We start from the raw sequence: 144,179 nt of genomic DNA, 5'->3' as shown, positions 1-144,179 counted from the left end.
AAAGACTTGAATCCTAGGAACACCTTAGTCCATGTAATCAATATACAAAATTTCAATGGGTCAGACTTTGTCTAGTCTATCTCTGTGTCTATCACTGTAAATGAATCTATACGTCTCCACATCCTGAATCACTATGTATGTATTTATTTAGATATCTATATCTGTACATACATACAGATATCTATCTGACATTTCTGTTTCCAAATACGTGCATATCTGTATATATATACAGATATAGATATCTATACAGATAAAGGTATGGCGTATCTATATAGAATATAGGTATTCTGGCAGGGATGGGAAAACGTCCCATCCCCCCATTTGTGCTTCAAAACTTGGCATTATTCACCTTTCTAACTGAGCAATTAAAAAAAATGTTTAATGTTTATTTATTTTTGAGAGACACAGAGAGAGAGAACGTGTGCGCATGAGCAGGGGAGGGTCAGAGAGAGAGGGTGACACAATCTGAAGCAGACTCCAGGCTCTGAGCTGTCAGCACAGAGCCTGACACAAGGCTCAAACCCATGAACCGTAAGATCATGACCTGAGCCAAGTCGGACGCTTAACTAAGTGAGCGACCCAGGCACCCCTCTAATTGAGCAATTTGTATCTGATGCTCATTTTTTGAGCAAATCATATAAACACACTGTTGTTTAGTTTTCTCTTTTGCTTCATCTATGTATCTATGTATCTATCATCTGTCATCTGTCTATCATTTATCTATCTAATGTTTTATTTTGTTAGTAAAAAAATCACAAATTGCAGGACACATTGCTGACAGACATATGTGGATGAAGTGGCATTTCCTCTGTGCTAGATTCACTTTCCTTTTGAAACCGATATTCTTGAATTATGTAAACTTGGGGGCATCTGGGTGGTTCAGTTGGTTAAGCGTCAGACTTAGGCTTAGGTCGTGATTTCATGGTTCATGTGTTCAAGCCCCGCATCAGGCTCTCTGGTCAGCGCAGAGCCTGATTCAGATCCTTGTCTCCCTCTCTTTCTGCCCCTCCTCCCCCCAATAAATAAACATATAAAATTACTTAAACTTGAATTTTTATGTAAATTTTTAATGCAAGTCTTAAATGTAGATTTCCAAAGCATGCAAATCATTAAAATATTAACTGGAAAAAAATCCTCCTGATTCCACTTCAACTATGTTGTGTACATGAACAACAAAAATGGATGTATCTCATATGGGAGATATTTCTCTTCAATGATTCCATGATTAAGGCTTTTTAAAGCCTACACAACTTCAATTTATGATCGATGTCTTATACAGCATTAACCTCAGGCCTCACCATTCTGTGGGTAATATTTCACATTACCATTTATACCCACATTCTGCTTTCTTGTAGACCTCACCAAACAACTATACATCTTAGTTTTCTTTTCTTGCTTTATTTATTTATCTTTTTTAACATCTTCATCTTCTCATGAAAATCTTGGAGTCCTGCACCATGAGTTCCTGGGACCTCTCATGTGTATTCTTAAGTTTTCATCTTAGGCCATAGTGAGCCACCGAAGGATGTAGCTGGCTATATCTGCCACTGCCCTCCTTGAAAACAGGGCTTCTCTCTGCTCATTTCTTTACTTATGGGGATGTATTTTGCTAAGGCTACATCTTACTCATCATTTTATCCCAGCACTTGGGATAGTATCTAGCATGAGTGAACTCATTTATTCACACGTTGTTATTGAGTGTGTAATATGTACTAACACAGTGCTAGTAACTGAGTACAATGATGGATGTGAGAGACACTGGTCCTTCCCACACAGAGGGCAGTTACAGTTCACTGGGATATACACCGATGAGTGAACAGGCAATTGTAATGCAGGATGGGATGCCAAGTGCCATGGGAGGGGAGTGCAGGGTTCTGGAGAAGCCAAGGAGGGGCACCCAGCTACTCCGTTTAGGGTCCACATTGTCTCCATTGGCCTATTGATGGCTGGTGGTTCTGGCTAGATATGTTTTGTTGGAGAAAGGCAGGGAAATTCTTTACTTCTCTGGGCTTGGAAATGCATCTTGCTAGCACAGTTCTGTTTTTAAAAGAGACTAATCATCTCCACAAATCCTATATCATTTCTGGGTTTGAGGACTATTAAAAAAAAACAAACATGCATATTTTTAAAGCAGAAGATTGGTTCTTTAATGCATTTCAATTTCTGATTTACTACAAGAAAATTTCAGACTGGAATCTAAATTTATCTTTTTTTCTTTAAAAATATAACATACTAAGCATAATGTCTAAAAAATATGATGAAAACCTAAGACTAATACACTTTTTTTTTTTTTTGGTGGACCATGCAAGGAGAAAGCGTACCTCGCAGTTCTTTTTAAAGCATACATTTCAATTCTTTCTTTCTTTCTTTTTGCTTTAATCATCACTGGCAGGTGTGCATGATGATGTTTGTGAGGTTTCTTTTATTTCTGGCAAATCACTAGTATACAGTTTTATTTGTATGAAGTAAATTTCAATGGGACCAGTGCACTCTTTGGAACTCATTTAGTATCACATAGTGGTAGGCCAGGATAAGAAACTCTTTTAAATGAACTTTTTTTGTTGTTGTTTCCTATTCTGTATCATTCATATGCTAATATTCTGTCAAGTTTCAGCATGTATCCTAGAGCTTTAGAAAGTATTTTGTCTTTAGATATTTCATTCATGCTTATCAAAACACAGTCAAATAAGAAAAATCTGGCTCACTTTGTAGTCATTTTTTAACTGATAACATATTGTATAGTTATTTGAAAATATTTGATTAATTCTCTTTGATTGTATAGTTTTAATTAGTATTAATTTGTAGTTTTAATTAGTATACCATAGTTATTTAAAAATGTTTTATCAATTCTCTGAGTATACGAAACACATCAGTATATTTTACTTCAATGAAGGGAAAAGTATAGCATATAAATATTAAATAAAATTCCCCCAGGTTTTGGTAATAAGTGTTCAGAGAAAAATGGAATCACTATTTTAACTATTATTAAAATAGTAATATTAGATTCACTATTTGTATTATTAATAAAGTTTTTTATTAATAATAACTTAATCTAGATTATGTAATTTCATGGATGCTATACATTTTTCAATCTTTTTTTTTTTTTTTTTTTTTTTTTTTTTAATGTAAACCTTGTTCTTGAGCTCCAATCCTCTGGATAAAAGGAAATAGGCATGTATGAAATCTATTCCTTTTTGTTCACAGGGTGTTATACTAATGATTCCTATCATTATTTGTGTCATGTTACATGTAGAAAATGGTGGTATTTATATAGAACATTAGGGTCAATAACAAGGCTGCTGATAACCTTTCAGTGACCACCTGGGTATTTGGTTGGCCCTGGGCCTTGCTTAGATGTCCAGGCCTGAGAGGATGAATATCTCACCACATCTCTGCACCAGTCACAACACACTGCTTGGGAAGCTCTATACTCATGTGCAAAGGGGAGCCTTGGCAAAGGTGTGTAATAGATTACCATTAATACAAACTTGAGCTCTGTTCTCTTCTGTCTTTTCCTTTCTTCTTTTATTTTTTTCTCTCCCTCCCCACTTTTTTTTTTAGTGTTTATTTATTTTTGAGAGAGAGCGAGTGCAAGTGGGGGAGGTGTGGAGAGAGAGGGGGATAGAGGATCCAAAGAGGGCTCTGCACTGACAGCAATGAGCTCGGTGTGGGGGCTCGAATTTAAGAATCATGAGATTACAGCCTGATCCAAAGTAGGAGGCTCAACAAACTGAGCCACCTGGGTGCCCCTTACCCTGTCATCTTTTAATAGAAAATTCATGAGAATGTTTTTGTGAATATAACTAATAAGCAGTTATTCTAAAATGTTTGGATAATAAAAGATAAAAATAACATGAAGTTATTGATAATTCCAACACCCCAAATAACTGTGGTTACACTGTGGTTGTGTAAATTGTCATCATATGTCATACACAGTATGTATGCTGCTTTTTTCTTAAGCTTGCTGTTCTGGATACATTTCCCTATGTAATTAAACATGATTTTTAATTGTTGAAAGATATTGCATTAAAGGAATGTTATGTAGTTAATTTTAGAATTAGGTAATTCTAGAATTTAGAATTAGGTTTTAGAATTTAGAATTAGAATTACCTAATTTAGAATTAGGTAATTTTAGAATTAGGTAATTCTCGTTTTATCCTGGTGTTATAGTTAATATGATATCTATCCTTAAACAGAAGTAGGATAAATGTTTAAGAGTAGAATTAAGAGGTCTATTTTAGTTGTATTAGCTACTAAAACATGGCATATTAAACTCCTAGAAATTGTGTTTGGCCAGATACGCTTTTTGCTCACATAATGGTCAATGAGAGTGAGGTGTGGTTTTTCAGGTGGTGGTGCAGAAGTACCACCATTATTCAGAGTCCCAGGATAATGGCGGCAGGCTCTGCCCTTGTTTACACATAGTCACCCTGGGAAAGGATGTCCAACCAACTCAATTGTACTCATTGTCCATTGGTAGAACCTGGTCATGGTTGGATCACATCAAATTACTCGGGGACACTGGGAGAGGAAGTTTAGCTGTGCACTAAGCTACCTTGTCTTCATCTCAAGATTACAGTTCTAACCATATTTGAATTTCTTGCCAATTGTTCCAAGAAATATTTTACCTATTTACACCCAAGCCAACAGTTAGAAATGTTTTACCTCAATATTAACAGGCTTATTTTAAATTAGTTTTCTGAGCTCAAAGTAAAATATGAAACACTTCTCATTGTAGCTTTAAGTAGTAATTCTTTGACTACTAGTGAAATTGAACATTTTCAATATGCGTATGGACCATTTTTCTTTCTTCCTGAATTCTGTGTTTATGAATTTAACCATTTTTTCTACTCAGTTGCCCATATTTTTCTTCATGATTTTAAAAACTCGATTGATTGATTGATTGAAAGACAGAGAGAACACAAGTGGGAGAGGAGGGCAGAGGTAGGGAGAGAGAGAGAGAGAGAGAGAGAGAGAGAGAGAGAAAATCTTAAGCATGCCCCATGCTTGGTGCGGAGCCTGACATGAGGCTCAACCCAACTACCCTGGGATCATGACCTGAGTTGAATTCAAGAGTGGGATGCTGGATGCTTACCCGACTGAGTCTCTCAGGTGCCTTAATTTTAAAAACTCTTTAACAAAGTTAGCAATAAGCACTTTTTGGTGTTGAGTTTTTTTTTCCACTTTGGGTTTGTTCTTTAACCTTATAAAATATTTTTCATAGAAATTTATTTTTATGTGATCAAATCTAAAGTTTTTTTTTTTTTTAAGTTTTCTATCTTTTATCTCCTTTTTTGTATCCAGCTTTTCTGGCATGTTATATATATATATATATATATATATATATATATATATATATATATATATAACAGACAGAGATGTAAGAGGAAATTAAAGAACTAAGGGAAGGATGAAAAAAAATATATATGTATATATATATATATTTTCATATATATATGTACATATACATATATATATATATATATATATATATATATATATATATATATATTTTCATCCTTCCCTTAGTTCTTTAGTTTCCTCTTACATCTCTGTCTGTTCTAGCTTTCTCCATTCCAATCATTCCCCTTAGCTTGTCTCTCAGGGTTGGCCTTCTTGCCTTGGTCTGTGAATTCTCTCACTCTCCTCTTGTCTCTATCAAAATTGATTGCTTGAGAATCATTCTGCAGAGAGTAGCTCTTAAATTACATCTCTCATTATTAATATACTTATTAAAATACTTAATATGTGCCAGGAACTCTTGAGTGCTTCAAATGCAGTATTTTATTACATCTGAACTTCACTTGAGTTAAAGAAGTTTGGTCACTTCTCCAAGGTCACACAAGTAAGTAGCAGAGAATGGATGTATATTGCTGGAACTTCAAATAGTAGAATCAAGTTTCTGGTAGATAATTTGGGTGAGAACCTTTCCATTGCCACTTCAGTGTGCAGGTTTAATTCTTGATTTGGTGATGGCTGCAGCCTAAACACTAAGGGTACTCCTGAAATGTGAGTTTCCATTCAAACTCTCTGAACATCTCTTTTCTGAATGGTTTGGCAATAAGGTTCCCATTTCTTTCTATTCATCCTTGATTTGATGCAGTGGAATCAACTTTTATTCAATTAGAAAACTCTATACTTCTCATAAAATAAAATGTCCTGCTTTTGAAACATCTTTCTTTTTTTAGGGTACATGAGGCATTATTGGCACTGACTAATAAATAGAGGTTGACTAAACATCCTCTCAGCCCTATGTCCCATAGCTCTGTAATAGGGTTAACCATTTTCTATCCATGGATTTACTACCTCCTTATTCTTAAGATGATAAGAGACTTGTCTGTTTCCCTGTATGATATAGATTTGACCCAAATCCCTTATTTATTTAAGTCTTGTGGACCAAAAAGTTGTTGTAAATATACAAATCTCATCACTACATTCTTTCCTTCCACAAAACAATGGGTTCTGAACAAATGAGATAATAAAACTTGGTATGGAGACTATATGCATGACATTTAGTTTGGGGCACTTAGGTTTTAAAACCAGAGCAATTCTGGCCTTTCCACTCACTTAATTTTTATGCTGGTTATCCTCCCTCCAAGCAAGTGGGTACACTCCTTATCAGTTCTATTATGTGTGTATTTTTTTTTGGGGGGGAGGTGATAACAATATTTAGGTTCCGTCTCATGCCATGTATAAAATTGTGAGAAGAAAACAAAGAAAACCTGAACCAAACAATGGCTCCTTGGTTGGTTTCAGCATCTATTAGTAGATAGCTTTTAAAACGGAAACATCAATAATAATTGAATTATCATTTTCTGTTTTACAATGGGATAGTGGCTCTAACAGAACCATGAATGATCATCTAAAATCACTTGTGACTATAAAATAATAACATCGTTTGTGACAATTGGTCTATGGAATTTTCTCATTATTTTAGAGCCAGATCCAGTAATTTTCTTGTCTATTGACAAAGTCATTTGTACACAGTCACAAACAAAGAAAAATAGTGTATTTAGAAGGCTTCAGAGTAAGAAATCCACTACTTCCTTTTATAAATACTTTTTATATTAAAGAAATCAGTATCAGAAAATATTTCTTTACATTTAATCTGAATTATAAGAGACACCAATATAATATCACTCTTGGAGTGATAGGCATTCTTGATACACCTTTAACTCATTTTATCCTTTTACTTCTTATCTTTATCTCTTTTCTTGATATTTTCTCTAAAGACAAAAAAAAAGCCATAAAAAGTGATAAGATCTAGCTCCTATGTACAGTGATTTTAAAATTATATAATCTGTTTTAATTAGGGAGTCAAGTAATATATACAGAAATTTCATATAAGGAGTATAAATATATTCCTTTGTTGAATATACTATTCTTGTTAAAGGTTAAAATTTCCTGAGAAGCCATCATTCCTCCTGGGGAAAAAAAGAGAGAGAGAGAGAGAGAGAGAGAGAGAGAGAGAGTGAGAGAGAGAGAAACTCAATTTACTAGATGTTAAACCTAGTTGCATTAACTTGAGTGAGAGGAACTTAATCCTCTTATTGTTTTGGTCTACTTAAGTTTAGTAATAAAATTCCTTATACATCATTTTTCTTGTCTAGGAGGCAGTGAAAAGTATAAATACTAAGCCCAATATTTGCAAATGATTATCATTTTATAAGAAAAAATTGCTCTTGGTCACTGTGTCATATTAAAGTCTTTGTCTACTTAAATAAGTTTGAGTTCATCTTTTAAAAAACATTTTAAAAACTATAAACCACACAGATTTCATTTTATTTTTAGATTTACTTCTTGGAGCATACAAGTTAGAGTGCTATGAGTTTAAGGTAGCTGGACTGGGATGGAAATTTTGTGATGTATATATTTTTTTCATATAAATTACTCCATAAATCTGTAAGAAATGTTTGGGGTGTGTTTGTGAATAATGTAGTGTCCTCCAAGTATGATACATTTGTTCCTGTGCATGTGCATTTTTACAGAGTTCAGATTGAGTCTACCGGATTACATTTGAAAATACGTCAACTTTGTAAAATAGGTTACTGGTATACCAATATGATCTATTCAGACTTAGTTAGTAGTATATTCTCATCTTTCTTTGGGGGACCAAAGTGTTCATATTTTACAGTAGTACTTGCCATCCATTGAACTATATGAAAGTTACTGAATCAAAAACCAGCTTTTCAGTTTCTACAGCTTTTGTAATATAAATACAGTGCTGAATGTGAATATTTCAAATCTGTAGTTTTGATAATATGGGAAATAGATTTTTATAAGCTATTCTTGGCTGCATTGTATATTCCAGAAGTCCTGTGACTGATTCTATTCCAATCCTCAAAATCTTGAGAAGGTAGTATGTCTTTATGTTCTAACCATGAGGTGGCCTGTTTTTACATTGTTGAGAATTGTTAGGAATGTGATTGTGGCAAATTGCCTTAGAAAAGTGAAGAGTATTTATGCAGAACTTCAAATTTTTATTTACAAAGTTTTGCTTATAAAACTAAATTTATACTAAACTGTATTTTGGAATGGAATGGGATGAAATCTTTAAATTAAAATCCTTATTAACCTTTTTACAACTTTTCTCAACCTTATAAACTTTCATGAATTAAAAAAATCCAATTCTACAGATTATACCTGTATAATACCTGTATTATACCTATATGATTATACCAATTATACCTTACAGTAAGTATTAAGCACATTAGGTTTGAAATTTTAATGATGGATTATTTAATTTTCCAAAATAGTCACTCTGTATATGCCAAATTACAGTAAAAGACAAGCAATGGCAATGGTGGTCCTTTTTTAAATTACATTACATTACATTACATTACATTACATTACATTACATTTTATTTTATTTAATTTTATTTATTTTATTTTATTTTATTATATTGTTATTTTATTTTATTTTATATGTTTATTTATTTTGGAGAGTGAGAGAGACAAAGCACGAGTCGGGGAGGTGCAGGGAGAGAGGGAGACACAGATTCCAAAGCAGGCTCCAGGCTCTGAGCTGACAGCACAGAGCCCAACACGCGGGGCTGAAACTCAGGAACCATGAGATTACAACCTGAACCGAAGTTGGATGCTTAACTCACTGAGCCACCCGGGTGCTCCCTCTTATGTCCTTCTTATCCAGTCTCCACATTGTTGCAGCTGTAATATCCTTAGCACCTGAGTTGGGTCACATCATTCTTCTTTACATAATACAGGGGCTTCCCACTAAATTTAAAATAAAATGCCCATTTCTTACTGTGTCTCACAAGGCTCTTCATGATGGATTTGTGCATTTCTTGCCCAATTTATGTTGTGCTACATGCCTTCCAGCTTGCCACACAGAGGCCAAACTGTTTTCCCTTTAGTTCTGTGACCACTCAAAACCCCTCCCAGTTTCAGCCATTCCAAAGTATACCCTTTGCATGGCATGCTTTATAGCATCCCTTGTCTTACACCTCACCCCAACTCTTTATCTCACTTTAGCCTCAGTTAAATGATGTCTTCCTCGGAGAGCTTCCCTGACTGCCCTAACTAAAGGAGATTCTTGTGTGTGGTTCTCTTTAGTTCTTGTGTATTTCTGGAATAATACTTATTATTAAAATTACCTTATTATTTATCAGTTTGTTTTCTCTTTTGTTTGTATTCCCCATGAGAAGTTAAGCCAAGTGAAGACAAGAATAGATACTATCTAGCCTAGAACATTACTGTCTACCTGGTAACTATCACATAGTTGACACTGAAAAAATATGTTGCAGGAGTATATTTAATGCATGGAAAGCACAATATACAGTGTCTTTTTAATATCAAGTGCTCAATATATGTTAGCCATAACAACTTGAGTTCCTATTTCAACTCCTGGTTGAGTGTGTGAGATAAGAGAGAATATAAAGAAACCTGCTAAAATAATAGCAATGTAGTAATTGAATGTAATGCTTTTTTTGTTTGTTTATTTTGTATAGTTCTTTACTGAAGTAAATTTTTTTCACATCTGTTTCCCTGCCAAGAACATTTGAATGGTAATTATGAAATAGTGGCATTGTGATAGGAGGGTTGGTAGTCTGCATATACATAAAAAAAAAAAAACAACCCTGTGGTCTTTTGATTTAATAGGTCAATTTTTAACTGGTTATAAACATAAATTGATCTTCCAGTTTCGTCATTAAAATGCTTTGAGTGTGTATATTCAAAAATAAAGAAAATAAAAGACTCGTAGGAGAAATAGTGTTTTAGACCCACTTGTTTCTTTTAACTGCAAACTGATGACTTTTTAAAATTATATCCAAGAAGGATGACTAAATCATCTCTGAACTGAGATTGTGGCCTACGTGTCCCCATGGCAGGGTGAGAGGTGGCCTGCTGTCTTCTGTCTGCCAGGTTGAGTCTACTTGGCTGATGTTTTTCATGTTGGCATCTGCAATTCAGCCTGAGGATGGTGTAACTTGTGATCTGGTCACTTGTAGTTTAGGCAAAGCTCTATTTTACCTCACCAAGGACCCCTTTGAAATTTACTATTTCATTCAGTCCAAGCTCGGGTAGGGGTATAACCTTATTTTATGCAGCTCTTGCTATAAAGCATTTGAGTGTTTTAAGGTAGATTCCATATCTGCCTCCTTACACTGATAGTTCTGGATGTTATCCATCCAAATAAAACCACATGGCTGCTCCTTGGGTTGGCTTAGAGCGGTTTGAAAGGAGGTCTCTTTTCACCTTCTCAGACAGAGAGTTGGAATGGGTGTCAATACTGAATACCTCCCAAACCACCAAAGACATTTCCCTTTCATGGAAATGAAACCCCAGGTAAGGGTTTCTGGATACAGACATTCATTCATTTGTTTTCCCCTCTCTTCTCTCTTTCTAATAATCTCCTAGTACCAGAAGGAGGCATACTTTTATCTTAGTTACCCTGTTTTGTAGAGTAATACACATGGTCTCATTTTCCAAAGAATAAAGTATATTTCCCCTACTTTGTCAGAATTCTGAATGATTTTAGTCTTCTAGGCTTAGTATTTACTATGCTGATAGGGGAGACGAAATATGAGCATCTGACAGATCCTTTCTGAAAACAACGACACAACAGCCCAGTGTGTAAGGAGTTTTCTTCCTACAAAATTCTATTTTGTTTTCACAGGCAAAATATTACCAAGGCGTCTCTTCTCTGCCACACACACACACACACACACACACACACACACACCTTTACATTCATTCTTTAAAAAGTTCTAATCTTATCCTAAAGGCCAAGGGGTGCCTCTGGCTGATTAGGTAAAGATCTACTCATAAAGGTAACTATAAAGACTAAAGAGATGATTACCTTCATAATTATCTAAATATATCCTCCTTTATACTAGGCATTCACAGTGAACACAGAATTAGGAGGATCAAGGAAAACAATCTGGTACAGATATGAAGTTACTCATAAGATCAAGAGAAAAAAGTATGAAAAAAATAGAAATCTCAAAAGATATTTCAATGTGCCTATGAATATAGTTTACCATATATGAATTATGCTGGGTTAGCAGGCAACTTCAGTTTCTGAAGTTCAAGAGGCTTACTATGAATCTGCCATGAGTGCACAGTATTGCCTGTTTTGGTTGGCAACATTTAAATTCAAAAGTTGTTATCTGCTCAATTTTCTCAACCTCAGATTCTCCCCTGCATATCCTATACACATTCGATCTCTTGTCCCTGATTTTGCCTGATTTAGTGAGGAGCAAGGTCTATGTAAAGAAGTTGCTCAGTCAGCACTTAGAAAAGGAAGCAAAATTTGTAGCGTTGGCTCTACCGCAGATAAGCTATAAGAAAAGATTGCGGTTATTAAAATAAGATAGTGACTGATAGATGCCTTTGCTAAGAGGTTTATTATAATAGGATATGGATCTTGTTAATGAACTCAGCAGAATGTACTAATTCTAGAAGGCCCTCTCTGGAAAATATAGAAGAGACGATTTATATGCTCTAAAGAGTGTAGCAAAATCGGCACCTTTTCATTAAAAAACGAGTAGTACCTTGTACAGGCCAGGTACTCTATTGGTGGGAGGATAAAATGGGCATTTGACTGAGACACCAGGATACAATATTAAAATTCCAAAGTGAAGGCCCAAGTGCAAAAGAGAATTTTAAAAGGTAATAATACCAACATGCAATTTTATAACACTTGAAATTTCTGATCTAGTTTGAGGTCATAAAATTATCAAGAATATATTGAATTGAAGGTTTTGAAGACTAGGGCAATTTTTTTGGAGTAGGGGTGGAGGTGATGGTGATTAATTTCTATGCCCTCAAGGAGAGCTTGATATGGGTTTCCAGGTGTTATAGGGGAAGAAGGGACAGATGTCAGACACGTGGCTAAGCAATCTAAAGTCAGGAGACTGCCACTGTCAGTGTAAGGTAGGAGATGAATAGAGAAGGAGAGAGTTGGTGCTGCTCTTGGGATAATTCCACCCTCTTCTAATGGTGGCCCTGTGCTAGAAATGCCAGCCCTATATCAATATAAAGGCGTTCTGCCCCCACAAAACTTTCTACCAGAAGGTGAGGGGATTCCAACAAAGAGGCAGTCTTTGCAGTGACCACCAAAAAAACCAGAAGTTGAATAAGAAGTGAGCTGGAGAGGGAGCCATGAACCCATGAAATCACCTATGACAGAAAAAAATCAACTTCAAACAACATAACACTATGCCCAGAGAATAGAAAGCTAGTCAAGTTAAACCTTCTGAAAAGAATATTTTCTTTTCTCTCCCTGCACTTAAATTATAAAGCATACAGAGGATGTAACCTAAAAGCTGCATGAAGAACTCAGGAGAAAGAGATAAAACTGTTTATACCTGCTTCCCAGAAAGCTGGTATCTGCCTAAATCCAGATCTAGCTGAAAAGAGGTAGAAGATTTAACTATAAGTCATATTCCAAGTTTTTGTTATTATAGTGGACAGGGTATTTTAATCAATAAACTGAAATAATTCTCACTTAAATGAGTCTAAGATTAAGCAGAAGAGTGCTAAGTCCTACACACGTTTTCAGTCAGAGAAAACGAAATTTTTCCCTGAAGTTGTTTAAAGTGAGGCTAGGAAATTAAAAAAAAAATGTGCTGTAAAACTTGTTTATGATTACATTAGATCATACAGAAACAATGTGATGTAATCCCTGTCCTCAAGGAGTTAAGTCTGTGATACCATATATTTTTAAAAAGGCATATTTGAATAGTATACCATGGGGATACTTGGGAGGGACACTTACCAAGGCAAAGAGGGATAAGAGAAAATCTCCCAGAAAGATGCAACACTAGTTGGGTCTTGAAAGATGGGTTGGTGTGAGCTGGCAGAGGTAAAGCATGCTATAGGTACCAGGAGAAGCACATGCATCATTATGACATATTTTTCTAGAGAAAACTTTTCCAAAGTGTGCTACCCTTTTCTGTTCTGAGTTGGAACAAAAGTTGGAAATAAGTTGGGCCAGAGAACCAGAAAGACCCTGCAAAGGCTGTTTGTGCCTTTGAGTCTCCAAAGGGTACAGCCCTCTGCTCTGTGCTTCGTTTTCTCCACCCTCTGCTCTCACTTCTTTTTTTTTTTTTTAATTTTTTAACGTTTTATTCATTTTTGAGACAGAGAGAGGCAGAGTATGAACGGGGGAGGGTCAGAGAGAGAGGGAGACACAGAATCTGAAACAGGCTCCTGGCTCTGAGCTGTCAGCACAGAGCCCGACGCGGGGCTTGGACTCACGGACCGTGAGATCATGACCTGAGCCGAAGTTGGACGCTCAACTGACTGAGCCACCCAGGCGCCCCTCTCACTTCTAAATTTATATTGAATGAGCAATTTCTTAAGGCAGAGAACTCCTTAACCCAAATTAGAAAGCACAGATTCTTAAGGAATTTGATGTTCAAGAAGATTCCACTAAAAGCCATATTCTTCTCCCCACAGCAGTTCTAGGTCTTGATTTGGGGGCTGGGGAGGTGGTGTAGGGGAGATATTGAGCATTTCTGACTCAAATGAACTATTATTCTTTCTTCTTTTAATAGTTTCTTATTTTGATTGGATGCATTGTTTGTGTTTATTTGAAAGTTTAAATTGGCTATTTACTTATTTCAAGGCATGTTTCTTTATTATATATATATATATATATATATATATATATATATATATATATATATTGTATACCCTCAAAACTGTTGAAAGAGGGAAATAATATGGATCACATGAAGGCAGATACTGCCTTATACTATATGTTTGGGAGTCTTGAGAGGTTTCAAGAGGATATGTTAAATTGAATTAAGAAAAAAAAACAGCCAACAAAGAATCACAAATGTCATGTGAACTCACAGTGAATGAAGTTGGGAATAGTTTAAATAAACAAGTGACTGTTTTATCTCACAGGTCATATTCTCATCCTTATCTCCTGTAACACTCAAACTCTTGAGTTAGTGACAAAAAACAACAGTATTCTGATTTTCAATTCTAAATCTTTGAACTTGAGGAGTCATGAGGAGTAACAAAAATTTAGGGCCAAAACTCTGCTTCTTGGTAGTACGTCTACTTTTCTCCAGCTAGATGGCTTAAGGAAAATCTTTCATCCTTTCTGGACCTTTTTTTGTCCTCTAGAAAAGTACCTTTTTAATTTCAATTTTTTTTAGAATCATAAAAGTTAATGCATTTATACTGTTAAATGCTGCACAAATGTTAGTTGGTATTATTTTGAGAATATGCTTGGTTTTAAGTCCTGGACTACCATGTGAGCTCTGGAGAGTTGGAGTTCTTTCATTTCTCACAAGCCATGCATCCTTGCGCAGGTTATTTAATCCTATGGTGCATCCAATTCTGCATGTATAAATTGAAAACAATGTTTTGTAAGGTTGTTATACATTTTAGAAAGATGATACATGTTCAGTATTTAGTTGAGTGCCTGACACTTATAGGTATTGAAATTTTAAGGCTAATTGTTTGTTAATATTGAAATAATGATAATAATTACCCTTATTATTACCTATCCATCTAGCCTTGCTCCAATTATCTAGAGCTGGAACTGGCAATATGCCCCTGGTAGATATGTCTTGTTTCTCCTTCTAGCTAAATGGGCAGGCAGACCTATCTGGCTGGATAAAACATCCAGAGCTTTATCTCATTATGCTATTGGGGGATGGCCCCTTCTTGTTCTACTTTCTGGCCTGTGTGAACAGAAGTATAATGGCAGTGTTCTCATACTTGAGTCACTACTTTTTGATAAAGAATCTAGCAGTATTCCCCGTTGGCCACAGAGACACGAGATCATTCAAAACTCAAATTGATATGAAAGTTTGATTCCTTCACTCCAAGAATGTGGTTAGAGTTCTTCTTCAGGGAATACAGTAGCAGTTATTAATTCTTTCCAAGCAGAAAAAGGCCTAAGTTGCTAAGTTTCTCTTACTCTGGGCTTCAGCCACTCTACTATCAATGGGGACATGTGGGTTACTTAGCTACATGTAAGCTGTGACTCCTATGGGTATGCTTCTAACAAAACCTGAACCAAAACCAAATGAAGATTTAGGGAAGGACCAATAATGAAACTTCTTATTTCTTCATCATTTGTGTAGTATTTTGGATTCCCTTGATCTAAAAACAGGTAAAATAAACACTGGAATTTGTCCAAATCCTGTTTTCTTTGCTGAGATGAGTGTAGGTGATTTAACTATTTATAATGACAGCCTGCTCCCAAATCTATCTCCAAAATGAAATAAAAATAAAAACAATTTTTTGTCCTTTGTCAATCGACTGATTGGTTGACATATATTCAATGATTCCTAAGAATGTGAATGTTGTTGTAGGTTCACGTTTCCTTATCTGAAATCTTTGGGGCCAGATGCGCGTTTGGATTCAGAAATTTTAAGATTTTATATACACTTTTTTAAAAGTTTATTTTTAGAGAGATGTAGAGAGAATTAGCAATGGAGGGACAGAGAGAGGAGAGAGAATCCCAAGCAGCACAGAGCCTGATGCAAGGCTCGATCTCTGGAACTCTGAGACCATGACCTGAGCCAAAATCAAGAGTCAGACACCACCCGGTGCCCCATTGAAATTTTAAGATTTTAGAAAGACTATGAAGTGCATTTATTATATATTGCAAAACCTTGCCGGCAGGTAGTGTGGCAATACCTTGTAATTAAATATGTTTACATTTTACATTGTATAACTTTAAAAACACACTTAGATTTTGTAATTTCTGTATTTCGGAATTTCATATAACAGATTGTAAATCTTTTAGTTCTAACCAAGCTTTACTGTAGTGAAAAATACTCATAGAAAGTTTTCGTTTGTGTCCAAATTATCCAAACTTATTCTGAGCAATTGAACTCTCCCAAAGAGGGGCATTTAGTGATCCCATGGACTATCGAATTATTTCAGAATTTTTGGCCCCAGTATCATTTGTAGCCCTTTATGCATTAGGAAAACTTTTTTTTTTTTTTTAAATCTTAGTAAGGGTGCCAAATAAACTCTTGACTCTGACCCTCCTTTGTCTGCCTCTGTCTAGCATTCCCATTGCAGTACATAGCACCTCCATCCAGATATTCCCAATTACGATATAAAACATCAGGGGTATCTGGGTGGCTCAGTTAAACATCTGAGGTCATGATTGAGTCTGCATCTGGTTCTGTGATGACAGTGTGGAGGCTTCTTGAGATTCTTTTTCTCTCTCTCTGCCTTTCCCCTGCTTTCTCTTTCTCTCTCTCTCTCACAAAATAAATAATCATTAAAAAAAGAAATAAAACATTATTCCTGTTCACATTTTCTTCTCCTTCGTTCTGTGTCAATTTAAATTCACCACCTGTTCTTTTTTTCTAATCACAAAAGTAGATCTCAAATACATCCACATAGACACTGAAGTTTTTCTTTATAAACATTGTTCACATTATGCCAATCCATTGCTTAGTATACTTTAATTGTTTTCCATTGCCCTTATATTATAAAGCCAAAGTTCTTCACAAGAACTATAGTTCCTGGGCATTCTGGACCCTGCCTATCTTTCCAATATTATCTTACACTATTCTCTTCTACTGCTTGTTATTATTGGAAAACTTGATATTATTTCTCTTTTAAGTCATTTATATATATTGTGTCCTATCCTTGAGTTCTCTTCACATCCATGTTTTTTTGTCTCCTGCTTATCCTCATTAAATTGCTATTAATTAAAGAAATTTTCCCTGAATCTAATGTAATTATTCACTCTTACTCTTTTCCACAGTACCCTGGTCTTACCCTTCAAACATATCGTTATTTGATTATATAGTTATTTCTGTGCTTTTTGGTTAATGTCTGTCTCCCCAGTAGACAGTAAGATTCTCGGGGACAGGTCCATATATTTTGGGTCATTACTATGTGCCCACTGCTTAGCAGAGAGCCTGACATAGGGTAGGAGCTCAAAATGTTAGAGAAATGAATGCATGAATAAATGAATAACTTAATTGATAGTGACTAACAGCTAACACTCATTATAACAGTCTCACACTCATTATCACATTTAATTTCAAATCAACCATGTGAGGTAAGCAGGACAGATATTATTAGCTCTAGGTTATAGATGAACACGCCAAACTTTAAAAGATTAAATGATTTGATTAGAATCACATAAAACTAAGAATATTGTCTCAGATTTCTGATTCTTAGCCCATCCTTTCTTATTGTTTTCCTCTAACTGCTATTTCTCTCTCAGTCGTTGAAAATGAAAATAGATTTCAAAATCAGGGTAATGGATTTCAGTAGGAAAAATTGACATAATGGAGTTGTTGTTCCCGTTTTTTGTTTGTTTGTTTGTTTTGTTTTGTTTTGTTTTGTTTTTTTTCCCAGTTGGGCTTTGCAAAATTTCAGGAGAAGGAGCTAACGCAAAAGTAACTTACTTGGGGACTCAGAAACACATTGATAAAATATAAAAGAATATACTAAGATAAACCTAACCTTACATTCAAGTATGTGTTCAAGGATGGAAAATCATGTGAAAGAATGAAAAATTATATGAAAGGATTGTCTATTATAATGGAAGCATATCTGATACTAAAAAGAGAAATGAAAACGTTTTCTTACTTACATGAGAAATCTTACCAAGGCCTTCCTTGTGGATTAGGGCATACTCTTTATGTGTCATATATGCTAAAACCCTGCAGATACAATTTAAGAATATTCACTTGCTCAAAAGTAATTCTGAATGAAGACATAAACAAGTGATGTTGTATTCTCAATGGGGAAAATCTATCCTAGGAGACCAATCTCCTCTTGACCTTGTTTTTCATATCTGTAATGAAAGGCTTTCACTATGTTGTATGTATGCCTGACGCTAATATAATATTGTATGTCGACTAAACTTCAATTAAAATTTTAAAAAATGAAAGGTTTGACTAGATGTTTCATAAAGTAATTCCGGTTCTTAATATTGTTTGATATGGGTTCAAGAACTGGGAGGGAGATGCTCTAATTATGAAGTCCTTAATATAAAATGGGCAAAGTAGACTGACCTATTTCTATCTCAGATCATTCTGTTTTAAAAATAGTCTCTAACAGATATGTTAAATAAAGACAAAGTTCTGTTACAGATCTTGACAATTCCACAAACCAGGTCAGGCCACCTTCACACTGCCAGATCTTCACACAGTGCTTCTCAAAGTATTAAATCAAATTCACTAGGTACCAGAAATGGGTTGAAAGTAAAAGACACAGTATGTATCAAAGGCAAGGTAGCTATTGACAAGATATTACAGTAGACTTCCAAAAATACACATTTCCTTTAAGGAGATATGGAAATTAGTTTTCTAGGAATGTGTTTGTAAACTCTGACATGGGAAGACACTTGACTATAAAAAGGCTACACACACAGAAGCAGGTTGTGAAGTCATTTGTTCATGATTCATGGAGAGGAGGACAATGGCGTAATGACTTAGCCAGTTAAAAGCCTAAACTCTGAAATCACAGAGATCTGGGTTTGAATCATGATGCTGACATTTGCTTTTTTTGTGGTCTTGGGAAAATACTCTTCTGTCTATGCTTCAGTCTATGAAGTTACAGAAATCTCTCTTTCTGTAAATGAGACAATACATGTAGATACTTATACCCTAAAATGTTCCTTTTTGCCATATAAGTTGTGCTTTACTTATGAAAACTATTTCTATTTCAATACAAACTATTCATACTCCCATATTATAGCTGAAGTGAAAAAAGGGGAGAAACATTTATTATTAAAACAGTTACTAAGAAATATTTATGTTTAACTTTGATTACTTTAAGTTGATCTGTCCAATAATTGATGATAATGTATTTTTTTGAGATAATAAGGAACTGCCTTAATTAGATAAGATCCCCCTGTCATTTTTTGGTCATTTTGTATGCTTCAGTACCATTCCTGTGCATCCATGTGAGGTGTTCTTCCCACCTGAGCACAGGCTTTCTGGAGACTGCTCTTTATTGTCACATGATTATCTTTGACTGCAAAGCTCCCAGACTGCGAAGCAACAAATGCAGTGTGGTGACTGTCCCTAATTGTAAGCCCCACTCACTGTTTTTCCATTTTTGTTCATTGTAGGTAATCACAGTTTTGTACTCAGCTGTAGAGCATCATGTACATTAATTGGCACTGAGGTTGCTACTGGCTACCACTTTTATTTTGGAAAAGCATTGAAGGCAAAAGCATGCAAATTCCCATCTAAGTACTTCAGTTATTTGAATTCTTTATATGCAGTTCTCTGAGAAAGCATGCACAAGCATTGGTCTTGATTATCTGGATATAATTAGAAGCTTTCTGCAGAAGAAATAATATGAGAACGAACATCTTACATCAGGCACAAAGTGAGGTAATTTGTGAAGAGATGAATTGGGACAGGAACAGGTACGAATGCTTTCTAAACAAGTCCTACGTTTCAACTACAGACGGTCCCCGACACAACAATGATTTGATGATTTTTGGACTTTACGGTGGTGCGAAAGTGATAAGCATTCAGTAGAAACCATACTTTGAATTTTGTTCTTTTCCCAGACTAGCAGTATGTAGTATGACACTGTCACATAATGCTGGGTGGTGGCATGTGGTGGCAGCTCCCAGGCAGCCACCCGATCAGGAGGGTAAACAACCAGTACATTTAGAGCCTTCCTGTGTCCATACAATCATCCTGTTTCTCAGTTTTAGTACAGTATTCAACAGATTACAGGAGGTGGTCCACACTTTATTATAAAATAGGCTTTGTGTTGGATTATTTTGCCCAACTGTGGGCTAAGGTAAGCGTTCTGAGCACATTCAAGGTAGGTTAGTCTAAGATATGATATTCATTAGCACACGTGTTTTGAATGCATTTTTTGACAAGATATTTTCAACTTAAAATGGATTTATCAGGGTATAACTGCATTTTAAGTTGATGAAGATCTGTAACTTGCAGTGAAAAACAAAGGAAGGTGGGCTGATTTAGCACTTTTTGGGAAATGTTAATTTCATGACCAAGAATTTGACTAGATAGTTTAGGAAATCTTAACAGGACATTTAAGGCTTGGAGGCTATAAATTGGATAACTAATTTTGGGAGTAATCTGTAAGTGAAAGGACATGTGCCAGAAAAACTGGATCCTACTACTGGTTACATCACATTCTTAACATTGAAGGCCCCTCTGGCTGTCAGGTTTCCCTAGTAGGTATCATGCAACTCAAGGTCTGGAAATTTCTCACATGGTCTAAGTGGTTTCTTAGACTCCTTTTCAAATACTCACAATATATGTGGGCATATTAAAAAAAAAAAATTAGGACAGTGACTGCAGAAAGAATCCTTTTTTAAAAAACTAAAAAAAAATTTATTTATTTATTTTGAGAGAGAGAGCTAGCAGGGGAGGGACAGAGAGTGAGGGTGAGAGAGAGAATCCCAAGCAGGCTCTGCAACACCAGTAGAGAGCCTGATATGGGGCTTGAACTCATGATCTGTGAGATCATGACCTGAGCTGAAATCAAGAGTCACATGCTGAACCAACTGAGCCACCCAGGCATCCCAGAAAGAATCCTTTTCAATTTTGTTTAACCCAGCATTTCCAAAATTTGTCTGGACATGGAACCTTACTGTTCGGGGTAATGATATCTATTAAAATCAAGAACACACATACAAGGAGTGCTGGGTTAAGTATTGGCTGCAGAAGGGAATTCTTAAGTTGCTCATACATAACTGGGTAGTTAACACTTAAGACCAATCAAGTTTACAGTAGTAACACACTTAAGAATATATCATTATGAATTAATTTTCAGATTACAGGGTCTCTCATATTCCAAAGGATCATGGAATGAGGGTAATAATAATTATACTAATAACTATTATTTTTGGAAAGCTACTAGGTATCTGACATTATGCAAGCTATTAAACATGTGTAGATTTACTTAAACATCATAACAAGCCCATAAGGCATACAGATATTATCTCTAACTTCAAATAAGAAAAGAGACTTAAAAATATTAAGCAACTTTAAAAAATATACAATTAATTACAGTAGATCTGAGGTGCAGATCCATGTTTTTGCCTCTTAATTAGGAAAGAAGATGGAGGAGAGAAGAATCTGCAAGAGGAAAACCACATTTACTGAGGTTTCTGTGCAGGTAAGGAGTGTGGCTAAGGTGAAAGAACAATGGATTCCTAGAAAAATTGGTCTACTGAGGCATGGGACACACAAAATTTAACATCTGCAATGTATGTCTCCGAGAAATCGGGATTTTCTTTGCGATTCTTTCCTCTATCCAGAAAAAGAAAATATATCCTGTGCTTTTTCAAAACCTATTATAATTCTAAGGGATTTAGAAGTTAAATTCATCATGAAAATGGCAATTCATTAGGTGTGGATTTTTGGAAGGTGATGTTGAGAATGAGTCTGAGGTTGTGTCTTGGCTCTGTGATAAAGTCTTGTGGAATAGGTTGGTAATGTCTGCCAGGGAATGGGTAATAGCATTGAAAGTTCTGATTCAGCCTTAGAGGTCATTCCTGTAGTTCAAACCAGCATTTACACCAGAAAAAACTGAGGCAAAGGAAGGCAAAGTAAATTTGTTATACAACAAATAAAGGTCAAGGACATAAACAAACATTGACTCTTTTGTTTCCGAGGTCAATGAACTTTGTCTTGAACAAAATTACTCTTTTTGATATTTTTCAGTGTAGAGAAAAGCAATTATTTTCTCAAAGAGTTCAAGTAAAACAAAGAGTTCAAAGTGAAACCAATAAAATTTCATAAGTTAAGAATTTCTTTTACATAATTATCAATTTTGGATTCTTCATTCTTGTCAGAGATAAAAAGGGGACAATGAATGGTTTGTATTACTTCTGAATGGTCCTTAATCCTTGGTAAACTAGTATTGTTTGGAAAGCTTAGAAAACCCAAGCTACCAAAGAAAATATTGAAATGTCATCTAACTAAACAAAAACAAAATAAAGCCCAATCCCTGTGTTTTGGTGTTTTCCCAATATTTTTATTTATTCTTTTCCTCCAAACATAATTATTCATAGGTAGCAAAATATTTTCTGAGTTTTAATTAATAGAGAAATTTGAATAGTTCATTTTACAAAAAAAAATGAAATATATACAGAATACTCTTAGTTGTTTAAAGGTTTCTTGGTCAATCTATTGTTACTTCCTTCTCATGTGACATCGTGACATCTTTCTCTTCGAGTTATTTGAACAGATTTTTCTAAGGGAATTTTTCAAAAATATATTTTCTTAATATTCAGTAATCAAGTGTTCAAGAGTACACTTATCTTGATGAGCATTAAATAATGTATAGAATTGTTGAATCATTATTTTGTATACCTGAAACTATTTTAACACTGTGTGTGTTAATTACACTTCAATAGAAAAATCACACTAAAAAATACTGTTCTATTATTGTAACCCTATTACATGGTGTTCCATTGTCTAGCACTGCCAAGAGAACTTTCCATAATGATCGTGATGTTCTTCTGTGCTGCCCAATCTGGTAGTCACTAGGCATGCATGGTCACCAAGCACTTGAAATGTGGCAAGAACAACTAAATTAAAATTAAAACTTTAAATTAAATAGAGCTGGTTCTGGATCTAAGGAACTTGGAAGCTGCCACCTCTTTGTAACAATCAGTCAAAAGTGGGACAGAAAAAAAAATCAATAACTCCTCTAGGATCCATAAGAGAGGTGCAGACACAGGAGAAACACTGCCCTCAAGATTGGAGAGACAAACAGACAAATCCAGAGAATAACAACTTATCTGAGGTGAGATAACAAGTTGAAACCTCTGTGGAAACCAGCGTTGGGGTAGAAAAACCTAAACTATAATGAATAAATTGCTGGAGGCTCAGTGTATACAACTCTGAGAGTTAAAAACTCAAGGGGACTCAGTCAGAAAGGGGCCTGCACAATTTTGTGAGATTTTCCTGTAGGAGCTTGACCAGGTTCCCACAGTAAATATTGGAGAAAAATCCACTCTTGCTTCGAGCAGGGTGATGGTAAAACCTTGGTTTGTGAGCATAATTCATTCTGGAAACAAGCTTGTAATCCAAAGAACTCATATATCAAAGTGAATTTCAAGAACCGTTGCCTCAGTTGTGATCATGTGACATTCGGCATCACATACTACTCGTATTGCAAGACATCACTCGTTTATCAAGTTAAAATTTATTAGAAATGTTTTCATCTTGCAGAACACTCGCAGAACAACTTATTCGAAATAAAAGGTTTTACTGTTTTGAAATACATTAGAGCCCTGTGTTCTTCTGAACAAGGCCTGCCCTCAGGAAAAACTAGTTAATCAGAGTCTAACCTCCTGGGGTGTTTTCAGAATCTAACTGACCAAGGGAGTAGGGGGAGAAAGGAAATAACCAACTCTAGTCATGCCTAGCCTTCCATGTGGGAGAAGGGAAATACCTGCCTCCAGCCAACTCTAGACATCTTCCCCTAGCAAGTTGGGGAGTGGAAAAATATTAAAAATAAAATCTGTGAGGGTCACAATCCAGAGGTATAGGTTCACTAAAAGACAGAAACCTAGTAAAATAACTATAAAATACTTCCCCTTCTCCTATACCTCACCACCACATTACTAAAGGCCTATTTACAAAGGTTCTTTTAACCTAGTGTATCATGATCTATCTATTGAGAAAAAAATTGCAAGCATAACAACAGGCAAAAAACAATTTGAAGAGAGAGAGCAAGCATTACAGAACCACCTATGGCAAAGGTACTAGAATGATCAGACTGGGAATTTAAAACAACTATGATTAAGATGCTTAAGGGCGCTAGTGGATAAAGTAGACAGCATGCAAGATTAGATGGCCATGTAAGCAGAGATATGGAAATCCTAAAAGGGAACCAAAAAAGAAATTGCAGGGTTAAAAATCACTGTAATAGAAATGAAGAATGTTGTTGATGTGTTGACTAGTAGACTGGATATGGCTGAGAAAAAAAAAATCACTGAGCTTGGGAATACATCAATAGAAACCTCCAAAAGTGACAAAAAAAAAAAAAAAAGAACAAAGATAGGGAAAACAGCAGAGCAGAATAGCTAAGAATTATGGTTCAACTGTAAAAGGAGTAACATGTGTAATGGGATTACCAGGAGAAGAAAGAGAGAAGTAATAAGAGAAATAATTTGAGACAATGATAGAGAATTTCCCTAAATTAATGTAAGACACCAAACCACAGATTCAGAAAGCTCAGAGACCACCAAACAGGATAAATGCCCAAAACAAAAACAAACAAACAAACAAAAAACCCCACCACTAACAAAAAAACAAAAACACACAAAAAACTATACCTGGGCATATAATTTTCAAAATATAGAAAGCCAAAGATAAAGAAAAAATCCTGAAAGAAGCCAAAGGGAGAAAACAACCTTACCAATGGAGTAATAAAGATAAAATTTACATGTAATTTCTCAGAAACCATGTAAGCAAGAAGAGAGTGGAGTAAAATACATAAAGATGGAGAGAAAAGTAACCTAGCAACTGAGAATTCTATGTACTGCAAAATTATCTTTCAAAAGTGACAAATAAAAATTGAAGGAATTTGTTGCCAATACACTTACCTTGCAAGATGTGTTAAAAATTCTCTAGAGAAAAAAAGTAATACAGGTCAGAAACTCAGATTCTAAATAAAGAAAAGAGCATAAAAGGAAGATTCAATGAAGATGAAATAACTTTATTTTTCTTATTCTTAATTCACCTAACAGTTTGTTTAAAATAATAATTGGAACAGGCATCAATTATGTATGCTTATATCTGCTATATATTTCTATCATACACACACACACACACACACATATATATATATATATATATATATATATATATATATATATCTTTTCAATGTACATATGCTTATGGTTGTTTATATATAAGTGAGATAAATCATAACAATGAAGGACTGGAGGGAGAAATTAGAATTATTTTGTTATTACAAGGTACTCCTACTACCCATGAAGTATTATAGTGTTATTTTTATTTTTAACGTTTATTTATTTTTGAGACAGAGAGAGACAGAGCGTGAACAGGGGAGGGGCAGAGAGAGAGGGAGACACAGAATCCGAAACAGGCTCCAGGCTCCAAACTGTCAGCACAGAGCCTGACGCGGGGCTCGAACTCACAGACCGTGAGATCATGACCTGAGCCGAAGTCGGACGCTTAACCAACCGAGCCACCCAGGCGCCCCTTATAGTGTTATTTGAAAGTAAATTTGGATTAGCTGTTGGTGTATATTGCAAATGCTAGGGCAACCATTAGGAAAAAAAAAGTATAGCCAAATGCTAAGAGAACATGGAATCATAATAATGCTCAATTAAAATCACAAAAGGTAAAAAAAGGTGGAAAAAAATAAGAACAAAGAACAAGTGTGATAAATACAAAACAGTAATGAATAAGGTGGATATTAATCCATCTCTATCAATAATCCTTTTGAACGTCAGTAATCTAAATGTACCAATTAAAAGACAGAGAAAGTCAGAAAGGATCAAAAATCATGACCCAACTATATGTTGTCTATAAGAAACCCACTTTAAATATAAAAACACAAATAGATTAAAAGTAAATTAATGAAGGAAAATATATCATGTAAACATTAATTAAAACAAAGCAGGAGTAGCTATATTACTTTTAGACTGAGCAGACTTCAAAGTAAAAAAAAAAGTAGTAAGGAATAAACAAGGGCATTACTTATGAATAAAGTGGGAAATTTTCCAAGAAAACATAATAATCATTGACATGTGTATGCCTAAGGAAAGAGTATCAAATTATGTGAGGCAAACACTAATAGAACTGCAAAGAGAAATAGATGATTCCACCATCATAGTTGGAGACTTCAGTACCCCTCTATCAGACATCAAAAGATCCAGCAGTTAGAAAATCAGTAGGGACATGGTGGAATTCAACAACATCATTGATGAACTACATATAATTGACATTTAAACACTAATTCATTTAACATCAACAGAATACATATTCTTCTCAAGCTCACATAGAATATTCTCTAAGATAGACCACATTCCAGACCATAACACATACCCTAACAAGCTTAAAAAAATAGAAGGCATACAATATTTGCTCTCAGACCACAATGAAATTAAACTAGAAATTAAGAGCTGCATGTTAACTGGAAAATCCCAAAATACATGGAGATTAAACAATTTACTTCTAAATAACACATGGATCACAGAAGAAATCTCAAGAGAAATTTAAAACTATTTTGAACTAAATGAAAACACACCTTATCAAAATCTGTGGGATGTAGCCAAAGCAGGGAGTGCTTAGAAGGAATTTATAGCATTGAATGAATATTTTAGACAAGAAGAAAGATCTAAAATCAGTAATCTAAATTTCTACTTCAGAGAACTAGAGAAAGAGCAAATTAAATCTAAAATAACAGAAGAAAAAAATAATAAGAATTGGAGCAGAAATGAATGAAGTTGAAAATTGGAAATCAATAAAGAAAATAAAACCAAAAGCTGATTCTTTGAAAATATTAATAAAATGGATAAACCTGTGTAGCAAGGATAACTAAGAAAATAAGAGAGAGAACATAAATTCCTAATATCAGAAGCAAAAGGAGGGACATTACTACAGATCCCAAGGGAATTAAAAGGGTAATAAAGGAATACTACAAACAATTCTATGCCCACAAATTTGATAACCTAGATGAAATGAAACAATTCTTTGAAAGACACAATTTGCTGAAACTCTTACAAGAAGAAATAGATAATCTGAAAAGGCCTATTTCTATTAAAGAAATTTAATCAATAATAACTTTCCAAAACAGAAAGAACCAAACCCAGGCCCAGAATTCACTGGTGAATTCTACCAAATATTTAAGGAAGAAGTTATACCAATTCTGTATAATCTCTTTAGGAGTCTACTTCCTAACTCATTTTATGAAGCCAGCATTACCCTAACCAGAACCAAGCAAAGACGTTATAAGAGAAGAAAACTACAGATTATTATCTCTTGTGGACACAGATATAAAAATCCTCAATAAAATGTTAGCAAATAGTACCCACCAATATATAAAGAAAATTAGACATCATAACCAAGTGGGATTTATACCACACTTGCAAAACTAGTGTGGTATTGTGAGAGAACAGACAAATAAATCAGTGGAACAGAACTGGGAGCCTAGAAATAGACCCATATTAATAGAGACAACTCATGTTTGAAAAAAGCGCAAGGCAATACAATGGAACAAAGATAATTTCTCTAAAAAATGGTGCTGCAACAATTGGACATCCAATGCAAAATATACAAAGAAATCTTACAACTCCATAATAAGAAAACAACTACCTGAATAAAAAAGGTGAAAGACCTTAGCAGACACCTCACCAAAGACATATAGATAACAAATAAACATGTGAAAAGAAACTCCCCATGACATGTCATTAGGGAAATGCAAATTAAACCAACAATAAAATAGCACTACATACCTATTAAAATGGCCAAAATCTGGAACACTGATAACAGCAAATGGTGGTTAGGATGTGGAACAACAGGAACTCTTTTACGTTATCAGTGGGAATGCAAAGTGATTACTTTGGAAGACAGGTTGGTCTTTCACAAAACCAAACACACTCTTATGATGAAATCCAGAAATTTATGCTCCTTGATATTTACTCAAAGGGTTTGAATATGTCCACACAAAATCCTATACAATATCCACATAGCAGCTTTATTGAATTGCTGAAACTTGGAAACAACCAAGATGTCCTTGAGTAGGGTGAATGTATAAACAAAATGTACATCCTGACGATGGAAAATATTATTCAGCATTAAAAATAAGTGAGCTATCAAGCAAGAAAACGAAGTGGAAGAAAGTTAAATGTACATAACTAAATGAAATGAATCCATCTAAAAAGGCTACATATGATATGATTCCAATTATGTGACATTCTGGAAAAGGATAGACTATTGAGATAGTAAAAAGTTCAGTATTCATTAGGAGTTAGAGGAAGGGGGATTAATAGGCAGAGCATAGGGGAAAGTGAAAATACTCTTTATGATATTGTAATCATAGATACATGTCATTCATTATACACTTGTCCAAACCCATAGAATTTACAGCAAGAGTGAATCCTGATGTAAACTATGGACTTTGTGATTATGATGTATTGATGTAGGTTCATCAATTATGACGAATATACAACTCTGGTAAGTGATGCTGAATATGGGGTGGGGATATGTTTATTTGAAGGGAAGGGTGTATGGAAAATTACTGTACTTTGCTCTCAACTTTGTGAATTTAAACAAACAAATGAAGTGTCACCTGGGTGACTCGGTTGAGCATCCAACTTCAGCTCAGGTCACAATCTTGCTGTTTGTGACTTCGAGCTGTGCATCAGTCTCTGTGCTGACAGCTCAGAACCTGGAGCCTGCTTTGGATTTTGTGTCTCCCTCTTATTCTCCCCCTCCCCTGCTCATGTTCTCTCTCTTTCTCAAAAATAAACGTTAAAAAATTAAAAAAAATGAAATCCTTAAAAATGTAAATAGGCACTTATAGCTAATAGCTACTGTATTGAACAACACATGTCTAACAGGTGTTAGAAGGTGACTTTCCCAGTCACCAATTCTTTATTCACAACCTGAGGCTTCTGTTCTTTTTTATTTTTTTTTCAAGGTTTGGAAATCCCTGCTCACATTTTAGTCATTTAAATTAAATATTCTTTAATACACTTTCCCTGTGCAGCAGCAAGATCCATTAGCCTTCTTTCTAATCCAAGCCTCATATGACTACATCTGTGGATCTTCCCTTTTGGCTATTATGATATTAATTTTCATCATTTAAACAAGGTAGTTTCCTTACCTTTTATTTATTTAATTTTTATTCCTGAGCACTGTTTTGACTATAAGGGGCATACAGGTTTGAAAGACTGTCTAATTTATGGGGTTATGAAGCCATAAGTAATCACATGTGTTTTTTGTGTTGTTGTTGATGGTAATGAAGACACTGCTATGGGGACAACACTTTTCTTATAATTCAAGAAAGAAAAAAAAGCCCTTGATAACCTTTTTCATAAATGAGATTAGACAAATTATTGGTTGCCTTGCAATAATATGACTTTTTCCTAAATTATATAGAAATGCATCTGTTGAGTGGTGAAAGGAAATTAAAACAGGCTGTAAATGTCAATCCATTTCTCCAGGACAGTATCCTGTGCCTTGTTATGTTTTAGTGATTTTTACTCCTAATTACAATCACTAACATCTTTCCTGGGCTTATAAAATAGTTGAATCATGGGAGTAGTTAAAAAAAAAACACTAGAGGTACCATCTGAGTTGGAAATTTAATAAGGAAGAAAAAAGAGAAACAAGTGATAGAAAATAAAAGAATAATTAAAAGGGTAAATGCAGATGAAACAGTTTGAAAGGCACTGTGTAGAGAGTTCAGTTAAACAGATTTTCACCTGACAGTGAAAGCAAAGAAAAATAATGAACTTGTAGCTCCCTACCACTCTTTCCACAGTATAGTATCTCTTTCCTTGTAGTAACTGTGGTTTATGTTTTAATTTATTACATGCTATTAAAAGTCATTAAATTACACATCCGCATAGTGGGTTTATACCAGAAGTGGATAAACTTTCCATTTCAGCTACTGGAAGCAAGTTCCAAAATACAAATAATGTATTTTATGAAAATGAATAAAAATAGGCACTTTTTATAGATAGGAATGATTTAATGAGCAAAATATTTCTAATTTTAAATATCTGTATTTTGCATGCTAAAGATACTTTCTCAATATTTTGTCACTGCAATTCTTCCAATAACTGGATGGCATATTTCAAGGCATCAGTCTTATAGAGGAATGTGACATTTATTAATTCATTTGTAAAATAAGAATATATCAAGACCCACTATATGTCAGTTCCTGTGCTGGTTGTCTGAGACACGGAGAGTAAGTCATGGCACCTGCCAGCAAGATGCTCATAGTCTCCCTGAAGTTTCTTGAAATAGGCCATCAGGGAGCCCATAGGATTATGGAAAAGATGCCATTCAACAGTAGAAGAGAGGCAAAAGTTTGGGGAATTAGGGAAAGTTTACCATAGAAAATGATATCTGAGATAAGTTTTTTTTTTAACTTTATGTTCAGAGAGGGGAGGGGAGCGCACACACTTGTGCACATTAGGGAGGGGCAGAGAGAGAGAGGTAGAGGGAGCGAATCCTGAGCAAGCTCCACATTGTGAGTGCAGAGCCTAACATGGGGCCCACAAACCATGAGATTATGACCTCAGCCTAAACCAAGAGTTGAATGCCTAACTGCCTGAGCCACCCAGGTGTCCCAATAAAGAACACTTTAAGTAGAAGCTCATAAAAAGGCATGATCTTACAAATTCAAGACACTTCAAAATTTTCAGTATTGCAAGAATTAATGGCTTATGTGGATTTGGATAAGTAATAAGCTTAGAGCATCCAGATCTTGAAAAGTCTTGTATGGCATATTAAGTTTTATTATTTTCCTATATGTTACAGGGAAGTAGAATTTAAAAAAAATCCATTCTCTTTGTCAAAAGAGGTCTTTTAAAATATGTAGCTTGGAAAGTAATATTTTCTTTCTAAATTAAAGGTGCTTCACCTTTTGGTATTTCATTATTTGTTAGATCATCATTTGGTCAATAGGGACCATGTTCCAAGTGATATATAATCATAAAATCCACTCTTCCCTCTCAATTATGAGGTCAAATACAAAGAGAAATAGTGGTTTTATTTATCAACAAATAAATAATGATAATAATTCTGTTTCCATGAACATTAATCAGATTTGCCCTAAACAACTAAACTTCTCTTTAGGTTTAATCATTGTTTAGATCTAAACTCCAGCTAGATCCTATACACTCATATATTTACTGCTGCCTCTCTAACCCAGGAAAGACTTCATCTGGATTTAAATCAATTGATCTAAATCTCCAAAGAAGTACAGTTAAATGAAACTAAACAGTTTAAAAAGTAAGATAAATGTAACCACACAAATCATCTCTGCTTTCCCACTCCGTTTCCTGATAAGCAATGCAGATAATCGAAATAGAATGGAAGATGTCTTGGATCAATTAACATGGTACAGTTGAATACATTTATACACTGAATACACAGATGTTCCTCTGTGGCTTAACCTTCATTTTTTAAAAACTAATTTGATGTAGAAAGTCTCATATTTTAAATGTTAAAAAGGCAACATAAAATTTGATTTTTAAAATGAGAACATATTTGAAAAGTATTATTTTGAAATTTTCACAGAAGGATGTTGCTTTAGTTTAATTTTTTAAATATACAGTTTAAATTAACTTTCTCAGTGTTTCTCACAGTACTTTATTAGTAAGTGTAGCAATTTCTTTTGCATAGGCTCTTCATTTAATGCAAGTTAAAATAAATAGTTACTGGAAAATATATATTTCTTTTTTAATGTGTGATGTTGATTAGATTCAGAAAATGTGCAATTATGAGATATACATTTGAATTTCAGGTCAAGTTTACACACATAACTAATTTTATACTTATAAAAAAGAAGTATCATATGGACTTAGATCTAGGTAAATTATAAAACTCATATGAATTTATAACTTAAAAAACATACATATTACGTTCCTTTGAGAACAATAAAATAAGCACCTTAAGGGAATATACTGGAAAGATATGAAGATCAAGACTTGGCAATGATAAGTATGAGGAAGCTCTAAAAGCTCTCATAGAAATATTAACAAGAGTTCCATAGATTACTGCTCCATTGTGGTAAAGTAACCAGTCCCAAATTTTCTATGTTTCCCTAAGTGACTCTTGGCTGCTGCATACTCCTGGTATATCTGCATTAACCCAGCTCCCTTAGGAAAAATAGCATTTATTGAATGGATATTAAGGAGTCATGGAATTGGCTGGAGGCTTAAAACTACATTAGGAAAATAGTCAGGAGCTGTGGAAGTTTGAGAAGGCCATGCTTCACAATCCACAATTATGTTTGTCCTTTGGAAACATTTTTATCCAAATCCTGACACAGTGATCAATATGACCTCTAGCCTCAAATACAACACTGTGATGATTCAAGGTTCAAAGTCCATTAAAAGTATTTGGTAAGCCTCTTCCATGGTTGTACAAGGGCAGGGAAAACTATTACTTTGGCTTTTATGATGAGAGGTGGGTACAACCCTACAAGATGGTACACAAAAATGGGTCCCCCAGACTCAGTTAAGCATCAAATTTCATCTCATGGTTTGTGAGTTCAAGCCCCATGTCAGGCTGTATGCTGAGAGCTGATTTGGAGCCTGGAGATTTTGTGTCTCCCTCTCTCTGTGCCCTCCCTCACTCATGCTTTGATTTTCCATCAAAAATAAACAAACACTAAAAAAAAATGGGTCCCTCAAAGAAAGAGAGAATGGCACTAATGGGGGGGTATTGAGACTGAATATTTTATAAACAACAAATGTTTACCACACAAATCTATCTTCTTGTTCTTTGTCCCTGGGATACATGTCCTATATATTGAATTGTGTGTGTGTGTGTGTGTGTGTGTGTGTGTGTGTGTGTGTGTGTGTGAGATGATGGCTATGGTATATGTAATTTTCATTTCATGGTTACTTGAGGAGTATACTGACTCTAAACTAATATATGTTAATGGAAAAAAGAAGCTGCATATATCAATGATCAATCCTCTGAAATTTGGTATTTTCCTCTTCTGACATATATTTTCCTATCTTAATTCATTATTTTAATTTCCTCTTTAGATTATCTTAATTTGTAAATTCATCTTATTCCTAAATTTCCCCTGGCTCCTCCCTTTTGTCACCACCTAAAACTTTTTCCTCTGTGGGCATTTGGGCTGATATAACTGTCTTATATTAGACTATGCAAGAAGCAGGCCCTTATACAAGGATTTGCCTCTTTGGGAGGTAATTTCAGAACACTTCATTAGGGAGTACAGAAGTGAGGCAGGGAAGAGAATGTCTTCAATAAAGAGTGTGCAATCAAGCAAGTAACCATGGTAGGTTATTGCAGTTTGATCTCACTGGGGAAATCTAACAGGTAAGGTAGAATGCAAACAATAATATAATTCCAGATGAAGAGGTGGGAGCAGAGGTATTTTGTGTTCCAATTTTTAACAGTCATTGGTTTAGATTCTCCCAGGCTCCTCTGCTTTGTGTGCAGGTGGGCAAAATGAGCCCATGGAAAGCAAAAAAAAAAATTAATAAAAATAAAAATAAAAATAATAATAATAATAATAATAATAATAAGACAGAGAAATACAATGATAGAAGTTGGGATTTAGCCAATGTGAAATTAAATGATAAGGATGAAGGATTATGGATGGAACACAAATGGCATCTACTACAGTTTAACAGAACCTTACCAGTTACCTTATTAGTTATACTCAGATTGAAATGGGATTCCCAGTCAAGCACTGGAATGGTCAGTAATTATTATTTTTTAAATATAATTTATTGTCAAAATGGCTTAAATACAACACCCAGTGCTCATCTCAACAATGCTTATCACGCATTTTCCCCTCTCCCCCAACCCCATCAACCCTCATCTTGTTCTTTGTATTTAAGAGTCTCTTATGGTTTGCCTCCTTCTCTCTCTGTAATGATTTCACCCTTCCCTCCCCCCATGATCTTCTGTTCAGTTTCTCAAGGTCCACATATGAGTGAAAACATATGTCTTTCTCTGACTGACTTATTTCACTTAGCATAATACCCTCCAGTTCCATCCATGTTGCTGCAAATGGCATGATTTCATTCTTTCTCATTGCCAAGTAGTATTTCATTGTATATATAAACCACATCTTCTTTATCTATTCATCAGTTGATGGACATTTAGGCTCTTTCCGTAATTTCACTATTGTTGAAAGCACTGCTATAAACATTGGGGTAATTGTGCCCCAATGCATCAGCACTTCTGTATCCCTTGGGTAAATTCCTAGTAGCGCTATTGCTGGGCTATAGCATAGTTCTATTTTGAATTTTTTGAGGAACCTCCACATTGTCTTCCAGAGCAGCTTCATCAGTTTGCATTCCTACCAACAGTGCAAGAAAGTTTCCGTTTCTCCACATCCTTGCCATAATCTAGTTTCTTGACTTGTTCATTTTAGCCACTCTGACTGCTGTGAGGTGGTATCTCAGTGTGGCTTTGATTTGAATTTCCCTGATGATGAGTGACATTGGAGAATCATTTCATGTGTCTGTTTGCCATCTGGATGTCTTCTTTAGAAAAGTGTCTAATCATGTCTTCTGCACATTTCTTCACCAGATTATTTGTATTTGGGGTGTGAAGTTTGGTGAGTTCTTTATAGATTTTTGATACTAGCCCTTTATCCGATATGTCATTTGCAAATACCTTTTTTTTCATGCTGTCAGTTGCCTTTTAGTTTTGTTGATTGTTTTCTTTGCAGTGCAGAAGCTTTTTATCTTGATGAAGTCCATCTAGTTCATTTTTGCTTTCAATTCCCTTGCCTTTGGAGATGTGACAAGTAAGAAATTACTGCTACTGAGGTCAAAGATGTTTTTGCCTGCATTCTCCTCTAGGGTTTTGATGGTTTCCTGTCTCACATTTAGGTCTTTCATCCATTTTGAGTTTATTTTTGTATATGGTGTAAGAAACTAGTCTAGTTTCATTCTTCTTCATGTTGTTGTCCAGTTCTCCCAGCACCATTTGCTAAAGAGACTGCCTTTTTTCCATTGGATACTCTTTCCTACTTTTTCAAAGATTAGTTGGTCATACATTTGTGGGTCAAGTTCTGGGTTTTCTATTCTATTCCATTGGTCTACGTGTCTGTTTTTGTGTCAATACCATACTGTCTTGATTACAGCTTTGTAGTAGAGGCTAAAGTCTGGGATTGTGATACCTCCTGCTGTGGTTTTCTTCTTCAAAATTACTTTGGCTATTCAAGGTCTTTTGTGGTTCCATACAAATTTTAGGATTGTTTGTTCTAGCTTTGAGATGAATGCTGGTGCAATTTTGATTGGGATTGCATTGAATATGTAGATTGCTTTGGGTAGTATTGACATTTTAACAATATTTATTCTTCCAATCCATGAACATAGAATATTTTTCCATTTCTTTGTGTCTTTTTCAATTTCCTTCATAAGCTTTCTATAGTTTTGAGCATATGGATATTTTACATCTTTGGTTAGATTTATTCCTATCTATTTTATGGTTCTTGGTGCAATTATAAATGGGATCTGTGTCTTTATTTCTCTTTCTGTTGCTTCATTATTGGTGTATAAAAATGCAACCGATTTCTGTACATTGATTTTGTACCCTGCAACTGTGCTGAATTCATGTATCGGTTCTAGCAGACTTTTGGGAGTCTATCGGGTTTTCCGTGTAGAATATCATGTCATCTGTGAAAAGTGAAAGTTTGACTTCTTTGCCAATATTGATGCCTTTAATTTCATTATGTTGTCTGATTGCTGATGCTAGGACTTCCAATGCTATGTTCAACAATAGTGGAGAAAGTGGACATCCCTGTCGTGTTCCTGATCTCGGGGGGAAAGCTCTCAGCCCATATATGTGGGCTTCTCATATATGGCTTTTATGATGTTTAACTATGTACCTTTTATCCCAATATTCTTGAGGGTTTTTATTAAGAAAGGATGCTGTATTTTGTCAAATGCTTTCTCTGAATCTATTGACAGAGTCATATGGTTCTTATCCCTTCTTTTATTAATGTGATGCATCACATTGATTGATTTGTGAATATCGAACTAGCCCTGCATCCCAGGAATGAATCCTACTTGATTATGGTGAATAATTCTTTTTATATGCTGTTGAATTCTATTTGCTAGTATCTTGTTGAGAATTTTTGCATCTGTGTTCATCAGGGATATTGGCCTGTACTTCTCATTTTTTGTGGGGGTCTCTGTCTGGCTTGGGAATCAAGGTAATGCTGGCTTCATAGAATGAGTCCAAAAGTTTTCCTTCCCTTTCTATTTTTTGGAACAGCTTGAGAAGGATAGGTATTAACTCTGCTTTAAATATCTGGAAGAATTCTCCAAGGAAGCCATCTGGCCCAAGACTCTTATTTGCTGGGGGATTTTTGATGACTAATGCCATTTGTTCACTAGTTATGGGTCTCTTTCAAATTTTCTATTTCTTCCCATTTGAGTTTTGGTAGTGTGTGGGCATCTAGGAATTTGTCTATTTCTTCCAGGTTGTCCAGTTTGTTGGCATATAATTTTTCATAGTATTCTCTGATAATTGCTTGTATTTCTGAGGGATTGGTTGTGATAAATCCATTTTCATTCATGATTTTATCTATTTGAGTCCTTTCTTTTGTTTTTGAGAAGCCTGGCTAGAGGTTTATCAATTCTGTTTATCTTTTCAAGAAACCAACGCTTAGTTTCATTGATCTGTTCCACTGTTTTGTTTTTGTTTTTGTTTTTTTGTTTTTTTTGTGTGTTTTTTTGGGGGGATTCTATATTGTTTATTTCTGCTCTGATCTTTATTATTTCTCTTCTTCTGATGGATTTGGGGTTTCTTTGTTGTTCTGCTTCTAGTTCCTTCAGGTATGCTGTTAGATTTCATATTTAGGATTTTTCTTGTTTCTTGAGATAGGCCTGGATTGCAATGCATTTTCCCCTTAGGACTGCCTTTGCTGCATCCCAAAGGGTTTGGATTGTTGTGTTTTCATTTTTATTTGTTTCCATATAATTTTTAAATTTCTTCTTTAATTGCCTGGTTGACCCATCCATTCTTTAGTAGGATGTTCTTTAACCTCCATGCATTTGGAGGTTTTTCAAACTTTTTACTGTGGTTGATTTCAGGTTTTATAGCATTGTGATCTGAAAGTGTGCATGATATGATCTTAATTCTTTTATATTTTTTGAGGGCTGTTTGTGACCCAGTATGTGATCAATCTTGGAGGATGTTCCATGTGCACTTGAGAAGAATGTGTATTCTGCTGCTTTAGGATGAAAAGTTCTGACTGTATCTGTCAAGTCTATCTGGTCCAGTGTATCATTAAGGGCCATTGTTTCCTTATTGATTTTCTATCTAGATGATCTATCCATTGTTGTAAGTAGAGTATTAAAGTCCCCTGCAATTATCACAATCTTACCATTAAGATTACTTATGTTTGTGATTAATATATTTATATATTTGGGGATTATCAAGTTGGGGGCATAAACATTTATAATTGTTAGCTCTTCTTGATGGATAGACCCTATAATTATTATATAATGCCCTTCTTCATCTCTTGTTAGAACGTTTAGTTTAAAATCTAGTTTGTCGGATATAAGTATGGGTACTCCAGCTTTCTTTTGACTTCCATTAGCATGGTTCTCTGTCCCCTCACTTTCAATCTGAAGGTGTCCTCAGGTCTAAAATGGGTCTCTTGTAGACATAAAATAGATGGGTCTTGTTTTTTATCCATTCTGATACCCTCTGTGTTTTGATTATAGCATATAGTCCATTTACATTTAGTGTTATTGAAAGATATGGGTTTAGAGTCATTGTGTTATCTGTAGGTTTCATGGTTGTAGTGATGTCTCTGGTCCTTTGTGGTCCTTGCAACATTTCACTCACAGAGTCCCCCTTAGGATCTCTTGCAGGGCTGGTTTAGCGGTGAATTCTTTCAGTTTTTGTTTGTTTGGGAAAACCTTTATCTCTCCTATTCTGAATGACAGGCTTCCTGGATAAAGGATTCTTGACTACATATTTTTCCTGTTCATCACATTGAAAATTTCCTGCCATTCCTTTCTGGCCTGCCAATTTCAGTAGATAGGTCTGCTACTACCCTTATGTGTTGACCCTTGTATTTTAAGGCCCTTTTATCCCTAGCTGCTTTCAGAATTCTCTATATTTGTATTTTGCCAGTTTCACTATGATATAGTGTGCAGAAAATTGAGTTAAGTTACATCTGAAAGGAGTTCTCTGTGCCTCCTGGATTTCAATGTCTGTTTCCTTCCCCAGACTGGGGAAGTTCTCAGCTGATTTGTTCAAGAACATCTTCAGCCCCTTTCTCTCTCTTCTTCTTCTGGAAATCCTATGATACAGATATTGTTTTGTTTGATTGCATCACTTAGTTCTCTAATTTTCCCCTCATGATCCAGAATTTTTTTTATCTCTCTTTTTCTCAGCTTCCTCTTTTTCCATGATTTTATCTTCTATGTCACCTGTTCTCCCCTCTGCCTCTTCAATTCTCACTGTCACCGCCTCTAGGTTATTTTGCATCTCATTTACAGCATTTTTTAAATTCATCATGGCTATTTTTTAGTTCCTTGATCTCTGCAGCAATAGATTCTCTGCTGTCTTCTATGCTTTTTTCAAGTCCAGAAATTAATTTTGTGACTATTATTCTAAATTCTTGCTCAGTATATTGTTTATATCTGTGGTGAGCAATTCTTTAGCTGTCATTTCTTCCTAGAATTTCTTTTGAGGACAATTCTTCTGTTTCATCATTTTGGCTAGTTTTCTGTCCCTTGTGTGTTTTAAAAGCTTGTTATGTACCCTGCACCTGTGAGCACTCCTATATTAAAAAGGGGTCATACACTGTCAGGGCCTGGCCCTTCAGGAGGTGTTTTTTGGAAAGTGTTACTTGCTCTCTGTTCTTGTGACTTTGGTTACTCCATCTCCCTACTGGTAGTGATGTTTTGGACCCTCCACCGGGTGTGCTTTGATTTGTTCCATGAAGTAGCCCTGCAAAGGAAAAGAAACAGACAAACAAAAAACAAATAGAAAGCAAAAACAGGCAAACACGCTAATTAAAAAACAAAAGCAAAATATCAGAAACACCCACTACAAGTAAACAACAGGGTGGAGGCGATGCTGATGGAAGAAGCCTTATCCCATACAAAGAGGGAAATGACAGGGGAGGGGAAAAAGAAAAATTAAACACTGACCAGGCAGAGAAACTATATGGCTTAATCCAAAGAGACAGAAAGAAAAATAAAGAAGGAGGCAGGGAAAAAGAAGATAAAGTTGTCCAGACAGAGAAACTATACGGTTTAATTATTACAGAGAGAGAAAAAGGAAAATAAAGGAGGTGTAGAAAAAGTATCAAGGGAATGGATTAAATATGTCTGCTTAAACAAACCAACAACCAGAGTAACAAGACTAGAGGCAGGAAGAGATAAGAAGGAGGAAAGGAATGAAGACTATATGTATGTAATAAGAATTGTCCCAGAATTAAACCAGGCAATGCAACAGAGCTGGTCTGGAGGAGGGGTCATCTGGTAGGTCAGCGTCAATCCCATTCCTGCAAATATGCAGTTACCAGGTGCTGAGGGGTGTGTTTTGGTGTGGGTGGTTCCTGCCTTGGCTGTGGGCCTGCTGTCGTTACCTGAGGTCCCACCTTGGTGGTGGTGGGGAGAAAAATGGCAACACCCAGACTCTCCTCCACGACCCAGTGTCGCAAACCACTCTGAGCTGTCCTCACTGTGCCGTGGGCACAAACAGGGTGGTTTGTCTTGCATAGCTGACTCCTGTGCCCTTGCACTTGGCTGGGATTCAAATTCTCACTCCGCGCACCCTGGTACTGGGGAAGTGCCACTCCACGCCACCCAATATGTGGTCTCTGACTAGCAGATGCAGGTAGGCTTTGTCCTGTTCCACAGCACTCCAGGGAGGAGATCGCTTTTTCCTACTACAGACTGCACCCCTGACCTAGTCACCAAGCTCGGGGCTGGCTCCCCTCTTCCCCAGGTGTGTAATCCAGGCAGCCGACCTCAGTCTGGAGAAAGCCCCTCAGTTAGAGATTAGATCTTTCTCCGTCCAGTCTGAGGTTTTTCTGTTGTCCAGATACAGTCCTATGCTTCCCCAGCCTCTCTTTCTCTTCCCTTTGTCTCTCTGTAGAAGGAGATCCCTCCCCTCCTCAGAAGGGGATCCCTACCCACCATTTATTTTATCTCTCCTATTCACAGTCATATACCTATGGTCCATCAGGTTGTCCTTGTGGGTCCATGGAAGTGATTTTTGTCTCTTTTTCTTCCAAACTCTTGGGGTTCAAAGTACCTTTGGCTTTAACACTTCTTTGAGAGACGAGGCAACTTCGGATCCCCCTATTTCTTTGCCATGTTGGCCCCTCCCTCTAAGCACCGGCATAGTCAGTAATTATTTAGACTTGCATAGGCAGTAAGTCATCAGGACCAAAACTTATAACAGGGTGAGAAGATTTAGAAGAGGATAGTTGAATGGGCTATGGTAATGACATAAGTAAACCTAGAGAAACACACAAGCTGGGAGCAAAAGGGAAGCTATGCCAGATGCAGAAGTACTCTGTCCAGTCCCCTCTTCAGGACTGTTGACCCTCATCCCTAGCAGCTGGGAGTGTTGTTGGCTGATAGTCCACAGCTGAGTCCTTTCTGGAAATTGCCTCTGAAAGGGAGCTCTCTTGCCTAGTGTTCAGCCATGTACTCAGGAGCAGCCTACTTCCAAGGAATTGTCAATACAGGAATATGAAGGCCCTGACCTCTTACTTCATTTTGGGGGATCTCTGAAGGGCCAGACCTATTTTTGAGCTCCCTATGAGATTGGCTGAGGCCACTGTGGAGACTGCATCACAGCTCAATGTCTCTCTCTACCCAGTCCTGCTTACCTCACTTCCTTAAGGCGTGATTTAATTTTTCCTCTAGAGCATGCCTGGTAAACCTCTTGTAAACAAAGTTCCTTCTAAAAATCTTTTTTTTTTTTTTTTGATCTCAGTTAAAACAGAAACAACTGTGGAGTGGACTATTGACAAAGGACGGAATAATGACTTATCTGATTGTTCAAAAGTGTAGCAAAAGGTAACTGCTATTCTTTATTCCAAGCATACACAGAAATAAGCCCTGATACTTAGTTTGAGCCCATGTATAATTGTTAGTGTTTATTGATGCATATTCTACTTGTATTCTAATATGGAACTCACAGCTCACTTTGAGTTCTATTGTATACAAATACCAAATAAATGTTGCCCCATGGAGCAAATAAAAAAGAAATTGTTTTATGGATTGTCATGAATGTAAGCAATTCAGAAAAGATTTAGATAGCAAAAGTAGGGTTGTCATCCAGGGAGTTTGGAGTTGTTGAGAGTGTCATTCATTTGTCAGGTCTTATTTTGTTAGTGCCAATCTAATTTTTTTTTTCCTCAACTGTGTTGGAAGAAAAATGCTAAGCAGGTTATTGCAATTAGTTTTCTGTAAAAATAATGACCTGCATTATTGGCAGTCTTAATGTCGCCTTGTTATTTACTTTCATAGTTTCTGGTTCACAGGCAATTAAAGCCTGCTCTGGACTCTGTAGAGGTTTATTTTCATAGGAAGTTTTCTTTCCCCTCTCCATCTTGCATAAAAAGAGGAGTTTTACTTACCAGTGATTCTGCCTCACTAAAGCTGTGAAATCACTTTTCTACTGTATGAACTCAAATAACTTGCTGAAAAGGCTCTCTCTTTTTATCACAGTTAAAACTCATTTCTTTTCTATTTATCTGAATATATCTTATAGTTCCTTAGGCTAGGAAATAGGAATAAGTGTGAGGAAAAGTACTGCTGTTCTCAAGGCCTTCTTTTCTGAGATCTGGAAAATTAGGCTTGACCTTTTTCCAGCAGAATGTTATGGAACAGCTAGAGCATGTTATGGATTTGAGAAATAAATCAGGAGGAAGACTGGGACCAAAGAAAGACCCTATGTACTCCAGAAAAGTAAAAATCGTCTATTCTCATCCACGTTACCATTAGATAAAAGATTTGATTAGAAGAGAATCTTTAATATGCTCGTCCAGTGTGTATTTTTACTTTTTTGTTGGAAAGTAAATGAGAGAAGCTTTAGAATTTTACCAAAGTGGTCTCATGGACATAATGAGGTTAACAAGCTAAAATTAGGCTCTTGGGCTTAGAAAAGAAAATAATTCACTTATGAAAAGAATTTTTAATTAAATGCAAGTGCCTTCATCCAAATAGTACAATCTGCTAGTCAGAGATAAGAGGTAGAGATAGACCTGAGAAGAGAAGATAATGGTAACGCAAAGTTATATGAGATGAAAATCCAAGTGTTCATTTTAACGCCCCTGTTCTTCTCAGAAGCCTGGCATTGCTAGAAAAAATAAAACACATCACAAAGAATTAGCTTTGAGAAATTAGCTTTCTTCCACCCTGGTGTATAGCCCACTCTAAATGTGTATGTATTAGTTTCCACTGCCATAACTAATGACCAGAAATTAGGTGGCTTACAACAACAGAAATTTGTTCTCTTAGAGTCCTGGAGGCTAGAAGTCTGAAATCAAGAGATGGTCAAGGCCATGCTAGTCTCTTAAGCCTCTGGGGGAAAATTTTTCCTTCTGGTAGGGGAGGACCTTTCCTTCTGATAGTTGCCAATTGCCTTTTCTTGGTTTGTAGCTCCATCATTGCGATCTCTGCCTCCAATGTCACATGGCATTTTCTCTTCTCTGTCTCTGTCTCTCTCTCTCTCTCTGTTTCTGTGTGTCTTTTTTCTCTACTTATGAGGAACCAGTCTTTGGATTAGGGCCTACTCTATTCTAGTACGACCTCATTTTATTAATGTTTATTTATTTTTGAGAGAGAGAGAGAGAGAGAGAGAGAGAGAGCGAGCGAGCACGAACAGGGGAGGAACTGAGAGAGAGAGGGAAACATAGACTCCGAAGCAGGCTCCACACTCCGAGTGGTCAGCACAGAGTCCAACATGGGGCTCCAACTCACAAACCATGAGATCATGACCTGAGTTGAAATTGGACACTTAACTGACTGAGCCACCCAGGCTCCCCCAGTATGACCTCATCTTAATTCAGTTAATTATCTTCAAAGCCTCTATTTCCAAATAAATTCATATGCTGATGTTTCCAGTAGCCATGATTTTTTTTGGGGGGATGGGGAATATCCAATCCAGTACAGTGTGTAAAAAATATCTCTGAGAGAACTCTTCATATAAGGACATTTCTACATAGTAAATGATAAGATGTTGACTTCCTGCCCTTTCTTCTTGGACATGCCTGTTATAACTTAGAATATACAATCTATAATACTGGATGCGTATTTGAGCTTCCTGATGAAAAGTAAAGAGACTTCTAGGATAAAGCTCTTTAAACCTCTGTTCTAAGTTATTGTGTTTAATAATTGACTTGAAAATGAAATGGGAATAATTGGTTCCTAAAAATTGAAGGTATATTCTGTTGAGTTTAAATTTGTGACTTTTAGGAATACCAACTGGGCAATGTATTTTTTAATAGTCTTTTTTTTTATTCTAGGTAATTTTTAGATTTATCAAAAAGCTGCAAAGGACATATACAGTTCTCTTATATCCTGCACCCTATTTCCCTTACTGTTAACATCTTACTTTAGTTTGAAATGTTTCTCATAATTAGTGAACCAATACTGATATATTATTATTAATTTAAAAATTTCTGAGTTCTTTACTAAATACTTTTTAAATCTGTTTATTTTTTTTCTTTTACTGACCCAGGATCCAATCCAGGATACCACATTAACATTCAGTGGTTATGGTTCCATGGAATGTTTTTGGCTATGATAATTCTTCAGATTTTCCTTTTTCTTAATGGCCTTAATAATTCTGAGGAATACTGGTCAGATAATTTGTAGAATGCCTTTCTGCCGGGCTTATCTTACTTTTCCTTTTTCCACAATTAGACTTGGGATATGTGTTGTGGGAAGAATTTCACAGAGATAAAGTAGCATTTTCATATAATTGTACCAAGTATACATACTCTCAGCATGACTTATCACTGTGGATGTTAACCTTGATCATCTGGCTGAGGTAGTGCTTGTCAGGTTTTTCCCCATAGCTACTATTTTTGCCCCATTTCCATACTGTATTCTTCGGAAGGAAATCACTATGTGCAACCCATACTTAAGGATTGGGGGTTATGCTCCACCACCTTGAGATAGTAAATAATAATAAAAATTAAATTAGTTGGAATTCTTCTAAATTGTACATTTGTCTATTTTCACCCATTTATTTATTCAATCACTTATTTAGATCAGTATGGACTCCTGGTATTTTTTTTTTTTTTTTTTGCTTTGAACCATAATCCAATAATATGATATTTATTTTCTGCTAGAATTGTTCTAATATTGACCATTGGAAGCTCTTTTAAGTTGGCTTTTGTTCCCTTTCATTTACCCATGTCGTGTGTGTGTGTGTGTGTGTGTGTGTGTATAACCCTTGCTTACTTTTTGAGATTAAATAATGCTTCAGGCTCATATTGTATATTTCATTCCCCAGACCTAGAATCAGTGATTACTTCAAGGAATCTGAAGTGCTTTGTATTCAATTACTTCTCCATTCAAGAATGGAGTTAGAAACTAAGAGCTGGATGCTCATTGCTTCTAAACCCTCTCAGTCAACACAGATTGCAAATATATATGTTCCTACTAACTTATGTATGAACACAAACCTGCAAGTGTTTCTGTATGTTTCCATCTGTATTTATGTTAAGTTAAACGTGCGTTCACATTGATAGCACTAACTCCAATCCATTACCACATGGATCCTTCCAGCCTTCTCTCCTTGCTTATCTGTAAACTCCCACTCCAAAAGTAAGACACCCGGCTTTGCCATCTGCCATCCATTTACTTATTTGTTCAATTCCAGTATATATCTATAGTCATTTTAGGCTTGTTCATCAGTATCCCCACAAGAAGCAGTCTTACCTACTAGAGTACAGTACTTACATATAGTTTTTTTTCTACAATCTTATAATTTCCACGCATTTCCAAGGCTACTTACATGACAAGATTTCCCCCCTCCATCGTCTTCAGTAGAGTTTATGTTGCACATGTGTAATGCAGTTAGATTCTTTTATCATAGTTTGTATGTCATCTTGGGACCCCTGACCTCCTTGATTTTTTGTTTGTTTCTTTGTATACATTAAGGTTTACTTCTTGTGTTGAAAAATTCTATGGGTTTCAACCAATGTATAGTATCATGTGTTTACCACTATAGTATCATAAAAATGGTTACAGCACTAAAAATTCCTATGTGCTTCACCTAATTACCCTTTTCTTTACTCCAAATCCCTGACAAACCACTGATCTGTTTTATTTCTCTATAGTTTTGTCTTTTTTAGAATTTTATTAAGGACTTTGTTTCTCTGCTCATGAGAAATATTGGTCCCTTGTAATACCTTTATTTATTTTGGTATTAAGGTAATGTGAGGCTCGTAAAATGAATTGGTAAGTTTTCCTGCTTCTATTCTCTCAGAGAGGTTGTGGAGAATTGGTATTATTCTGGAGAAGATTATGGAGAGTTGGTATTATTTCTTCCTAACATATTTGGTAGAGTTAATCAATGATACCATCTGGTCCTGTGATTTCTTTTTGTTAGAATTTAAAATATTAATTTCCTTCACAGATTTATGGATGTTTCTATATTTCTTCTTGAGTATATTTGGGTAGTTTGTGTTGTGGGTTCACTTTATCTAAGTTAATCAAACTTGTGGGGATAGAGTTGTTCACAATATTTCCTTATTAACACTTTAATGTGCATAGGATCAGTAGTGATAACCCCCCTCTTTAATTGCTGATATTGGTAAAATCTTTCTCTTTTTCTTGTTTAATCAGCATAGACTAGATATCAATGTTATTGATCTTTTCAAAGAACTGGCTTTTGAATTCATTGACTTTCTCTATTGTTTTGATGTTTTTAATCCCATTGATTCTATTCTAACTTTTCATTATTCCTTTCTTCTTTTTTAAAAACTTTAAAAACGTTTATTTATTTTTGAGAAAGAGAGAGACATCGTGCAAGTGGGGAAGGGGCAGAGCAAGAGGGAGACACAGAATCTGAAGCAGGTTTCCAGGCTCTGAGCTGTCAGCACAGAGCCTGATGCAGGGCTGTAACTCATGAACTATGAGATCATGAACTGAGACAAAGTTGGACACTTAACTGACTGAGCCACCCAGGTGCCCCTATTCCCTTTCTTCTGATTATCTTAAGTTTATTTTGCTTTTTGTTTTCCAGTTTCCTGGAGTGGATGCTTAGGTTATTGTGGCCAATGCACTTTGTGAAAAATCAAGTTTTCTAATGAGATATGTGATGGGATTTGAAACACGCCTGAGAATTGACCCTTGTTCTGGTGAGGCTGGAGGGCAGAGAGAATAGCAATCATCAACTGTGTTTGATATTACAGCCTAGGAATAGGCTTCCTACTTGATCATATTGGTGATGAGGGTAGATGAAGAAAATAGTGGACTAAGAACCAATTATAGACCTATATAGTTAGATATGAATTCAATATGTTTTCAAAGCATACTTGTCTTTTTGAAAGAGAATGGATTCTATTTATGATTTTAACACTTTTCTGCAGATTTGATGATTCCAAATGGTATCAGAGTTGAATAGTTTTCCAGTGAATTTAGAATTTCAAACCACCCAGTGGATAATGATTGGAATCTTCAATGTACCATGAACTCCAAACCATTTGAACTGAGCAGAAAAGTACTCTTCATCAGGAACCATGGTGTTCACTGCTGAGTCAGTGTCATGATTTTGCTGTCAGACCCTGATTTATAGGACTGTGTGGCAATTTTACACATTTAAATGGATAGCAAATAAAATTCAAAAACTGATTAATACAATAGTTTTGATGTCTCTTGGGGGGACATTTGCCAAAATGTCATTAATATTGGCTTCTTACTCTATGCCTCAACAGAGGGAGCTAACTTGATCCTGTAGCAGTAATGTTCTCTATCTTCTACTTTGGAAAACGTTAAATTTCATAGAACACTGTACATATTCTTGATGTTTATTTTGAAGGAGTATGACCTCTAGGCAAATTTGCATGTGTTCTTTGTTTTGAAGCACAAATCATTCTCTTAATAATTCATTATTTATTGAAAAAATATTGAGTGTCTACCGTGTAATTAGGCACTGTTCTACGCCCTGCTCTCCTAAGATCCCTTTCTAGACTAGGAGACAGATAAAAAACAATTAAATAAATAGGTAATATGATTGTGTTTAGTGATTAGTGCTAAGAAGATAAAAGCAGATTAAGACAACTGGTATTGCCATATTTTTCTTTTTGTGTGTGTGTGTATTAGGCAAGATGTTTAGAAAGGGTATTTTGGGGAAGTGATGTTTAATCAAAGACTTTGATGAAATGAAGGAATGAACATTGTAAAGCTTGAGGGATAAAGTGTTCTAGGCAGTAGTGAAAGCAAGTGCAAACCTCTAAAAAATAATAAGCATGGTATCTTAGAGGAACCGCTCCAGTGAACCTAGAGCTGAGTAAGGGAGGCAAAAATTGGTTGGGGCAGTAGCTGTAAAGGTAGTCAGGAACAGAATATGTAGTGCCTTCTAGGCCATGTGGAGTTTGGATGCAATAAGGTAAGAGTGTTTTGAACTAGAGAGTGAACGATTACTTTGGTATCTGTGAAGAAAGACACTATTGACAAATTTGCTCAGCTTCAGGAAAAACAAGACACTGACAGGTAGGATTTTACTTGGAGTTCAAAATGATTTGAATAGAAACTGTGTTAAAAATAACAGTAGAGGGGCACCTGAGTGGCTCAGTTGGTTAAGCGTCTGACTTCCCCTCAGGTCACGATCTCACAGTTCCTGAGTTTGAGCACCGCGTCGGGCTCTGTGCTGACAGCTCGGAGCCTGGAGCCTGCTTCAGATTCTGTGTCTCCCTCTCTCTGCCTCTTCCCGGCTCATGCTCTGTCTCTCTCTGTCTCTCAAAGATGAATAAACATTTAAAAATAACAGTAGAAAAAGTCCTGATATGTTTTAGTAGGATTTTTTTCAAGTTTATTTATTTTGAGAGAAAGAGAGAGATGATAACACAAGTGGTCAGGGGAAGAGAGAAAGGGAGAGAGAGAATCCCACGGAGGCTCCACCTGAACTGTGAGATCATGACCTGACTCAAAATCAAGAATCAGATGCTTAACTGACTGAGCCACCCAGATGCCCCTTTAGTGTGATGTTTTTAACAAATTCCATGGGCTGATCCTCAGTGCTCTGGGATTAAAATAATCGAAGCAGAAGAGAGGATTGTTGGAGAAAATGACTAATGATTTTAGTCTTGTCTCTGTAGTTCTGAGACTGTAATATAAGAGCTAATGGACTGGATTGGAAATCGGCTCTTCTTAAAAGTAATTTTGCCCTTGTGCCTAGAGAGTTAATGTATCTCCAAGAACATTTGCTGGTGACTTGGGAACTAGGAAAACGGAGTCCCCCGAGTCCCAACCAGAGATTGAGTGAGACAAGATTCTTGGACCTCTACTGAGGATATCTCCTTTATTATTACCTTTTTTTAGTTATTGCCTCAGCAATATAGAAACATTAACATTATCCACTCTTGAAAGGATAAATGATTTCATAGCTAATTAAAAGATTATTATATAGATATTTGAAGCTTTATACCTGTTTCAGAGCAGGGAGAAAAGAGTTGGTTCCTGCTAAACGGGGTGATTAGGGACTGCTACCTGACTGCTATATTGAAGAACTGGAAGAGAACTATAATGTATCATCTACCAAGGCAAATCCTTTGTGTCTAAAATATATCAAATTCAATCCTTACTGTCAGGATAACAGAACAGGAAAAGCTAAACATATAACAAGTAGAGTCTTCAAAGAATGTAGTATGGTCCTCCTTCACCTTTTTCCAGCATGCAATTTAACTTACTTTTCCTTTAATATGTAAATTTGCTAAGTTTCAGATCAAGTTTGTTCTGTTTGTAATCTCTGAATTTTTCTACACCCTCTACCATAGTGTTTCCTTTAAATTTTTGTTTTATTTTTGCACTGTGGGTATTTTACAAATTGTGACTATCAAGAAGTCGAACACTAATCTCATATTATATGAAAATTTGGAAAGTATCTTTCTGTTTAATAACATCTATACTAGAGAAATAACTCCTTATGGAAAATATAGCAGCTCATTAATTTCTTCTTTTTTTATTCATTCATGTACTGTCTTATATTTGATAATCATTTGGTATGTATCTGGAAACAGTACTAGAGAACTCATTTATAAAAATGAGTAAAATACAGGTTGTCTTAAATGAGCTCATATTCTAGCAGACATAATTATAATACAATTTAATAAGTGTTTTGTGTCATAGAGACAAAATGCTGAGGTTGCAGAGAGGAGGAAAGCATTACTTGCTAGGAAGGATAAGGGAAGTCTTTTGAAAAGAAATGATATTTGGGGGAGGTTTTCAAAAAGGAGTATGATTTTCTCATGGGGAGAATCAAGGTGACACTAAGAGGCACATGGGTGTAAAAACAGGGCATGATCAGGCGAAAGCAAATTTGTTCAGTGAAATTAAAGTTTGGGTTATAACGTGGGGAAAGTGATGGGAGATGGGACTAGAAATTTGATTGGGGCCATTTCGTAAAGGCTCTTTAGTCATGCAAAGGAATTTGGATTTTATTTTATGAATAGTGAATAGTCAATGTCTTAGCACATTTGGGCTGTTATAACAAAATTCCATAGGCTGAGTGGCTTATAAACAATAGGAATTTATTTCTCACAGTTCTGGAGACTGGGAAGTCCAAGATCAAGGTGTTGTCACACTCAATATATAGTGAGAGCCAGTTTCCTGTTCAGTGACAGCTTGTCTTTTCTCTATAACCTTACATTGTGGAGGAAGCAAAAGGACTCTTTGGGGCTTCTTTTATAAAGGCACTAATCCCATTCAAAGGGGCTCTGCCTCGTGACATAATCAACTCCCCAAAGCCCCACCCCCTCACCCCCTTTCCAAATACCATCACATTGGGGATTAGATTTCAATGTACAAATTTTAGTGGGACACAATCATTCAGCATAGCATTCAATAAAGGTTTAACCACTCTTATGGACTGAATTGTGTCTCCTCCCATAAAAAATTAATATGTTGAAGCCCTAACACCCAATATAACTGTATTTGGAGATGAAGCCTTTATAGGTAATTAAGAGGTAATTAAGGTTAAATGAGACCATAAGAAATGGAGCCTTACTCTAATGTAAGTAGTGTCCTTTTAAGAAGAGGAAGAGACACCAGGGATGCACATGCACAGGGAAAGGATCATGTGAGCACATAGTGAAAAAGCAGCTGTTGGCAAGCCAGGTAGAGAGACCTCCACAGAAACCAAACCCATCAACACCTTGATCTTCGATATCCAGACTCCTCCAGAACTGTGAAACAAATACATTTCTGTTGTTTAAGCCTCCTGGTCTGTGGTATTGTGTTATAGCAGCCTTGTCAGATTAAGACAATGACTAACTTATTTTGCAGATTTTTCCTCTCTTTGACTTCTGAATTACTGCTCTCTCTGGTTGTTTTCCTGCCCCCACCTTCGTATAACTTTTATGTGTTCTTCATTGGCTCACTTTCTTTTTAGTTTCCTTTAATGCTTTTCTAAAAAATGTTGCTGTTCTTCAGGTTTTTGTTGGTGTTATTTTGACTTAGCCTGTTTTCTTGTAACTCTGTGTATTCTCCATGGTCAAGTTTCTCTACTTCTGTGACATAGATATTGTTCATAATGCGAATGACTTCCAATGCATGTCCTAAGTTCATACTTCCCTTCTGAGCTCCTGATGTATTTCTATAGCTGCCCGTTCGGCATCTTCACACTCATTACATAGGTGACTCAAATGCAACATGTTCCAAAATGAATTGTTATGTTTTGTTTGCAGTCTGTTTTTATTTGTGCAACCAAATTCAAAAAATGTTATCACCATCTACTTTAGTTATCTAAACTGGAATTATAAGAGTCATTCTACATTCCTCCACAAGTCCACATGTCTGCCCACAAATCCAATTAATTACCAATATCTCAAGATGCTACTTGTATAGAATTTCTATTAGATATTCTTGTCAATTCCTTTGGCACTGCTTGAGATCAGGCATGAACTATTTCTTAGCTATGCTCACCTTCAGATGGGTGGGTATTTCATTCTATGAAAGCCAGTTATAACTCAGTAGAAAGTTTCTGTGATTGGACAATTAAAATTCTATCCAGCTTTTGATGTCTCATATAATGTAGGTTTTCCTACTCAAGATGAATAATAACTACACAATTGACATATATGCCTCCAGGGTGATTTCAACTTAAAAATTTTTGACTGCTTAGTGTGATACTTAGTAGTTAGGGTTCATTAAGATGGTAAAGCTTCCTAGAATAAGAGACACATTTTTCTCTCATAATGTGATCTTTGTCTTATAATTTACATCTGTGACTTGGACTGAAATTTCTTTAAAGCTTTTTTGAAACTCTTGTTGTACCCCTATTTTCCTTAAACAAAGATATATGTAATAGCTAGTTAGCCAGAAATAAACACATTCATTCACCTAATCCACTTGGTCCATCACCATTGCTTAGGCTAAATATTTAACTTCAAGAATCGTCTAGCTTTTTTAGTTCAGTCCTTTTTCCTGCAAGATAGATTCAGATCTGCTTTACAGTTCCATTCATTTCCTTGTCCTGCTCTATTTTTGTTTTTCTAGGTTATAAATCCAGTAAAAGTTCCAAATGTCTTGGCCTTTGCAGCTCACGGCTGGTGGTAGTGCAGATCTTTCAGCTTAGGATATAGTAGTGTGTCAACTGAATGTGAAAAGAAAACCATAAACGTTTGAACTTGAAGCCAAATGTACACAAAATAAAAACTCTCTTATTTATTCTCTTACTAAGGAGTTTCTTATATTCATGGATGTCGTTATGGCTCAACAACATACTATGAAATATTCTGTTGGAAAAATGAGAGAAAAAAAAGTCACTGAGAAAATGCAAATATCAGTTAGGTATCATTTTTTATTAATGATTTTTATTCATAGCCCACTTTTAATTTCCCTCATATTTTTCCATTGGATATGCATGTTTTTTTGTTGCTGTTGTTTTTATAGATGGGAAAAAAGATCAATGGATTAATTGGTTGGACAAATCGATAAGAGAGTATAGATTGCTTGTTTCTGACAGAAAAGAAAGCTACCTGATTCTGAAAGCACAGCATTTCTGTTACCTATAAAGAGGAATTACTGCTATCCAAATGACAAAGAACCTAATTAGAATTGTTTGTTTCATGCTTGATGTTGCAGTGAAAACTGGCAAAAAGGGGAGTGGGCATTTCCCCCCTGCCACATTACCCTTTCTCAAGTAAATAAAAGTTAGAGCTCAAGAGTAAGCCATGGGCTGTTCAGTCTCATCAGTCTTGACATAATGAAACTGAATAGCTCCTCTGTCTCCCACTGTGACTCAGCCAGATGAGGAGGAAACGCAAATAAAAACAAGTGACTTCTCAGATTTGATGCTTGCTCTTAGGGCTGCTATAGCTTTCAGCGACCACAAGATGTCAGTGTTTAGAATATTGTTAGGAAAAGATGGCTGATGAGCAAGGTCCAGTTACTAAAAGAAAAGATGACCCTGCTTGGCAGAGAGTATTGTTCTTAGATACTTTCGTCCTCTTAATGCATGTATTCCATTTAACATTATTTGAATAAATCATGGATTATTGATAATAAAACCCTTGAAAATGAAAAAAGAAGAAAAAAGAGGCACCATCGTTTAAGCAAGAAAGATCTAAAGTCATCTTCCCTGTTACTTTCTGCTTTCTCATGATATGTAACATGCCAGAGAATAAAGTATATCATACAGTTAAGATTTTTGGTCTTTGGATTGAGAAACGGTTGGTTTTAAATCTTTATTCTCTTTCTTTTTTTAAATTTTAAAAAGTTTTTTTAAATGTTTATTTATTTTTGAGAGAGCGAGACATAGTACAAGACGGGGAGGGGCAAAGAGAAAGAGGGAGACACAGAGTCCAAAGCAGGCTCCAGGCTCTGAGCTGTCAGCACAGAGCCTGATGCAGGGCTTCAACCCACAAACTGTGAGATCATGACTGAAGCCAAATGCTTAACTGACTGAGCCACATAGACACCCCTAAATCTTTATTCTTTCTCTATCTTCTTTCTCTTTCTTAATAACTGCTTGTTCCTAAACAAGTCTGCTAACTTCTCTGTCAATTTTCTCACATGTAAAATGAATAAAGATACTTGCTCGATCAGCTTCTTGTGAGGATTAAAGAAGGTAATGTATATTAGCACTTATGGAACATTCAGTTGCAAGAATGAAGAATGAAGAGGTTTTTTTCCTTTATAGTAAGTTTATTATTCCTTCTCATAAAGTGGAACAAAGAAGTCATGAAAATATGGATTTGGCACCTACCACATCTTAAGATTAGACAGTATTTAAGTACATCTTAAAGTATCAGTGCTCTTACTTGTATTTTCTTAGTATTGCAACTGGACTGGGGGTATTTAAAACAAAACCATTAAAATAATATTATTAAAAAATAGTTATAAGAACTACCATTTATTGAGTGTTTATTATGCCCCACATTTTGGTACATTTTTTATAGATAAGTTAAAAAAAGTCACATAGCTTAGAAACTAAAAAGTTAGTGTTTAAGCCATATCTTATTTCAAAATTCATGTTCTTAACCAATGAAAAAATTACCTTCTAAGTTGCAGATTTCCCTCTAAGCACCTGAGTTGCTGATGCCAGAAATGCAGATGTTTCTGATATCTGAAGTGAAATTTGGCATATAAAGTTGGTGGATAAAATTGGAAAAATTTTACAGGGAACCATAAATCAATACCTTATGATTTGAATTCCCAAGTTCTTCTTATTTTCAGGATGAAATCAAACTGTCTCGGCTATTGTAAATATTGTCAGTGAGTTCTGATTACTTCATGATAGTGGTTTAAAGAACTAATTTCAGTTTGCTTTAAACCATTCATTGTCTAAGGCCCATCCAAATAAAAGACACATTCTCAATGAGTTTCTGGAATTCCCTATTATGGATGTGCCACCTTACTACCAACTTGTACTTTTTGGGTATATTCAGTGTATATACTGATTGGAGTGAAATCTGGACCATCTTCAAGCTGCCGTGCCTGCTCCCTTCCCAATAAATAATGCTACAAGGACTATGCCTGCTTAGTCCATAGGAAACCACATCATCCGTGAGTGTTGAAGTGTCCTTCTGTAAAAGCAAAGTCTTTCTGCCATTTTCATGACTGGTAATAGAAGCTGAAATATTAGCTGTTAATATCATACACATTTTGTTTTGAAAAAAATAGAAAGTGTTATTGTGTCCTGGGCACTTCCCAAACTCAAAACTCCTTTGTATTAAAAAACTCCAGCAATCTCATATACACCCCTTCCTCACATCTATATTGATGATTTGGTAGGCCTGGAACTTCTATAAAAATCTGCAGTTTCTCTTGAGCAGAAAAAATAGCTGAGAAGAAAAACTGGCCTTTTACAAAGCAGAACTGGCCTTTTACAAAGCAGTCCTGGAATGGACATAAGAGAATGAAACAGATCGAACATGCATTTGGTTATGTATTCGTAACATGACCAATGAAGGTGAGATAAAGAATTAAATTTCTTTCACAATGCAAAGATTGAGGAAGTGCAACAAAGGACATACAGTTTGTGTACAAATGGTGAAGTGTTAGATTTGGTGCTTCTTGCTTCCCTTGTGAAGAAATAAGGATATGGCTATGGGGGAGGATATGTAAATATGCTGTGTGTGTGTGTGTGTGTGTGTGTGTGTGTAATATACCATGTGTACTTAACATGTATATATATTACATAACGTATGTATATAATATATACGGATATTCACATATATGAACACACACATACATAAAACTGGATGATTGGTTATATATCTGATTTCTTACTTTGATCTAGTTACTTTTTATATAGCTTTGTTTCAATTAGTGCTTTGAATAATGATTTGGCATAGACCAGAATAAAATGATGCCCAATTCTGAGGAGCTTGGTCCTGAAAATTGAGGTTGGTTAAGGGTAGGATGGAAAAATCATTGAAGTTGGAAAGTTGGATAGGAGAAGAGTTTTGCTGAGTTGATTAAAAAACTGAGTGCTTACTGTATTCAACATTTATGTTAGATCGTCAGGTAGAAATATGCCACTAAAAGGCATCACTTCTTTTGCAATCTGCCCTGAAATATCTGATAGGAAATGAGAAAACATTATGGCTTCCTGGTAGCAAGTCCAATTACAAATGACTCCAGAGCCCTCTGCAATGTGACCTGACTCTAAATGGTCCTGTAGGATTGTCATCCAGTCTGCTGGCCGTCTGCTTTCGGCCTAGTCACATGTAATTGGGAAATGGAAGGTACTTATCTGTCTTGTTGATGGCCTTTGCTCATTTGATAACAGTTGCTCCACAAGTGCACAAGAAGGAAAGTACATTTGCTGTAGCTATAAATTAACTCACTGGAGTGGGTAAATCATGGCTATTGCAACTGGACAAATAGACATTGGGAAGAGGGGATAGGGGCAAAGGATTTCTTTCTTATTAAAAAAATAAAATAAACCTCTTCCTTCACCTTCCTTACTTGACCTCTATTATCTTATTCATGGAAAGTGCAGATAAAGAAAGAAATAGGAGAATAGCATTGAGGAAGTAAGAGACACAAACATTTGTATTCTTGGCAGAGGGAGAATCTAAACTAAACATCAGTAGATTTCACTCTCTTGATCCAGTTATCCTTCACGAATTCTCCTTCTGTCATCTGAGGTTCTCTCTTCTTACTGTACCTGAAAATGCTTACTATTTTCATGTTTTTCTCTGACAGTCAGGCTGGTAGGGAATCAAGGCTTATTTTGCAGTACAACCCTGCATAGGGCCCATTTTGTGTTGATCTGGTGAACTCCAGCTTTGTGTGTGTGCCTGGCTCACTGCGTGTGCCTGGCCAAGGGAACAGATTTTCACAGGCTGAGCAGGCAGTAAAGGAGTCCATTTAGGGGTAAGAATTGAATGTAGGGGTTTTATGGTGTTGTACATTTTTTATGTATTGTAAAAAATAAATGAACACAAAACCACATCTGCAAATAATCAGAAAAATCTAAAAGCATATTTAGTGACTTGAAGAGAAGGGTTTTCACCTCAGAAAGCATAGAGGGGTGTTTTTTTAGAGTGCTGTCACAGCCATAAAAGCAAGGATTGTGCATCTTTTATTAGTACTTCTGATTTAGAAAGCTGAAAAGCACTTAGACCCATATGTGAAAATGAAAATACCCAAACCAAAACCTCTTTCTTTTTAGTAATAAGTCTTTGTCTACTTCTGAGGGTGTTTTTTTTTTTTTTTGGCATATTAGTAACAAAACTCTTTCTTACAAACAGAGGCAAATGCTATTATTTATGTCTTCACAAGAATGCTTTATTTCTTGAGAAGAAGGAGGACTGGATTAGATGAACCGATAGGTAGTTGTTACTTCAATAACTAGAAATTCTTTGAAGAATTCTAATCATTGTTTTCTAGTCAATATAGTATGAGAGCATCAGAATACTAAGAATAAACTTTTGTAATTGGGAATCACATAACCTTGGTAAATCCTTTACAATTTAATATTACAAACTTCCTGGGTTTCTTTCACATACGACTAAAATGGGTATTTTGAGTCTCATTTTACATCTGAAGTTTTATAAGAGGAAGACCCTTGCCCAAAGCCACAGACAGAGCTGGGATTAAAATGATTGAGTCCTTGCTCGTGGTCTTGCCTTTCTTTTCACTTGACAACACATCATCCAGCAAAGGAGCAAATCAATAATAATGAAAACTTTCTCTTTCTCCCTGGAGTGTTAAAGAGAACAGGTTCACAGAGCAATATCTATAGCAGCACTGGCTGCTTGTTGACCAAGACCTTAGCCATTTTGGTGTAGATCAGCGGGGCTATTTAGGACGGCTAGCCAGGGGATGAAAACGGCAGTAAATAATGAGAACTGCAGAGAGTCCAGCCCTATGGGCTAAGCATAGGCCATCTTAGCCCAGACACCAATTGGCTATGTGACTTTGGGCTAATCACATAATTCCTCTGTGCCTTATCTTGGCCACAAGCAAAATGGGACATGGAGGCAGGACAATCTTGCTCTCCACAGTTGTGGTATTAAATCAATCTCTGTGAACTACTTTCAAAACACAGGTGCTAGGGGTGATATTTTCTGTATTGATTTTCATTTTAAATCAAGTTGGCATTAAAAAAATCTTTATTAGAGGATTTATTAATGTCTAACTTGTTTGGGATAAAGTATAATGGTTTGAAAACAAAAACAAGCATAAGTGAGATCAATACATGGAATGCAAAAATGAATTAAAAGATTTTTAAATGCTAAAAGGAATTTTTAATTTTTTTTCTAGAATAGCAGCAGCTTGGATGAAGTTTCAGTCTGACACACATTTCTCTGAATCAAATCCCTACCTGTTCTTTCAGTAAAGCTCCTTACAATTCACTCCATCCCAATGTTTCTATTAGTTACTGGAAGGTCTGTTGCTTATATTCAATTAGGCTACATTCTGGTGCTCTGCCTGCAAGCCTCAGCTGGTGGGCCACCAAAACATCTGCTTGGCAGTTGCCCTGTCCATCTTTTGGAGGCAACCTTTCCAGGGTGCTCTCTCCCAGTGTTTCTTGAGGTTGAAATGATCCCAAAGCTAAAGTTCTTTCAAATGTTCCAGTATGTAACTATTACCTTTCAGCCTCCACAGATTTACATGAGTAATGGGTCCCTTAGTCTCTACCTCAAATTCTTCACTTTGTTGGAACTTAGAGAACATTCCCTATGTGGGGGTGGAGGCAGAGTCTGGAATCTTTTATTCTTATCTCTCTTTCTAGTAATTTTGTACAAAATTCCTCCATTTTCTTCATCCAAAATGCAAATTCATGCCTTTCTACTTCAATGGAAGTCTGTATAGGGAATCCAGGACCCTGACCTAGCATTTCCGCAAATATCTGTATTTTGCGTCCACATTTGGGTTTAGAGGGGATTTGCCCCAGATACTGTCATTTCCCCCTTTTCCTCATGCCTAGGAAAAAGGGAAAAGTTGTAGAAAAGGGAAAAAGCCTTATTTTTAATAAGCAGTATTTTAAAGGGGCGCCTGGGTGGCTCAGTCAGTTAAGCATCCAACCTCGGCTCAGGTCATGATCTCCTGGTCTGTGAGTTCGAGCCCTGCGTCAGGCTCTGTGCTGACAGCTTACAGCCTGGTGCCTGTTTTAGATTCTGTGTCTCCCTCTCTCTCTGACCCTTCCCCGCTCATGCTCTGTCTCTCTCTGTCTCAAAAATAAATAAATGTTAAAAAAAATCAGTATTTTAAAAATGTTTTCTCTTAAAATTGTAGCTTGTAGTTCTCACTTCATTCTTTCTGGGATCTACTCAGTTTGATTCCTAATAGGTATATATGTCTAAAATAATTGTTTAGAAAAGCAAACAATATAGATTTTGTTAGGCTGAGCTATATGAACTTTATAATATTCAAATGTTTTTTTAATCTACAAAAATAATTTTTTGTACAGTGGCCTAAATACTTCAATTCTTCCTGAAAAATGTCTTCCTTTCTAAAGTCCTCAATTGAAAAAAAGAAAAAAAAAACAATTTATCTGTGGTTAAAAAAATTACCTTATTTAGATTAGATGGACTGAGCCAGTCATCCAGCTGTAATCCTGTTTCTTAGAATATTTGATTAAGGTTTTTGGCCAAGAAGTACATATTTACTGATCACCCAGCCTAGGCACTGTCAAGTCTTGACTGTGCGCAAATATCTGGAACCATCACACTGATATATAGAAAGTATATTTTGCCAATTCTCTGTTTTATATAGAGCTCTAGGTCTGAACAGGACACAACAGAACATCTAGCTCATATATCTCATTTTTCAAAGGAGAAAACACCAGTACAAAGAGGATTATTGCTCAGTTTAAAGTAACTCAATTATAATAGTTGGTCACATGAGGCAGGGGGGTGGGGAGAGGATGAAGTTGAAGGATTATGGAACCGGGAGTCAATGGAAAAGGAGGGAGCCCTACAAGTTTTGCCTAAAAATGCATAAAGTTGACAACACATTAAATAGTACACATGAATTCCCATTTTGCCAAGCTATAGTAGAGGTTGGTGGGGTCACTTCTCCATTTTGGAAACACACCCACACACCCCCTCAGATTTCACAGTATCACTGTATGATTTGTTATGCCCTTCAACAGCTCCTTGGGTGTTCATTTTGATATCACTTACACTATATAAAAAACGTTGTACATGTCAAATGAGCAGCAGAAAGAATCCTACGATGTTGAATAGTGGAAAATCGTAGCATTTGTAGTCAGTACTGATGAAGTCATGTCTCAGGACAAAGATAATTTGGCATCTGACCTTTTCTATATTTGCTATTGAATGTCGGTGGCTCAGGTCTCACAGCTGTGCACACACAAGTAAGTTTTAGTTTGGTGAATGGGAGCACAAAGAGTGTAGGTCTACTTTGGTCATGAGCAAGCCAGGTAGGAAAGAGAAAAATGTGGCAGTGAGTACTCTGAGTACTAGTGATGGTCAGTTCATGGACAAAAAAACGTCGCATCCTCTGACACTGGAGCCATGCTCATTTATGTATTGTCGATGGCTACGTTCACATCCAAAGGACGGAGTTGAACAGATGAAAAAGAAAACATGGCCCACGACCTGACCACCCACAGTCAGTATGAGAGCCCTGGTCTAGCACACACCCTTCCGGTCTGTCCGAATCTTGCTCTTCTTGGCCTTGGAGCTATTTTGCAATTCTGTAAATTGTAGAAAACCGATTGAAAAGTAGAATAATGCTTGTCTGCTGACATGTACATTCTGTCTGGCAGAGGTTCCGTTGACTTTACTGCCCAGCTGCGGAAGAAGCCAGGTTTGCTTGCTTTGCATACTGATATCAGTATTTCTGATCAATAAATGTCTATTCTTTGAAAAAAAAAATTCTGGTTTGTAGGAATAAAATGCTCAGAAGGATTCTGAGGCCCTGTTGCCTGGCCCCAAGATGAGTTCTTTCTTCTTTTGGCAGAAACATTAAAATGTGATTTTTTGAATGGTGTTTTTCAAAGAAATTATCTTGCTTATTTATCGTCTTCTGTGTAACTCTTAGATCTGTCACAGTCACAGCTTACAAAGTTTCCTTCTCTACCTATTTCATTTTCAACATAATATTTCCTTAAAATCTTCATTCAATAAGTAGGATTTTTCTTATTTTTGTGAAGTCCTTTCCCTACAGCCTCCACCTCATCTTTGCTGTTTCTGCAATTGTTTGTTACTTGCCTAAGATATGCATTAAGTTAAACCTGCTAGAATGTGGGCATCGTGGACCTAACAAGCTAGAGCTGTCAGTTGCCGTGGATTCTGGGATGATTCCAGCAGCCTGTCTGCTCATTTTCAAAAGAAAACACATTATCAGCAGAGTTGAAGCTGGTCTCCTTAGAAAAATAAACAAATCTCTGACTGCTCTTATAAAACTCACAGATCTTGTCAGAGTCAGTTCGATGTTGCTGACAGATCATCAATTAGAGGGTGCATGTGTGAAAACAAATGTGGGAAGTGATTGGTGTGTGGCTTTTCATGGGGGTGACATGATTCTCACCAGATTGGGAGACAAAGTGGAATCCATTTTATACTCAACTTTGGCTGAAATGTGGTAGTGCTAAGTTTCAAGAGAGCAGGGATTAATTTACTAAGACTTATCACCTCTTCCCTTCAACCCATAACTATAGATTCTAGAAAAGTGTCATTATTAAAATCAGTTAATATCATATCTTGTCCTTACTTAAGCATATTATTATTTGTCTCCATGGTTTGTATTAGTTCTGCTAGAGCAACAGGACATGATTTAGACTGCTATGCTGCTTGGGCATTAACTAGATTCATGCCTATTAGAGAGTAAATGGGTTTGATTTACCAAAGGATGGCTTTATGGTTTATTGATGGTTATTCAAACTATTTCTTTGTATCTCTTTCTCTATCTCTATCTCTTTCTCTATCTCTATCATCTCTATCTCTATCTATCTATCTATCATCATCATCATCAGAATAACAAAACAAATCTCTTTTTGTTCCATCTACATTGGAGCATTACTAAAGTGGAAATTCTGTCAATTCAGTAAGATGCCTTGGAAAAAGCATAGCATGGAGTTGGGCTCACTTTTGCTATGATCCCTAAAGACTGTGTGACTTGGGCAACTTATCTATTTTCTTAGAACTCTGGTTTCAACATCAGTAAAGTGGGGATAATAATATCAATATTACAATCTATTGTTAAGATTAGAGAGGTCCTGGGTTAAAACAAAACAACACACAAGAACTTTAGTGGTTGACACATAATGGTTGTTACTGTATATAGCAACAACAATAACGACAACATTGTCAACCATTTATTAAGACTCTAGGCGTTAGAATTCAATGATGAAAGACACTGCACTCAAAAATTTAGGAATTTAAAGCTTTGTAGCCCAGATATATCGTGAACTATTTCCACATGTTAAGCTACTGGAAGTACCATGAGGATTCCTCTCAACAAAATCCAGAGGCATGCACCTTAGAATTTAATCATAAGGTCATATATAGAGGTATCAATAAAAATAATCTGCAAAAAGGTTTTTGGGTCTAATAAATCAAAGTATCTTTAGGAAAAAAATGACTTTACAGATGTTTTGCCTGAGTTTTCACAGAATATTCATTTCAGAATGACTGTATTCCTACTATCTAAAAGAGTGATTGAAGGACAGAGTTTCAGAATTGTGTCAGCAAGAGAGATTTCAGGCTCTGTAATCTCCAAATCTTCTGCCATCCATTATCACTCACTGCTTATCTTTTCTTTGTTTCTTTTCACTGGAAGGATGAATGTTTCAAACAATACACAAGAAGATATATAATTACTCATCAGCGATTTAGAATCTGAAATGTGCTTTTAGATATCCATCAGAGACTTACGATATCAACAGGCTTGTACATTTAGAGATTTTTAAAGAATATAAGATAAAATTGAGTATTTGGGGGCATACTTTTCAATTACAGTGATAACATCTAGTAGAAGAAAATAAGTCCAATGCATGGGTTAAAAACTGAAAATGTAATTAAATTATATCCTTGCTTTGCTCATTTTTAATAAATGAATTTAATTTAGTGAAACATTTTTCTCTGAGACCAGGAAAAATTAAATTTATTCAGGATGGAAAGGTATTAAGGGGACCTATATAGCTGCTTAACTTTAATATTGGTGGTTTTAAACTAGTTTGAGAACATCTATGTATTTGGTCAATAAATCACATTATTGAGACCACCTTAGTTTGAATGTATGTAAAGTCTTTGTGGGGCATTTCTGAGGTTTGACCTATCTTAATAATATCCATCAGTATTACGGAAAAGGTAAAAAATAAGATACTCTAGTTGTTCTGCATGGTTTAATTAAACCCATCACAAAGGTAATTGAATATGTAAATATTTCATTGAGTAATAAACTTCACACAAGGAACTCTTCTAATAGTTGGTAATATTGAACTTGGTGACACTGCAGGTCCATCAGAGAGCTAATCTATGTGAATGATGGTGTCTCTTAGAAGGAACAATGAGCTTAAAATAGAAATAAAAGTAACCTGAAAGGCTGCTTAGAGCTTGAATTGGACTCTTCTTGAACTACTTCAAGATTTATACCTATTTCCTTTTGAGAGTATAATTGTAATTCTTAGCATCTCAGCATTTGCCAGATAAAAAAATAGCAGTATGCTATTGGAGATGCAAATGTCTTTATAAAGAAAAATTTTGGCCTCATTGAATTACAGCCTAATTTACAGGACTTTGACCTACACGTCTGGATGTGGTGTTTGTTTACAGGTAGATAACTGACAAATAACAAATATATCTGTTTTTATCAACCTAGATCTATATCCTACAACCATCATGCACTTGCCTAATTGAGCTTAATAAAGAATCTTCTTTGGATCACAAAGAAGGAAACCAATGTTAGACTTACCCTATTTTAATAATTCCTTTCTGTACTATCTTTTACTGTTTCTTAACACCCAAATCTTGAGTAGGGTTTGTAATCCAGAAACCCACCAAAAGGCATAACCTACAGAAATTTCTTTAGCTCCTTCCTGAGCTACAACTGATGTATGTGCCAGTGTGCTTTGTAGGGGAAACAGAGCTGAGAAAAGTGAGTGTTCAAAGGAAGAGATGCCAGTTTCCAGTTGTAGAACATACTGGAAGTTGCAGACTCTCAGTTCCTTTCAGTTGGCTCTGGTTGTATTAGAGATTGGTGGAGATTCATTTTGTCTGCTATTCATCCTCTTACTGTGCCTATTGCTTGTATTTTAATATCATATGTGGTTTTGCATTAAAGTTTTCATATGTCAGGACACCTGAGTGGCTCAGTTGGTTAAGTGTTTGACACCTGGTTTTGGCTCAGGCCATGATCTCACGGTTTGTGAGTTTGAGCTCCACATTGGGCTCCGTGCTGACAGTTTGGAGCCTGCTTGGGATTCTCTCTCTCTTCTTCTCTCTCTTCCACTACCCTGCTCTCTCTCTCTCTCTCTCTCTCTCTCTCTCTCTCTCTCACACACACATACTCTCTCTCTCTCTCTCTCTCTCTCTCTCAAAATAAATAAATAAACTTAAAAAAATAAAGTTTTCATATGTAATTCAACAGATGGTATGGAAGCACTAATCTTATTTCCAAACTGATAACATTTGGAGTTCCTTCCACATAATGGTTAAAGCTATAATATGCAGCCATAATTGTTTTCGTAACTGTCTTGTAGCCTGCATGATGTTTGTTGAAAAATTATCCCCTTTCAGATAATGTATTTTGTAGCCTTTCATGGTTTGGTTAAATGTCAAGGATAGAAAGGCAAGAGATATAAGAAGTAGGTATCATTCAGATTTTAACATGGTTTCAACAAAGTCTTAGGAGTCTTGACTCTAACCATTGATAGCTATAAATACGGAGCATAGTCATCCTTGGGAAAAATCACTCTACGATCATTAAGTCTAGGTTATTAGTCTATAAAATGGTTCCCACATTATAGAATTAATGATAATGTTAAAAACACAATCAATTTAAAGAACCAATTTCATCCATATACATATTAATAAATGGTACTTATTATTAATATATTTTGATCTTTCTAGAAATATACATTCCAACTTTCATGGCTCTAGCAGAACTTGAGTTAAAAATCATCCTCCCCTCCCACTTACACCCCGCTCCCCCCGATTCCCATTTCTAGCAGTTAGTCTGTCTTGTATTTCTTTTTAGATTTGCAAGCTGGGATTCATTTTGCACTCAGAATGCTTGATGAACTAGGAAATATTAATAAAACTGCTTCTTATTCACCTACTCAACGTCAAAATGCAACAGACTGATTAAAGAGAAAGAAGACATGAATAAAATGACAGAATACACATTAAATTTTAATCACTACAGGTTCATCTAAGGCATGTAGCTGACATGCTGAAAGGAATTATATTTGGGTCTGGGAGACGGCAATGTTGTTTAAGAAGCTGGTTGAACTCATCCAGTTAGTGGAAAGGTAGTGGCAGGATTAGGGCATGAAGAATACAAATATCTTTCTGTTTCTTTTCTTTTCTTTCTTTCTTTTTTTAATGTTTATCTTATTTTTGAAAGAGAGAGAGACGACAGACAGACAGACAGACAGACAGACAAAAAGAACATGAGCAGGGGAGGGACAGAGAGCCAGAGACAGAATCAGGCTCCAGGCTCTGAGCTGTCAGCACAGAGCCCAATATGGGGCTCGAACTCACGAATCATGAGATCATGACCGAGCTGAAGTTGCATGCTTAACAGACTGAACCACCCAGGTGCCCCAATATCTTTCTGTTTCTTAATCATTTAGACATTTTAAGTCCCAAACAAAGCTGGATGGTGTTTTGATGTCAATATACTTGGTATAAAAATGTGTATGAAATAAAAAATATATAACCCTTACTGCGGTAGAATCCCTTGGCAACCATACAATTTAGCTGAAGAAAAGTCCTCAGAAAGTCTGTGTGTGAAGAAATACCTGAAATAGCCCTTATCTGTCAGAAACAAGCCATAAGATGAATTTCAAGTGACAAAATGTTTATTATGGAATGCTAGGCTATCGATTAGTGTGAAATTGTACATTTTTTTTGCCGTGTCATTTAACTTATTCTTCAAAGAAACTGACATGTTTGTCAGAATGAGGCATAAAGCTATTTTAACTGTCTACTTAAAAGTGCTCAAATTCCTTAACATAAAATTTAATGGGATCCACAACTGAACCCAACTTGCCTTCCCATCCACTTCTCTTGTTTACAAGTTCAGTAATTTGTTTACCCATCAGGGTACCACTGTTCTCAAACCCACCTCTTCGGTTGGAGGAGGATGGGGATGAGAAGGGGCATGCTAGAAAAACTTACCCTTGTTTATTTATCAAAGTGTGTGTAGCCCCGAAGGCTCAACTGAAATTACATGCGAAAATTGTTTCTCCTCTCTCTTCTCCATTTATCTTGTAGGAAAAGAGTAAGTAGATTCTTTTTTTAAGCCTATCACTTGTAACTTATTACTTTCAATATTTTATAATAATTATTAATGTATATTTCTTACTAATCTCTAAAATAATGTGCTCCTGAGGACTAAGAGGCCTTGTCTTTTTATTATTGTATACATCATGGATCTCTGCTCACTACCTTGCTAACAGAGTCACTCATTTATATATTCATCTAATAATTCACTTATTACTCGGCAAACTCATTATGCTCTATGAATTTTTCAAGTCCCTGTGGATATTAAGTTGAAAAGGAGAGAGAGAAAAAGAGAGGGAGGGGAAAGAGGCCCAGTTACAGAGACAGAAACAGAAACACAGAGTTCTTGTTCTGAAGAGCTAATACGCTAGGGAGAGACTACACATGCTCTCATGTAATGTTTTAAGTTCAATGATACTTGAGGTAAGCAAATTGTTCAGTAACATAGGAACAAAGGTGTTCCTGAGAGATGAAGAGAGAGAGCTGAAGGGTTAGAGATATGGCATGAAGCCCTGCATACCATATAGTATTTGGATTTTATCCTAGAGGCGATTGGTATTTGCTGAAGAATTTTAAGTTCCAAAGTTATACTCTTTAATTATTTGAAGGGTGTTTCTTAGGAGTCTGATCATTGAGACAATGAGTCCATTTTAAATGTTGAGGTTGAAAGCTAAACACAAATAATAAATAACAAAGCTGAATCTAAGAAAGTAACAACAGTGATAGAAAAGAAGGAATAGATTTGGCAGCTAATTTTTATGAATGCCAGAGAGAGTCCAGTCATTGATTTGATATGGGAAGGATAGTGATGAAAGAATTAAGGATGACTTCTAGGTTCCTGGAGTAGGCAACTACACAGTAACATTAATGGAGAAGGTAAATATAGCAGGAGGGGTAGATTTGGGAAGAAAAAGAATGAATTAGTTTTTTGTTGTTTGTTTATTTAAACAGAGAAAGAGAGAGAGAGAGAAAAAAAAAGAAAGAGTTGGGGCAGGGGCAGAGAGAGAGAGAGGGAGGGAGAGAGAGAATCCAAAGCAAGTTTCATGCTGTAAGCACAGAGCCCAATGCAGGGCTCAGTGTCATGAACCATGACATCATGACCCGAGCCGAGATCGAGAGTCGGATGCTTAACTGACTGAGCCACCCAGGCGTCCCAAGAATAAGTTAGTTTTAAACCAAATGAGGAGCGTGTGAGGGTGTGTGTGTGTGTGTGTGTGTGTGTGTGTGTGAGGGGGGAGGGAGGGAGGGAGAGAGAGAGAGAGAGAGAGAGAGAGAGAGAGAGAGAGAGAGAGAGATGGAGATTGAAAGTCACTGGAATTAAACAGGCCAAACAACTATAAGGTTGTGATCCTAAGTGGCTCATTCACAGCAAAGAATAAAGTGACTAGCAAGGTGAGAGATGTTGGGTAAATGGAGAAGACTTGAAGCCAATGGCAAAAATTATTGGGAGAAAGTATGTAAATTATCTGAAGGTAACCCATGAAAACAACATGGAGAAATTCTTTTCAGGAATTCCCTCAGATATATGTGTCACCAAATCTGCCACAGTACCAGTTTTTAGCATTACCATTTCTTGGTTAAGAATTGGGTCCCAAGATTTTCATTATGAAAAATATAAATACCATACCTGGGAGAAAAAAGACATTACCAACCACCACTTTAGCATCAATGACGGACTCTGATAAAAGAAGCCATAAAAAGAAAAAGAAGGAAACTAATAGTCATTGAGCATCTTTTACATTATGTTACTTATATTGCACAGCCAACTGTGAGGTTTTATTATCTTTTAGAGATGAAAAAATATATTCCAAGTGGTCAAAGGACCTGTCCAATATCATACCAGAAGTAACTCAAATCCTAAGATGATTCTCTTTTTATCAAACAGCATAATAATAGTAAAAATGACAACAGTGTTGGTAAATACCATTTTTCCAGGCACTGTGTATCAAGTCTCATTCTATGTGCCTTATAACCATACCTTATTTAGTTCTCTTGACACCCCTAAGCAATAGGTGTTATATTAATTAATTTATTTATTAAAAAATTTTTTTTAACATTTATTTATTTTTGAGACAGAGAGAGACAGAGCATGGACGGGGGAGGGGCAGAGAGAGAGGGAGACACAGAATCGGAAGCAGGCTCCAGGCTCCGAGCCATCAGCCCAGAACCCGACGCGGGGCTCGAACTCACGGACCGTGAGATCGTGACCTGAGCTGAAGTCGGACGCTTAACCGACTGAGCCACCCAGGCGCCCCTATTTTTAAATTAAAAAAAAAATTTTTTTGGTGTTATATTAATTTAAATATAAGAAACCTGAGGGTCAGAGGGATTGAATGACATGAACATTATAATACAACTAATAAAAGTGGTCAAATACAAATTCATATGCAGATGCAACTGACTTCTCAGCCTGAGTCCTTAACCATTATACATATTGCTTCCATGACTTATAATTCCTAAATTAAAAACCAAGAGGGTACAAGCTGATTTTTTTAAGCTTTATGATTCAATGTATTGGCAGCATCCTATTATTTAATATACTGTTAAGAAATTGGTATTTTAACAATTGACTCATTGCCAGTGCCAGCTCTCATTATGTCCTCATTGCCCTTCTCATCATATCTAAAATTCTCGTCATATCTAAATAGAATATTGTATCTTATAATAGGATCCTGTCTTCAACTGGCAGCTCCTCTGAATCTCATTAGGAATGTCTATTTTAATCAGGTGTCTATCTTGCTTCATCAAATGAAGGAACCATCTTAAACAGTTTTGTGACAACGCAGAGAAGATACAGTTGATTTGCAGTTGCATTTAGCATTGTCATTATCCTCTTTTCTTGGAGTGACTAACATTCAAAGTCAAAGGGTTGGGTGTGCTGGAAAGCCCTGGACCATGGCTTTTCAGCTGTGAAAAGATGTAGCTGAAGCAAGTTGTTTTACTAGAACAAAATATAAGAATATGAGAGAATGTGGAATTATGACATTTATAGAGTAAATCATATTAATTATTTGCCAATCAATCCAAAGTGAATTATATTTAGACAGGATAGCTGAGCAGACAGTCAATTAATTCCAAATAGATGAAGCCTGACATTTGTTCTTTTCTTTCAAGGTGGCTAATAAATAACATAATGGCCCCCTAGAGACCATTAAGACATGAAATATATTTAAGAAATTACCATGCTTAGTGATTACCATCCTGGATTTAGAATCAGGAATCAGAATATTAAAAGAGGCACCTGGGTAAGTTGGTTAAGCATGTGACTCGCTTTTGGCTCTGGTCGTGATCTCACAATTCATGGGATAGAGTTCTATGCTGGGCTCTGTACTGACAGTGTAGAGGCAACTTGAGATTCTCCCTCTCCCTCTCTCTCTCTCTGCTCCTGCATGCTTTCTCTCTTGAAATAAATTTTAAAAAAATGTTTTAAAAATTAAAAACTAAAGGTAGATAGTAAACCAGCAATAAATCTAAGAACCATAGAATAATCTCAGTGCATTCAGAGTGTATGTATTCAACATCATTGCCAAGCTATAATGCTTCTGTTCTAATATGTTCATACAAAATGTTTTCACCTCTATTGCCAAGGAGTGAGAGAGAACACTTGATGATTTTAAATGTTTTTGTTTTGTTTTGTTTTGTTTTGTTTTGTTTTGTTTGAAAGAGAGAAAGAGCAGGGAAGGGGTGGGGGGGGGGAGAGAGAGAGAGAAAGAGAGAAAGAGAGAGAATCTCTCTCATGGAGTCTGCTACGAGGCTCAATCCCATGAACTGTGAGATCATGACCTGAGCTGAAATCAAGAGTTGGATGCTTACATGACTGAGCCACACAGGTGGCCCAGTGTTTTTAAGTGTTGTAAAACCTTACAAATTAAAGTTTTGCTTAAATGGTAAATATTATATTCTTATTATCAAGTTGTCCTTTTTACAAGTTATACTTTAGACTTTTGTTCCATTTAGGTTGGATTTTTTTAGTAGACTCCAAGAAATTTTAAGTGATACCTGGTGTACTTGATAAAGCTGTAATTAATCCCATGGTAGGAGTATATTTAATTGGTATTTACAATTTTTCACTTGATAATATTTTCAGTTTATAGATCATTGTTCTCCCAGTGATACTCATTATTTTGCACAGCACAGACAGTGTTTTTCTTGTTATAAAGGGAGAGACAACACCTATCAATTCAAATGCATTATGCATGATACATATAAAGTTTAGACAAATTGGGATTGAAATCCAGAATTATTAATTGGAAACTCCACCTACATTGGGCAAGAAAGACTTAATTGGAAGTGAAAACTGCAATACTATTTAGCTATACTAGTTATCTATTGCTGATATAAAAAAATTACCACAAATTGACCAGCTTAAACCAACCCCCATCTATTACTGCAGTTTCCATAGGTCAGAAATCTTGCACAGTGAGGCTCAGCTGGTTCTTGGCTTGGTCTCACAATGCTGAAATCAAGGTTTCAGCAGACAGCATTCTTTTATGGAGGCTCTAGGGAAGAATCCTTTCTCAAGTTCACGCAGGTTATTGACAGAATTAATTTCCTTGCCGTTGTAGGATGGAGGCTCCTATTACCTTGCTGGTTGTCAGTGGACTTTGTTCTTAGTATGTAAAAGTTTTCCACATTCCTTAGCTTGTGGTCCCTTTCATCTTCACAACTAATGATGATGAATCAAGTCCTTCTCATGCTTCATATCTCTCTGACTCTCTTCTGCCTCATCTTTCTGTTGCCTTCCTCTTCCATGGTATTTGTCTGACTGACTCTTCTGCCTTCCTTTTATGCTCCTAAAGGCTTATGTGATTATATCAAGACCACCCAAATATTCCAGACTAATTTTTCCATTTTTATACTTAGATGATTAGTAATTTCAATTACATCTGCAATTTTCTTCACAGAAGTACCTAAGGTAGTTTTGATTGAATAACTAGGGGATTGGAATCTTGGGGAGATGTTTCTTGAATTCTACCTAAGACAGAAGCTATTTAAGTTTTATTAAGGCAACAGAGGAAAAGCGTAAGGCATTCTTTGAAAAAATCCAATTTTCAGAGAAAAACATAGTTTTAGTGTCCTTTTATAACTATGGGACTAAAAAAAAAAGAATTTAAAGTATGTTTTTCCCCCTTCCTACCATCCAACCTATTCTAAAATTAATAACATATTGGGTAGTATACAATGTTCTTGTCTAGGCTAACATTTCACACTTAAAGAAACTAGTCATTTTGAAGTATTACACATGTAATCATGTGATTTGATTAGCTTAAAATGATAAGTTAAAGTGGTCTCTGAACATTAAGACTTTAAACTGTACATTACTCTATGTAAAATATAGCTAAATTAAAATAACAGAAATTCTGCAGAAAGAAAATAAAAGGAAGACAAAAGGAAAGAAAAAAATCAAAGAATAGATGCTTATTTTGTCATTGATAGGTGATACACAGATGCCTTTTTCAGTGCACATTGAGCCCTTCACAAAATGTCACCTCTCTGTTAGACTTAGTGTCTGCACCAGCAGGACAGAAGCCTATTAAAGTTTTCATGGATTGATGATGCCTTGTTTTAATACTTCATTTTTTTTTCCATTTGGGAAAAAAGTCTCTTTTAGGTGTGCTCCATAGCATGGAACAGTTCATGTTTCCTAAAAGGGTTCTTATGTTGTAACTGATTGTGCAGGCTCTACAGAAGTGTTTTTGTTTTTATTTCTATTTTTATTTTTATTTTATTTTATTTTATTATTTTATTTTATTTTATTTTATTTATTTATATTTTGTTGTTGTTCCTTCTGAATTCTCTCAGCTGACATTCTGCTCTTCTCTTACATATCACTTTTGGCAGTGACTGTCACTTGTTTCCCGTTGCTGTTTTTAATCTCTGGTGCTATCTGTGTTCCCTGACATGTCTGCCTTTTGCTGTTGTTTTTCTTCTCTACACCCTTCTTATTACCTATTTCTTCCCATCATAGCAACTATTTCTTTTTTTCTCCCAAAGTTCTTGAGTGTAAATATCCTTAACTGCCTCCATTTTTTGTTCACTCAGTTCACAAAGCAGTAATTGAAATCTACCCTCCTGCAAATCAGTACCTTCCTCAAAGACACCAATGTCATTTAAGTTGCCAAGTATACTGGATATTGTTCCAATCTATCTTCCTGAATCATTCAGCTACATTATGAATTCTCTTTACATTTCTTAAATGTTGGTATTCCATTGGATTCCAATAACATTCCATTGGACTCTCTCTTGCTATCTCTTACTTCTATTATTATTTCCCACATTTCTTAGAAGATATCATGGATTCTTAGGGTTTCACTGTTTATGCCTTTGGTGGTCACTCCCAAATTGATATCTCCATGTTATATATCTATTCTCTGTGGTGTAACCCTTCTGCCACACCCTTGCTTCTACAGGAGCAAATGCAGAGAATACAATTAGATGTGTAAAATGATCATTAGACATCAACACTCATGAAAAACAAGAGAGGAAGAGGGCTTGAGCAGAGAGAAATGTTGGACCCTGGTGAAGGCCTGACAAAGTCTCAGCTGATCATACAGGGTGCTTAGAGCAATTGCTGCTCTCAGAGGAGTCCTGCCCTGGCTAAAAATGGCCAGGTTTTTAGTCTCACTCTGCTCAGTCATTGGATATAAGCCATGCTGGGATGAGTGTGATCCTGGATGGCTCTGCAGCTGATACAAACCCTGAATGCTGACAGCATTCCCTATGGCTGGGCAGCAAGTCTTCCTTTGAAGGAAACTAGGTGGGTTGCACATCGATCACCATGTTGAGTGTTCCTCCTAAATATTTCCTAATTAACTCATATTAACATATTCCTGATGTCATTTAAGGTCTCCACTTCCTCTTGGTTGAAATTAATTTAAATCTTTCCAGTTAATTTATAAATTCAACTAAAATTTATTGAACACCTAACAAATGCTAGACCTTGTTCTAGACACTAAGGATTTATTAGTTCACAAGGCAGACAAAGTCTCTACCCTAATTGAGCTTACATTTTAAATAAATAATCAAATATACAATGTTTTAGGAGGTGGTAACCTCCTTTTTTCTCCTGTTCCCATATTTCCATGGAAGAATTCAAGATAGTGGGACTCTAGGGGCACCTGGGTGGCTCAGTCAGTTAAGCGTCCAATGTCTACTCAGCTCATGATTTCACAGCTCGTGAGTTCGAGCTCTGCCTTCGACTGTGTGCTGACAGCTTGGAGCCTGAAGTCTGTTTCTGATTCTGTGTCTCCCTCTCTCTCTCTGCCTCCCTCCCACTTATGATCTGTCTCTCTCTTTCTTTCAATATAAATAAACAGTAAAAAATTTAAAAAAAAAAAAAGATAGTGTGACTCTCCTGGCCTCTCTCTCCACAATGGAGATTTGCTCTTTTTCTTTCTCTGCAGCAGAGCACTGGGAAGCAGCCATGTGGATACGTATGTCTGCACAACAGATCCAAACCAAACTGACCTATGAAATGGAAAAGGAAGGAGCAGATGACCCAAATATTGGCTTCATCAGCAATGCAATTGACAAGTTTTGAAATTAATTTGCCTTTTCCTTGTGTTTTAATTCGCAATTTTATCTGAGCATGGCAGTATAAATAACAGGTATTATATTTTATACACTCTAAAATTCCTTCACATAATATGTCGGGTGGAGAAGAGTGCTATGAAGAATGACGAAAGCAGGGTAAAGGACACAGGTTGATGGAAATAGGTGGTGGCTACTTTGTACAGTGTTATCAAGAGATACATCTCTGAAAAGTTGACTTTAAAAACAAATTTTTTTTAAAGTTTATTTCTGAGAGAGAGAGACAGACAGAGTGTGAGCTGGGGAAGGGCAGAGAGAGAGGGAAACATACAATCCAAAGTAGGCTCCAGGCTCTGAGCTCTCACACAGAGCCAGATGCAGAGTTTGAACCCATGAACTGCGAGATCAAGACCTGAGCTGAAGTCAGACACTTAACCGACTGAGCCACCCAGGCGCCCCTGAAAAGATGGCATTTTAAGCAGAAAGCATCTTTTTAAAAAAAATGTTAATTTTTATTTTTGAGAGAGAGAGAGAGAGAACAAAGGGGAGGGGCAGAGAGAGGGGGACAGAAGATCCAAAGTGGGCTTTGCACTGGTAGCAGTTAGCTTGATGTGGGGCTCAAACTCACAAACCATGAGATCATGACCTGAGTGGAAGCTGGATGCTCAACTGACTGAGCCACCCAGGTGCCCAAGCAGAAATCTTCTTGAAGTGACCTGAATTCACTGGCCCATGGAAGTTCACACTCTAATTCTTAGGTGTTAGTTTATCTTCCCCAGGATTTCTCTGTCTTTTGGACCTTGACTTCCATAGGGCTGGCTCCTTTTTTACACTCAACCACCTTTGCAGTTTCACGATGACAAAAATCACACCAAGCATTGGTAAATTATGTTGACTTTACTGGAGGTAGGTACGTGCTCACATAGTGGAGTCACATCATATAGCTTTATAGCCTTTAGTGGACTATCTGTTCCTCTCTCCACTTATATTCCACTCCACTCCAATTTTTCTCCCTTTGTAAAGTGCAGGACGTTTCATGCATGTACAGCTAGAAACTGACTGCTAGCCCCTAAAATTGGGGTATAACCTGGGGCAAGGCTTACCTTCTATCATGTCCAAATATGAAATTATTGCATTTTTCCTCATAGTAAGGCAGGTTTTCCCTACAGATAATCCTAGTAATAGTTATTTAGACAATACTGCTTTCTTCATATCATTTCATAGCAAAAAAAAATGTTGTGTATTGTTATTTGAAGTTACTTCACAAATATACCATTTAAATCATAGGTGAGGGGGCTCAAGGCACAAAATTGAATTCTAAAACTTACATGCCCTTAGTCAACCATTAAGTTTTCTTGGAACTGGAGAATTTCCTAAGACACAGACATTCCATGGTTAAAACTCCGGGAGTCTCAGGCAAACTAGTTTTTTCAGGTTTCCTTTGATTTGATTCTCAAGTCTCCTACTTTGCAGACTATGAAAAGACTTCTTGAAGAGCCCCATTTCGAGTATAATTTCTTCACTCAGTTCTAAGGCCCTGTCCTGGAAAGCGTTGCTTGCCTACCTCCAAGGGGCAGATCCATCCCATTAGGCCACCTTTACTATATGTCCATCAGTTAGAGGTTCTTCTGTGTCTCCCAGAAGTCTTTACATGCCTTGGGTGGCTGGTGGAGGTCACTCTTTTTGAGAGGATTTAAAGAAGACTTAAAAAGCAATCAGAAACCAGTCTACCTCTCCTGTAATATATTCTCTACTTTTAGAAACAGTGCTTACTGCCATGTTCATGATCTTTCAACACTAGGTAAAATATAACTAGGATATGCCTGTCCTTTTCACCTCCTCCATCTGGATTTATTTCTCTTTTAAGAAGGGGGGTTCCCTTGATGACTTTTTCCTCACCCAAGCTCACTTTCTAGACAACTAGGGTAGCAATTTACTATGGCCGAATTTCACAAATTAAAATAGAGTATTGCTACACAGAGGCCTTTGCATTTTGCTCCCCCAAACAGAACAGAAAATTTTTGTTAACAGGGTTTAATTTCCATGTGGTGGCAGACATTCTAGTTATAACCATCCCATAGTACAGAAAAAAAGTGGTACATACACCGACTGACTTGAACCAAGTTTAGTGGGAGGTGGGAATTCTTAGGGAATGTGGGAAGATGACCTATTTACCCAGATGTCTCTGATATCTTGCTTCATGGGAATATGTCCTCAAAGTCCTAATCCATATTGATCCTAGATCTTCAAGTTTGAACTAGTGCTTTTAGTTCCAATTTTGTTCTGAATTTCCTGACATCCAATATTACTTACCTATCTTCAGCTTTATTCCAGAACATCATTGTTTAAAATAGGCAAACTAGGGGAGCTTTTCATGACTCTTGGACAATTTTAACTTTCCAAGAAAAATTTTGGGATGTTTCGATCCCAGCTCATTGTCTCAAATGAAGCTGGATTGTCTAACCACATTCTGTAGTTCCTTGTTATACTGATCATTTCAAAATATTCATATGCTTAAAATCTTTGCAGGTCTTTCGTCCTTCCCTTTACAAGACAGCAACAATTTATTATAGGAGTGGATCAGGAATCCTCAAAATTAGTGGATTAAAATAATATAATAATGATGATGATATTAATTATATCTAAATGTTTTCTGATTGCTTTTTAAAAATCTCCATTATAGGAGGTCAGTGAAATTGTGGTGCTGTTCTGGAGTCTGGCATGTAAATTTAATAATGCTGAATGCTTTATTTTCCTTTGGAATTCACACTATTTTGTAAAGAAAACATTGGCTGTCTGTCATTGTTTACAATGAAATTCCATTATCAGATTATTATAAGTGGAGTTTCAGAATGATTAAAAGTTTACACACACAAATATGTATGTATACATATGCATGCATGCATTCACCTATGTATAAACACATTCATACACTTATAAAGAACCACTAGCTAAATTAGTGAATAGCCCATCTCTTGGGCTACAGTTCCAGGAAACAACACAGTTTCAGAAACATCTTTTGGCATTTCAGTCTCTCAGCTAAATACAAATTAAAAAAAAATAATTTGTATTTATTTGAGAGAGAGAGAGAGAGAGAGAGAGAGAGAGAGAGAGAGAGAGGGAACAAGCGTGTGTGAACAGTGGGAGGGGCAGAGAAAAAAGGAGAGAGAATCTTAAGCAGGCTCCAGGCTCAGTGTGGAGTGTGATGTGGGGCTCAGTCTTACCACTGTGAGATCATGACCTGAGCTGAAACCAAGAGTCAGATATTTGACTGACTCAGCCACCCAGGCACCCCGTAAATATCAAATCTTAATTGAAATCATGGCTTTGAGCTTTTTAAATTATATAATATCTGTGTGATGCTGCAAAAGTGTTCTTAGAAGCAGTGTCTTTGCCATCCTTTACAAATCTATCACTGTGAAGAGTTGTATGTACACACCTATAATATAAATCACGTTTGAATCACACTTTCTCTTAAGCTCTAGAAATAGGATTTATAAGACCCGACAGGCATTTTCTCTTTGTGGACTGAATTTTCGTTTCAATATTTTTGAATGAATGTAATAAGTCTTCTACCAATTTAAATCCATTCTGCCCTATGTCAGATTAGATGATATTTTTCATTAGTTTCTAGTGTCAGTTAATAGCATTGTCTCCAGATAGCCGAGCACACCTTTGCCACCTTCGTTTTTCCTATGTATGACTTATTCCAAAGGTGCTTCAGTATTTGTAAGAACTACTTAAGAACTACTTTTCGGTCAGAATTTCTGAGTTAAAACTTATAAAAAAAAATTAAATTCCCAAATCCCAATCTGTCAAAATGGAATTAAACAAAAGAGAGTCCTTTTGGCCTAAAGGTGCTTAGCTTTTAGGATATAAGAAATAATAGCAGTTAAGTAGATGTGAAACCACCAGATAGTATAGAATCTAGGAAAATGGAAAAGAGATGGAATTCTAGGGAATCCTTTTGCTCTAGGAATTGTCTAATAGTTTGACTATTCTTCTCATATTTGCTTAACTCTTATTTGTGTATCGTACAGTTTAGTACTTAAATTGGTTTTAATTTTATACTTCTCCTCGGTTAGGTTATAAACCTCTGGAGGGCAAGGACTATATATAAAACTTTTCTTTCTCCCTCAGCATTGCCTTGTACAAAGATAAGCACTTAAAAGATGCTTAAAATTCTTGCTTAATTGATCTTTCTTTTTTCAAACAGTTTTTCCCCTCTCAGTGGATTAATTGAAATCCATTTGGCAGCAAGTGTGCATGCAACTCTGATCCAAGAAAGGAAAGCCTGGAAAGTCTAGAGCTAGTCATTCATCATGATAGAGTGTAAAATCAGTTTCATGTAGTAGGCTAAGAATGTCTGATACAATATATACTAAGTGGGTGACAAGCAGGCCAAATGATAAATGGGGTCATATTACTATTACATGGTAAACTCTGATTAGGAACATATCACCCAGAGTCTTTTATTGCCTTATCCACCCCAGGAAATTGTTCAAAACCGTACCAGGTAACGGCCTTTGTTGAGGAATTGATAGTTACATATTTGGTGCAATAATGAGCCCCCTGTGATTTGTTGCTTTTTGAGTAGTCTTATTAAGCTTTGACTTTCTATGTCAGGCTGTTCTAAGTGTCTGCCAACCCAGGCTGACATTCCAAAGCAGAGTTTAAACCAATTGAATTTTCAGAAATATTGCCATCAGGAGACGTAACTGGGGGCTGAACACCATGACCTATATTTGTATAGGATTTTTACAGTGTTGGCAACCTGTCAATTTTATTTTATGGTTAACTACCATGAAATGCTGCAGGAAGAAAGTTTCATTTTCTCCTCCATGGTAAGGCTAAGCCTGTAATATCACACTTCCAAATCCCATGAGCCCTCTCTTTCTCCTACAGTTTGAATATTTATACTTAAGTTTCCAAGGCAAATTATACATCAATATACTCAAGTTTGAGAATCTATTCTATAGGAATATTTTTTTTAATTTTTTTTTCAACGTTTTTTATTTATTTTTGGGACAGAGAGAGACAGAGCATGAACGGGGGAGGGGCAGAGAGAGAGGGAGACACAGAATCGGAAACAGGCTCCAGGCTCCGAGCCATCAGCCCAGAGCCTGACGCGGGGCTCGAACTCACGGACCGCGAGATCGTGACCTGGTTGAAGTCGGACGCTTAACCGACTGTGCCACCCAGGCGCCCCTCTATAGGAATATTAATAAAAGTACAGGTGAAAAAATAATTTAAACATTTTTTAGGAGAACTATTTACATCATTTTGTTTTGTCTAGGCAGAACCCATTTCAGTTTGTTACAGTTTTAATGCCTGGACTGTAAGAATGAAATTCATTTCAGAAATCAGAAGTGATAGTCAAACACATAGTGCCTTGCTTTTCTTAGTTTATCTCAATTCTATTCACTTTCAGAAATGCAATGGCCATATCTTTAATTCCTCTCTTTTTTTTTTTTTCCAATGTTTTTTATTTATTTTTGGGACAGAGAGAGACAGAGCATGAACGGGGGAGGGGCAGAGAGAGAGGGAGACACAGAATCGGAAACAGGCTCCAGGCTCCGAGCCATCAGCCCAGAGCCTGACGCGGGGCTCGAACTCACAGACCGCGAGATTGTGACCTGGCTGAAGTCGGACGCTTAACCGACTGCGCCACCCAGGCGCCCCCCCTCTCTTTTTTTTTTTTAAAGAAAAAAATATCAAAGCATCTTTGTTTATTTTTATTTGGTAACACTTTTCGTATATAGTTTAATGTGTTATCTGTATATTAATTTGAGAAGTAAGGAATAATTTTTTGGATTCCATTCTCCAAAGGTATGATCAAATTGCCAAATGCAAGAAGAGAGTGAATGGATTTTATTTTAACAAAATAATTCAACTTTTAAGGTAGGAAGAAGTATCTCAAGCTGAGAATCTAAAACTCTTAGTACATTCAAAAAATGATGACCCTCCATTCATTTATTCACAAATGGTTTTTGGCCAAGCTTTTGGAAATACAAAGTAAATAAGGCAAGATCTCTGTCCTCAGGTAACTCATAACACTAAGTATAGGACAAGTAAGTGCTGGCATATGTAAGTTCGAAGGTAGATAAGATTAACAATGTCACAAGAGGCAAGCATAGTCTATTGAAAAAGTAATGACTGAGAAAGAAGAACACTGAACAAATTAAGACAGTTATTGTAAAATTAAAAAAATATATACTTGTTAAAAAGGAAACAATTCTTTTTTTCCTTTATTTTCTTCCTGAACCAATTTTATGTTGTTGGTATTTAGGCTGATGTCATACAGTGTATCCTAAACATAGTATATAATGTCTCTCTCTCTCTCTGTCTTTCTCAATCTCTTTCTCTCTGTATATATACATACATATATATATATTTAATATATTTATTATATATAATATATACAATTATATTATGTTATATAATTATATAATTATAAATATATTATATATATATTTATTATACATAAATATAATATATTTATATATATTTATATATATATATTTAATTTATTTATTTTTTGAGAGAGACAGTGTGAGCAGGGAGGGACAGAGAAGGAGAGGAAGAATCTCGAGCAGCCTCCACACTGTCCTCGCAGAGCCCAATGTGGGGCTCAAACTCACAAAACTGAGATCATGTCCTAAGCCAAAATCAAAAGGTGGACGCTTGGTTGACTGAGCCACCCAGGTAATTCTCTCTGTATATATACTTTCTTTTCCCTTCCTTCCTTCCTCTTTCCTTCTTCCTTCCTTCTTTTCTCCCTCCCTTCTTTGCTTTGCCTGCCTTCTTCCCTTCCTTCCATCTTTTCACCAATTAAACAATATATCTGTTTTATTACTTTATAGGCATGCTATCATAATGATTCACAATTCTTTTCTAGAACCATTTTCATATTTAAATGGCATTCCCTTTAAAGTTATGAATATGGAAAAAATGAGGAATTATGTCATTATTCCTAAAATTCAAGTGATAAATCAGGCTCTTATAAATGTTCAGATATGAATGGCATACATTTACTTTTCACTTCCTCTCACTCTCTTATCCTGGTCCTGGGTCCATAAAAGTGCAGGAGTCTTTTATTTGGGGTCCTTCAAAAGTGAGACCGCTCCTACTTCTGTGCTCATTTATCTGACCCTTGACTGATGTGCTAGTCCATGGGGGAAAATGGAATGGTGGGGATTTGATGCATTCTCTGGTTTACACCTCTTACTTATGCTATCACAATAAGTGATTAAAGTCTTTACTGCTACTTTATTTTTGGCTCATTGTTTTCAATTGGCTGTTCTGACACCTGCTAAGTCAACCCTCTGTCGCTAACCTGATCATCTGTTGAATTGGCTCTGTGAGTAGGATAGTTGATTAAGAATAATACCATTCTAGAGGAGCAAAAGCTGAAAATCCCACAGGGCACCTTTGTAAGGTGGTAGAGGAGTCCAAGGGGGCAATCCATAAACATTGTTTGCAAGAGTTTGAGGGTTCTGTGTGGCATTTTGCCAATAGCTCTTGAGAAGTATTAGCCATGGGGCATCCTTAGAGGTTGCTTGGGTATTGCTTTATGTAAGTTTTTGGGTTCTGAGGGGGGAATCCTTTGGGTTTTCTCCTTAGCTCTTGACTCTAGCCAACCTCACTCAGTAGGCCAGATTAGGTATAAAACAGAGAGGTTCAGAAAAAGACCAGGAAACAGTTCCCTATCTACTGCTTAGGGCCCTTCACTGCATGGGACCAGAGATGGTCAGTGGGCTCCCATGAGCTGAATAACTCTAAGCAAATCCCTGGCATTGATAAACACTTTAAAGTGCAGTAAGTTATTAAAACTTCTTAAGGGGAAAAACAAACAAAAAAAGTGTAGAGCTCTTTATAATTGCTTTGCGCAATGGCCCCAAAGAGACTTTAGAGACTTAACTAGATTTTCCCTAGGGATAATTTTGCTCAAGTTAGAGTGGCATGGCATATGACATATTATTATAACCCTCTCTCTTCAGAGTACCCTGAAAGCAGCCACTGCTAGGATAACAGAACTCAAGCAGTAGCAGAACCACCACTTTCAGGATATCACCCCCATCTCTGAGGAAGTCCAGACTTCTCTCAAACCAACTTAAACAAAAAATCTGTCTGCATCTGGCCAGCTGCTCAACCTGGCTCCCTACCCAACAAAATCTGTGGCAAAATCCTGACAGGTAGCCCTTATCACTGATATAGGTGTTCTCTCCAACCTTCTCTATGAGCGTGGGGATAGGTCTGAGGGCTTTGCTCACATTGCTACAGACCTCTTGGCTTTAAAAAAAGACATGATTAGGGAATAAGCCAATAGCCCTTAGTCCCTAAGACTGACCAGAGGTTAGGGTTCAGTGGGGTGGTGGGAGAGAACGGCAGTTTTGAGGCATTGCAGACACCAGTGGACCAGTGACTATGGATCCTGAAACTCCTGGCACCAAGATGAGTGGAAGACACAATAATGTCTAGTTTTGGTCTGAGGCCATCACCACCAAGATCCTTGATCAAAGCTGACTGAATGAATGGGCCTCTTTGAGTCTCTATGAGCCTCCATTGTTATGGCCCCCATTACTGATTGTATTATTGGCATTGGTGTATTATCTATGTATGCTCTTGCTAGCCTTTGTCCTCAAGCCCTGACAGGAATTGCTGCAGTTAGGGCCATTTTGGTGGGCATATGGAAGACTGTGAACCTACCAGACTCATGGGCTATAGCCTGGCCATTGACAAGCCTCAGACTTACATTTAGAACAAGTCCCCATGGATGGGGATGAGACATTTGGATAAAAAAACAGTTCTGCTTCTAAAGTCTTTTGTTTCCCTTGTGGATGCTCACCAGAGAGGCCCCTATGCTAACCAAGAGAACATAACCATTTCCTAATTTTATGATTCACTATTATATAATCCACTTTATTTCTTTTTTAAAATTTATTTATTCTCAAGTTAGTTAATATATAGTGTAGTCTTGGCTTCAGGAATAGAGTCCAATGATTCATCATTTACATATAATACCCAGTGCTCATCCCAACAAGTGCTCTCGTTAATGCCCATCACACATTTGCCACACACCCCCACCTCCTTCAAGCCTCATTTTGTTCTCTGTATTTAAGAGTCTCTTATGGTTTGCCTTCCTCTCTTTTTTTATCTTATTTTTCCTTCCCTTTCCCTATGATCATCTATTAAGTTTCTTAAATTCCACCTATGATTGAAGTCATGTGATATCTGTCTTTCTCTGACTGACTTATTTTGCTTAACATAATACTCTCTAGCTTCATCCACATCATTGCAAATGGCAATATTTCATTTTTTTTCACCACTATTATTCCATTGTGTGTGTGTGTGTGTGTGTGTGTGTGTACCACATCTTCTTAATCCATTCTTCCAGGCTGGGGCGTGGTAATTATAATTCATTGAATTATAATTGCATTATAATTCAATGAATTATAATTCAAGAATAGAATACTATTCTTCTTTTTCCTCTTTCATATCTTCTTCTTCTGACCCTGAACCTTAGGCTCCTTTGGCCATTTTTTATTTAGTGTAATTTTACAGGTTCTTCCTTCTATCTTCAGTGCTTTTTCTTTCTTATCAAACTCCCATTTAGCCTACAATATCTAGCTCATATATTGTCTTCATTGTTGAGGTTTCTTTGTACTCCTTATGCAGGACTTCCTTCCGATGGGTGTGTTGTTTCTATAGTGAGAGCACTAAAATAGCATTTGGAGGTAAAAACAGAAATTTTTAAATTACTGTGTTGCCTCCTGGTAAGGTTATATGTTTCTTTAGGAGAGAGATTATGTCTTACTCATCTTTGTATTCCCAGCCCTTTGGATAGAGGCAGGTAAGTAAGTAGGTTTTAAACAACATTCCTAAGTAGACTTTGATTATTTATCTATGTAACTCATAAACTATACCCTGGTATAAATATTATAGTATAAATGGTTGGACCCTCTTAATGTTCAGTGTTAATTGGTAGTGTTGCAGCTGTATTAACCAGTGTTCTGTAGAGTATAGACTTAGAACTAAGAAGAATCTACGATATCATCTTGTACAATTCTTTAATCTGAATAATGAGGAAACTGTTGCCCACAAATTAAGTAACTTGACCTGTATTTCACAGCTGATTGTTGACAGTATTTGTAATCCTCGTTAAGCATTATACTCATTTTAATTATGCTACAGTTGATACTTGGCTGTAAACAGCAAAGAGCCAACTTTTATATATTTATCTTACCTCTCATCTGAGCCCTATCACAGTAACTAAATTTATGTTTCTTAATAAACCCTGCATAATATTCAACACACTAATAGTTTATTTTCTTTCATTTTTCTCTTATCTAACAAAATGTTGTGGTAACATTGCTTTATCAATTTTGAATCTATGAAACAGAATTTAATTAACCAGTAATGATCTATAGTTCAAGATTATTTTACTAGGGTGTTCTATACCTAATATATACATGAAAACATTCATCTATCTTGTAGTATGTTTTAAAGGTACAATAGCAGTAACCAAGACTAGAGCAAATTGGACTCTTTTTTTTCTTGGCGAGTTCTTACAAATAGTTATTTCAAATGTATATTCCTAACTGGTTTTTATCTTGATATTCTTTACCCAAATTCAATGAATTTGTTTAAATATTATGTAAGCAACCATAATATCTATATTTATTATTTAAGTTTTGCATTTTGGTGGGGTTTTAATGCCATTTTTTCAATATTCTGTTTATTTATAGAAGTAAACAAATCTATGCAATCTAGGTAAAATGTAGTTATCAAAGCAGTTTGCACACTCATTACCATTCCATCTTGCACTTATTGTGCTATAGTTCAGAAGAACAAAAAGAGTATTTGTAGAAAGAAAATCTAGATTGTCATCCAGCCTTCATCTCTAAAGTGCTCTGAGATCTTGAATAGTTCATTTAATTTATCTGTTTCCAATTATCTCATCTATTAAATGGATTTGTTATCATTACAAGGTAAAATTTTAAAAATAAATTTTATACTAAATTGGTTGTCATTCTTTTCTTTCTCACTGACACAGTGTAGTGTCCTATTTAAGTGCCTTGGAGCCATGCTGCCTGAGTTTGTCATTTATGAGCCATTACCTCAGGCCAGTTACTTAAATTCCCTGTGCCTGTGTTCCCTCCTCTATAAAATAGGGGGAACAATAGTATCTATCTCATAGGGTTGTCATGAGGATTATGAGTCATTATGTGAAAAGCACTTAGAGCAGTACTAACATGTGGTAATTCCTCTTCTTCTCTTGTAACTACCTGCCTATTACCTATTGCTACAATGACATAGATTTACTAAGAAGCGGCCAGTTCACAAGTCTTGCATTATAGCTGGAAATAACTTTGATAGAGAAAAGAAAGACTTCATGGGGAGAAGACTCAACCCATGCATAGTTTTTTCCACTATTAGAAGTGGAGTTTCTGCTGAGGATTAAGTAATGAACAAGCACAGACATTAGTGTACCTGGAGAAGGTAAACCCCAACCTCTGCCTTACCTGCTCCTGTTACTCTGAGTTTTTATCCCAGATTCAAATACTACCTCTTTCTTCCCTTTAAGTCAATAAAAACTTTTAAGACCTTGTAGAGTTATAGATTTGGGCTATGAATCCATTAATTTTTCTAAATACATAAAAATGTTTCAAAAATTTAACGATGACTATAGCATCATGGTCATTATGCATTCGGGTTTTGACACTATCCTTGAAAATTTTTTTTTCTTTTTTTTTTTTAATTTTTTTTAACGTTTATTTATTTTTGAGACACAGAGAGACAGAGCATGAATAGGGGAGGGTCAGAGAGAGGGAGACACAGAATCCGAAACAGGCTCCAGGCTCTGAGCTGTCAGCACAGAGCCCGACGCAGGGCTCGAACCCGCGGACCGTGAGATCATGACCTGAGCTAAAGTCGGCCGCTTAACCGACTGAGCCACCCAGGTGCCCCTCCTTGAAAATTTTTCAACATAAATGTATAGATTATTTCTCTAAGTGACATGGAAAACTATAACAACAGCAATAAGAATAACTCACTTTTCCTGGGATCTAACCAAGTATCAGGCCATGTACTAAAGATTTTGTAAGCATCATCTAAACAAATGAACAGAACCATCCTTTTTGTTAGTATCTGCATGTTTCATGTGGTGAAATTGCAATTCCAAGATTTTCACATCTAAGAATATAAAGATATAAAGTAAGTGGTGGAATCAGGATTCAAAACTCCATTAGTCTGCCTTAAAAGACCATGTTCTCAAATGGTATCCTATGGTGACTCATCTTCTAAGAAAGGATAATGTGCCTCACTCCATTTACTGATTCAGATTTAACAGACAAATCTAAATGGAATGGTCACAGTAGCTCTTTGTATTAGATGAATATAATGATTCTTCCTCATGAAATCAGCACAATATGAAACAGCTTTTTAGTAGTTGTTAAGTTTTAGGTTTCTTGTGTGCTGTGTGTGATTGGTAACCAGAGTACTGAGCAAACTTAGAAGTGATTGGTCCGATTTTCTAAATAAACTGTCCTGGGAGAATACGTTACTAGGAACTAGGTGACCTGTTCAAAAGAAAGTGGCATTGTTCTTGTCAGAGTGATCATTGATTTTCTCTCAGGTTTCTGTAGGGAGTTGCAGGATAAATTTCTATTTGTTACAAAATGAAAAAAAAAGTGTTCTCAGATGGATTTCTTTGTTTTAGAAATACAATCTTGGAAGGGAAAAGAAGACTAACAGAATAATCAGAGTTTTCTTAAAAAATTTTTTTTGATGTTTCTCATGAAGAGAGGGACTACCCAATTCTAAATTTCTTTTCAGTTGTCTGCAAAGAAAAGGATTTGTAAAAGCAACTGAATTAGAAGAAAGCCATCTTTTTAGTTATACATATGAGTATGTTACAATATAATTTTTTATATACTTGCATTTATTCCTATTTGACAGAAACCTTTTCAAATTTGATGGATCAAATCACTAGATCTTTGAAATCATAGAGGGGAAAAATTTATTTTATTCAACATGAATGTGTCACCTGTAGCCGAACGGGCATAATAATATGAAGCATTAAACAGAAAAGCAGTTTAAAACTAAATATTTTTTGTTGTTTTTGTTCTTATCCCTTTTAGTGAGCTGAAGAATTTTCCTACATAGATTCAAAGTGGAGTACTGAGGGATTCTCATCAATCCTACGTGGACTTACTTTAAATACTTTAGGGACATAATTCATAAAAATCTAAAACACAGCATGTGTTCAGTATGGAAGTCACAGACCAGGGTAATTTTTAAGAACGCTGCCCATTTCATTTCCCAACCAAGGAGAATTTATACTGCCTATTGTCACGACTCCTTGAGCACCCTCATCATCTTTAGGTCAAAGATGTTTTTTTAAAAAGAGCCCAAAGGCTCACTTACAGGACATAATAGAAAGTAACAGCTGGGAAGACATTGTTCATATCTACTGGGTAATTAAAATGAGTTCTCAAGATAAGCACATAAACTAAAATACATATTTACCTGAGAAATCCCAGTGGCTCCCCAAGAGCTCTTAGGGGCTGTCAGGCAAATAGCAGCATATGTAGAAATGAGGATGTAGTACAGTATGTGACAGATACTGAAAATGTTGGTTTCTTTTCCTGTGTTTGATATGCTCCCCTGTGGCACTCTTGGTGTTAGTTACACTCTGCTTCCCCTGACTGTGCTTTAACAGGTTCTCTTATCTTTTCACATTATTGTGGCATCAGGCACTTTGTGCATGGTGCATTTTAACTAGTTGAGAAAAAAGGAAGGAAGAACAGAGTCAGGTGGGCATGATTAAGTCAATAAGCAGAATGGCATACCCACAAGGCTGAACAAGGATATCAGAAATAAAAATTTTTACCATTGCAAAGCAGAAAAAAAATTGATTATGAACTATGAAATAATCTTATAAATACAAAAGGCATTCACTGAGTCCATAATAGGAAGTCTTTAAAAGAGCATTCATTTGATATTTTTAGTAACATTATTGAAGAATTGCATGTCTTCTTACTGTTTACACTGACAGTAAAGCCCCCTGCCCTATTCCAAAGAGATATTGGTCTAAATAAGAATATGATAATATTTTTCTATAATGATATATTTATGTCTCCCTCTTTACCCACTTTTTCTGCTCCTGGGTTGCAACTTTTGCTTTTATGATGAAGATTATCATTTAATACTTTCACTTTGATTTGCCCAGAAATCTCTGGTCCCATTTCTCTATTTCCTCATAGATCTCCAGCAGGATATGAGTCACTAATTTGAATTTAATGAATTTAAAACTAAATTTATTCTTCCCCATACAAAGATTTCTGATTTATATTATTCCTATTCATATTAATGACACAATGATGATTGCATCATCCTCCCTGGCTTAAAATTCTTAAAGTTAAATATGAGGTCCTTTTCCTTCATATTCTATTCTCAACCAGTCACTAATAGTTTCCCACAAGTATGTAGTATGACCTGTATTTGGGTGTCATATACACAATGGATTAGGCCTTTATTATCTCCAATTTGCACTCTTACTCTTGGCATTTGCCTCTAAAATATAATCTCTGTTAAAACAAATTTGGGTCCTCCAAAAATATACTACTTCTCTACTCATAAATTAATAATAAGTGAAAACAAAACACAAAAGATCCTGACCCTAAAATTTGAGAATTTAAGTTTCTTTAAATTTGGCTGGTGTATAGAGACTGAAATATTCACTAGGACTTTGGTCTCTTACTCTTTCTGAATTATTGCATCCTGATAACTCCACAAAGTGAATTATGATGTATAGTATGTCTATATGCTACTAATAAAATACAATACACATGTTAATTTTATTAATTAAATGAAAATATTGGTTAAATATATTCATCTATGCAAGAAAATTTCTTTCATAGTCATTTATTTTTAAAAAAATAATGGGCATTAAGGAGAGCACTTGTTGGGATGAGGGTTACTCCTGAAATAAAAAAAAAGTTGCAATTTTAATTTAAATTTTTAGTCATTTTTCCCCATTGTTTTAAGTTTAAATTGTAATTGAGATACAGTACCATATTGGTTTCAGGATTCATCCCTTACATACAACACCCAGTACTCATCACAACAAGTGCCCTCCTTAGTACGTATCACCCATCTAGCCCATCTACCACCCACCTCCCTCGGTCAATCCACAGTTTGTTCTCTATCATTAAGAGTCTCTTGTGGTTTGTTTCCTTTTCTTATTCTACCCCCATTCCCATATGCTCATCTGTTTTGTTTCTTAAAGTCCACATATGAATGAAATCATATAGTATTTGTCTTTCTGTGATTGACTTATTTTGCTTAGCATAATACATTCTAGCTCCATTCACATCATTGCAAATGGTAAGATTTAATTCTTTTTGAAGACTGAGTGATATTCCACTGTATGTTACCACATCTTCTTTATCCATTCATCAGTTGATGGACATTTGTGCTCTCTCCATAATTTGACTATTGTTGATAATGCTGATATAAGCATTGGGGTGCATGTACCCCTTCTAATCCATATTTTTGTATTCTTTGGATAAATACCTAATAGTGCAATTGCCGGATCATAGGGTGGTTCTATTTTTAATTTAATGAGGAACTTCCATACTGTTTTCCAGGATGGCTACACCAGTTTGCATTCCCACCAACAGTGCAGGAGGATCCCCCTTTCTCTGCATCCTTGCCAAAACCCATTGTTTCTTGTGTTGCCAATTTTAGCTATTCTGACATGTGTGAGGTGGTAGAGAGAGAAATCCTAGGCAGGCTCTTTGCTGTCAGAGCAGAGCCAGACATGGGGCCCAATCTTACGAACTATGAGACCATGACCTAGCTGAAATCAAAATCAGATACCTAACTGACTCAGCCACCAAGGCATCTCTCATTGTGGTTTTGATTTGGTTTTCCCTGATGATGTGTGCTGTTGAGGATCTTTTCATGTGTTTGTTAGCCATCTGGATGTCTTCTTTGGTAAAGTGTCTACTCTTCTCATTTTTATACTGGGTTATTTTTTTTTAATTTGGGTATAGTTGATACACAATGTTACATTAATTTCAGGTGTACAACACAGCAATTCCACAACTCTATAGGTCATGCTATGCTCACCACAAGGGTAGTTATCACCTGTCAACATATAAAGCTATTACAACTCATGGTTGTAACAGAATATGGAGTAGGAAAAAAGATTCTTAGAAGAGAGAAGTTTTTATTCTTTAAGATCAGTAAGCAAAGTGTGTGCTAAGAGAAAATAACCTATACAAGAGTGGGAAATTTGTACAGTACTAATAAGGATATTCAAGTACAAGATGTCTTCCTTAAGTTCCATGACTCCTGAGATAAGACATGCACATCAAAAGCGGCCAAGTGAAATGTAATGTAATAAATAATTAAAGACCAAATAAATGGAGGTATTAGTGTAGAAATGTTAAGTGTTGGGTGAATTATTAGGTATCCCATACAATGTCCAACAGAGAGATGTGTGTCAAATGAATCCAATGTAATTTTAGAACATTAGAAGCATGAAGTTGAAAAAGTAGAATTTCCCTTAAAAATATTCTTTTGACACTTATATTAAATCATCATATTGTCACTTTAAATATATTACAATCTTGTCAATTATACATCAGTAAATCTGAAAAACAAAACAAGAAAGGATATAGATTACCTTTGGGTGATAGAGGATGCAATTATGTAGGGGAAGCAATGAAGGGTTTTGTCTGATGCTGGTAATATTTGATTTTTTTATCCAGGTGGTGGTTACATAGGTATTTTCAATTTGTAAAAGTTCATTAAGTCGTACAGATATGACTTGTATACTTTTCTTAATGTATGCTATATTTTGATTAAACATAAAGTTTATTTTACATACAAGTAAATAAACAGCCCCAAAAGGGGAGGAATTATTATTTTGAAGTATAAAAAGAGTCATACAATTATGTTTTCAAGTTAAAAATTTTGAGAAAGTAAAAAAATAAAATAAAAAAGATGGGCGACAACTAACCATCCAAAAGGGATATAAACAGTGTTCAAAAGAAGGCATAGACAGTGCTACCCCATGACTGCATCTGAAGCAAGAAAGGTACAATTTACTAATAATGTCTTAATCATCATGCTTTCTAGATAAAGTGAATTGAGATAACCAATCAACAAATTGTCATTATTCTTAATTTTTTTTTAATGTTTATTTATTTTTGAGACAGAGAGAGACAGAATGAACGAGGGAGGCTCAGAGAAAGAGGGAGACACAGAATCCGAAGCAGGCTCCAGGCTCTGAGCTGTCAGCACAGAGCCCAACGCGGGGCTTGAACTCACAGACGGTGAGATCATGACCTGAGCTGAAGTCGGACGCTTAACCGACTGAGCCACCCAGGTGCCCCAAAATGTCATTATTCTTAACAGCCTTCAACCTAGAATTGGTCCCCTAATCCCCAGTCCTTCTGTGCAGTTATCTAGCATGAGCTCAAACACTTTAGGAAGTCCTTCCCAATTTTCCCTCAATGAGAGTCTCCACAGGTCTTCTAGGGTAAGTTCTCCTGTGTATTGTCACTCAATAAATCTAACTTTTATTTGACTATAGATGTCTTCTTGGATTGTCTTTGGTTAGTGGGCTTTGACATTAAAAACAACAATGACCAAGAAGGTATGTCAGTATTAGTTGAGTGAATTGAAATTATGGTCATTCATGGTTTAAAAACCGTTAAAAATATTCGGAATGAAATACTTGAATCTAGGGAATAAGGAGTAGAGAGAGAAAATTTTAGAGCCGAAAACTCTATACAAATCTGCTTAGGACCTATTTGAGATTTGCTTGAGTATATCACATATGTTCAAAGAGAAGACTAATATGATGTCATACTTTCCTATAAGTAACACAAATTAGTCATATTACTTGGTGCTAAGGATAAAAATGGAGGTAAAATATCCAGTTGCTGCACTCAAGGAACTTAAAATTTAGTGTTGGAGAAAATATACAATCACAGGCAGTTACAAAGTATGACAAGTGATATGATATGGGGACCAAGAGTGAGAGCTAGAGAAAAAGAAGGGTGGGGAAGAAGAGAAAAAAAGGGGGGAGGAGAGAGGGGGGATGAGGGAAGGAAGGAAGGAAGGAAGGAAGGAAGGAAGGAAGGAAGGAAGGAAGGAAGGAAGGAAAAAAATTATGGACAGAAACCTGGGGAACTCAAGCTCTAATATTTATTTATTTATTTTTTTTTAATTTTTTTTTCAACTTTTTTTTTTTTTTTTTTTGGGGGGGGACAGAGAGAGACAGAGCATGAACGGGGGAGGGGCAGACACAGAATCGGAAACAGGCTCCAGGCCCCGAGCCATCAACCCAGAGCCTGACGCGGGGCTCGAACTCACGGACCGCGAGATCGTGACCTGGCTGAAGTCGGACGCTTAACCGACTGCGCCACCCAGGTGCCCCAAGCTCTAATATTTAAAGTTTGGGCAGAGGAAGAGGAGTCTAAGAGGGAAGATAAGAAGGATTGACCATAAGGAAAGTAGGGAAGGAGTTTATATGTCCTGGAAAGAAAAGGATGGTTTTGAGAAGGAGGAACTCAGGTAATAAAGAGAAATAACATGAGAAAAATATTGAAAAAAATATGGACAGTTGTTGTGAATCAGTCTATGTACACCATTGGTAACAAGTTAATGGTTAAGAAAGTGAGGAGAATGGGACTTTGAAAGTATAGTTGTGCAAGAAAAGAGATAAAGGCAGTTAATAGAACAGTACATGAGGTTAAAATGGACTTTTTAAGAAAGTTTATTTACTGAGAGAGAGAGTGAGCTGGGGAGGGACAGAGAGAGAGGGAGAGAGAGAATCCTAAGCAGGCTCTGCACTGTCAGCACAGAGCTCGAGGCAAGGCTCCATCCCAGAAACCGTAAGATCATGACCTGAGCTGAAACCAAGAGTTGGACACTTAGCTGACTGAGCCACCCAGGTGCCCCAGAGGACTTTTTTTTTTTAACTATGAAAAAAATATGATCATATTTCTTTGCTGAGTAGAAAAGATCAGATAGCTATATATACAGAAGAGAGAAGACAGAGGAGACCCAGGATGGGGTCTCAAGCCTCAAGAGGTGGATACATATAGAATTGAGAACCAAGGTTTTTCTGGGCATTATATTGTAGTAATTAAAGGCATAAGCTCTGGAATTAATTAAACCTTACTTTGAATTTCAGCTGTGCCACTTACTAAATGTGCAGACTTTAGTAATATTAGTAATAATGCCTCCCTCAATTCAGTTATTATCATACTTAAAGAAGGTGTTTCATGTGATGTGCTCTGATTTAGAAATGAATTAGTACAGTTTTGTTATAATTATTTATAATATTATACTTTAAACTTAGAGGCAAGGATATGGGAATAAATAGGATTAAAATGAATTTTTTTATGGATGAATCCTATGAAATGTGCACATTTTCATGAAAATTTCCAACTTCTCTGGGTTATGGTGGGCATGATCATGTATTCAGAGTTACTGAGTAGGCATTGAAGTAGGGAGTTTGAAGATAATAGTAGAGATTTGAGAGAGTTTTATAGAAAATGGAGGAGGAAACACCAAGAAAGAACAAATAATGGAGAAAATGTGTATGTATCAATTTGGAATTAAAAAAAATTTTTTCTCTCCTCTTTATCATAATCTTCTTCCTCCCTCTCCTTATTTTAACAATTTTAAACAACTCTGATATAGGAGTGAAAAAGACAGGTTTGATTAGGATCAGGGGGTTACTTGCTGAATGTGACATAAGGACAGGCGGATTGAAGGTATTCACCATAGGTTAGCCTAAATAAGAAGAAAGTGAGGACATGAGGTATTTGGAGATTAGGAGTAAATGGCAAGTTAAAGGACCCTTGAAAAACATGACACTGTAGGAGATGAGTATAAAAAAAAAAAAGCCAAACTGGAATAACGGACTTTATTTAGAGAAAAAAATATTATAGAATAAGATTTCAGAGGTGGAGTCACTCTGGGTGATGGCAAACTTGGCAAGATATCTGTGGATGTGAAGAGGAGAAGTGAACTGAGGGCCATGTTGAAGGCATTCAAGAACCGCACAAAACAGGCATTCTATATATTACTTACATGGACATATGAACCATGTGCCAACATTCTAAATGAATTTTGGAAGATAACCAAATTGAAAGAGACAGTGAATGGTACAGGATGAGGAAAAAAGACTTTAAATAAAAGGGAAAATGGCAGTTGAAAGCAGAATGCAGACAAGGGCACCATAGGGTATCTTGCCACTGGGGGTGGCGGGCAGATATCAGCTCTGACAAGGAGGTGGAAAGAAAATTGGGAAGAAAACGTTGATGACATAATAGGAGAATGTGTAAAGCATAGAAATGCCTTCAGAGATTGCATTAGAGCAGTAACTGAGACAGGGAATGGAAAGACATTCTCATTTTGTTGTTCTGGCCTCAAGTTTTCAGTGGAGCTCTGATGAGACATAGTTCAATTATAGAGTAGATCTCGGTGTTACTGATCACTGCTTATAGGTCTCATAGACCACTCTTATCATGAAAGGCACAAAATGGAGTTTGACAGTCTTCTTTAAAGAATCTGATTTCTGGGGTACCTGGGTGGCTCAATTGGTTGAGCATCCGACTTGATTTTGGCTCAGGTCATGATCTCAAGGTCATGGGATTGAGCCCTGCATTGGGCTCCACACAGAGCATGGAGCCTGCTTAAGATTCTCTCTGTCTCTGCCCCTTTCCCCTGCTTTTGCACGCTCTCTCTCTAACAAAACAAAACAAAACAAAACAAAACAAAACAAAACAAAACAAAACCCCTTGATTTCTATTTCAGTATTATCATCTGTCAGTTTAATTATATGTTAAAACAAGACTTGTTCTCTCTCAGGTCATTGGGCCCTGCAACAGCCACTGTTTTGTCCATATGTACTCAGTCCTTCCTATTTTAGGACCATCGGTTCATATTTAAAATTACAGCATTTGTATCTTTATGTCTGAGTACTTTGTGGTCAGAGCCCGTTCTCCCCTAACATATGACATTCTATTCTAAAATACCTGGAAAATTGACCCTGACTCCCACTCCTCTGAGAACAGACCTTCAACCAGTGACTGAAGAATATGGTTGTATGAATGTCCTGGTTTCTTTGATTATTGGTAGAAATAAATGTGAGGCACATTTCTACACTGACTCCCAAAGTTCCCCTACAGGGTTAGACTCCGTGCCCATAGTAAAAACTTGTTTTATTGGCTTCTTTCCATTCTCAGTCTCCCTTCTCTGCTCCCCATTGGTATTTCTGAGATCACCTCCCAAGTAAAACATGTTCTATGTGCCCTCAGATACTTATCACAAGTAAATCAAACTAAGGGGACCCTAAGGTAAGAGGTGCCAATCATCCACACTTTCCAGATAGAAGTTTGCTAGATGACTTAAGAAGGACTTGCAAAATGGGGCACCTGGGTGGCTCAGTCAGTTAAGCGTCCAGCTTCGGCTCAGGTCATGATCTTCTAGTTCATGAGTTCAAGCTCTGCATCGGGCTCTGTGCTGACAGCTCAGAGCCTAGAGCCTACTTCAGATTCTGTGTCTCCCTCTGTCTTTGCCCCTCCCTTCCCCCCCCCTCAAAAATAAAAGATTAAAAAAATTTAAAGAAGGACTTGCAAAGTAAGTGAAATCAATCAGACTGAGAAAGACAAATACCATATGATTCAACTCATAAATGGAATCTAAAAAAAAAAAAAAAAAGAATAAATGACCATAAAATGAATCACACCTATAAATGCAGAAGGCAAACTGATGGTTGCCAGGGGTAGGGAGTGGGGGGGATGGGAAATGGATGAAAGGAGAGGGAGATACAAACCTCCAGTTATGGACTGAGTAATTCATGGCAAGAAAATAATTCATGGGAAGAGCATAAGGAATATAGTGAACAATATTGTAATAGGGATGTAATGGGACAGATGTTAGCTACATTTGTGGTGAACAAAGAATAATGTATAAACTTTTCAAATCACTAAGTTGTACACCTAAAACTAATGTAACATTGCATGTCACTTATACTTAAAAAAATGTGCAAAGGAAGTGGCTAAGAACAACTTGTGATCCTGTTACCAGACTATAAAAAGGACTAAGGGGACCAAGAATGAACTTGAGGGAAAACAAAAGAATTTCTTTGCAGAGAGTTGTGGGTGTGCTGAGTTGAATCCCATCATCGTGGAAGGATGGGTTGTGCTTCTGGAGATTAGCATTTCAGATAAACATCTCAGGAACCTATGTTTCCACTGGAGTCTGTGGGGGCACAGAGGTTGATCTGTGGCTTGTTAGCTGTTTTGATGGATGAGCAAGATGTATCTACCTCAAAAATAGACAGAACTTAATCCCAGAATTTCTGAGGGAAAAGGATATTGATTTTCCATGGCTCAGAGCATCACTTGGAAGACTAAGTTGGCCTGGAGCTATGTTAAGAGATTGCTGAGAAGAGAGTGGTAAACACAGCAACTGGCAGAAGATGAGAGCAAAGGAAGGCTCATAAATTGATGGTGGGAGGAAAGATTTCCTTGCTTTAATGGAATTGCAGGTGACAGATGTCCAAAGATGCAGAGGGGTCGCAAGAAGAGGAGGAGAGAAAGAAGGTGGGGTGGAGTGGTCTTTAAAGCTCCCAAATAAACTTCAAAGTTCCCAAGTTTCCCAAGTAAAAAGAAGAGAAAAAGTCAGATTCAAACATGGAAGTACCAGTAGAAAGCACTGTGCGATTAGATCAATGCCACCAAGGAGAGGAATTTTCTGAAGTTTATTCCCCACCTAGTCCCCACTTAAATCCAAGGAGGGGCCACAGAGTCAAGCCAGCTATGTTCCTCTCTTAACCCATCTCTTCCTCTCCCCCTACCCCATGAGTTCATGGGTCTAAGCTAAGGGAAGAGAAGTACTTCAGTTATGATTATGATAGACACATACTTGATACTTCTATTAGAGAATGATGACTGTCTTGTGACTAAAAGTGATCAAGGAAATTTTTACTGGCAGAGAGATTAGAAGTCACATGATGAGCCCCAGTTTCACTCAAGGGTGGAGAAAGCTATCTTTGTAGGACAGTGTGCAGAAAGAATCCAGTTTTTTCAGCTTTGACCTTTGGCATTCCACTTTTCAGCATAATTGGTACAGCTTTTCTTGATATTCATAAATTCATGTTTGTTCCTTGGTAACAAGAGAATCAAAAGTCTCAATCCATGATTGATGCAAACTCATGGACATATTCTGGGAAGGTATACACAGTCAAAATTAATAATGATTATCAATATTGAAAAGTTAGGGAATACTTTGCATCCTTGAATCCCAAATAGACTAACCTGTGAATATTTTGGCTATCATTTATAGTTCTATACTTAAGTCCTGCAAATGATTTATGATTCTTGATGTATGAATCATAGGACTTTTTCACATATTGATACATATCTGCATGGCTAGAAACAACTAAATCATTGAATTGCCTAAACCTACAGTCTGGCTGCTCCAGTCTTATTCAAGAGATTCAATTCACCATTAGGGCATATTTCCTTCACTTCTTGCTGGTCTCTCTCCACTTTTGCCTGCCTGACAGTTGCTCTTTGTACTTTTTGTGGTCATCCATTTTTCTAAACATGCCCAACTCAGGTGGACTAAATTGCAGTGAAATGTCAGTGCTGATGGACTGGCTGGCTTCCAGGCTCTTCTTGTTGGTGATCTTGTTTGAATCATCACATCCTGATTATGGTTTATTGATGATGCCTGTGAAACTGTTTAAGGGGCCAGATGTAACATCTCTGAGCAGTGGAAACCTCACAGCTGGTTTGTATGTTGAGCACCACTTCTGCTTCCTACACTACACGATGCTGTATCAGTGACACGGCACCTGATAACCTCCTGAAGGACATGCAGTTCTTGACGGATTTACTTTTCAGCTTCTGTTCACATTGCTGTCTAAGTAGAAATTCTCAGTAAATCTGTGTACTCACTAGCATTTTTTTTTTTTTGTTTCTGTAATACAATGGTTTTGAAAATGTTCCCGGCTATATACAAGTGTTTAAAGAATATTTCCATTGTTGAAATTTGGCATATGAGTATCTTAAAAATTAGAATCCTTGAATATTTGGGCTCTGGTGAGGATGGACATGCATGGATTAAGCTTGGAGATAGACTCCGTCTGTGTTATTTGAATCCCAAGATTCCAGAAGGATTATAATAAATATTCCAATTTGATCAAGACACACAGAATGAGTTATAAAGACTGACATTTTATTTCACTTATAAGATTGAGGCAATGCTAATATTACCTCAAACATCAAGAATGTTTATATGATCCTGTTATTAAACTTTTTACTGAGTGCCACTTAAGGCTTAGGTAAATACTAGATATAATTGTTAAACAAAAGTCAGCTCTAAAATAGATGAAATAACTCCTAAATGAGTTTAGTTCTGGAGATGAGTGTTTCCATTATGAATTATTAAATGTATAGATATTTGCTTATTATTCAACTTCTGCTTAACATGGCATGGTTATCTCATTTCCTACTAGTAGGAACACAATGATAGTCAGTGATTGCTAACATCATACATATCTTAAAACTAGACCTCTGATCTAGATGATTCATTCAGTAAATTAGTTTCTGACCACCAGATGGGGCTATGAAACTTCTTGCATTATTAACAAAGCTCTTGCAGACATTTACTTTCCTTCAAGGGGAAATTTTTTCTTTGAAAATTTCTGTGAGACTTTTCCCTCCCATTTTAACCCCACCTCCTATTCATGAGTGAAAAATGCTCCATATTCTCTGTAATAATGACAAAGCAACATTACAGTAATGACGGAAGTGTAATCATTATATTGTTACAGGAAGGAAATGGATATATTGCCAAGGTCACCTTATAGTTAATTCAGGCTCTCCACTAATAGTAATAGGTTCATCATAATGACATACTAACAATTCTTCCTTTCTTTCTTTATCTATTTATTGGTCTAAGACACAACTCATTAACTTCATCTATTTGGATTGTAGACCACAGAATGCTTCTAGGACTTAGGAGGCTATGAAAATGTGATTACATTTGGAGTGAGTGCATAAACCAATACCAGTATAAAAAACATACATAATAGTTTTTGTTTTCATTTATCAGTTCCCCATCACGATTAACTTTGTGATAACTGCACAGGAGGAATGAGGATCAACCCTGAAAAATGATTAGCATTGCATATGAAAAACTAAGTATGATCGCACTATTATGTTACTTAATGTTTACCTTTACTTTTAAGAACAAAGGTGCATTTCACTTTAATTTAGAAGCAATCATTTCACTACTTTGGCTTTCATCTAAATTTAATCAGCAAAGGGAGAAAAATTCAATGTTCCTAAATATTTTATTGTACTCCCTGACAAACAATATAATAATATGCATAAATAGCCATTCAATAAGAACTTATTAGATTAATGACAATTCAAGATATCATGACTACACTTTTTATTATGGAAGCAGTGCAAATTCATTTGTGTCTCTTATTATTGTCCATATTTTAATTTATTGAGTCATATAACTTCAGGTAACAGTTATGTTTTAAGTACTTAGATGTGGTATTCCTTATTTAAGATAAATTTTGGGATGCCAAAGTAATAATTTAAAATCCTAGAGACCACTGTGTTCCCCATTGATTCAGGAATTTAAATAAGAAAGTCATAGAATTAAGTTCTTTTAAGTAAATGTCTTTCGTTTGAATTTAAGATCAGATAGAAATTGGTAAATTGGCAGAAACAGCTAATTGTCAGTCAAATATTTTTGATGGAGAATATTTGTGAAGATAGACATAATCAGAAGGTTGTTTAAGAAGTTAGATGTTCTTGGTGAAGCGGGGGCATAAAATGGAAAGATGCTTCACAGAGCTCTCTGCTTCCAAAATGAAGCAGTCCTGGAAAACCATAGATAAAGAATCACCCATTAATCTCTGCTGGCATTCAAGCCAACCTGATACAAATATGGGAACTAAAATGAGTCGATTTTACTTCTAAGAGTAAATACAACCTCAATTTCCTTTCAGCCTATAAAAGGCTTCCAAGAAATGTGATGATACCTTGGCCAACAGAGAGGAAACACATTAAAATATGTTTCATTTGCAAAATGAGACTAGTATACCCCCCTGATTTTGACAGCAAGGCAAATTCATAATAGAAAATTGAGAAAATGAAAAAAATGCAAAGAAGAAAGTAAGAATTATGCATAATTCCATTACTCAAAGAAAACAACCTTTAGAGCTGTATATCTGTGTTTGTTTATTTGTGGGACCATACTGACTATATTTATCTAATATGCTTTTGCATCAACCCCCATAATATATAGAGAGCTCTTAAAAAGCCACTAATTTATCTTCTCATAGCTTCTAATAATCTTTTAATAGCTGCAAATAATTCTAATTATGTACATAGAACAACAATCTGACCAGGTATACATTTTATATTTCTTAATCTTGACCATTGTAATCAATGTTACAATGATTTTGTGTGTGTGTGTTTGAGACAATATATGGCAAAAGTCTATCTCAGAAAATCATTTTCTACATTAGTTGCCATATAACGCTTACATGGTAAAAATTTGTATACATTATATACTCAAATCTATATTTCATGACCATTTTTAATATGTAAAAGACAGATCTCATACAGCACTCCAGTTGTTCTATTGGCGAAGCGTGAGGGAAAGGGTAGGGGGTGAGTGAAAGCTTTGCTCAGGTGTATTTTTCAAATAAGGGGCAGGAATATGTAAAGATTATGTCTATCTATACTTTCTAAGGTACTTGAACTCCTGATGTCTGAGAAGAACCCAAGCACAGAATAATGTGCCCCAATGTGATCACATTTGTAATACACATCAAGGCAGGGTATATTGTAGCAGTGAGTAAAAGAATTAACTTACAGGCACAGATGCCACTCCCAGCAGGCCTGCTGACAGTAAGCATCTTACTAATTTTCTCTGTTTGGCCTTAATTTCACCATAGGTCCTATTTGTAGCAAAGCTCCTATGACTTAGCTACTTTTTCTAGAAACACAATGAAATAATGACCCAAACTTGTATTTTGCTCGCAAACATAATATTGCTAAGCAACTATCATTAGCTGATTTCCTTTATGTAAAACTATTTTGTCATCTTCTAAAGGAGAATTTGCAGCTATAGCTTTTTTTTTTTTTTTGGCTTTTTGTTTAAAAATAATTTCAAATTTACAGGAAAGTTGTAAGTATAGTACAGAAGATGACCTACATTCCATAATTGATAACACTGAACCCCATTCATTCATTCATTTTGTTATATCCTCTACCCACATCTCTTTCTACTTTCCCGCCTATTTATAGCTGTGTATCTGGCAGGAATATCACCTAAGCAATGCTGTGTTCTTTTTATTATACTACATCTGGTAGGTGGCTCCAATAGCGATATTCCCATTGTCATTACTGGTGATTTTAACTCCAGTCACTTGATTACAGTGATGTCTCCCTGGTAAAGTTACTATTTTTCTTTTGTAATGAATAATTACTTTGCATTTTGTGGTAAAGCATTTTGAGAGCATTGCGAATCTAGTTCTCCTTATCAAACTTTCACCCACTAGTTTTAGCATCTGTTGAAAATTCTTGCCTGACACACTTATTACTATGATATTTGCCAGGTGGTGGTTTTTAACCTCCATTATTCTTTGTATAAAATGACAACTAATGGTGCCATTCTTTATTTTGATGCTCAGATTGCTGCAAATCTGGCCAGTGGAACAACAGTAGCTGGTTTCTGGGTCATTTTTCCATTTCCCTACTGTTCTTTGAGGTCTCCTTTATTTTCCAACATATCAATATGTTCTAGATTTTCTTGTATTTTTCCTGCCTCAGTCCCTGAATAAGCCATTTCTCTGATGAGCCCTGTTTCCTGTTAGTGGATAATGGCATTTAGAAACTAAGGAGTAATAAGCTGAGTGTGCTTATCGACACTTGAGTTGACTATTTGTAGTCCTACTCAACTGGTCAATTAATTAAACTAGGAAAAAAAATAACATACATGTGGTATATGTATATACATGCACATATGTACATCCTTGCACTTCTGTTTCTCTTTCTTACGTCTTAAACTCACATCAGTATCTTAAGTTCCCTACAATACCTGTAATTCCAGTTCATATTCACAGAATTCATTCTAGCTTTTCTTCTTACCATATTTTCGGTTCCCTTTTCTGACAGTGAGAATCCTGACTTCCATTTGCTTGCTCTTAATACCTCTGAAATTAAAACACCTAAATGCACAGAGCACTTGTCCGGAATCTTGCCTGGTTGTCATTTTGCAATGGTGTCTACTCCCTCAGCTGCCTCCAGCAAGTATTGGAGAAAGCGAATGACAAAGAAAAGCGTCAACGTGAAAGGTTGCTAATGGCTTTTTGACTAACTTAACGCAAAGAAGAAAGCAAGAGAGGAAAGAAGGAAGAAAGGAAGGGTATCTATGTGTTTTAATGGATAAACACTTTTGATTAAAACAACAACAGCTTTACTTTCAGTTTTTCTTTGAATGGTTTTAGTTGGATCAGACTAGATATATAATATTAAAAAAAAAACATCTTCCCAAAGAGCAAGATTCAGGTCTTTGATTAATAATGAAGGCCAATGTCATGTGAAATGATCTGAGAATTCATGCAGTTTATCTCCAAATCATTATTTTCCCCTTTACAATTTGATCAGAGCTGCATAAATCTCTAGAGATAGATATCTGGTATACCTAGGACTATCCTTAATTCATTTTAATGTCATAAATTTTGTCTAAATGATATTCAAGCATTAATGTTAACTATCCAGAATACTGACTTTTGATTTTTTGAGTTGTATTCACTCAGGAATATGAGGCTCTCTTTCAGCACATCAAAGATATCCAGAGCATTTTTATTTGATTCCCAGTTGATAGAACATAATGAAATTAAAATTGTCTTCTCTATTGTGTAATAAATGATATTAAATAGAATTTAAAGCTAATAGCTGAAGTGTCTAACTTTTGACCATGTAGCAGAGTTCCTTACCAAATTCTTCTGAAAGCTAAGGAAGCTGAAAGCAAAGAAAGACAAGGTGAAGCAAAAACCGTAGGGTAACCTGAATACTGTTTTGTAAGAATATTGCACACAGGACTGAGGTGTGTTCAGGAAAGATAAATATTTTGCAATCAAATTAAGTTATTGACATTATGTTAGAAGGCTGAAACGAATGAGATGTGTGTTTGCATACATTACTTTTTCTAGCTTATTCATTTGCAAAGCTTCAGTCACAAATTGCCTTATATCTTCTTCCATTGTTATCAATGTTTTAAGCAAAGAAAATGGAATGTCATGCAGTGGTAGTGTGAACCACACTTTTAAAATTGAGAAAATGTATTTATTCAACAAATATTTTTGGAGTGCCTACTATGTGTTAGGCATTATTCTAGTTCCTTACAGTATCATGATAAATAAGATATACAATACAGTGACAAATAAATGAGAGATATTCCAGGCCCTCACAGATCTTACATTGGGAGGGAAGCAGACAATAAACAGAATAAAATGCATATGCACACATACACATAAAATACTTCAGATATGAAGGAGAAAAAGGAGGTAGAGTGTCAAACTAGTCTATTAGAAATACCAACCACTGCAGAATAATCACAAAACGTTTACATAATAGAACTGAAAAAAATAGAGACATCATTTAGTCCAGCTCTCCTTTTGCAAATGTAGAATCTGAATTCCAAGTTTGTGACTTGCCTAAGGTTATGTGACTTTTTGCTGTCTTTGGTAAGATTTGAGTTTCCTTGTCGCCTACAACATTAGTCATATACTGTGCATGAGAACCTGTTGCTTTACTACAAATGTAGATACAGCCATAGAACTTCATCCAACTTCGTGGTATCAAGGCTCTTCCCATACTTCTTAAAAATTAATTTTCTAATTATTTTTCATCCTTATCAAATCAATACTTGTGCATAGTTTTAGGAGATAAATTATGCTGTGTAATAATATAGGGTTATGGATTTTAATATTTATAATAACAATATAATGAAAACCAGCAACTCTATCCCCAGCTCTCTAGTGCCAGATTCCTATTCCTAGAGGCAATCACTTTCCTTTTTTTTTATTATTTATTACAGTTTATTATATTGTTAGTATGAGTGATTGTGCAAATTCAAATATGGCCCCCAAGATTCCTGATCCTTGATGTACACACCCTGTATGATTCCTAGAATTATAAACATGATGATATGTTAAGTGGCAAAATGGATTTGTCACATGTAATTAAGGTCCCAAATCAGTTGATTTTTTTTTTTTTTTTGCTGATAATAGGATTATAGTTTTTTTAATTTATTTTATTTATTTTATTTTTTTTTTTTTAATTTACATCCAAATTAGTTAGCATATAGTGCAACAATGTTTTCAGGAGTAGATTCCTTAGTGCCCCTTACCCATTTCTCCCATCATCCCTCCCACAACCCCTCCAGTAACCCTTAGTTTGTTCTCCATATTTATGAGTCTCTTCTGTTTTGTCCTCCTCCCTGTTTTTATATTATTTTTGTTTCCCTTCTCTTATGTTCATCTGTTTTGTCTCTTAAAGTCCTCATGTGAATTAAGTCATATGATTTTTGTCTTTCTCTGACTAATTGCACTTAGCATAATACCCTCCAGTTCCATCCACATAGTTGCAAACAGCAAGATTTCATTCTTTTTGATTGCCAAGTAATACTCCATTGTGTGTGTGTGTGTGTGTGTGTGTGTGTGTGTACGTACATATATATGTATATATGTATACATGTATATGTATGTATACATACATACGTATACATATGTATGTATACATATGTATACGTATGTATACATGCATACATATGTATATGTATATATGTATGTATATGTATATATGTATATGTGTGTGTATATATATAGATAGATAGATATAGATATAGATATAGATACACACACATACCACCTCTTCTTTATCCATTCATCCATCAATGGACATTTGGGCTCTTTCCATACTTGGCTATTATTGATAGTGCTGCTATAAACATGGGGGTGCATGTGTCCTTTTGAAACAACACACCTGTATCCCTTGGATAAATGCCTAGTAGTGCAATTGTTGGGTTGTAGGGTAGTTCTATTTTTAGTTTTTTGAGGAACCTCCATACTGTTTTCCAGAGTGGCTGCACCATCTTGCATTCCCACCAATGCAATAGAGATTCTCTTTCTCCGCATCCTTGCCAACATCTGTTGTTGCCTGAGTTGTTAATGTTAGCCATTCTGACAGGTGTAAGGTGGTATCTCATTGTGGTTCTGATTTGTATTTCCCTGATGATGAGTGACGTGGAGCATTTTTTCATGTGTGCATTGGCCATCTAGATGTCTTCTTTGGAAAAGTGTCTATTCCTGTCTTTTGCCCATTTCTTCACTGGATTATTTGTTTTTTTGGGTGTTGAGTTCGATAAGTTCTTTATAGAATTTGGATACTAACCCTTTATCTGATATATAGTTTGCAAATATATCCTCCCATTCTGTCGGTTGCCTTTTAGTTTTGCTGATTGTTTCCTTCGCTGTGCAGAAGCTTTTTACTTTGATGAGGTGCTTTTGTTTCCCTTGCCTCTGGAGACATGTTGAGTAAGACGTTGTTGCAGCCAAGATCAAAGAGGTTTTTGCCTGCTTTCTCTTTTGATGGCTTCCTATCTTACATTGAGGTCTTTCATCCATTTTTAGTTTATTTTTGTGTATGATACAAGAAAGTGATCCAGGTTCATTCTTCTGCATGTTGCTGTCCAGTTTTCCCAGCAGCACTTGCTGAAGAGACTGTCTTTATTCTATTAGATATTCTTTCCTGCTTTGTCAAAGATTAGTTAGCCATATTTTTGTGGGTCTAATTCTGGAGTCTCTATTCTATTCCATTGGTCTATGTGTCTGCTTTTGTGCCAATACCATGCTGTCTTGATGATTACAGCTTTGTAGTAGAGGCTAAAGTCTGGGATTGTGATGCCTCCTGCTTTGGTTTTCTTTTTCAAGATTGCTTTGGCTATTCAGGGTCTTTTGTGGTTCTGTACAAATTTTAGGATTATATGTTCTAGCTCTGTGAAGAATGCTGGTGTTATTTTGATAGGGATTGGATTGAATATGTAGATTGCTTTGGGTAGTGTCAACATTTTAACAATATTTGTTCTTCCTATCCAGGAGCATGGAATCTTTTTCCATTTTTTTGTGTCTTCTTCAATTTCTTTCATAAGCTTTCTATAGTTTTCAGCATATAGATTTTCATCTCTTTGGTTAGATTTATTCCTAGGTATTTTATGGGTTTTGGTGCAACTGTAAATGGGATCGATTCCTTGATTTCTCTTTCTGTCACTTCATTGTTGGTGTATAGGAAGGCAACCGATTTCTGTGCTTGATTTTATATCCTGCAACTTTGCTGAATTCATGGATCAATTCTAGAAGTTTTTTGGTGAAATCTTTTGGGTTTCCCATATAGAGTATCATGTCATCTGCAAAGAGTGAAAGTTTGACCTCCTGGCTGATTTGGATGCCTTTTATTTCTTTGTGTTGTCTGATTGCAGAGGCTAAGACTTCCAATACTGTCTTGAATAACAGCGGCAAGAGTGGACATCCCTGTCTTGTTCCTGACCTTAGGGGAAAGCTCTTATTTTTTCCCCACTGAGGACGATATTAATGTTGGGTCATTCATATATGGCTTTTATGATCTCGAGGCATGTTCCTTCTATCCCTACTTTCTTGAGGGTTTTTATCAAGAAAGGATGCTGTATTTTGTCAAATATTTTCTCTGCATCTATTGAGAGGATCATATGGTTCTTGTCCTTTCTTTTATTGATGTGATGAATCACATTAATTATTTTGTGGATATTGAACCAGCCCTGCCTCACAGGTGTAAATCCCACTTGGTCTTGGTGAATATTTTTTTAATGTATTGTTGGAGCTGGTTGGCTAATATCTTGTTGAGGATTTTTGCATCCGTGTTCATCAGGAAAATTGGTCTATAGTTCTCCTTTTAAGTGGGGTCTCTGTCTGGTTTTAGAATCAAGGTAATGCTGGCTTCATAGAAAGAGTTTGGAAGTTTTCCTCCTGTTTCTATTTTTTTGGAACAGCTTCAAGAGAATAGGTGTTAACTCTTCCTTAAATGTTTGGTAGAATTCTGCTGGAATGCCATCTGGCCCTGGACTCTTTTTTTTTTTGGCAGATTTTTTATTACTAATTCGATTTCCTTACTGGTTATGGGTCTGTTCAAATTTTCTGTTTCTTCCTGTTTTAGTTTTGGTAGTGTATATGTTTCTAGGAATTTGTCCATTTCTTCCAGATGAGGCAATCACTTTCCCATTTTTCTGATGTATTTTTTGGAATGTACCTCCATATATCTAAAGAATATGTTCATACTTCTATTTTTTTGGTTTTCTAGTTTTTGCACCTAATAGTTTCATTGAACAGGCACAGTTCCTGGCATATTGCAAAATTAGGAATTAAAATGTCTCCTATAGTTTCCTTAAATGCATTTGATGAAACTAGTATTTTCCTTGATCTTTGTCTTAGTCTGTTGGGCTGCTATAACAAAATACCAGAGATTGGGTAGTTTATGAGTAATAAGCATTTATTTCTCACAGTTCTGAAGGCTGGGAAGTGGAGACTAGCAGATTCAGTGTCTGATGAGAAACAGCTTCCTGATTTGTAGGTGGCCCTGTTTTCTGTGTTATCTTCACATGGCAGAAGGTGTGAGCAAACTCCCTGGGGTCTCTTCTAAGGGCACTAATGCCATTCATGAGAACTCTACCTTTATGAGCCAATCACCTCCCAAAGCCTCCTCCTCCTCCTGCTATCACACTGGGCATTAGGATTTAATATATGAATTTGGGGGGGGGCACAAACATTTCGTCTTTAGCATCCTAACTATAACTCCTAAAATTCATGTTCTTCTCACATGCAAAACACATTCATTTTATCCCAATAACCCCAAAGTCTTAGCTAGTTCCAGTATCAATTTAAAGTCTAAAGTCCAATGTCTCATCTAAATATCCTCTAAATCACATATCAGTGGGCCTCAAAGTATGATTCATTCCCCACCAGCTGTGAACCTGTAAAATCAAATATATTATGTCCTTCCAAAATACAATGATGGGATAGGCATAGGATAGAAATTCCCAATCCAAAGGGAAAAACAGGAAAAAAGAAAGGAGTGATAGGTTCTGAGCAAATCCAAACCCCAACAGCATAAATTTCTTTAGACCTTAAATTTCTAGATTAATTTTTGGCTTGATGCTCTGCCACCTTGTCCACTGGGGCAAAGTTTCCACCTTCTGGGCACACTGAAGTGGGAGTCCTGCCTTCTGACTAGAGTAGAGGTCCCACCTTGTGGCCCCACTGGACAGAAGTCCAGCCCCCACCACATTGCTGGGTGGTTGTTAGGTCCCTCGAGGCTCTGGGAATCCCTGCCCTTATGGCTTGACTGGATCAGCCAGCAGTCCCTCTCTATCCAGGCCCTACCCATGCCAGCTGGGGTTCCTGGCTTACAACTTTCCCAGAGCAGGGTCCCTTGCCTGTAGGTCTGCTGGGCATATTTTGAGATCCAAGTGAAAGCAACCACACACTCCTCAGCTTGGGTACTCTGCACACTGGCAGAAAGGGCATTTCATGAATGCTGCCAAAATTTACCATCTGTATTCTTTTTTTTTATTAATTTTTTTAAAGTTTATTCATTTCTGAGAGGCAGACAGAGTATGAATGGGGAAAGGGCAGAGAGTGAGGGAGAAAGAATCTGAGGCAGGCTCCAGATTCTTAGCTGTCAGCACAGAGACTGATGTGGGGCTCTAACCCACAAACTGTGAGATAATGACCTGAGCTGATATTGGACAATTAACTGACTGAGCCACCTAGGTGCCACTACCACATGTATTCTTTAGAAGGGTAGCCACCGTGGCCCTTGCTACACCTAGTCCTGCTGAAGCCACACCAAGGAGTAAAGCCCTTGATGGGTGACAGTGCTCCACAGGTGCTAGCAGCCTCTCCTTTGAAACCACTTTGCTGAACTCTGAGACTTCTTCAAGGTCATTCTTCCATAGTCTTGGAAATTGCTTCTGGCTTCTCTGTAGAGATGGCTGATCCATACTGATCTTATCAAACAGTCTCTTGGCCACACCCTTAGTGTTAAGTTTTGATCATACTTTGTCATTTTTTTAAATAACATGGATATACTGAGGGTTTTCCAAATCTATAAGTTACGTTTATTTTTTGATTAACCCTATGACTTTAAGTCATTTCTCTCTTCTCACAATTTACTGTAAGTAGTCAAGAGAAGCCAGGCTACTCCTTCAACACTTTTAATAGAGATAGGTTTAGCTAAATATCCACCTTCATTGCTTGCAAGTTCTATCTTCCATAAAACACTAGAACAAGAACACAATTCAGTCAAATTCCTTGCCACTTTAAAACAAGAATGGCCTTTCCTCCAGTGTCCAATAACATGCTCCTCATTTCCATCTGAGATAGCATCAGAATGGACTTTGGTGCATATTCTGACCAAGATTCTGTTCAGAACTATGTGGGTATTTGTTCTCTAAGAATAATATTGAAGTTTTCTCTGTAGCTGCTATCTTTGAGCCCTTACTTTAGTAAAAGGCAAAAGATTTATACGATCTGAAGAGAAACCAGAGTATATTTTGAGCCCTTACTTTAAAGGTCCATTCATGGCAATCTAGGCTTTTCCGGTATGCACGTTAAAACTCTTCTGGCCCTTGGCAGATTCAGTGTCTTGTGACAGCCTCTTACTGGTTCACAGATAACCATCTTTTCACTGTGTTTTCACATGGTGGAAGGTATGAGGGATCTCTCTGGAATATCTTTTATAAGAGCACTAATATTTGCAATCCCTCCAGGGATGTGGTATAGCTTTTAATTTACTATTTTCCTAGGTAAGGGCAGTTCCAATAGTTTCCACTTGACCTTTTACATCATAACAACCCTTACTCCACAGGTCAAGGAACCAGTGTGGGGATTCTGCCAGCTGCTAAGTATGTCTATTCCAATTATGCATTGTAGAACTGGGGAAATAACCACAGGACAGATTCTGGGATTCGCTGTGAGATGTACGTGAGTGAAAACTCCACAGATTATCAGATCTCCATAAACCCCTACTCTAACTGAAGGCCACAGCAATATTTTGGGTCCCTTGGAATCAGCGTTGTTTCAGAGCCAGTATGTGGTAATCCCAGAAAGATCAGATTATTTCATTCTCCTTGATATATAGTTCTTTTGGTTAAAGGCCTTGGATCCCTTTGGGAAATGGCTGGGAGAAAGAGTAACAATATATAGTTTTGGTAGTTTACTGAAGTCCTTCCTCAAGGGGACCAGGCCTCCCCTTCATTCAAAGGTTTTCTAGGTCTATAAACTGCCTCAAATTCGAAAACTGACTGAGAAACCATGACTTTGTTTCTGTGATTCAAGTTAGATTTTGTTTTACTTGACCTAGAACTTTTCTACTTATACAGATCAAGTAAGAATTTGGTAGGCTTCTTATCCATTTCATTCCTAAGAATATCAGGATTAACTAGCCAGTGCTATATAGGTCTACAAGTCAGATTGTTCTGATTGCTGCTTTGACTCTGCTGTCCATCATGGTAACCCAACCACCTTGCCCCGGCAGTTGAGTCCCTTTACTTGGCTCCTGTTATCCCAGGACCCAATTACTCCCAATGAATCTAGGTTTTCCTTTTCTGGAACACCTAACTTATTATTTGGTTTTAACAGGTTCTCTAATTTTTAAATATTTTCTCTCCAACTTCCCACTTTTTTTTTTCTTGTTTGTTTGTTTGTTTGTTTGTTTCTAGTATCTGGAAAATTTCCTCAACTTTTAAATTTTTATTTATTTTATAAGACCAATATTTTTTAGAAACTAGTTTTTGTTTTTTGAACACTCTCATTTAAAACAAATTAACAACCAATGTTTTTATCTTTTGTATATGTATCTTCTTTCTTTTGAAGATTTTAGTTACTTTTCTATCATTCCCTATATTGTATCTGTTTTATAAATTCTAAAATTGACTTCCTTTATTTAATTTTATTTTGGTCTCTTTCTAGAATAACAAACGTTTTTTTCAAATCTGTGTGATCTTCTTTTTTGTTTGTTTATACTTATCCTTGAGGCATTAAAACGCTGTTTTGGACTTTATTATAGTGTTAGCAGTAGGGAATATGTCAGTTTGATGAGAGTATTCTTAAATGTGAGTATCTGTGGATCTTTTCTTTGAGGCAAGTCAGAGAGGATTCTTCCAATTTCCTGCCTGTACACTTGTAAATGTGACCAGCCAGCATTCTTGTAGTCAATCTGTTAAGGTAGACTATAGTTTTCAATGTTCAGTAGGTCAATTTCCACTTAATCCTAGGCTTTTGAGTACCACAACCCATTTAAACCCACCTCCTTCTGCTGTGACTTTTGTTTCAGAGTCCAGTCTGTCTACTTCAAGTGCTCTAGAGAGTAAAGCTCTGGTCTTCTGTTATGGTGGTGAAAGGTGAGAATTGCCTGATTGCGTTGGATGGGCATTTTGGGAATCTCACTACTACCTATAAAGACTCAAACAATCCTCCAGCTTTTAACACTTACACACCTGCCTTCAGTGATATTTAGGGGTCAGCTTTCCTTTGTCAGTTAGGTCTATTACCACTCTTATATCTACTTTTGAGCTTTCAAATTTTGTGTGTATCTCTTTTCCACTGTCATTATCTCAGGGTCTCATCTTTGTTTTTGTAGATAGATTTATGTTTCTTTTATTCCCTTACTGAATGTAGAAAAGGGAGAAAGATGAATTTTTAAAAAGTGCTTAATCATCATTATTGATAACAAATATTCATGAGATGCCCAACCAAGAGAGAACAAAAGTAAAGAGAGATTTAAAGATAGCTGTGGTGATAGAGGGAATGGCTACAACCCATTGTGGCTATTTCTCCATTAATAACTTAAAAAATTTTTTTTTAAACATTTATTCGTCTTTGAGAGAGAGAGAGAAACAGAGCGTGAACAGGGGAGAGGCAGAGAGAGAAGGAGACGCAGAATCTGAAGCAGGCTCCAGGCTCAGCTGCCAGCACAGGGTCTGACGCAGGGCTCGAACTCACGGACTGTGAGATCATGACCTGAGCCGAAGTCAGATGGGTAACCGACTGAGCCACCCAGGCGCCCCTCTCCATTAATAATTTTAAAAATTATTTAGACCAACTGAGAATAGTTAGTTTAGTATCCAACAAAGCTCCATTATTACTAAATCTTCTGTAGCTTTGTATAAATCTGATCTTCTAAATAGCCTGAACCCTTTCTGATATTATATAATACAGTGTTCAAGGCAAAGAGTAAAAAGAATACACTTGGTGGGGCGCCTGGGTGGCTTGGTCGGTTAATCGTCCGACTTCGGCTCAGGTCATGATCTCATGGTCCGTGAGTTCGAGCCCTGTGTCGGGCTCTGTGCTGACAGCTCAGAGCCTGGAGCCTGTTTCAGATTCTGTGTCTCCCTCTATCTCTGCTCCTCCCCTATTCATGCTCTGTCTCTCTCTGTCTCAAAAATAAATAAACGTTAAAAAAATTTTTAAAAATAAAAAAATTAAAAAAAAAAGAATACACTTGGCTAAAATGAAAAAGACTATAATAAGAAAAAAATATTTTTAGAGAGAAACAACTACCGTTTAGGATGATCAAGGAGTTTATTTATAACAGTTGTTTGTCAGAGACAAATAGGAAACCACTATGAAGTACTCAGCTTCTACAAGATATATATCCCAATTGCTTATGAGACTATTTGACATTGTTGAGTTCTTTGCTCTTTGCAATTGAAGGGCTCTATTAAATAACAAAAGGCTCTTCTTGTATGGACTATTGCCTCTAATTTGTGTTATAAATTTCTGCAAATGACAGTTCAAAGTCAAGACAGCTAACACCATAAATGCTATTACTACCAATACGTGAATAATTTTAAATGTTGTAGCTGATTTGTGTGATTTAATTTAAAAACACTATAACTGCTGGTATTTAGTAGAAATTTAAAATATTCTCATTACTGATTATAAGTTATACTTTGGGTGTTCTTAAAAAGTTTAATAGCCATGTAAGTAATTATTTTATTATTTTTACAAAAAGCAAAAAGCTGGTGGCAAAAACCATACTGAAATTTCCTGTAATCATAATAATCCTGTCTAGACACTGTAGTATACATACTGTCCAACATTCTCCAGACCAATGTGAATCTGAAATAAATTGATATTTTTAAAGTGATAAAAATACTGAAACTAATTTATGCAGAGCCAACAGATAATTAAGAGTTGATAAAAATGTTTGAATAGACTATACATTGAATTTTCTTCTCTCATTTCTTCTTTTTTTTTTTTATTTTTTTTTTCAACGTTTTTTATTTTTATTTTTGGGACAGAGAGAGACAGAGCATGAACGGGGGAGGGGCAGAGAGAGAGGGAGACACAGAATCGGAAACAGGCTCCAGGCTCCGAGCCATCAGCCCAGAGCCTGACACGGGGCTCGAACTCACGGACCGCGAGATCGTGACCTGGCTGAAGTCGGACGCTTAACCGACTGCGCCACCCAGGCGCCCCTTCTCTCATTTCTTCTTCTTCTTCTTCTTCTTCTTCTTCTTCTTCTTCTTCTTCTTCTTCTTCTTCTTCTTCTTCTTCTTTTTCTTCTTTTTAACGTCAGTGGCATCACACTTCTAAGGGGCATTATCCTACTCACTTTACAATACATTCTCATCATTATCATTGCAAGGGCTATCTCTTAGTTTTGTTATATTATTATTTTTATTTTCCCCTTGATCATCTATTTCTACTTCTTATCTCCTTTCCCCTATAGGTTATCACAGTTACGATTTATTACCTCAGTGTTTGTATGCTGTATGTGTATGATCTTAAATAAAGTTTGTGTTGTTTCATTGTATTTTAGTTTGTGCAAATTATATCGTGGCATTGTGCTTTTACACATGATTCTTATTCTGGTGGTGTTTTTATGTTTGTTTTTATTGCCAGGTTACTTTCAAAATAGCTGCAACAGTTTCTACTCCCCATTAGTCCATGAAAGTCCCCTACCTACATCCCCTCCCCACAAAAAATTAACTTTCCTATCCCTTACATACTGACTATACTCATTTCTGCCAAATTCACTCATGTAAAGAGATAAGGCTTTCTTTTATTAATCTGCGTTTCTTTGATTACTGGGTCTTTATTCACGTTGATGTCACTCACGTCAAATACCAGTTCCCAGTCTGTCACCTATCCATTATGTGTATTGTTGATCAGAAATACCTCATTTTGACATAATCATACACAGACAAAAAATTGCTTTTGTTTTGTGCTTATGAAATCCTTATTCACCCCCAAGTCACAAACATACAGGATTCTCCTACATTGTTTTTTAGCTTTGTAATTCTACCTTTTTTTTTTTTTTAGAGCTATAATACATCTAGAGTTCACATGTTTGCCATGTGAGGAACCCAACTTTATGTTTTAAATTTTTATTCATTTTTATTTATTTTATTTTATTTTTGAGAAGAGAGAGCACATGAGCAAGAGAGAGGGGAAGGAGAGAGAGAGAGAGAGAGAAAATCTTAAGCAGGCTCCAGGCTCAGCGCAGATCCTCACTTGAGGTAAAATTCCATGACCCTGGGATCATGACCTGAGCTGAAATGAAAACTAGGATGCTCAACCACCTAAGTCACCCAGTTGCTCCTATCTTTATTTTTTTAATATTAGTAAGTTTTTACAACATTATTTAGTAAATATCCTTTCCATACTGAGATGTGTGTCACTCTAAAATCTATCAAGTTTGCTTATAAATTCAGCTGTTTTTGAGAATTGAATTCATTTTTTTGTTTGTTTAGTACCATATTTATCATAGTGACCTTCAATGTATTTTTTAATATCTGATAGTGTTAATTCACAACTGCAAAAATTATTTAGATAACAGCTATTTCTGAAATTTATTCTAATGTATGAATTTGAGTATATATTCTTTTTTTTATACAAGCAGCTATATAGTTTCCTTTCAGTTTATTTTAGTTACCTAACAGATTTTGATGTAGATTTCTCACTTTTATTAGTTAAAATTATTTTATTTTTTAAATTAATTAATTTATTTTTGAGAGAGAGAAAATAGTCAGAGAAAGACAGATAATCATATGTTTCTGACTCATGTGTGGATCTTTCTCTATTTCACTTAGCATAATATCCTCCACTTCCATCCATGTGCTGCAAATGGGATGATTTCATTTGTTCTCATTGCCATTTAGTATTCCACTGTATATATAAATCACATCTTCTTTATCTATTCACCAGTTGATGGACATTTAGGATCTTTCCATAATTTGGCTATTGTTGAAAGCACTGCTATAAACATTGGGGTACATGTGGCCCTATGCATTAGCATTCCTGTATCCCTTGGGTAAATTCCTAGTTAGTGCTGTTGCTGAGTCTTAGGGTAGTTCTATTTTTAATTTTTTGAGGAACCTCCACACTGTTTTCCAGAGTGGCTGTGCCAGTTTGCATTCCCATCAACAGTGCAAGAGGGTTCCCGTTTCTCCACATCCTCTCCAGCAACTATAGTCTCCTGATTTGTTCATTTTGGCCACTCTGACTGGCGTGAGGTGATATCTGAGTGTGGTTTTGATTTGCATTTCCCTGATGAGGAGCGACGTTCAGCATCTTTTCATGTGCCTGTTGGCCATCTGGATGTCTTCTTTAAAAAACTGTCTATTCATGTCTTTTGCCCATTTCTCCACTGGATTATTTGTTTTTCGGGTGTGGAGTTTGGTGAGTTCTTTATAGATTTTGGATACTAGCCCTTTATCCAATATGTCATTTGTAATATCTTTTCCCATTCCATAGGTTGCCTTTTAGTTTTGTTGATTGTTTCCTTTGCAGTGGAGAACCTTTTTATCTTGATGAGGTCCCAATAGTTCATTTTTGCTTTTAATTAACTTGCTTTTGGAGATGTGTCTGTGACTGAGGTCAGAGAGGTTTTTTTCCTTTCTCCTCTAGGGTTTGATGGTTTCCTGTCTCACATTCAGGTCCTTCATCCATTTTGAGTTTATATTTGTGAATGGTGTAAGAAAGTGGTCTAGTTTCATTCTTCTGCATGTTGCTGTCCAGCTCTCCCAGAACCATTTGTTAAAGAGACTATTTTCCATTGGATATTCTTTCCTGCTTTGTCAAAGATTAGTTGGCCATATTTTTGTGGGTCTAATTCTGGGGTTTCTATTCTATTCCACTGGTCTATGTGTCTGTTTTTGTGCCAATACCATGCTGTCTTGATGATTACAGCTTTGTCGTAGAGGCTAAAGTCTGGGATTGTGAGGCCTCCCGCTTTGGTCTTCTTCTTCAAAATTACTTTGGCTATTTGGGGCCTTTTGTGGTTCCATACAAACTTTAGGATTGTTTGTTCTAGCTTCGAGAAGAATGCTGGTGCAACTTTGATTGGCATTGCATTGAATGTGTAGATAGCTTTGGGTAGTATTGACATTTTAACAATATTTATTCTTCCAATCCATGAGCACGGAAAGTTTTTCCATTTCTTTGTGTCTTCTTCAGTTTCCTTCATAAGCTTTCTATAGTTTTCAGCATACAGATCTTTTACATCTTTGGTTAGGTTTATTCCTAGGTATTTTATGCTTCTTGGTGCAATGGTGAATGGGATCAGTTTCTTTATTCGTCTTTCTGTTGCTACATTATTAGTGTAGAAGAATGCAACTGATTTCTGTACATTGATTTTGTATCTTGCGGCTTTGCTGAATTCATGTATCAGTTCTAGCAGACTTTTGGTGGAGTCTATCAGGTTTTCCATGTATAATATCAAGTCATCTGCAAAAAGTGAAAGCTTGACTTCATCTTTGCCAATGTTGATGCCTTTGATTTCCTTGTGTTGTCTGATTGCTGATGCTAGAACTTCCAACACTATGTTAAACAACAGCGGGGACAGTGGACATCCCTGTCGTGCTCCTGATCTCAGGGAAAAAGTTCTCAGTTTTTCCCCATTGAGGATGATATTAGCTGTGGGCTTTTCATAAATGGCTTTTATGATGTTTAAGTATGTTCCTTCTATCCCGACTTTCTCAAGGGTTTTTATTAACAAAGGATGCTGAATTTTGGCAAATGCTTTTTCTGCATCTATTGACAGGATCATGTGGTTCTTATCTTTCTTTTATTAATGTGATGTATCACATTGATTGATTTGAGAATGTTGAACCAGCCCTGCATCCCAGGAATGAATCCCACTTGATCATGTTGAATAATTTTTTTTATATGCTGTTGAATTCGATTTGCCAGTGTCTTCTTGAGAATTTTTGCATCCATATTCATGAGGGATATTGGCCTGTAGTTCTCTTTTTTTGCTGGGTCTCTGTCTGGTTTAGGAATCAAAGTAATGCTGGCTTCATAGAATGAGTCTGGAAGTTTCCCTTCCCTTTCTATTTTTTGGAACAGCTTGAGTATGATAGGTATTATCTCTGCTTTAAATGTCTGGTAGAATTCCCCAGAGAAGCCATATGGTCCTGGACTCTTATTTTTTGGGAGATTATTGATAACTGATTCTATTTATTCACTAGTTATGGTTGTGTTCAAATTTTCTATTTCTTTCAGTATGAGTTTTGGAAGTGTGTGGGTGTTTAGGAATTTGTCCGTTTTTTCCAGGTCGTCCAGTTTGTTTGCATATAATTTTTCATAGTATTCCCTGATAATTGCTTGTATTTATGAGGGATTGGTTTTAATAGTTCCATTTTCATTCATGATTTTATCTATTTGGGTCACCTCCCTTTTGTTTTTAGAAGCTTGGCTAGAGTTTTATCTATTTTGTTTATTTTTCCAAAAAAACAACTCTTGGTTTCATTAATCTGCTGTACTATTTTTTTCAGATTCTGTATTGTTTATCTCTGCTCTGATCTTTACTATTTCTCTTCTTCTGCTGGGTTTGGGGTGTCTTTGCTGTTCTGCTTATAATTCCTTTAGGTGTGCTGTTGGATTTTGTATTTGGGATTTTTCTTGTTTCTTGAGATAGGCCTGTTGCAATGTATTTTCCTCTCAGGACTTCCTTTGCTGCATCCCAAAGTGTTTGGATTGTTGTATTTTAATTTTCATTTGTTTCCATATTTTTTTTACATTTCTTCTCTAATTTCCTGGTTGACCTATTCATTCTTTAGTAGGATGCTCTTTAACCCTCATGCTTTAGGAGGTTTTCCAGACTTTTTCCTGTGGTTCATTTCAAGTTTCATAGCATTGTGATCTGAAAGTGTGCATGGTATGATCTCAGTTCTTTTATACTTATGAAAGGCTGTTTTGTGACCCAGTATGTGATCTTAGAGAATGTTCCATGTGCACTCAAGAAGAAAATATATTCCATTGCTTTGGAATTCTGAATATATCTATCAAGTCCATCTGATCCAGTGTGTCATGCAGGGCCCTGGTTTCTGTATTGATTCTCTGTCTAGATTGTCTATCCATTGTTGTAATATTTTTAGGTGCTCTAGAATTCGGTGCATAGACATTTGTAATTGTTAGCTCTTCCTCATGGATAGACCCTGTGATTATCATATAATGCCCTTCTTCATCTCTTGTTACAGACTTTAATTTAAAGTCTAGTTTGTCTGATATAAGTATGGTTACTCCAGCTTTCTTTTGACTTCCAGTAGCATGATAAATAGTTCTCCATCCCCTCAGTCTCAATCTGAAGGTGTCTTCAGGCCTAAAATGAGTCTCTTGTAGACAGCAAATAGATGGGTCTTGTTTTTTATCCATTCTGATACCCTATGTCTTTTGGTTGGAGCATTTAGTCCATTTACATTCAGTGTTATTACTGAAAGATATGGGTTTAGAGTCATTGTCTGTAGGTTTCATGTTTGTAGTGGTGTCTCTGGTACTTTGTGGTCCTTGCAACATTTCACTCACAGAATCCCTCTTAGGATCTCTTGTAAGGCAGGTTTAGTGGTGATGAATTCCTTTAGTCTTTGTTTTGGAAAATTTATCTCTCCTTCTGTTCTGAATGACAGAATTTCTGGGTAAAGGATTCTTGGCTGCATATTTTTTTTTCCATTCATCACATTGAAGATTTCCTGCCATTCCTTTCTGGCCTGCCAAGTTTCAGCAGATAGGTCTGCTACTACTCTTATGTGTCTACCTTTGTATGTTAAGTCCTGTTTATCCCTAGCTGCTTTCAGAATTCTCTCTTTACCCTTGTATTTTGCCAGTTTCACTATGATATGTCGTGCAGAAGATTGATTCAAGTTACATATGAAGGGAGTTCTCTGTGCCTCTTGGATTTCAAAGCCTGTTTCCTTCCCCAGATCAGGGAAGTTCTCAGCTATGATTTGTTCAAGTACACCTTCAGCCCCTTTCTCTCTCTCTTCTTCTTCTTCTGGAATGCCTGTGTTATGGATATTGTTCTGTTTGATTGCAACACTTAGTTCTCTAATTCTCCCCTTGTACTCCTGGATTTTTTTTTTATCTTTTTCTCAGCTTCCTCTTTTTCCATAATTTTAATTTTTAATTCACCTATTCTCCCCTCTGCCTCTTCAATCTGTGCCGTGGCTGCTTCCATTTTATTTTACACCTCATTTATAACATTTTTAAATTCATCATGACTATTTTTTAGTCCCTTGATCACTATAGCAATAGATTCTATGCTGTCTTCTATCCTTTTTTCAAGCCCAGAAATTAATTTTCTTATTATTATTCTAAATTCTTGTTCAGTTTTATTGCTTAATTCGGTTTTGATCAATTCGTTAACTGTTGCAACATCCTGTAATTTGTGTTGAGGAGAATTCTTCTGTTTTGTCATTTTGGCTTGTTTTCTGTCCCTTATGTATTTTAAAAGCTTGTTGTATGTTTCGCACCTGTGAGCACTGCTATATTAAAGGAGGGTTATACACTGTCCAGGGCCTGGCCCTTCAGTAGGTGTTTTTTGGAGATTGTTACTTACTCTCTGTTATTGTGACTTTGGTTATTTCATTACCCTACTCGCAGTGATATTTTGGACCCTCCACCAGATGTGCTTCAATTTGTTGCTTGTAGTAGCCCTGTAAGGGAAAACAGAGACAAACAGGAGACAAGAACAAGCAAACACACAAATAACACAATTAAACAAACAAAAACAAACAAACAAACAAAACCTAAAGACTAAAAACTAAAAACAAAAAACCCCAAAACACCAACTACAAATAAAGAAGAGGGTGGAGGCAGTGCTGATTGAAGAGCATATACAAAGAGAGGAATGACAAGAGTGGAGTGTGGGCTGGGGGGGGGGTGGGGGGGGGAGAAAAAACAAACATTGACTAGGCAGAGCAACCAAAAGGCTTAATCCAGAGAGAGAGAAAGGAAAATAAAGAAGGAGGTGGGGAAAATGAAACGAAGATAAATTTACCCAGAGAGAAAGAAACTATATGGCTTGATTAATCCAGAGAGAGAGATAGGAGTGTAAAGAAGGAGGTGTACAACATATATCAAGACAATGGATTAAATATGTCTGTTTAGACAGACCAATAACCAGAGTAACCAGGCTAGGGGAGGGAAAAGATAAGGAGGAGAAATGGGGGGGTGGGGGGAGAATACATCTATATATCCATAATTGATCTAGAGTTAATCCAGACAATGCTGCATCACTTGTCGGGAGTAGCTGTCCACAGGGTCTGTGCCATTAGGGTGGATAGCAGTTACCCAGTGCAAAGGGGTGTGGTTTGGTATAGTCTGGACCCACCTCCACTATGAGCCCCAGGGGTGATCCCTGAGGCCCTGCCTTGGTATTGGTGGTGGGGGAGGGGGAGAATGGTGATACCCCAGTCTCTTCTCCATGCAGCTGGACCCAGTGGACTCTGAGTCATCCTCACTGTGCTGTGGGTGCAGACCGGCCAGTCCTTTTTTGCTCCACCAACTCCCCTGACTCTGCGTTTGGCTAGGATTCAAAGTCCCGCTCCATGTGCTCTGGCATTGGGGAAGCGCCTCTCAGTGTGGCCCGATTTGTGGTCCCGGCTGGATTTGTCTGTGCTGCTGCACTTCAGGGAGGACAGCCTTCTCCTATTGCACACCGAGAGATGCCGCCCTTGCTGCAAGCCCCTGGGGTGGCGGAAACAGGCAGGCTTTGTCTTTTCCCACAGCACTCCAGGGAAATGGCCAATCAGCAAGCTGATTCTAAAATGTATATGGGAATGCCAGGGACAGGAACGGCTAAGGTAATCTTGAGGATGTAAGACAAAATTGAAGATTTTCACTGTATAATTTCACAACTTACTGTAAAGCTATGGTATTCAAGTGTGATATTGGCATAAGGAAAGACAAGGGAATCCAGAAATAAATATAAAAATAGACAGTGAAATGGTTTTTGACAAATATGTGAAAGTTATTTATTGCTGAAAAGAATATATTTTTATTTTTTCTGTATGGAGTTTATTGAGCTTTTAGAATCTATAATAAGATTATGGTTTCATTAAATTTGCAAATATTTTCAACCATTATTTCTTTAAAAAAATATTTTTTCTGCTATAGTAGCTTTCTCTAGACCTTCTGGGAATCCAGTTATACATATATTATACTGTTTAATATTTATTATATGCCGCTAAGTCTCTGTTCATTCTTTATTGTTATCTTTCCTCTCTGATTTTCAGACTGGATAATTTGTAGTAATCTTGTCTTCATGATTATTAGCCCTTCCTTATGTATCTCTAATCTGTTCTTAAGCACACAAAGTGAATGTGTTACATCAGCTAAGGTAATTTTCAGCTCTGTAATTTCTGCTTGATCCTTTTTATGGATTATATTTATCTTCTGAGTTTCTTTTATTCAATAATTACATCCATGTTTTACTTTGAATCATCGAACGTATTTATAAAACCTCTTTTATGGTCCTTTTCTGTGAATTGTGATATCTCTGTCATCTGTTTCTACTGATTGCTTATTTCCTTGATTTTGGGTCACAGTGGCTTGTTTCTTTATATGTGTGGTAATTTTAAATTATTTGATTGGTGTTATGCATGATTTATTATAGTGAGTCTGGATTAAAAAGTTTTCCTCTAAATGGTGTTATTTATTTATTTATTTTTCCTGAAAAGCAGTTAAATTACTATTGAATCATTTTAATCTGGTAAGCCTTGGCTTCTTTTCTTTTTTCTTTGTGTGTGGTTTAAAATTTTTTTTTAATGTTTATTTTTGAGACAGAGAGAGAGCATGAGCGAGGGAGAGGTAGAGAGAGACACACAGAATCTGAAGCAGGCTTTAGGCTCTGAACTGTCAGCACAGACCCCGATGTGGAGCTCGAACCCACGAGTCGTGAGATCATGACCTAAGCCAAAGTCAGATGCTCAACTGACTGAGCCACCCAATCGCCCCAACTTTGTGTTTTCTTTAATTTTTGTTCTTTTAGTTTAGGCCATAGCAGTCACTGCTAAGGCATGGTCTTTTTGGGGGGTCTCAGCTGAGTGCTTGAGATTCACTATGAAGTTTCTAAACAATTACTTTCTGCATAATCTCTTTAATGCTATCTCTTATTAGCTATGAGTCCTATAGTCTTGACATCAAGTCTTGACATCCTTATAGTCTATATTTAAAAAAAAATTCCCAGTTTTATTAAGATATAATTGTCATACAACATTATATAAGTTTAAGCTATATAACATAATTATTTGACATATGTATATATTATGACATGATTATCACAATAAGTTTAGTTAATATTCATCACCTCACATAGGTACAAATTAGTCTTGACAAAGGACTTGGACAGCACAGTCTTTGGTCAAAAACTTGTGAGGAACACCTCACAGTATTCTATCTTCTTTCTATACTTGCCTCTTTTTACCCACCTTTCTTCACAAATTTCATACTCCACAGTCTGAGCACTAATATTTGTCTTTTTAGCTTAATGATTTGACTTGCTTTGTTTGAATTCCACTTCTTTGGACTGTGGTCTAGAAAGTGTCCCTGGCAGAAAGTCTTGGAAAACAGGCCTAACAACCCTAATTTACTCAGTTTCCTTTCTTTTAAGCATCACACTTCATCATTGCTTGTTTTCCAAGTGCCTAAAAACACTTGCCTCATGTACTTTGTTCAGTTTCATGCTCATTTAGAAGAGGAGGAAAAGTTTAATCATGGCCTTCCTAATTTCATTTTTGTATAATTTTAATATATCCAGCTTCACTAGATCTAACTGGAGCTTAAGAATTAATAACATTTTTGTTAGTAAGCAATTTTAGTTAAATATTCTCTTGCTATGTAAATTGTTATTGATATGTTATTGGTGTGTGACATCATAACAGGTAAATAAAAGAATTTAGTGCTGGATTTCTTCCCTTAGAATTACCTATAGCTTCATATATATATGTGTATATATGTATATGTGTGTATGTATATATATCCACATATATATATACATACACACATATACATATACACATATACATATACATATATGTACACATACATTGAGTTAGTGAAACAAATGTCACTCTATGCATTTAAGTATTTAACTGTGAAGGGTCTTAATACAGAAGTTATAGGCTTACATCACCATTGAAATTGCTGGGGGATATGAAGGTCAGGGAAGACTATCTCAGTCTGCCACATGAATGTGAGTGGTTCTCAAGAAGCTCAGCTGAGAGTTATTTTATATATTATTTGTCACTCATTAGCCAACAACTTCCTGTAGAGATTAATGGCTTCTCCTGCTCTTACTTTTCCAAATCCCATGTCTCTTCTTGACTGGCTCTAACCTGAAACCATAGAGACTAAAGGATTCCTGGGGAATGTAATTCTCAGTCTCTCCCCTGGGTTGTGCAGAGGAAACTATACAAAAAGGTAGTTAAGTTGTTGATTTGATAATGAACAATGAAGCACAGTGTGTTCTGCCTCAACATCTCAAATATACATATTTTTCTGAAATGTGAAAAATTATTTTTTCATTCAGAGAATTCTGAATGTATTTTGGTTCTTTAAACATTTTAAATGATTAATAAATCTTTCCTGATTGAACATTACTGCAAATGTATTATTTGGATATATTCGAAAATATCTAAATTATTTTGCACATCAGAAGAACAATATTTTTAATTATTTGTTAAAATAACTATGATAGTCTTAAGAGAAGATACTTAAAATTTCAAATTAAATTTTCCATATATCTATGACTTTAAATGTTAATCTAAAATGTTTCTAGGCTTACATGTATGAAAATGCTCTGACTGTATAGCACTCTAAATTAATTTTAAGGGACCAATAGAATAAAAAGTAAGTACTTAAAAGACAGAGAAATATAAATTTTTGTCTCTGATTTGACATGTCTTACTTTAAAGACAAGATGAAGATTCAATCTACATTAAAATGCAAGTGGATATCTCTATCACCTGGCCAGGAACACTGCTTCTGCTATCTGAACCAGGAACTTCAGAAAACACCATATTGTCCTTTGTGTATCATTTTTTTTAATGTTTATTTACTTTTGAGAGAGATAGAAACAGAGAACAAGTGGGAGAAGGGCAGAGATGGATGCACAGAATCTGAAGCAGTCTCCAGTCTCTGAGCTGTCAGCACAGAGCCCGATGTGGGACTCAAACCCATGAACCATGAGATCATAACCTGAGCTGAAGTTGATGCTTAACTGACTAAGCCACTTAGGCATCCCTGTCCTTCATGTATCTTAATTGTCATGGCTCTATGTCAATTATGCTTTCTCTAAGGGTGTCAATGGTAATCTTAGCTGTGAATGACTTTTTAATATCTTAAGTAACTGTAGTATTTGTTTACTATAAGTATTCCTGGAATACCATGGGGAAAATAACTTTAAAGCACAGTGGGGAAAAGGAGAAGGTAATTCATGCACAGAACATCATAGATCTCCCTATGATAGTCTGGGCTTGGCTCTCTATGACCACATGTCAACTTTCCATGTTAATTGTTTTTCACTTGCTATCATCAATCTTATTGGCCTAGGTGCCATTTTCTCCTCAGTTGTTATAACATTTCCTTACTTTGGTCATTCATCTATTAATGAAATATTTGTAAAATGCTTATCATGTGCTAGGCATTGTTCTACATGGTACGTATATAACAGTGAACAAAAGAGACAAAAATCCCCCATATAGAATTGATATTCCAGTAACCAGAGTTAGAAAAAAAAAAACACTAAATAGCTAAAATATAAAAATATGTTAGATAGTAATAGTAGCTATAGAGAAAACAATTTTAGAAGGACAGTGTTACAATAGTAAATAGTGTAGTTAGTATAAGCTTCATTGCAATTATAGCATATAATTCACTTGTAGAAGTTGGTCACTTTAGCATTTCATGTCCTCATCACATATATTTTCTGCCCTCTATCCCTTTATTTTTTCTCCTTAGTACTTATAATTCTCTGGATATATACCGACATAGTATTGACCCTGCTTTATATAAACTTCATGAGGATAGTCATTCTTGAATGTTTTGTTCACTACAACTCCTGGAAAGTCGCATAAAAATATGAAAAATAAATGTAATTAAATGAGAAGCTGAATGAATGAATGAAGAAGAGCATTTTTAGGCAGAGGGAACAGCAAGTGCAAATGCAGTGAGAGGGTGTCTGGTGAATTAAATGAAAAACTAAGAGGTCAGTGTAGCTGGAGTGGAGTGAGTGTGGAAGAAAATAGTAGGAGATGAAAACAAAAGTAGTGGGCTAAAGGGTGGGTGGCAGCTAATGTGGGGTCTTAGGCCATTGTGATAACTTTGGTTCCTATTTTGAGTGAGATGGAAAGCTATTTGGATGGGTCATATTAATGGCAAGACCTCACTTCTGTTTTTACAAGATCACTCTGACTGTTGTGTTGAGAATTGATTGAAGAGCCAAGAACAGAAGCAGAGAGACCAGTTATGAGTTTTTTGCAATAACAGCCTTCCCAATATTTGCTATTGTCCAATCTCTGTAAGTGTAACTACCTTATTGTCCAGAGTACTATTTCCTCTGCTCAGTTCAGAGCAGGAAAAATAAAAGCAAATATAAAGTGCTTTATAAGTAAATTAAAGAGAGAAAAATATGGAAAATTATATGAACTGGCTTAAATCATGTACATGGAAGTAAACAATTTATATCTAATATATATGCTTAAGAATTCAAACTTTTAAAATTTCAATGAATGTAAATGTGAATAGAAGGCATACTTTACAAATAATGCAGAAAGCTTCTGGCAGAAGAATTTTTTTTAAACATATATTTTGTATTTATAAAAAGTACCTTCAATTATGTTTGAATGACACTATAATATTTTCCAATATTGACACAAAATAAATGTTCTCTGGAAAGTTAAATTTAAAAATGAGGCTCTTGGGGCACCTAGGTGGCTCAGTCGGTTCAGCGTCCAACTTCAGCTCAGGTCATGATCTTGCCCTCTGTGAATTTGAGCCCCCGGTGGGGCTCTGTGCTGACAGCTCAGAGCTTGGAGCCTGCTTCAGATTCTGTGTCCCCCTCTTTCTGCCCCTCCCTCTCTCTCCCTCTCAAAAACAAATAAATGTTAAAAAAAATTAAAAAATAAATAAAATGAAGCTCTTACATTTATTTAATATATTTCTTACTCTAAATAAAATAATTTAGTCATAGAAGAACTATTCTAGAAAAACATTTTCCTCCTAATTCTGGAAAATAAGTTGATATTAAAGTACCATTTCAATGAAATAAGTTGTAAGTAGGTCTGAACTTGACTGTGACTGTACTATGGATGCCACCAATGAATTCTTTCCTGTGTCAGTAGGCTGGACATTAATACTCAATATTCAATACTCAATACCCAATAGTAATAGATTTGATAAATTGGATTTTGTAAAACTTTGTGCATCAGAGACACAATTTTCCTTTCCCTGACAACACACACACACACACACACACACACACACATGCACGCACAGTAACAATAATTTATCAACTCTCAGGGATCACTAGCAGATAAACAATAGTGAACACTGGTCTTATACCTTGTATTTATATACTGGAAGGTATTTCAGTTATGTGTTTTTGAAGTTTCCTTATTAATATGCTAGAGACTAAAAATAACATTTTATCAGTGCTCATTGTGTGCTAAGCAACATGCATATATATATATATATATATATATATATATATATATATATATACTCATTTACAGTTCACTAATACCCTGTGAGTAATGTGCCATCATAATACTCATTTCAGAGATGAGAAAACAAGGCTAAAGGTTAATTCCTGAGTTCATGCAGACTGTAAGTGGCCTGGCAGAGATTCAAATTCTGATTCCATAAAGTGGCTATTACCCACTGTGCAAGAGCATGATTTGAAACTACACTGGATATAATTAGCTATAGATGTTAAAAATAAACCATTTGCTAATTTAAATAAAATAATACTTAATTGCTTATTTTAGAAAATGGTTCCTCTATAAATTGACTAGTTTCCAAAATTTTATCTCTTAGGTCAGTTTAATCAGGTAGATTCTTTCTCCCATCAGGAGTGGTCAGGAATTTACAAAGAATACACTGATGAAAATGTTTTGCTTTCACATACTTAGAAATAATATCTGGAATCTGTTTACAAAAATGGTGCCTGGCATAGAGTCAGTCGTGGGCCAATCTTATTGTTCCATTTTTTTCTTTATAACAAATATTTCCAAAACATAATAGCTTAAAAAAATACTGGTGTCTACCTCAGTACTGTGAGCTGTCTGGGATCAGCTGGATTGTTCTCACTTGGTGCTTCATGTGGCTGCGGTTAGGTGGAGGCTTAGCTGGGCTGGTCATCCAAGATGGCTCATTCACATGGCAGGCAATGATGATGGCTGTTAACTACAGACTCTGCTGGAGCAGATGACTGGAACTCCTGTGCCTATATGTAGACTTTACATGTTATTGGGCTTTTCTGAACAGGAAACCTCGGTTCCCAGAGGGAGTCCACACAAAATGAGTATTCTAAGAAACCAGTCAGAAGCTTCACAGGATTCCCAGAACATTACTTCTGCCTTATTACACAGGTCAAGCAAATCAGTAAGACCAATCAAGAGTCAAGGGGAGAGAAATTAAATTCCTCTTCTTGTTGGAGGATTGCAATATGGGTATAAAGCGAAGAAAGTGATGGTGGCCATAGATGAATATACTACATTCATAAATCCTTGCCAGATATAGTCAATAATTTTAATTGTATTTAAAAGTAAATTGATTATGCACTGAAGCACTTGCATGGAAGTGCTTTGATTGAAAGCATCCTGTGTAGCCTCCAAGATTTCTCTATTTAAGGGACTGAAGTTCAGGTTTAGAGAAGAAAACAAAACCAGAAAATTTGGTGATGTATCATACTTAAAGTTTCAGTCTCTAGCTTGAATATGAGTCTTGATTAAGTGAGTTTTGTGTAATTAATTTGAATTTGTTTTGCAGTGGACCACTGAGGATAAACTTAGACTTCTTGGGTTTAATAATAGAGTGCCGTTGCAGTCGGTTAAGCGTCCGACTTCAGCCAGGTCACGATCTCGCGGTCCGTGAGTTCGAGCCCCGCGTCAGGCTCTGGGCTGATGGCTCAGAGCCTGGAGCCTGCTTCTGATTCTGTGTCTCCCTCTCTCTCTGCCCCTCCCCTGTTCATGCTCTGTCTCTCTGTGTCTCAAAAATAAATAAAACGTTAAAAAAATTAAAAAAAAATAATAGAGTGCCGTTCACATGAAAGAAGATGAAATTTTTATAGTAGAAACAAATTATAATAGTTTGAACTGTTTTCATTCCTAGGCATTAGTTTAGAAAAAGTAAATCCATGATTGATTTACATGAATATAACTCCTAGGATGAGATTTTATTATCACTACATAGTTAAAGAAATATTTTTAGTTGTTTGCCCCTGAATTCATACAACTTCATCAGTTATCTACTTCCCCTTATAGGACCTGGCCTACAATATATATTCATGAAGCTAGAAACGTGAATATCTGAAAGAAAGAGAAGGAAGAGTTAGAAAGAATAAGAATGTCTGAAGTTCATGTATGCCTGATGCACAGAAATAAATGATGACGATGATTAGACTATCTTAACAATTTCCAGGAAAATGAAAAAGCTGGAATTTCCATGGCTTAGGTAAAAGGGTAGTTATTTAAGGGATGAAGGAAAATTTAATAATGAAAATGTAATACCAAAGCAACATGACTCAAAATTTGGAGTTAAAGAAGCTTAATAATCAAGAGAAATCATTTTATAGGAAGCTCAGCTTATCAAGCCTTATTTACAGCTAAGTTACAGGGTAATTGATAGATGGCAGAATAATATAAATGAAAGAATGGGAATTATACTACTGATTATTTACCCAAAGAATATGAAAACACTAATTCGAAGGTATATATGAGCCTCCATGTTTATTGTAACATTATTTACAATAGCCCAAGTATGGAAACAGCCCAAGTATCTATCAATAGATGAATGGATAAAGAATATATGATATATATATATATATATATATATATATATATATATATGATATATATGGAATATTATTCAGCCATAAAAAAACAAAACCTTGTCATTGGCAAAAACATAGATGCAAGAGAGTATAATGATCTAGAGGGTATAATGCTAAGTGAAATGGGTCAGATAGAGGTAAATACCATATGATTTCACTCATATGGGGTATCTAGTTCCCATTTCCATTTAATGACTGTGGGATGGGACTTCTGTGACTAGGTCATAAAAAGCCTTATTGTTTTTCTCTGAGCTTTCTGGAATGCTTGCTCTTGGGATGTTCCCTTGGGTATCCCAGGAACTATTCTGTGAAAAGTCCAAGTCACATGGACAGTCCTTATGTAGGTGTTTTAGGTGACAGCCTGTATTAGTCTGCTCAGACTGCCATCACAAAATACCATATACTGGATGACTTAAACAAAAGTAACTTACTTTATCACACTTCTAGAAGCTGAAAGTCCAAATTCTGGAAGCTGGAAGTCCAAAGCCAGCATTTTCAGGTTCTGTTGAAGACCCTTTTCCTGGCATGCAAATCTTCTCTTTATATCCTCACTTGGTGGAGAGAGAGATAATAAGCTCTCTGGTGTCTCTTCTTACAAGGCACCAATACTATCAGTAGAGGGCCCTACTTCCACAACCTCATCTAACTTCAATTATTTCCCAAAAGCCCCATCTCCAAATACCATCAAATTAGGAATTAGGGTTTCAACATATGAAGAAATAAAGGGACACAGACACTCAATCTGTAACACAGTCCAAATTACCTTCCATCTTATAGCCAGCATTAATTGTCAGTCACATTAGTGAGCAATCTTAGACATTAAGCATAGTCAGACTTCAGATGACTGCAGCCCCAGTTGCTGTCTTTGTACAACCTCCTAAGAAATTCCAAGTTTTAAGCTCTCAACCAACTGCAGTCAACCCACAGAACTATGAGAAATAATAAATTGTTGTTTTAGGTCACTAAGTCTTGGGCTAGCTTGTTATGCAGCAAAGGCTAATCTGAACAGAAATTAGTACCAGAAGTTTAAGGGATGACATAAAAACTGTAACATGACATTTTTTTTTTTGGGGGGGGGGATAAGGAAGAGAGCAGAAATTGCATGTGTCTCAAGGAGCAAAGGATGGAGAACAATAAGATATTGTTAAGTAGACACTGGATCTATTATGTAGTGCCTGAAAGTTTGGCAAACTGATGTAATGTTGAAAAAATAAAATGCAGCAAAACCTTGGTTTGCAAGCATAATTCATTCTGGAAACATGCTTGTAATCCAAAGCACTAGTATATCAAAGTGAATTTCAAGAACCATCGGCTCAGTTGTGATCATGTGACATTCGGCATCATGTACTACTTGTATACTCGTATTACAGGACATCACTTGTTTATCAAGTTAAAATTTATTAGAAATATTTGTATTAGATGAACATAAGGGAAGGGAAGCAAAAATAATATAAAATCAGGGAGGGAGACAAAACATAAGAGACTCTTAAATATGGAGAACAGAGGGTTACTGGAGGGGTTGTGGGAGGGGGGATGGGCTAAATGGGTAAGTGGCAATAAGGAATCTACTCCTGAAATCATTGTTGCACTATATGCTAACTAATTTGGATGTAAATTAAAAAAAGAAAAAAGAAATATTTGCTTGTCTTGTGGAACACTCACAGAACAAGTTATTTGTAATCCAAGGTTTTACTGTATACCTGTTAAAATGGTACATTTAGCTAAGGAGATTTCCAGGCATAATGACACCATAGTGTCAAATGGTTTCTTTTAGCCATGTATGATGTTCTATGGATAAAGAGAAATGATCAAAAAAGGAAATAGTCAGGATTTAAGCAGAATTTAGAGAACTATAATGCACTTAGGAAATGTTGGGTTCAAATATAAAAAAATATTTAGTATCCTAAAAGAATCCCAACAAAAACACAAACTAAGAAATGATCTCATTCTTTATTTTCCTTATCCTGTTCAAATAATTTTTCATGTCCCACTCTTCAATCACTAATTTTCCAGTACTTGAGACTTCTGTGTATTTGTGTCAAGCAAAGATGGAGAAATTTTATAATCTCTGCCATTGTGGTATTGATAATTAGAATGGGAGATAGATCTTGAAAAGACAACTGGAAGGGTATTGAGTGCTAATTTGTATAGGAATTAACTCAGCAGCTCTGGGTTGTCAAAATCTGCACATTCCCAAAAAAGTTTTGGCTCTTGATCATCTACTGGGACATTACCTCTAAGCCTTGGAATTTTCTGCCTGATAATGGTATCTTTCTTTACCTGGATCTTTGCACCATACCAGATAGTTTATGCTAACAATATAATTTATGTTGGGAGACTTGGGCCACACAGTATCAATTTGGCCAGTGGTAGAACTAGAGACTAAGAAACAAAGGGTCAGCCATGGAACTCTCCTGGCCAACATGAGGAACCAATAAAATCCATAGACATTAAGGCTCTAGAGAGCCTCTCTAGGTGTTAACACTTTATGCATATTGTCACATATTGTTTCTAGGAGAATTAAGTGCTGCCCATAAGCCTTCACTGGGAGAAGAGAATTAGAAGCTAGTTCTTCTAGACTCTGCCATATATGCTTTTGTCTTTGCTGATTTTAATCATTATCCTTTCAGAGTAATAAATGATAATCATGAGTGTAATATCTCTTCTGAATAATGTGAGTCCTTCTAGAGAAGCATTGACCTAAGGATGGTCTAGAGGACCCCTGACTACAGTTAGGGATACCATAGGCAGGAGATAGAATGAAATATGAAGAATGAATCAGAGTTAGCTATATGAAGAAGGTAATATGTTTATTCTTTTAATTTCAAGTAGTGTTTGCTTTACATGTTTGAATGAATGAGTGAGCATGTAAACCAGCTACTCTAAGCATGTTGAATCTTAAGAATAGTAAATAAAGTTTAAAAAAAGTAAACAGAGAAACTAGAATGAAATTTCACTTAAATTAAATTGAAATTTAAACCAGCACAACCAGCTTGTTGATATTGGTCTGAAAATGCTCTTGATAAGATTAATGCATTATTACCAATGGTGGATTATTATTTATGACCAGTGAAAATCACCATCCTAGCATACATATGACTAGGTTTGGAGTTAGATGACCTGGCTCCAAATAGCTTAGCAGTCAAATATTGTTTAAAAAAGTCACTAAAAATTTCTAGGCCTTAGTTTCCTTATTTATACAATGAAAATAATGATAGTTCCCCTGTCGATCTCATAAAGTTGTCGTGAAAGTCAAAATATAATACTAATAAAAGTATACCAAAAGCTATAGTATATGATTCTACTATTTGTCAATGTCATTATCATCGTTTCCAAATTCTTTCTTCTTTTCCTAGTTACTGAACCACTACTCGTGTCATGACTACAACAACCACTATGCTATTATTATTATTCACTGTAAAATTTAAGACAAAAAGGCCAAAGACACTGAGATTGTTGATTTAGTAAAAACCATATTGAAAAAATAATCTCTGGATTTTTCTCTCAAAATGATGTTAGGAAAATGATATTAATTAGAAAGGCAAATAATGTTAGCCATGTTTCTTGAACAGAATATATGGCCACCATTTTATAAATAAATAAATAAATAAATAAATAAATAAATAAATAAATAAACTTAAATAAATGAATTTATTTATTTATAAAAAGTATCTTCTACTAGGTGGTATTAATTTTTTTATATATTAGACACAATCAGTACTAAAAACATCATGAATGAAATTCTTTGTGTTTGGTCAAATCAGTCTTTCTTCAACAAGAAGAAAATGTAAAGACCATCTAACCAGGTACATTATTGTCTACCTTACGTAGTTGCGGAAAAAGAAAAGTATCACAAAGAATAAGAATTTTTCAAAGAATCATGGAAAATAGGGACTGTCTACAAGAAAAAAAAATATTCACCTCATTGCTCCTTACACTTTACTTGAGGATTTTATGCACTGTTAATTTATTCATTGAGTTCTGGTTCTAAATGCTCCAGTGGAATCAAGACTGCTTTTCTCAAGGGGCAGGAAAAAATGCCATAGGGTTTTAAAATCAGAATTCATGTTAATAAGTCTAAGAGCAAAGGCTTGTCTGCTGAAACAGGAAGATTAACTCTGCATGTATTTCTGTCCCTCACCTTTTTTTTTTTTTTTTTGGCATTAACACAAAATGTGTTTTGTTGACTCATGGTGTGCCATATTAGTTAAATTAAACATCAAACATCTGTCCAACTTTAAGATTCTAACATGAATATCTCGGCAGTCTCAGTAAAATTTGAGCTGTTAAAGGCCCTCAATCAGTCTAAAAGATAGAGCTGCTGTAATGGCAAACTCAGTAAGCAATTACATCAAAGGATTTAAAATCTATTTCAGTAATGCCTTCTGGATAATGACATTGATCTCAGCACTCCCCTTGTAGATTTCCTGGTATTGCAAAGCAGGGTTCTGCATGGCTTCACATTTAGAAAAACACTACTCACCATTTCTTTTTATGTGAACATAGTTCATCTCTCTTGAATACACCTATACAGTTATTTCTGACTTAACATCTATAGCTAATAGACTTTTATTCATAAAGTCAAAATTCATGCAATATACACAATTCTTTCTTTGTTCTCTTCTGTCACACCAATTTTTGCCAAAGGTATAGAAATAATATGAGGACTTTATTAGCTTTTACATTCATGCTTTTTCTCATGCTCTAAACAAGCAATAAAAAGAGATCAATCAATCAATCTTTTACTTTCTCTTTTTATTTTAATCTTCATTCAGTTTGCTTACCTTTAGAAGTTGATATGCATAAATAAAATTATTGCAAATGAGAATATCTTAAATAAATTTTCATAAACCTGTTTCTTTTTCTTTTCTTTCTTCCTTTTTTTCTTCCCTTTATTTCTTCCTTCTGTTCTTCTCTCTCTCTCTCTCTTTTAGCACTTTCTCTAGTGAATGAAAATGTAGTGTAAATTCGTGCTTAAATTTGGGTGTTTTAGAGCAGGTGTCTAGTTAGTCAAAATCATGTTGCAGATTTCTATTTTACAATAAATAAAAACAGAAATCAAGTTCTATTAGGAACCACATTTTTCTTTTTTTTTTTTTTTTAAATTTTTTTTTTCAACGTTTTTTATTTATTTTTGGGACAGAGAGAGACAGAGCATGAACGGGGAAGGGGCAGAGAGAGAGGGAGACACAGAATCGGAAACAGGCTCCAGGCTCCGAGCCATCAACCCAGAGCCTGACGCGGGGCTCGAACTCACGGACCGCGAGATCGTGACCTGGTTGAAGTCGGACGCTTAACCGACTGCGCCACCCAGGCGCCCCTAGGAACCACATTTTTCTGATGTCATATAAATAGACAACACATGTGAGATAATTTAATTGTTATTTATTTGTTTTTTGAATCTAGAACCCAGTTTATGCCAGAATCCCTAGTGTACCATTACACAATAGTGGAATAAATCTTGTATTATTAAATCTCTGTATCATCTTCTAAACATGCTGATGTGCTTTCCATGTTAAACAAAATAAACACTTTTTTCTGGCACCATATCCTGTCAGTTGCCTCCCCTATCTCTCCTGCTTTTATACTCAGACAGTTTGAAAGAGTTCTTAAAAAATGCTGTGTCCCTTCCCCACCTCCAGTTCATTCCTCTATCTTTACCTTAGCTGCTAGGAGAACATCGATTAAGGGTAGTTAATCACCCTTAATCACCTGATGCCCCCTGGTCCTCATAGTCCATATGTACCTATTTGAATATACTGGAGCGTTTCAGGGATATGAGGTTATTCAAATGTATTACTCTGTTATCCAACACATTTATAACCAAGTCACCATACTATCCAGTTCAGTGAGAGGAAGGAGTGCCTAAATTCAACTATTTGAATTTGGGCAGGAAGTGGGGAAGGAAGGTAATGTAATTTTGTAAGAGCAGTTTTTTGGGCTGATGCAGTGTATTGTTGTTATTTCTATATCTGGAAGGTAGGAAATGAAGTGTTATATGCTTTACTGTCCTGTCCCATAAATGCCAAAATGGATTCTCCCAATTGGGAGGAAATGAATGGAGAGAAGTACTAGGATCCTTGGGGATCTATAACTCTAATGACCCTTTTGAACTACAAGTCTCTGAGACTGTTGATTTCTCTAGTTAGAACCTCTGGAAAAGGAAAGAAACTTCCACCTGTAGATACTTCTTGGAGTTTTGGATGCATCTCCCTGACAAAGCTTAGCTATAACCTTGCTTCTAGGCTCTTGTTAAAACTGAATGCCTGACCTGTGAAGACCGTATAATTCTCTGGTCTGATAATACATTTTTAGGTTGTCAGTTCAAAGACTAACAAGGTGAAAAAAAAGTCTTGATATTATGGCAGTAGCACATTCTAGAATGCTGCTAGTCTGGCTCCAGTCATATATCAAGTTTACATGAAAAAGTGGCAGGTAACCCTTTAGTAGAAACTTTGTCCCCGGCTTTCATATCTGAACCAAAGCTGTAGTCTCAGATTCACAGAGGTTACCTTAAATGCCTGAGACTGACTCCCTGATGGTTTGAGCTGGAAGCTGATAATTTCTTCTGGGTTCAACAACAGTGCTGTTTATGTAGAATCAAAAATTGTCATGACTACACTTAGTGGGCAGTACTGAAAATCATTCTCATGGTTCTCATTAGTGTTCTCCTTAATAAACCTTGTGGGAAACTACAGACTAGTAGAATAAAGGTACCCATTTTGGGGCCATGAACTGAGAAAACAAGTAATGATTGCTGATTAACTGGATTATTCGTGTAAATGCCCACAGTAAGGGCCTATTTTCTAATGAAACTGTCTAGAATCAATTTTGTTGATTGAACTTACACCATTCAGATTGCCACTGTTGCTATCTAGATCCATCATCGTACTGGACATGGCAAAATATCTGCAACCATAATAGAATTAGGCACGTAAGAAACTCCATGTCTCTGATACAGAGGCTACCACTATATGCATATTTGTGACTCTTGTCAAAATTTTATCTATTTGTCTCTCATTGAGGGAGGTCATATGGCACAGGCACTGTCCCCACCCACTCCTGACAGTTTGACTGCTTGGATCTTTGACACCACCCATCTCCTAGTTATCAGTGGTTCATCACCTCTGTTGTCTTTTTTATCTTACAGTGTTGCCTTTCTAGTCTGATCCAGCTGACTGTTGTGGCCTTTGAAAACAATGTGTGTCATGTTTTAATTTTCCTGAACTATTTGCAATCTGGCAATTGATAACCAAAGTATTTGATAGACTTTCAATACTCCTTTTAATCTAATACTGTTAATTGTTGAAATAGCCTCCTTAAAAATTAACTCAAAGATTTCTGGCTCTACTGCCTTCTTAATAAGGCAGTTTGGTCACTCAATGTAAGTAACTTCAAAATAGAATTATCTCCTTGTAACCACATCCTGGACAATGGTCAGAATAAAGGGGGTAGGGGTTGTATAGACCTATTTTGAGAGTGTGGGAATTCTCTCTGGTCATTCTTGGGTATGACAATTATTTTCTTTTCCCTAACAGCATCCCTAGGCTAGCCTGGTTGGTACACCCTCTACGTGGAAGCCTTGCTGCAAGAGGCCTAGTAATTCAAACTTGATTCTGATTCAGCCACCAAGATTCTTGTGTTAGATAAATATGGTTGCAGATATTTTGGGCAGTGACCATTTTGTTGAACATATTCCTGGTCTAATCCCTCTATAGTGTAGCATATGGGCCAAGGTGAGGGACATAAGTGGTTTCTGTCTGTTTCCTAAACAAAATAATATTTATTGAAACTGAAGTCTAATAGATGAGCTGGGTTTGAGTAAGAGATGATTGGGAAAAAGTTGAATTTATAGCTACCAGAATAGGACACCTGAATGTTGTCACAGTGGTGAGATAACAACCATGTTGGTGCCTGAGGAAGGAATATCTTAGAATTTGAAAGTACAGGTGAGGAAAGGACTTCAATCATCTTGGCATTTCAGAATCACTCCTGTAGCCTTCCTCATGAAGGAAAACACATTGGTGCAATTTTCTGCAACTGTTGCAAATACCATAATTTTTTTTTTTCTAGAAAAGGTTATTTTTTGTATTCAAGTAACTGCAAATAGGGACCCAGATGGGAGAGCCCCAGGCTGGGATGAATAATGGCTGCTTCCTCCCTGGCAGAACAGGGGGAGAAGGTGGCCCCTACACCCACAACAGTCAAGACAGGGCCCTACTTCACTCTGCTGCATTATCTGAGACGCAGCGCCCCACCTTCCCTGAGACTGAGGTGGTTGATAACCTAGCTTGTGTTGCTCCAGGCCCTTTCCTTTAAGAGCATCTTGGAGGAGGGGAATGTGGGCAGCACAGGAGGAGGCAAAGACGATGAACATTGGGAGCTAGTTACAGTAGTAATAATCGATGTCTAAGAATGGAAATACTGAACAAAAAACAACAGAACTGTCCAGAGGTAGTTTTTGAGCAGAGGAAATATGGAATCAGAACCTCAGGGGGTAGAGAGGAGCAGAAGGGTGAAAGTGGACAAGGCTAGTTCCTTGTTATTAGTGCCCCATGTGAGGAAAAGGAAAACTGAGGCCTAAGATGAAAATGAATGTGGTTACCTTAGGTGGCTGCCAAAGGGAACATTGGCCTCCTGGACCTCACTTGGATGAAGGGTGACTGCATTTGCATCACTGCAATAAATTCCAAGGTAAGGGTAAGATGGGCTGGAGCCCATCCGGGGGGAGTGGGAGGCTCAAACAATCCCCTTCCTTCTTTCCTATGCTCCAATGGGGCAGTCTGACCTAGAGCAAGGACTAGGCAAGGTAAGAAGGAAGAAAAGTGGATGTGAACCCCACCTGGTGAGACACAGTTGCAAACAGCATAAATTTAGCTCATTGTTGCATCTGCCAAATCTCTCTCAGATTGTTCTGACTATTCTTACTAACCTTGCCAAGATATCTACTAGAAGTAGCAGTTGATGGTGGAGTACCTCCACCTCCTATGCAAATATCCATCAATACTTCTGGATGTCTTCCCACTCCATTCTCATAGTCATTGCTCAGCCATTTTGTAGGGTAAAATACCCCCATGAGGTAGAAAAACAGGGTAAATTGGACTTCTGTATTCAAATAATTCCTCCAAAACCAAGGACTAGAATCAATTATTTAACTGAACTGGGGCCACAATAGAAGTACTATCAACCTGTGCTCAGTGATTGCTACAGGTCCTTCTTGAGGGGCCCAGAATTTTAACAACAGTTCCTTTCCCAGAGCACCATGTGCATCTGTGAGATATACTTGGTGAATGGAAGCCAGGCATTAACTTGACCTCTTCCCCAAAATACAGTTACCTGCATCTTAAGAGTGATCATAAGAGCCATTCAAGTGATTACAGAATGCCTCTAGTAGATCCTATAGCTCTCAGATGATCATAGAAATCCTATCAGAATGAGGCTACCTTTGGTGACTCAGAAGAACTTTTCATAAGGATAATTGACTTGTTCTTTGTGTGCACGCTGTGGGCCATTTTGCCTAAAATGGGAGTTACACAATTAGGAAAGTGGTATGAGAATGTAAAATCAAAGGAATAAAAAGAATACGTTAGTTGGGAAACAAAAGGAAGAATACAATTGATAAAACCAAAAACCTGGGAAAAAAGCAACAATCTCAGTAATACCTGCAAAGCTAATATCTATAAGACTGAGGGTAAGGGAATAACATTTCAAGGAATAAGGGGACATGATAACTAGAAATTGGGTTGTGGTATAACCACAGGTAACACTGACCAAATGCAGAATCATGAAGGTATTAGTCTAGGGACCCAAAAGTATATCCTGATCAAAGGTAAGGTTTGTTGATCATTTGATAAAGGGCTGACATTTCGTTTATGGAATAGGTTGGACTCTCCCATATTTTGTGAAGATTGGAAGATAATATGTGTTGGGTTTTTTGGATAGAATATTGGTTCTTTAACGTTGTAGTGTGACACAAAAGGATTATATATGCTAGGGAAACTTTTTCAGTATTGTAATTTACATTTTTTTTAATATTTATTAACTATTTCTGGACATAAATAAAATGAGACTCTGGCAAAGAATGTTTATTTGAGAAAACATATGTGTTTTGAATGACCTTAGAAGTACTTCTGTCTTTGATCTGTGTTAACTTACTAGGTGACTAGGTATCTCATTGGATAACATTTAGTTGATCTGTGTTTAATTTTAATTCTTAAAGCAATGACAGAAGAGAAAACAAGAAAAGCAGAAATTTATGCAAGGCAAGTCTAGACTCAGCCTATGTTGAGATTTCTAGTAAATTCAGGGCCACATAAAATGAAATAGTCTGTTATCAAGTCAGTAAAATAAATTTATTTTAAAATTATGCTACAGTAAGCTCTTATCCTTAGATTCAACCCACTGCAGACTAATGTAGTGATATCTAATATCAGGAGAGAGGCAAACTATAAGAGACTCAAATACAGAGAACAAGATGAGGGTTGATGGGGGAGGTGGGAGAAAGGGAAAAATGGGTGATGGGCATTGAGAAGGGCACTTGTTGGGATGAGCACTGGAGTTGTATGTAAGTGATGAATCATGGGAATCTACCCCCAAAGCCAACAATACACAATATATACTGTATGTTAGCTAACTTGACAATAAATTATATTAAAAATATATGTATATATATAAAACAAGCACATACTTCCTCCTTTGTCTGCCCTCTGCCCTCCTAAAATAAGAATAGTAGAACTAATAATTAAAAATTATTAAGAAGGGTGCCCAGGTGGCCCAGTTGGTTAGGTGTCTGACTTCGGCTCAGGTCATGATTTCACATTCTGGGAGTTGAAGCCCCGTGTCAGGCTCTGTGCTGATAGCTCAGAGCCTGGAGCCTGCTTAGGATTCTGTGTCTCCCTCTCTCTCTGCCCCTCCCCCCCTCTCTCTCTCTCTCTCTCTCTTCCTCAGAAATAAACATTAAAAAATTATAAAAGAATTAAGAAATTATAAAAAAAGTATTGATATAAAAGGATTGTGCTAACTAAAATAACACTCCTGAAAGTTAGACTAGTTAATAGAATGCAAACTGATGATGGCTTCAATTAGTGTATGTTGTAGATTGCATAATGCTATTTTAAGCATGGACTATAAAAAATTAGTGAGCTGAAAATAATGAAAGATTATCTGAATTATAGTAACATCACTATTTCCCATCTAATATTTATACCTTATTTGCAACTTTATATTCATCCTCATTACTGTCAAACAGCAGTAGCAAGAACAGAAACTAGCTTCACTGTTTCCCTGTAATATATCTTCCCTGCCAGTTGGAATAAGAAATTTCTATTTCAGTAATGAAATTAGAACTCCAATCCCTTATTGGAGGGAAAAATGCTCATTCTATAAGTTAATAATTTTGTGACTCTCAAAAGAATAGCAGTTGAATTCCACTCTATTATTCATCTGAATTTTTCTTACAAGCACAAGGTGGTTAGGGATGATATTCCCGAATACAAAGAAGAGAAAGCATTCCACAAAGAGTCTATTAACTTTACATTTCCTTTTGTTAATGGATATGGCCAAAATATAATATTTATTTATATGTGTATTATTGACTAAAATTTAATGTCAAAGGAAAATATTTTGGTTTGGCTTATTTGTGTATTTTACACTATTAATTTTGATAGTGGCCATAAAAGAATAACTTATCATTGAAAATATACACTTATAAAGGCATAGAATATCAATATAATGTATATGCTCTTATCAATAATTTTAGTTATTCTTCTATAGCTTTTGAAAATAATTTGCATTTTTATTTTTACTTTTTTATTTTTATATATTTTATGCTTTTTATTTTTATATTTTAATTTTTTAAATATTTATTTTGGGGAGAGAGACAGAGTGCGAGCAGGGGAGGAACAGAGAGAGAGAGACAGACATACAGACAGACAAATAGACAGACAGAGTCCAAAGCAGTCTCCAGGCTCTGAGCTGTCAGCACAGAGCCTGATGCGGGCTCAAACTCATGAACCATGAGATCATGACCTGAGCCAAAGTCAGACACTCAACCGACTAAGCCACCCAGGTACCCCTGCCCTGAAAGCTTTTTAAATTTTGTCATTATTCTGTGTACCTTTTTATTATCTTTAGACAAAGGGTATTTTTTTTTTTTGGCTATTATAAACATCAGAGTCTAGTACAATATATAATAATACATGGTCAGCACTCAAAAGAGTATTGAAATATTTTGAGCATGGAAGTATCATGGATAGATTTCTCAGGTAGAAAAAGGGTAAAGGTTATAAAAGGGGCAAAGCTGGAGGGGTGGTTATGATAGGAGGTACTGCAGTGTTGGTTAAAGGTGATGAGGAGCTGAGTAGAGAAAGATTTGAGAAATATTTATCAGAAAAAAAATAAGCAAAACTTGTTGACTAATTTTGGGAAGGATGAAGGAGAAATTTAGGATGGCTCAGTGCCTCCTGTTTGGGTGACTGGGTGCTAATAATTGAAAATGGGCATGCATGAGGAAAAGCATTTTATTCCTCAGGACCATTCTATAGGGTAGGCATTAATATATCTCCCTTAACAGATGAGATCTGGAATGGCTTGCTTAAGACCAGGCAGCCAGTACATGGTATAACCTCAATAAATGGAGGTATATACTATTATTGTTACTATTATTGTTGTTGTTACCTTGTCAAGTCCTGGGAGGGAAGGAGTGTCACATGAAAAGCCTATGAGGACTTTCTGATGCTGTGGTCACATGAGAGAAGTAGGGAATTCCCAGGAGACTCCTGGTGGGTCCTGGCCTATAGAGATCCAACTGTGTGAACAATGCTGGCCCTGACAAAGTTAAAAATGTCAAAATGGCTGCAAGATCACCCAGGCATTCATAAAATTCTAACACAACCTCTGCTGAGAGGTTAAATCTCTAATTATGAAGCAATGGACTCATAATTCAGAGACCTAAAAGAAGTCTGGGAGACATGCCACTAAGAAGCAAGAAGAGAGCCCCACCCCTGGAGGTAACCATGACCCCTAGGGCACATTAGGCAGGGCCTGTCTTTCTGGTGTCCAAGTGTTGCTGTTTCCTCCCACCAAAGGTTTATGTATCAGCAACAAGATTCTAAGTTGAGAAATGGGAGATATATATATATATATATATATATATATATATATATATATATATAGAGAGAGAGAGAGAGAGAGAGAGTGAATTATTACACTTTCAGCAATATCAGAGCTTTTCTTTCTAGATTGAGAGCATATGGTCTCAATGATGTATGTGTGTGTGTGTGTGTGTGTGTGTGTGTGTGTGTGTGTGTGATTTTTATACAATAGGTATTAGCTACTTACTACAGGAAAAGTTTTCAAAAACAGAGAATTAGTATTTTGCCATATACAAATGACAAAAAAAATGGCCATGGAGGTGGTGGCAGTGGACAAGAGAGAACTCCAGACTCATAGTCTGCAATATATTTTGAATCTTTTTAGAAGGATAAACATTTAAGATGTTTGTAATATTGTTGGTAAATGACTCCTTTACATAATGTATAAATGCTCCTCTTTCTGATAATTTCCTTGTTCTGAAGTCTGTTTTGTTTGATACTCTTACTTAGTAGTGTTCTCTTGGTAAGTGTTAGTATGTTTTTTTTTTCTTTTTCTATTCTTTTACCTTTAAACCATCTTTGTACTTATAGTTAAAATAGTTTGTTTTAATGGATACTGTATGGTCTAACATGGGGTCCAATGTTATAATCACCATCTTTGATTGGATGATACATTTAATAGGGTTATTGATAAGCTCGGGTTAAATTTACCTTCTTGTTGTTTTCTATTTGTCCCATGTGTATAGCATAATATCAGCCTTAATTACTTCTACAATTACCAGGAGGTAATGGTAAATAAAGAAAGTGAGAACTTAATTTCATCAGGGCTGTTTACAATTTTGATTGTCCATCATTAAACTTTAGGCCTTCCCTGTGCAGCTGCATTTCCAAGAGGCTTTATCTCTACACTCTTGCCCCTCCTCCACTCATGTGCTCCAAATGCTTTTTAGTATTGCTAGCCTGGTGATTGTGGGTTGAAGTTTCATATTGTCCCTGTCTAGCCCCAGGCCTACACAGGCCCATGTGCCTGTGGCTTGAGTGTAATGCTTTCTCAGAGATCTTTCCTCTCCTCCACAGTAAAGCACATCTAGTTGGTTTAGCCTGGTTGGATTCTTGTTCCTCTGTTAGGAGTAGAGTGTTTTTTCCCCTTCTCTAACCACAGTATGTATTCACCTGTACTGTGGGGGTAATAATGGGTTCTGCTATCATTCTTCCAGTGATTTAATTCTCTTATTCATTAGGAGAGGCAGGTCCAAGGAACCTGGAACTTCAGGGAAGTTTAGTGAAGAAACTACCAATACCTGAACTGAATCTAGAAAGAGAGTGTTTACCCAGGGAAAGAAGAGTGGAAAGGGCAATTCAGACAGGGAAAGAATTATGAGCAAAGACATGGAAGCGTGATCACCATGGGGGCTTCAGGAGCAACACCAAGCTTTTATCTACTTTGGAGCAAAAAAGACACAACAGAGAGAAATTCTAGGATAAAGGTGAATAGAGAGAGGAGAGAGTGAGAGAGAGAGAGAATGAGAGAGAGGGAGAGAGATGACCTAATGGAAGGCCTTGTGTGCTGTTAGTAAATATATACTTTATTTAGTTTGCAATATAGAGCCACTGAGTTTTGAAAGCAAGTGAGTATCATGGTCACTTTTGTTTCAGGGAGATTGTTCTGGGAGTGGTAAAAAAAGATTTAAGAGGTGAGAAATTGGAGTAAGAGATTAGTAAGGAAGCTACTGCACAGTTTCAGTGAGAGACAATAAAGCTCTGAACTACCATGGAAGTAGTACAAATTGAAATAAATATAGCACAGCACCTGACCCATAGTAGGTTCTGAATAAATCATTGATGAATGCATCAATACCTTTGTGAAGACAGGTGCCTCATATTCTCTACCCTACAATCAAAGCCTGTAAGTCCAGTGTTTAGGCAACTGGGCCTCTCAGAGGTGCTCACAGGACAAGGTCACTCAACAATTCCATGTGCATCAGCAGCAGGGCCCTAAGCTCGACCTTTAACTCTGCTGGTGCAAAAGCACTTTTCTTGTTCATGCCACTCCTTAACACAACCTTATCAGGTCAATAGTAAGATCTCCCAGTAGAGCTGAGATCTGAGATGGCCCAGTGTCAGGCCTGGCATCCAGTGTCCGGTGTAGCCGCCATAAACAGGAATTCTGAGGGTGGTGATGCTGTTGAGCTCCATCGACCACCGGGAACGTGGACAGAGAACGTGGCTCCCATCCCCAGGAGGCTCAGCTTTGAGGATGCTCAGCTTTAAGGATGCTCTGAGGACCTTGTGCATCTGCGGCTAGCCAGGAGGTCATGGGGATGTGAGGCCTCTGGCTGAGGAGCGG

The sequence above is a fragment of the Neofelis nebulosa genome, chromosome 3 (assembly GCF_028018385.1).
Source record: "Neofelis nebulosa isolate mNeoNeb1 chromosome 3, mNeoNeb1.pri, whole genome shotgun sequence".
Classification (NCBI taxonomy): Eukaryota; Metazoa; Chordata; class Mammalia; order Carnivora; family Felidae; genus Neofelis; species Neofelis nebulosa.
Note: the sequence above shows the minus strand (reverse complement) of the source record.